Source organism: Xenopus tropicalis, chromosome 3 (assembly GCF_000004195.4).
Source record: "Xenopus tropicalis strain Nigerian chromosome 3, UCB_Xtro_10.0, whole genome shotgun sequence".
Taxonomy (NCBI): Eukaryota; Metazoa; Chordata; class Amphibia; order Anura; family Pipidae; genus Xenopus; species Xenopus tropicalis.
Genome location: NC_030679.2, coordinates 143226288 through 143367562, shown reverse-complemented (window position 1 = coordinate 143367562; position 141275 = coordinate 143226288). Strand labels below are relative to the sequence as shown.

General features: G+C 45.4%; 2 protein-coding genes across 2 annotated transcripts; both read right to left on the bottom strand.

Moving 5' to 3' along the window:
- Positions 1–3955: 3955 nt before the first annotated feature.
- Positions 3956–20629, bottom strand: LOC116409833 (mucin-3B-like). Its single transcript, XM_031899501.1, has 11 exons — positions 18694–20629; positions 17007–17105; positions 14250–14368; positions 13845–13903; positions 13084–13217; positions 11709–11771; positions 10824–10989; positions 10545–10706; positions 8328–8434; positions 7113–7189; positions 3956–5807 (listed from the first exon to the last, which is right to left on the bottom strand). The coding sequence occupies exons 1-11, from the start codon at positions 20333–20335 to the stop codon at positions 5757–5759; spliced, it is 2679 nt and encodes an 892-aa protein (XP_031755361.1). The 5' UTR covers positions 20336–20629; the 3' UTR covers positions 3956–5756.
- A 36743-nt stretch (positions 20630–57372) lies between these two features.
- LOC101731169 (mucin-22) lies at positions 57373–128361 on the bottom strand (the record flags this gene model as incomplete). The annotated part of the gene is made up of 20 exons (XM_031898253.1): positions 128313–128361; positions 127020–127251; positions 126241–126247; positions 124992–125126; positions 124822–124880; positions 122271–122410; positions 120793–120859; positions 117029–117135; positions 116176–116252; positions 86802–87683; positions 79362–80030; positions 76920–77588; positions 74280–74366; positions 73052–73664; positions 70014–70582; positions 68361–68402; positions 67956–68042; positions 66914–67700; positions 64890–65458; positions 57373–57402 (listed from the first exon to the last, which is right to left on the bottom strand). Coding segments are annotated over exons 1-20 (5877 nt in total), but the record flags the coding sequence as incomplete, so codon positions are not given.
- Between the last annotated feature and the right edge of the window lie 12914 nt (positions 128362–141275).

Genomic DNA, 141275 nt, shown 5'->3' with positions numbered 1-141275 from the left:
TAACAGTCACCCTGCTATAGTTCCAGGGGTACCCAGGGCACAAATAAGCACTCACCCCAAATCCCCCCCTAACTGGCCTTCAGGCTGGGCCCCCTTAGCCCATAACAAGGTTACAGATATATAGAAACATTGGGGTAACAGTCACCCTGCTATAGTTCCAGGGGTACCCAGGGCACAAATAAGCACTCACCCCAAATCCCCCCCTAACTGGCCTTCAGGCTGGGCCCCCTTAGCCCATAACAAGGTTACAGATATATAGAAACATTGGGGTAACAGTCACCCTGCTATAGTTCCAGGGGTACCCAGGGCACAAATAAGCACTCACCCCAAATCCCCCCCTAACTGGCCTTCAGGCTGGGCCCCCTTAGCCCATAACAAGGTTACAGATATATAGAAACATTGGGGTAACAGTCACCCCGCTATAGTTCCAGGGGTACCCAGGGCACAAATAAGCAATTATTAGAAGTAATTTTGAGTGGTATATGAGTATATATATTTGTGTAGTTGTATTACCCTCTGTTGCTCACTAGGGGGTGTCTCTTTATTTACTCAGTTTAGTTAATGCCCATATTAATTAAGTTCTTGGGTTCCCTATATTTTATTTTCTTATTCTTTTGCCAATGTTAAGGAAATAACTTTTTCCATTAGGAGCTTTGAACTTAAACATTTAACAGAAAATAACAATTGTTTTGTCTGGGAGCAGGAGTCTGGAATGCCGACATGGATATAGGGGGGTGGGTTGAGCCTAGAGATATAAACAGAAGGCTGCCTGCTTATAAATTCCTAATGGATGGGTCAGCGCGCTGCCTAGGGTGGGTCTCCATGATCCCTTTTAATAGGCTGGGAATCTGGTTTTACCCCAATAGGGGCAGTTGGGGTGCAAGGAACAATGAGGTAGTTGCCTATGTTGTATATGTGATATCAGCAGCATTAAGGCCTTGCATGGCAATGCTTGGGTACCAGATATTAATAGATATTTATTCATCAGCAGACTTGCGTCTTCAAGCAATAGATTACAGCACCACCTAATGGCCATCAGCGGTATTACCAGTAAATGACCTACAGTAAATTCATTATCAGAACTAGAGGAATAGAAACTGGACTGACTCCATCCCTCCGGGGGCAGTAATTCTCCTCTTATGCTAGAATATATAATATACACAGACATCAGTATATAAACACATTATACAGGTAAAAGCCACCCAATCATGTAATTAAATAAAATGTCATTCTAAGCAACTTTCCAATATACATATTCCTGTGTTCACTTTTATAACTAGGCAACTATGTGAATTCAGTGTAATATATCAGAATTTTAAAAATAAAACTTAAATACAATGCAGTATAATACACAGCTGGATAGACAGTCTGCCTATTGTATTCTTTCCTAAATGTAACGGGGAGGAAAGTACTAACAATAAACAGGGTCTGGCATTGGAATGACATCAAAATGAATCATTCCCCTAGAAATAGTTTCCCTATCCCGTCTGTAACATGGATGAAATATATATAAATGTAGCGCCATCTACTGTGTAGAAGCAGAATTACAACATAACATATTAGTTGCCCAGAACTTCTTTTTGCTATTAAAGGTCCATTTTTCTATTCTATTTATTATTTAAGGAATGTTTTATGTGTTTTTAAATAGTATGATTGTACCCTTATGTGTAACACATATTCTTTAGAACCAATAGAGGCCGCTGTTACAATGTAACCCCCAACATGGGGAGACAGAACAGTCACCCTGCTATAGTTCCAGGGGTACCCAGGGCACAAATAAGCACTCACCCCAAATCCCCCCCTAACTGGCCTTCAGGCTGGGCCCCCTTAGCCCATAACAAGGTTACAGATATATAGAAACATTGGGGTAACAGTCACCCCGCTATAGTTCCAGGGGTACCCAGGGCACAAATAAGCACTCACCCCAAATCCCCCCCCTAACTGGCCTTCAGGCTGGGCCCCCTTAGCCCATAACAAGGTTACAGATATATAGAAACATTGGGGTAACAGTCACCCTGCTATAGTTCCAGGGGTACCCAGGGCACAAATAAGCACTCACCCCAAATCCCCCCCTAACTGGCCTTCAGGCTGGGCCCCCTTAGCCCATAACAAGGTTACAGATATATAGAAACATTGGGGTAACAGTCACCCCACTATAGTTCCAGGGGTACCCAGGGCACAAATAAGCACTCACCCCAAATCCCCCCCTAACTGGCCTTCAGGCTGGGCCCCCTTAGCCCATAACAAGGTTACAGATATATAGAAACATTGGGGTAACAGTCACCCCGCTATAGTTCCAGGGGTACCCAGGGCACAAATAAGCACTCACCCCAAATCCCCCCTAACTGGCCTTCAGGCTGGGCCCCCTTAGCCCATAACAAGGTTACAGATATATAGAAACATTGGGGTAACAGTCACCCTGCTATAGTTCCAGGGGTACCCAGGGCACAAATAATCACTCACCCCAAATCCCCCCCTAACTGGCCTTCAGGCTGGGCCCCCTTAGCCCATAACAAGGTTACAGATATATAGAAACATTGGGGTAACAGTCACCCCGCTATAGTTCCAGGGGTACCCAGGGCACAAATAAGCACTCACCCCAAATTAAACACTAACAGAACACGGAGTTGTCTATGAAGATTCATTCTGCCCTCTACTTAGGTCTGAAAAATCAAACTTCTGCCATTGCAAACTATAATTCCCAGCATCCTCAATTAGCCATTGGGCCATGTATCTCAAATAACAATAGACAGTAACATGGATGCTGTTAATATAGTGAGTGCCCCAGCTGGTTCTGGCTATGTTCCATCAGAGAGAGGCAGGGGCTCCCCCATAGCTGTAAGACGATGGACCCGTGGGAGTGAATAACACAACAGTGCCAGGTGGCACCCAGTAACAAAGTGGCGCCCGTTTCAGTACATCAGCAGATTCCGTCTCACTTGGCACTAACATGAGCTCTGTCTGCCAACAATCCATTTCATCGCTTCCAGCTCAGCGCTGAGATATGGGCAGAGAATAATGTGTTGGCCAATAGCCCTTGGCCCCTGTGGGGAGTTGGGTGCCAGGGCAGTACCTAATGCAGTATCCGCATTAGGTACTGCCCTGGCACCCAACTCCCCACAGGGGCCAAGGGCTATTGGACAGACTTATACCCATGCTGCATGGTCCCTCTGGCATAGGCGGGCCGGATACTCAGCCGGTGTCTCGGTGGGAACAACAGATGGATAAAGCATTATACCAACTCATCATTTGAGTTCTACCCCTATGATACAGCTTCTCTCCCTGCCAAGCAACGAGCCATGTTGGGAGCCCCACCATAGGTGTTGGAACCAGTGGGGCCATGGCCCCCCAAAATCTCCCCCCCCCAGTTTTGGAAGTTGCTGCTAAACAGAGGCGGAGGGGCGGCGGCTTGGACAGGAGATGGACAGTGTGGGTGAGATTCAGGGGGACTCTCTTTGGCCACAAAAAGTTGAAGTGTTCAAAAATGTTGTTCCCGTGTGTAGCAAATTCTCCCTCTCCTGGCCCCCCAACCAGAAACATCTTCTGCTGCCCCTTGGCACATGTCTACATATTCCTTCAAGGGTATCATCTGTAATCATGGGGCCCCATACTATCAAGTTATTAGAGCCCCAATTATTACCCCTCTGGTCACTGGGGCCCTCATGGTAGTGGGACACGCTAACAAATAAAATGGGGCCCCAAAAAATAAAAAAAAATCCCCCTTAAATACACAGCCATGCCCCTGATCCACCCAACCCATCCCTATCATGATAAAAGCCCTTCCCACAATCCAGCCAAATCCCACCTACTCCCAACCAAGCCACACCCCCCCTTCATGATTTTCATTTGTTGGGAGAACAAAATAACCATCAAACTATTGCACCAACAATTCAGCAGGGTCAGTCCCCGAGGTTTGTTATTTTGTTTAATATTAAATTGAAAAAAATTACAGTTCCAATAAATTATATCAAATAAATTCTTTCAATCAGATAATATAAATAACACGAGTCCATAGAGAATATGGGGATAATGGAGCCAAGTAGGGCCTACAGCAATGTATAAGGGGAAGGGGGGGCGGTGGAAGGACCATAAGAAGTAACATCATTTCTTCTTCTCTTCTTTCTCTGCCCAGAACTGGATTCTTCTTTTCATAAAACCTCATTTTGGTCCCCCCAAGTCTTCATCACCCAGAACCTCCCTCCTCCTTTCTTTGTATATTCTTTATCCTCCAGCATTCCGCTCATGTGTTTCTAATGGTAACATTGTCTCTAGGGTTGATCTGAATGGTCAGTCCATGGACCCAGATTGTCCTCTCCAGGAAGGTCTTTGTGTTGGGTCTTCTAATGGTAACATTGCCTCTAGGGCCCTCTCTTTGTTGATCTGAATGGTCAGTCCATGGACCCAGATTGTCCTCTCCAGGAAGGTCTTTGTGTCAGGTCTTCTAATGATAACATTGTCTCTAGGGTCCTCTCTTTGTTGATCTGAATGGTCAGTCCATGGACCCAGATTGTCCTCTCCAGGAAGGTCTTTGTGTCAGGTCTTCTAATGATAACATTGTCTCTAGGGTCCTCTCTTTGTTGATCTGAATGGTCAGTCCATGGACCCAGATTGTCCTCTCCAGGAAGGTCTTTGTGTTGGGTCTTCTAATGGTAACATTGCCTCTAGGGCCCTCTCTTTGTTGATCTGAATGGTCAGTCCATGGACCCAGATTGTCCTCTCCAGGAAGGTCTTTGCGTTGGGTCTTCTAATGGTAACATTGTCTCTAGGGTCCTCCTCTTTGTTGATCTGAATGGTCAGTCCATGGACCCAGATTGTCCTCTCCAGGAAGGTCTTTGTGTTGGGTCTTCTAATGATAACATTGTCTCTAGGGTCCTCTCTTTGTTGATCTGAATGGTCAGTCCATGGACCCAGATTGTCCTCTCCAGGAAGGTCTTTGTGTTGGGTCTTCTAATGATAACATTGTCTCTAGGGTCCTCTCTTTGTTGATCTGAATGGTCAGTCCATGGACCCAGATTGTCCTCTCCAGGAAGGTCTTTGTGTTGGGTCTTCTAATGATAACATTGTCTCTAGGGTCCTCTCTTTGTTGATCTGAATGGTCAGTCCATGGACCCAGATTGTCCTCTCCAGGAAGGTCTTTGTGTCAGGTCTTCTAATGATAACATTGTCTCTAGGGTCCTCTCTTTGTTGATCTGAATGGTCAGTCCATGGACCCAGATTGTCCTCTCCAGGAAGGTCTTTGTGTTGGGTCTTCTAATGGTAACATTGCCTCTAGGGCCCTCTCTTTGTTGATCTGAATGGTCAGTCCATGGACCCAGATTGTCCTCTCCAGGAAGGTCTTTGCGTTGGGTCTTCTAATGGTAACATTGTCTCTAGGGTCCTCCTCTTTGTTGATCTGAATGGTCAGTCCATGGACCCAGATTGTCCTCTCCAGGAAGGTCTTTGTGTTGGGTCTTCTAATGATAACATTGTCTCTAGGGTCCTCTCTTTGTTGATCTGAATGGTCAGTCCATGGACCCAGATTGTCCTCTCCAGGAAGGTCTTTGTGTTGGGTCTTCTAATGATAACATTGTCTCTAGGGTCCTCTCTTTGTTGATCTGAATGGTCAGTCCATGGACCCAGATTGTCCTCTCCAGGAAGGTCTTTGGGTCTTCTAATGGTAACATTGTCTCTAGGGTCCTCCTCTTTGTTGATCTGAATGGTCAGTCCATGGACCCAGATTGTCCTCTCCAGGAAGGTCCTTGTGTTGGGTCTTCTATCTATGATGGTGGCAAATTCACATCCACCTTTTCTGGCCTCTTAATATTAACCTGGAGAAATAAAATAAAATACATTCTATGTACATGATAGAAGAAGAAACTATGTTTCAGGGTCTTAGTTTTGCTTTGACCATAGGGCTGATACAACAGCAAATAGTTTTGATCAGTCTTCTACCAGTTAGAAAATGCACAGGCAATGTTCCATATCTTTGTAAATCAGCCCATTTCTATCAGGTGGCGGTGCCCGTTTCCAATATATATTGTCTAGACTAAAATATCTCTCTAAGTGGCACTCAATACAAACACTTTACAGAATATTTTGATTTGATTTAACTGATTCTTGGAGATGCCACCTCTGTCTTGAACTCTGAGGGGTATATTCATCAAGGGGGAAAGGACAATTCTCTTAAGGGTGAAGACACACAGAGCTACTAGTAGCAGCTACTTGTTGTGGCTACTAAAACAGACAATGCTGATAATTTACTGATAATTGTTTCTATGTGTGTTTTAGCAGAGGCAATTCTCAGTATTGTCTATGACAGGGTGGAGTTTAGTAGCCTTGACCACTCCTGGATCTACTTAAGCTAATCAGAAAACCCTGCACTACACTGATGAGCCCCAAGAAGGGCGAAACCGGTCTGTAGTTGGGAATCTGATCAGCTATTATCCTGGCTTTTGCCTATAGGATAAACCCATGTAAATGGAATTTTTCTAAAAGACTTAAGGAATTTGTTCCCAGAATCCTTTTGACTTAGTAGCCTTGACAAGTAGCTGCTACTGTAGCTCCCCTAAAATGACACAAGTGCATTCTGTTCTTGGTAATATCACATCCCTATATCCTTCCCCTGGAATAATGATATCTCTGTGAGTTTGTGCAAAGGGATCTATTCCCCTAGATATGATGAGGAGCTAGTCCATGGCAGGAGGTCTCCATGTAGTAAAAGATAGTAGATATGCATAGGGTAGCCAAAAATATCAGGTTTCTTTGGGGAAAAGAATAGATCTGATGGGCCCAGGAATGAGATTATAGCTAAGGTGAGGGCACAGTATGACTGCTGTAGCAGCAAGAGACAGACTGGGCTAGAGAGATGAGCAGCCTAGAACTTCATGATAGATTCACCCTGCCGGTGAATATGACCAGACCAAATGGTAAAACTGAGGTTAATGTATTTTGCCCTTTAGAAGACAACCAGATACCCTCCCATACAAGTACTAAATGCAAAGTTCTTTAGATTGCTATTGCTAATAGAGAACCAGGATTTAACTGGGGGGTCGGACGTATATTGGCAGCTTTACTGAATGGGGTGGGGGCAAGCAAAGAGAGAATAAAAAGAACCTAAACAATTCTCATCATACCTTAATTCTTGTGTCCACATTTTGTAGGCTCGGTTCAAAGGTGATGGTAGTGGCCTGACTGCTAATATAGGAGATATCTGACCGGACAGAAAGAGAGAGTGAGGCACAGCTTTGTTGTAACTACAACCTAAGAAATATCTATAAATGAATGCCATCCCCTGAGGAACATACGGACAGAACGTTCAACCTTGTTCTTATAGTAGGTGCAACCTTTATTATGTGTCACGTCCCATGATGTGAAGAGGTTTCTGTTTGGCCGACATTGCATCACAGGGATCTGACAAATCAAACCATTTGATTGGGTCCAACCCAGTAGATGAGGAGAATTGGGGTAATTCCATGTAAGATTTTTACAATTAGCATTGTATTTGCGAACACTTGTTTTCTTGGAACCTTAGCATGATACGTTCTACAGGGAAGGGACCTATAATAAGGTTTGTCCCCCAATTTCTACATTTATAAATATAAATATAATAAATATAAATATATAATAAATATATATAATATAATTAAAATATATTAATAGAGATATACACATTGCGGGGGGATTGCTTGTATGGCAGTAAGTCCACCAGGTAAAATTCAGGCTGGTCTGTGCCAAGAGGCGTAACTTGGTTGTGCCGGGCCCACCTACAGAAAAAGCTTTTGGTAGAGCCCTACCAACTGTTTCATTGAGGATTCTGAGGGGGAATATACCTTCCTTCTATGATTTTTCCAAAAACCATGTAACATACATGTGCTGTATACCCTTCTTTCTTCATAAGGGTACCTGAGTAATTGTTGGGCCACAAAGGGCAGCTGGAGTCAAGCCTCTGGTCTAACCAAACTAACCTTGAGTCTGAAAACCTCTGGTCTAACCAAACTGGATCAAAACCTCTAGTGTCCAGCTTTATATATTACTTTTAGTTAATCCCCTTTTGCCAGTGAATGGCCCCCATTTTCACTTGGCTTCTGCATTCTAGGGGACCCATTTGCCTAAAAAAGTAATCAATAAATGCACAAATGTACATTGTTCCATAATGCAGTAAATATATTCTCTGTATCCATGTCAGTGATGTCTAACTGTGCTCCTTCTATTGGGGTTTAACTAAAATAACTAGTTGTAGTTCAGGCACAGATGGAGGGTCACACAGTGGCCATCTACAAATGCTCCCTAGTTGAAGGCCCGGCCTTTGGACCTCTTTCTTTCTTCATTCCATTCTGTTTGGCACTTACCGTCTTCATATAGAACTGCTCCTGGATTCTCGTAGCTGAGCGGATTGGTCCATACGCCATCTGTATCCTCATACCATTTTGGTTCCTCAGGTTGTAAGAATGGATCCCTGGAAAAGACATGAGAGGGTCGCCCATTCAGAGCAAGTCTGGACTGAAACAGCCAATTTATGGTTGGGTTTTGTCAGTATGAAAGCAGAAACAATTGACTAATTTAGGTTTCTGGGGTAGTTGGTGGTAGCAAGTGGAATTTACGTTCTAGTGGAACTGAGATTATCTGAAGTTTATCCTTTAGAGCAGTGCTGTCCAACTGGCGGCCCTTACCCCCCCCCCACCTCGTGTGGTCCCCCACCTGTCTGGCTGCAGTGACTGTTTATCTTAGCTTTAAATAAACTCATTATCAGTACTGAGATTAATTTGCCCCCTGCATGGTTTACACTTCAAAGTAAAACTTTAGGCCCTTGTATTGTAAACATGAAATCCCCTGTACTGTTCACGCCTTTTAATCCCTGCATTGTTCACCCCCTGCATTGTTCAGACCTCAGGCTCAGATTATAAGCACCCACATTGTTTACCTATCACACCTCAGGCAGCATTGTGTCACTATATGTACTGCCTGACCTATGTTGCCTGTGTGTGGTATACTCTGCCTGCCCTATGCTGCCTGTGTGTGCCATACTCTGCCTGTCCTATGCTGCCTGTGTGTGCCATACTCTGCCTGTCCTATGCTGCCTGTGTGTGCCATACTCTGCCTGCCCTATGCTGCCTGTGTTTGCCATACTCTGCCTGCCCTATGCTGCCTGTGTGTGCCATACTCTGCCTGCACTATGCTGCCTGTGTGTGCCATACTCTGCCTGCCCCATGCTGCCTGTGTGTGCCATACTCTGCCTGCCCTACACTGCATGCATGTGCCATACTCTGCCTGCCCTATGCTGCCTGTGTGTGCCATACTCTGCCTGCCCTATGCTGCCTGTGTGTGCCATACTCTGCCTGCCCTATGCTGCCTGTGTGTGCCATAGTCTGCCTGCCCTATGCTGCCTGTGTGTGCCATACTCTGCCTGCACTATGCTGCCTGTGTGTGCCATACTCTGCCTGCCCCATGCTGCCTGTGTGTGCCATACTCTGCCTGCCCTACACTGCATGCATGTGCCATACTCTGCCTGCCCTATGCTGCCTGTGTGTGCCATACTCTGCCTGCCCTCTGCTGCCTGTGTGTGCCATACTCTGCCTGCCCCATGCTGCCTGTGTGTGCCATACTCTGCCTGCCCTACACTGCATGCATGTGCCATACTCTGCCTGCCCTATGCTGTCTGTGTGTGCCATACTCTGCCTGCCCTACCCTGCCTGTGTGTGCCATACTCTGCCTGTCCTATGCTCCCTGTGTGTGCCATACTCTGCCTGCCCTATGCTCCCTGTGTATGCCATACTCTGCCTTCCCTATGCTGCCTGTGTGTGCCATACTCTGCCTGTCCTATGCTCCCTGTGTGTGCCATACTCTGCCTGCCCTATGCTGCCTGTGTGTGCCATACTCTGCCTGCCCTATGCTGCCTGTGTGTGCCATACTCTGCCTGTCCTATGCTCCCTGTGTGTGCCATAATCTGCCTGCCCTATGCTCCCTGTGTATGCCATACACTGCTTGCCCTATGCTGCCTGTGTGTGCCATACTCTGCCTGCCCTATGCTGCCTGTGGGTAGTGAACCTGGCAGGGGTTTGTTCTGGGAGTTTGTTAGCATTTGGAAATAGTCATTATATGGTCCCTAATATGGTACTTATATGCTGGCTAGATAGTTTTACATCTAAAACATTTTAAATATTAATTGACTGCCATTGGGGCCAAAATGATGGCCTTCCCAACTGATACATATATGTGGGGAAGGCCTCATTTTAGCCCCAATGGCAGCCAATTAATATTTAGAATGTTATAGATGGACCAGTTGTAAGATTAAGTCTTTTGACTTATTTCAATTATTAGTCTTTTACCATCGGGTTGCAGTACTCACTGACTATGGCAGCCAAACAGCAGATTTACTGTGAGACGTCAGTGTTATTATTACTCTTGTATTCTCATTGCTTATTTTTCTTTTCAAAACCCAACAGACCAAACCTAGTGAAACCAAGACATTTCAAGCCCCATCCACTTCAGGAATGTCCCACCAATATACAAAGAGCCGAGAGATCAAAAAGTCAATGTTTCCAAAGAATAATGATACGACTCCTTACCATTTATACCAACGTTTGGTTCTGTATAAGAGGAGTCCAGTCGTAATTAAGATGATCATCAGAAGAGCGAAGCCGGCTCCGAGACCTCCATACAATCCTGCCTTTAGTACCTTCCCCTGACACCGATCTTGCATATAGATATATTTGTCTGTATCTGGGCAGCTGTAAGAAAACATATTACTGCAGATCCACCCAGGTAGGGTTGTTCTCCTAAATGTTGTAACAATGGGCAAAGCACTAGATTAGATTGTAAGAAAGACATTGAGGCTTCATACTCACTAGCAAAGTGGGCCTTTGGTGCCATTAAGCCGACAACTGCCAATGGTACAGTTCATATAATTCTTGGAGCGTTCATCACATGCTGAGATGCAGATCAGGCCAGTAGGGGTTTGTAATGGGCTATACAAGTTTTCAGATCCATTTACAACCTTTTCTTTGCAGAGTTCTGTAGAGAAGCAAATTGTAGGATGGTACAGTAAGGGGCAGAATGTAGCAGCACTAAAGGCAAAGATTGATTTAAAATGGGGGTTTGTCATAAAAACCATATAAAAGAAAATGGTGGTCTGATATACACACTTTGCACTGGGCCAATGCAATAACAAGCGCAGAGAAAATGTAATAAAAGTCGCTAAGTGCACTCTGGGTCTAGTAACCATAGCAACTGTCACCAGGGTCGGATTGGGGGGGTGCCTCCTTCGGCCACATCCCCCACCGTGCACCCCTAAACTACCCCCTGTCCATCATCCTCCCCTGAATGTGTATGTGAACCGTGTCAAGGGAGGACATTGGAGGCCAGATGAAGCAGCAACAGGGTCGGGTCTGGGCCTCTGGGGCCCACTGGGTATTTTCCTGGTGTCCCGGTGGCCCAGTCCGACCCTGACTGTCACAGATACTCTACCAGAATCAGCAGGTAGTGGTTACCGGGACCTGTTATAAATATAACATCTCATTGGTTACCATGGGTTACTAGACCTGCTGCAACCTTTGTGACTTTAGTTATATTACCCCACCTAGCATTAATGGGTTTGATGATGCAGATCAAATATTTGGGTTTGATCACTAGGGCCGGAGCAGTTGTTATTGCAAGGTGTTCCTGCTTTGGTCTTTACCCTTCACTTTGCTTTACTGGTCCATCCCACAGAAAGGCAAATTGGTCTCACTTACCTTCCGCAGACGGGAGTGTACTTGCTTCAACCAAGGGCTTATTTCCATCCAGACACAAGGCAGCTGGAAGAAGAAAGGGCAACTATCAGACACAAGAGCAATTGTACCATAGGGGCTTTTCTATCATTGATTTTTTAGACACGTTGAAGCAGCAGATTTTGGGACAGCTATTGTCTAATGTTCTAGGAACAATGTCTTTTTTCTACATATGTCACTGGGTAAACAGTAAAAGTAAACAGTACATGTAAACAGTAAACATGGGTATTGTTGACCAATAAATATCCTTAGGAATCGACAGGGAGAACCTAGAACAGCAACCCTTGATCCAAAGACAACAGAATTGTAGTTAAGGCAGGCACGGAGACAGGGCAGGCACGGAGACAGGGCCGGCACGGAGACAGGGCCGGCACGGAGACAGGGCCGGCACGGAGACAGGGCAGGCACGGAGACAGGGCAACCACGGAGACAGGGCAGGCACGGAGAAAGGGCAGGCACAGAGAAAGGGCAGGCACAGAGACAGGGCAGGCACAGAGACAGGGCAGGCACGGAGACAGGGCAGGCACAGATAAAGGGCAGGCACAAAGACAGGGCAGGCACAGAGACAGGGCAGGCACAGAGACAGGGCAGGCACAGAGACAGGGCAGGCACAGAGACAGGGCAGGCACGGAGACAGGGCAGGCACGGAGACAGGGCAGGCAGCATACAATCAGAGTCAGGAAACAGGCAGGAGTAAATAACAAGGAGACCAGAAACAAGGCTTAGGCAGGAACTATAAGAAACAGAACCAGTTTGGGCAATGAAAGAGGAGTCAGGGAATGCTTTTATGATGTCCACCAATGCACGTGTCTGCACAGTTGGACCCGGGGACCCAATATATACTCCCCAACTAGCTATCTTTTTAACTATAATTATACAAAGCCAAGTAAATCTATTTAATTCTACTATTATTGTATTATTGTATGTGTATTTTTATTAATACTAATAGTAATGTTAATTACTATAAATTATTGATATTACTGTATTATAGGTTCGCCTGTTATTACAGCCATGAAGCACCAATCATATATCTGTGGTGATGCCATCAGGTATCTTTGGTGATTGGATTCTCTTGAATTACTGAAATGTAGGGTGGATTCCTAAGCCCAGAGCTTTCCCAACCCACTCTCAGTGTCCCTGCACTTTGCCTAATCCTGTTGTGTGCTCCCCCTAGTGGTGGTTTGCTATAAATTGTATTTATACAATAAATTTGCTAAGTCAATATATTGGCCATACAGACTTATTCCCTTAGGTTATGGCACTAGTGGTAACATGCTGTGCAAGGATAGTAATAATTGTCTATATAAGTGGTATAAACACCAAAAGGCTTAACACCTACAGTTTCCATGTGTGCAGTTGAGGTCATTCAGCTGATCAGTCACTTGTTCCAGTACATTATTGTATTGTTGTGTCAGATTGTCCTTGAGCTCAACCTCCACGATGACTTTATGTTCCACAATGATGCTGCCTTTCCTGCCAGAGACACAATGGAATTATTAGACATAATCAACCCTCCTGGTTAATGGAGATGTGAAGCTCCTCTACTGGAATAAATAACCACTGTAAATGGTGAGAATATATAAATTGTCAGGCAGTGACATCACATTGGGTGGAAAGCTAGGGGAGATCCTCCTTGTCAAACCACCCATCAATCCATACTGAAAATGTCATCTGCTGTGGTGTCTTCTTATCAGGTTGGTGATGTGTTGGGAGATACAGATTCAGAAGATGCCTCACCGCCATTCCAGTTCCATTCAGATCTGGTACTTTTACTGATCGGCCCAGTGAATCTATCAATGGTATTTCACTATAACTATGAATGGCCAAATCAGACACTGGACAGCCATTCACTTAGCTGCCTTACTTGAGGCTTATCCCTTAGATCAGTGGTTCTCAACCTGTGGGTCGGGACACCTTTTGGGGTCGAACAACCCTTTCACAGGGGTCGCCTAAGACCATCGGAAAACACATATTTTCGATGGTCTTAGGAATAATTTTATGGTTGGGGGTCACCACACCATAAGGAACTGTATTAAAGGGTCGGAAGGTTGAGAACCACTGGCTTAGATAGAAAAGTAAGGCAGTATGTAAGGGACTTACCTCAAAGAGATAATTTCCACGTTGACATACCCAGAGACATTAGCATAGACTGTCCTCATCTATAAAGAGAGAAGGATGAGTGATTAATGGCGGAGAGCCTTCCACAGTCGGAAAGGACCTTTCATTCTGACTGATGGGAACATCCATTTTATAGCGTTCAGCACTGATGGGCCTACAGGGGAGGCTGACCAAGGCAAGGACCTATCCCTGGTTGCCCCTCATCTTGCATCTGAACCAATTCCTCCACAGTTAGACATAACTGAGCAGGGAGATCCTAGGAACCTGACCTAGATAAGGTCCAATACTAAGTAAATGCTGGCTGATGAGGTAAGTACCCACCTACTGCCCTGGTGTTTAGGTTTATAGAATACATACAATATGTTAGAGACAGAAGGACATACTCACCTCTTCCTTAAACCTGGTTTTAAAGTTTTCATATTCCACGGTGGTGTTATCAAGTAACTTATTATCAAATATTTCATTTGCAACTCTCAGTGTCACGCTCACAGAGGTTTTGGCTTTCGCTTAGGGAGAGAACAGAATGAGAGAAGATCATTATGCTTTATTCCTTATATAAGCAATGCTGGCTGTAGTGTTTGGAGTAAGAATAATGGGGTTGTTTATCGTGGTTTAGGATAGTGCCCCTAGTTCCTAGTCAAAACATAACTTAAAGCTACAGGTTATAGAAGGGATCCCCAACCTTCAATGAACAATAAGTTGGGGAGCAACACAAGCACACAAACCTTTCTAGTGACCAATAAGGACTCTGATTGGTTAATTAGTAGCCCAATGGGGACTGGCAGCCTGCTAGAGACTCTGTTGGGCAGTACATATGGTCTTTATGCCTCCAAAATATGCCTCCAAGCCAGAAATTGAAAAATAGGCACCAACTTTGAGGCCATTGGGTGCAACATCCAAGGGGTTGGTGAGCAACGTGTTACCCCTGAGGCACTGGTTGGGGATCACTGGGTTATAGAGACATATCAGGGGATGTCCTTTCTTGTTTAAATAGGAGTGAATGCTGAATGGCATGTACAGGTCCCTACCCTCAACCCAAATAAACACCTCAACTTAAACTCTAAAGTGAATTCGACCAATAATATCCCATCCTAACTAGTAGGAACCTTCCCGGAAGAGTAAGGGCTGTTATAGCGGGAACAAGAGGTAATAATACCACTGGTTTTTGAGATGCTGGACAGGCAGGTACCTGAGTACTTTTGTTTCCATGTTTATAGCTATTTTTATCATTAGAAATGCCAGTATTCTGCAGAAAGCCCTGTTTAAGGGTGAAGAGACACGGAGCTACTTAGTAGCAGCTACTTGTCACGGCTACTAAATGCCAGAAAAGTATAGACAACACTGAGAATTGCCTCCGCTAAACCACACATTGAGACTATTATCAGTAAATGATCAGCAGTATCTGTTTTAGTAGCCGTGACAAGAAGCTCCCTTATACGGAAACCCATTTTCCAGAAAGTTCTGAATTATGGAGAGGCCATCTCCCATAGACTCCATTATAAGCAAATAATTCTAATTTTTAAAAATGATTTCCTTTTTCTCTGTAATAATAAAACAGTACCTGTACTTGATCCCAACTAAGATATAATTACCCCTTATTGGGGCAGAACAGCCCTATTGGGTTTATTTCATGGTTAAATGATTCCCTTTTCTCTGTAATAATAAAACAGTACCTGTACTTGATCCCAACTAAGATATAATTACCCCTTATTGGGGGCAGAACAGCCCTATTGGGTTTATTTAATGGTTAAATGATTCTCTTTTCTCTGTAATAATAAAACAGTACCTGTACTTGATCCCAACTAAGATATAATTACCCCTTATTGGGGCAGAACAGCCCTATTGGGTTTATTTAATGGTTAAATGATTCCCTTTTCTCTGTAATAATAAAACAGTACCTGTACTTGATCCCAACTAAGATATAATTACCCCTTATTGGGGGCAGAACAGTCCTATTGGGTTTATTTAATGGTTAAATGATTCCCTTTTCTCTGTAATAATAAAACAGTACCTGTACTTGATCCCAACTAAGATATAATTACCCCTTATTGGGGCAGAACAGCCCTATTGGGTTTATTTCATGGTTAAATGATTCCCTTTTTCTCTGTAATAATAAAACAGTACCTGTACTTGATCCCAACTAAGATATAATTACCCCTTATTGGGGGCAGAACAGCCCTATTGGGTTTATTTCATGGTTAAATGATTCCCTTTTCTCTGTAATAATAAAACAGTACCTGTACTTGATCCCAACTAAGATATAATTACCCCTTATTGGGGCAGAACAGTCCTATTGGGTTTATTTAATGGTTAAATGATTCCCTTTTCTCTGTAATAATAAAACAGTACCTGTACTTGATCCCAACTAAGATATAATTACCCCTTATTGGGGCAGAACAGCCCTATTGGGTTTATTTCATGGTTAAATGATTCCCTTTTCTCTGTAATAATAAAACAGTACCTGTACTTGATCCCAACTAAGATATAATTACCCCTTATTGGGGCAGAACAGCCCTATTGGGTTTATTTCATGGTTAAATGATTCCCTTTTCTCTGTAATAATAAAACAGTACCTGTACTTGATCCCAACTAAGATATAATTACCCCTTATTGGGGCAGAACAGCCCTATTGGGTTTATTTCATGGTTAAATGATTCCCTTTTCTCTGTAATAATAAAACAGTACCTGTACTTGATCCCAACTAAGATATAATTACCCCTTATTGGATGGAAAACAATCCTCTTGGGTATATTTAATGTTTAAATTATTTTTTAGTAAATTTAAAGCATGGAGATCCAAAGTACGGAAAGATCCCTTATCCGCAAGACCCCAGGTCCCGAGAAATTTGGATAACTGATCCCATACCTGTACTGAGAATTGCCTCTACTAAAACACACGTAGAGACAATTATCAGTAAATGATCAGCAGTGTCTGTTTTAGTAGCCGTGACAAGTAGCTGCTACTAGTAGCTCCGTGTGTCTTCACCCTAAATGTTGAATATGACTAAGAATAAAACTGGCTGTAGTTGGACACAATACACTCAGTATTAGTAGACATGCTCCCTAATTACACTAATTCATAGAACCAGATCTAGGCTTCTTATAAAATAACTCAAACCCAAGGCACAAAGAGCTTTATACTTACCAACATCAACTCTGTCTATCAGGAACTCACACTTAGGGCCATAGAATTCAGGGAGACAAAGGCATTTAATCTCATCCCATGTGCCTCCATTCTGACACCCTGTGGAAGGAAAGATTTTAATAAGGAATTTGGATTAGACTTTATTCCATTTATGTCTGTGTGTAGATAATGCTACAGGCAAAATCCTCCCTACTCCTGCTGAATGGCACAAATAGACGGCTGGGTCCTACAGTGTCTCTGCTATAACACATGTAATGGGAAGCGTACAGCTGAAATACCTGTAGTGAATGATATACTGTACACAAATGTACGAAAATATAAGAATGTAAGAATTTGTGCAGTCGCTGGGTAGGGTACTTGATGGATCAACCCTCCCTGTGTGGGGAATCCCAATGCTGCCATAGTTTTATGGCAGGGGTCCCCAACCTTTCTTACTCGTGAGCCACAGTCAAATATAAAAAGACTTGGGGAGCAACACAAGGACCATAAAAGTTCATGGAGGAGCCAAATAAGGGCTGTGATTGGCTATTAGGGGCCTCTATGCACCCTATCAGCTTACAGGGGCTTTATTTGGTAGGAAATCTTGTTTTTATTCAACCAAAACTTGCCCCCAAGTCAGGAATTCAAAAATAACTCCCTGGTTTGGGGGCACTGAGAGCAACACCCAAGGGGTTGGTGAGCAACATGTTGCCCTCGAGCCACTGGTTGGGGATCACTGTTGTATGGTATCTCTCTGTACAGGCTATGAGCAAACTTAGGGGGCTGTTCCTGCTGAATTGTGCTTAGTACAGGGGAATCCCTATGCTGCCATAGTTTTATGGTATCTCTCTGTACAGGCTATGAGCAAACTTAGGGGGCTGTTCCTGCTGAATTGTGCTTAGTACAGGGGAATCCCTATGTGCCTTAGTTTTATGGTATCTCTCTGTACAGGCTATGAGCAAACTTAGGGGGCTGTTGCTGCTGAATTGTGCTTAGTACAGGGGAATCCCTATGTGCCATAGTTTTATGGTATCTCTCTGTACAGGCTATGAGCAAACTTAGGGGGCTGTTCCTGCTGAATTGTGCTTAGTACAGGGGAATCCCTATGTGCCATAGTTTTATGGTATCTCTCTGTACAGGCTATGAGCAAACTTAGGGGGCTGTTGCTGCTGAATTGTGCTTAGTACAGGGGAATCCCTATGTGCCATAGTGTTATGGTATCTCTCTGTACAGGCTATGGGCAAACTTAGGGGGCTGTTCCTGCTGAATTGTGCTTAGTACAGGGGAATCCCTATGTGCCATAGTTTTATGGTATCTCTCTGTACAGGCTTTGAGCAAATTTAGTTAATCACATCAGACAAAAAGTTTTTGTTTGTAGCTGCTCTCAGGGACAAGTTAGCATTTTGGTGCTGAAAGCCGCCTGTCACCACTCTATGTGCATTCAGTTGAACCATCCTATAACTTGTGCATCATTCGTATATGCAAAATAGGGAGCGGCAACAGGCCCTGTTCTAACCGGCTACTTTATGGCACGTGCTAAGGACTGGCCTGAACCCACTGAAATTGCGCCCTGAAATTAAGTTATTCCATAAAAATGTTTCATTATATAGATTTAATAGAAATGGTGCAATTTTAGTTTATGAATTGTTAAAGCATCAACAATTTCATTACTAAGAAAAAATAATCATTAATACCCAAAACGACTTACTATTTTGAGTTGTGCTGGCTTTTGTAGTTGTAGAGAGATGTGTAGTTGTTGGAGAAGTGGAAGGTAAGTGCTTTGTAGTTGTAGAGAGATGAGTAGTTGTTGGAGAAGTGGAAGGTAAGTGCTTTGTAGTTGTAGAGAGATGAGTAGTTGTTGAAGAAGTGGAAGGTAAATGCTTTGTAGTTGTAGAAAGATGAGTAGTTGTTGAAGAAGTGGAAGGTAAATGCTTTGTAGTTGTAGAGAGCTGAGTAGTTGTTGAAGAAGTGGAAGGTAAGTCCATCGTTGATGTGGAGAGATGAGTAGTTGTTGGAGAAGTAGAAGGTAAGTGCTTTGTAGTTGTAGAAAGATGAGTAGTTGTTGAAGAAGTGGAAGGTAAATGCTTTGTAGTTGTAGAGAGCTGAGTAGTGGTTGAAGAAGTGGAAGGTAAGTCCATCGTTGATGTGGAGAGATGAGTAGTTGTTGAAGAAGTGGAAGGTAAGTCCATCGTAGATGTGGAGAGATAAGTAGTTGTTGAAGAAGTGGAAGGTAAGTCCATTGTAGTTGTAGAAAGATGAGTAGTTGTTGAAGAAGTGGAAGGTAAGTCCATCGTAGATGTGGAGAGATAAGTAGTTGTTGAAGAAGTGGTAGGTAAGTCCATTGTAGTTGTAGAAAGATGAGTAGTTGTTGAAGAACTGGAAGGTAAGTCAATTGTAGTTGTAGAAAGATGAGTTGTCATTGAAGAAGTGGAAGGTAAGTCCATCATAGTTGTAGAGAGATGAGTATTTGTTGAAGAACTGGAAAATAAGTCAATCGTAGTTGTAGAAAGATGAGTTGTCGTTGAAGAAGTGGAAGGTAAGTCCATCGTAGTTGTAGAGAGATAAGTATTTGTTGAAGAACTGGAAGGTAAGTCGATCGTGGTTGTAGAGAGATGAGTAGTTGTTGAAGAAGTGGAAGGTAAGTCCATCGAAGTTGTAGAGAGATGAGTAGTTGTTGAAGAACTGAAAGGTAAGTCCATCGTAGTTGTAGAAAGATGAGTAGTTGTTGAAGAACTGGAAGGTAAGTCCATCGTAGTTGTAGAGAGATGAGTAGTTGTTGAAGAAGTGGAAGGTAAGTCCAATGTAGTTGTAGAGAGATGAGTAGTTGTTGAAGAAGTGGAAGGTAAGTCCATCGTTGTTGTAGACAGATGAGTAGTTGTTGAAGAAGTGGAAGGTAAGTCCATCGTAGATGTAGCGAGATGAGTAGTTGTTAAAGAAGTGGAAGGTAAGTCCATCGTAGTTGTAGAGAGATGAGTAGTTGTTGAAGAAGTGAAAGGTAAGTGCTGTGTAGATGAGAAAGTTGTTATAAAAGTAGACTGAAAGTTGGTTGTTGACATTTTAGATGCATCAGTTGTGACATTTGGTAAAACAGATGTCACAAAATGACCAGAAGTTAAATTATAAGTAGTAAAAGCAGTACTGCCTGAATTTGTAGTTCTGAGGGCATCAGTTGCATTAGAAGGAGTTGAAGTCTCCTCTGTTCTTGATGTATATGCAGGTGAGGACATGACTGCTGCAGTGGAGGATGGAAATTCCTTCAATGTTGTAGTTTGAAAGGCAGATGTGTCTGTGGCATGAGTCGATGTCTGGGGAGCAGCAGAGATGCTTGTCATTCCTCCAGCTGTTGACATCTCAGAAGTTAGAGGTGAAGAGGCTGATGCTGTTGTTTCATCTGCGGTAGTAGTTTCAGTTTGTGTGGTGGATTGAGTTCCTGCAACGGTGGAGTCTTCTGCAGTTGTGGTAAACAGTATTGTTGTTGCTGCTGTGCCCACAGCTGCAGTTGCCTGAGAAGTCACAGCTATCCCTTGGGTTGCTGTGATAATGGTGATCTGAGATTGTGTTGTCTCAGAAAGTTGAGCGGTACTTTGTCCAGAGGTGGTAGTGGTGATCTGAGATTCTGTTGTCTCAGAAACTTGAGCGGTACTTTGTCCAGAGGTGGTAGTGGTGATCTGAGATTCTGTTGTCTCAGAAACTTGAGCGGTATTTTGTCCAGAGGTGGTAGTGGTGAGCTCAGATCCTGTTGTCTCAGAAACTTGAGCGGTACTTTGTCCAGAGGTGGTAGTGGTGATCTGAGATCCTATTGTCAGAGAAACTTCAGCGGTACTTTGTCCAGAGGTGGTAGTGGTGATCTCAGATCCTGTTGTCTGAGAAACTTGAGTGGTACTTTGTCCAGAGGTGGTAGTGGTGATCTCAGATCCTGTTGTCTCAGAAACTTGAGCGGTACTTTGTCCAGAGGTGATAGTGGTGATCTCAGATCCTGTTGTCTCAGAAACTTGAGTGGTACTTTGTCCAGAGGTGGTAGTGGTGATCTCAGATCCTGTTGTCTCAGAAACTTGAGCGGTACTTTGTCCAGAGGTGGTAGTGGTGATCTGAGTTTCTGTTGTCTCAGAAACTTGAGCGGTACTTTGTCCAGAGGTGGTAGTGGTGATCTCAGATCCTGTTGTCTCAGAAACTTGTGCGGTACTTTGTCCAGAGGTGGTAGTGGTGATCTCAGATCCTGTTGTCTCAGAAACTTGAGCGGTACTTTGTCCAGAGGTGGTAGTGGTGATCTGAGATTCTGTTGTCTCAGAAACTTGTGCGGTACTTTGTCCAGAGGTGGTAGTGGTGATCTGAGATCCTGTTGTCTCAGAAACTTGAGCGGTACTTTGTCCAGAGGTGGTAGTGGTGATCTCAGATCCTGTTGTCTCAGAAACTTGAGCGGTACTTTGTCCAGAGGTGGTAGTGGTGATCTGAGATTCTGTTGTCTCAGAAACTTGAGCGGTACTTTGTCCAGAGGAAGTTGTCTGCAAAGATGCAGTGGTCTTCCCCTCGGAAGTGGTAGCTGTGACTGATGCTGATGTTATGGCTGCCTCTGTGTCTGTGGTTGTAGTGTCTTTTGCTACGGTTGTCTCCTCAGAGGTTGGTAAACTTCCTCCAGTTGTGGTCTCTGCAAGAGTACCTGTGAATTGCTGTGTTGCTGATGTTTGCGGGGTAGTTGTGGTTGAGCCCAGGTCTGTAGTAATGTTAGCCGCTGCAGTTGTTGTTTGTGTTGTGGATTCAGTGGCTGTAGTTGTGCTTTCTGGTAATGTTGTTATCTCTGAGGCTCCCGCTGTTGTCTCCAAAACATTCGTTGTGCTTTTTGCCAATGTTGTTGCCTCTGATAGCACTGTGATGGTTTCCCCAGCTGTGGTGTCTGTGGTATGAGTCGATGTCAGTGCCACAGTTGTTGTGTCTACCTCTGTTGTGGCGCTTTCTGTTGGAGAAGTTGTTTTCTCAGCGGTTGCTGTGGTTTCCAGTGATGGTGTTGTTGTCTGGGGAGCAGCAGAGATGCTTGTCATTCCTCCAGCCGTTGACATCTCAGATGTTAGAGGTGTAGAGGCTGATGCTGTTGTTTCATCTGTGGTAGTAGTTTCAGTTTGTGTGGTGGATTGAGTTCCTGCAACGGTGGTGTCTTCTGCAGTTGTGGTAGACAGTATTGTTGTTGCTGCTGTGCCCACAGCTGCAGTTGCCTGAGAAGTCACAGCTATCCCTTGGGTTGCTGTGATAATGGTGATCTGAGATTGTGTTGTCTCAGAAACTTGAGCGGTACTTTGTCCAGAGGTGGTAGTGGTGATCTGAGATTCTGTTGTTTCAGAAACTTGAGCGGTACTTTGTCCAGAGGTGGTAGTGGTGATCTCAGATCCTGTTGTCTCAGAAACTTGAGCGGTACTTTGTCCAGAGGTGGTAGTGGTGATCTGAGATTCTGTTGTCTCAGAAACTTGAGCGCTACTTTGTCCAGAGGTGGTAGTGGTGATCTCAGATCCTGTTGTCTCAGAAACTTGAGCGGTACTTTGTCCAGAGGTGGTAGTGGTGATCTGAGATTCTGTTGTCTCAGAAACTTGAGCGGAACTTTGTCCAGAGGTGGTAGTGGTGATCTCAGATCCTGTTGTCTCAGAAACTTGAGCGGTACTTTGTCCAGAGGTGGTAGTGGTGATCTGAGATTCTGTTGTCTCAGAAACTTGAGCGGTACTTTGTCCAGAGGTGGTAGTGGTGATCTCAGATCCTGTTGTCTCAGAAACTTGAGCGGTACTTTGTCCAGAGGTGGTAGTGGTGATCTGAGATCCTGTTGTCTCAGAAACTTGAGCGGTACTTTGTCCAGAGGTGGTAGTGGTGATCTGAGATTCTGTTGTCTCAGGAACTTGAGCAGTACTTTGTCCAGAGGTGGTAGTGGTGATCTGAGATTCTGTTGTCTCAGAAACTAGAGCGGTACTTTGTCCAGAGGTGGTAGTGGTGATCTCAGATCCTGTTGTCTCAGAAACTTGAGCGGTACTTTGTCCAGAGGTGGTAGTGGTGATCTCAGATCCTGTTGTCTCAGAAACTTGAGCGGTACTTTGTCCAGAGGTGGTAGTGGTGATCTCAGATCCTGTTGTCTGAGAAACTTGAGCGGTACTTTGTCCAGAGGTGGTAGTGGTGATCTCAGATCCTGTTGTCTCAGAAACTTGAGCGGTACTTTGTCCAGATGTGATAGTGGTGATCTCAGATCCTGTTGTCTCAGAAACTTGAGTGGCACTTTGTCCAGAGGTGGTAGTGGTGATCTGAGATACTGTTGTCTCAGAAACTTGAGCGGTACTTTGTCCAGAGGTGGTAGTGGTGATCTCAGATCCTGTTGTCTCAGAAACTTGAGCAGTACTTTGTCCAGAGGTGGTAGTGGTGATCTGAGATTCTGTTGTCTCAGAAACTTGAGCGGTACTTTGTCCAGAGGAAGTTGTCTGCAAAGATGCAGTGGTCTTCCCCTCGGAGGTGGTAGCTGTGACTGATGCTGATGTTATGGCTGCCTCTGTGTCTGTGGTTGTAGTGTCTTTTGCTACGGTTGTCTCCTCAGAGGTTGGTAAACTTCCTCCAGTTGTGGTCTCTGCAAGAGTACTTGTGAATTGCTGTGTTGCTGATGTTTGCGGGGTAGTTGTGGTTGAGCCCAGGTCTGTAGTAATGTTAGCCGCTGCAGTTGTTGTTTGTGTTGTGGATTCAGTGGCTGTAGTTGTGCTTTCTGGTAATGTTGTTATCTCTGAGGCTCCCGCTGTTGTCGCAATGATGGCTGTTGTCTCCAAAACATTCGTTGTGCTTTTTGCCAATGTTGTTGCCTCTGATAGCACTGTGGTGGTTTCCCCAGCTGTGGTGTCTGTGGCATGAGTCGATGTCAGTGCCACAGTTGTTGTGTCTACCTCTGTTGTGGCGCTTTCTGTTGGAGAAGTTGTTTTCTCAGCGGTTGCTGTGGTTTCCAGTGATGGTGTTGTTGTCTGGGGAGCAGCAGAGATGCTTGTCCTTCCTCCAGCCGTTGACATCTCAGATGTTAGAGGTGTAGAGGCTGATGCTGTTGTTTCATCTGTGGTAGTAGTTTCAGTTTGTGTGGTGGATTGAGTTCCTGCAACGGTGGTGTCTTCTGCAGTTGTGGTAGACAGTATTGTTGTTGCTGCTGTGCCCACAGCTGCAGTTGCCTGAGAAGTCACAGCTATCCCTTGGGTTGCTGTAAAAATGGTGATCTGAGATTGTGTTGTCTCAGAAACTTGAGCGGTACTTTGTCCAGAGGTGGTAGTGGTGATCTGAGATTCTGTTGTTTCAGAAACTTGAGCGGTACTTTGTCCAGAGGTGGTAGTGGTGATCTCAGATCCTGTTGTCTCAGAAACTTGAGCGGTACTTTGTCCAGAGGTGGTAGTGGTGATCTGAGATTCTGTTGTCTCAGAAACTTGAGCGGTACTTTGTCCAGAGGTGGTAGTGGTGATCTCAGATCCTGTTGTCTCAGAAACTTGAGCGGAACTTTGTCCAGAGGTGGTAGTGGTGATCTCAGATCCTGTTGTCTCAGAAACTTGAGCGGAACTTTGTCCAGAGGTGGTAGTGGTGATCTCAGATCCTGTTGTCTCAGAAACTTGAGCAGTACTTTGTCCAGAGGTGGTAGTGGTGATCTCAGATCCTGCTGTCTCAGAAACTTGAGCAGTACTTTGTCCAGAGGTGGTAGTGGTGATCTCAGATCCTGTTGTCTCAGAAACTTGAGCGGTACTTTCTCCAGAGGTGGTAGTGGTGATCTGAGATTCTGTTGTCTCAGAAACTTGAGCAGAACTTTGTCCAGAGGTGGTAGTGGTGATCTCAGATCCTGTTGTCTCAGAAACTTGAGCGGTACTTTGTCCAGAGGTGGTAGTGGTGATCTGAGATCCTGTTGTCTCAGAAACTTGAGCGGTACTTTGTCCAGAGGTGGTAGTGGTGATCTCAGATCCTGTTGTCTCAGAAACTTGAGCGGTACTTTGTCCAGAGGTGGTAGTGGTGATCTGAGTTTCTGTTGTCTCAGAAACTTGAGCGGTACTTTGTCCAGAGGTGGTAGTGGTGATCTCAGATCCTGTTGTCTCAGAAACTTGTGCGGTACTTTGTCCAGAGGTGGTAGTGGTGATCTGAGATTCTGTTGTCTCGGAAACTTGTGCGGTACTTTGTCCAGAGGTGGTAGTGGTGATCTCAGATCCTGTTGTCTCAGAAACTTGAGCGGTACTTTGTCCAGAGGTGGTAGTGGTGATCTGAGATTCTGTTGTCTCAGAAACTTGTGCGGTACTTTGTCCAGAGGTGGTAGTGGTGATCTGAGATCCTGTTGTCTCAGAAACTTGAGCGGTACTTTGTCCAGAGGTGGTAGTGGTGATCTGAGATCCTGTTGTCTCAGAAACTTGAGCGGTACTTTGTCCAGAGGTGGTAGTGGTGATCTGAGATTCTGTTGTCTCAGAAACTTGAGCAGTACTTTGTCCAGAGGTGGTAGTGGTGATCTGAGATTCTGTTGTCTCAGAAACTAGAGCGGTACTTTGTCCAGAGGTGGTAGTGGTGATCTCAGATCCTGTTGTCTCAGAAACTTGAGCGGTACTTTGTCCAGAGGTGGTAGTGGTGATCTCAGATCCTGTTGTCTCAGAAACTTGAGCGGTACTTTGTCCAGAGGTGGTAGTGGTGATCTCAGATCCTGTTGTCTGAGAAACTTGAGCGGTACTTTGTCCAGAGGTGGTAGTGGTGATCTCAGATCCTGTTGTCTCAGAAACTTGAGCGGTACTTTGTCCAGAGGTGATAGTGGTGATCTCAGATCCTGTTGTCTCAGAAACTTGAGTGGTACTTTGTCCAGAGGTGGTAGTGGTGATCTGAGATCCTGTTGTCTCAGAAACTTGAGCGGTACTTTGTCCAGAGGTGGTAGTGGTGATCTCAGATCCTGTTGTCTTAGAAACTTGAGCGGTACTTTGTCCAGAGGTGGTAGTGGTGATCTGAGATTCTGTTGTCTCAGAAACTTGAGCGGTACTTTGTCCAGAGGAAGTTGTCTGCAAAGATGCAGTGATCTTCCCCTCGGAGGTGGTAGCTGTGACTGATGCTGATGTTATGGCTGCCTCTGTGTCTGTGGTTGTAGTGTCTTTTGCTACGGTTGTCTCCTCAGAGGTTGGTAAACTTCCTCCAGTAGTGGTCTCTGCAAGAGTACTTGTGAATTGCTGTGTTGCTGATGTTTGCGGGGTAGTTGTGGTTGAGCCCAGGTCTGTAGTAATGTTAGCCGCTGCAGTTGTTGTTTGTGTTGTGGATTCAGTGGCTGTAGTTGTGCTTTCTGGTAATGTTGTTATCTCTGAGGCTCCCGCTGTTGTCGCAATGATGGCTGTTGTCTCCAAAACATTCGTTGTGCTTTTTGCCAATGTTGTTGCCTCTGATAGCACTGTGGTGGTTTCCCCAGCTGTGGTGTCTGTGGCATGAGTCGATGTCAGTGCCACAGTTGTTGTGTCTACCTCTGTTGTGGCGCTTTCTGTTGGAGAAGTTGTTTTCTCAGCGGTTGCTGTGGTTTCCAGTGATGGTGTTGTTGTCTGGGGAGCAGCAGAGATGCTTGTCCTTCCTCCAGCCGTTGACATCTCAGATGTTAGAGGTGTAGAGGCTGATGCTGTTGTTTCATCTGTGGTAGTAGTTTCAGTTTGTGTGGTGGATTGAGTTCCTGCAACGGTGGTGTCTTCTGCAGTTGTGGTAGACAGTATTGTTGTTGCTGCTGTGCCCACAGCTGCAGTTGCCTGAGAAGTCACAGCTATCCCTTGGGTTGCTGTGATAATGGTGATCTGAGATTGTGTTGTCTCAGAAACTTGAGCGGTACTTTGTCCAGAGGTGGTAGTGGTGATCTGAGATTCTGTTGTTTCAGAAACTTGAGCGGTACTTTGTCCAGAGGTGGTAGTGGTGATCTCAGATCCTGTTGTCTCAGAAACTTGAGCGGTACTTTGTCCAGAGGTGGTAGTGGTGATCTGAGATTCTGTTGTCTCAGAAACTTGAGCGGTACTTTGTCCAGAGGTGGTAGTGGTGATCTCAGATCCTGTTGTCTCAGAAACTTGAGCGGTACTTTGTCCAGAGGTGATAGTGGTGATCTCAGATCCTGTTGTCTCAGAAACTTGAGCGGTACTTTGTCCAGAGGTGGTAGTGGTGATCTGAGATTCTGTTGTCTCAGAAACTTGAGCGCTACTTTGTCCAGAGGTGGTAGTGGTGATCTGAGATTTTGTTGTCTCAGAAACTTGAGCGGTACTTTGTCCAGAGGTGGTAGTGGTGATCTGAGATTCTGTTGTCTCAGAAACTTGAGCGCTACTTTGTCCAGAGGTGGTAGTGGTGATCTGAGATCCTGTTGTGTCAGAAACTTGAGCGGTACTTTGTCCAGAGGTGGTAGTGGTGATCTGAGATTCTGTTGTTTCAGAAACTTGAGCGGTACTTTGTCCAGAGGTGGTAGTGGTGATCTCAGATCCTGTTGTCTCAGAAACTTGAGCGGTACTTTGTCCAGAGGTGGTAGTGGTGATCTCAGATTCTGTTGTCTCAGAAACTTGAGCGGTACTTTGTCCAGAGGTGGTAGTGGTGATCTCAGATCCTGTTGTCTCAGAAACTTGAGCGGTACTTTGTCCAGAGGTGGTAGTGGTGATCTGAGATTCTGTTGTCTCAGAAACTTGAGCGGAACTTTGTCCAGAGGTGGTAGTGGTGATCTCAGATCCTGTTGTCTCAGAAACTTGAGCGGTACTTTGTCCAGAGGTGGTAGTGGTGATCTGAGATCCTGTTGTCTCAGAAACTTGAGCGGTACTTTGTCCAGAGGTGGTAGTGGTGATCTGAGATTCTGTTGTCTCAGAAACTAGAGCGGTACTTTGTCCAGAGGTGGTAGTGGTGATCTCAGATCCTGTTGTCTCAGAAACTTGAGCGGTACTTTGTCCAGAGGTGGTAGTGGTGATCTCAGATCCTGTTGTCTGAGAAACTTGAGCGGTACTTTGTCCGGAGGTGGTAGTGGTGATCTCAGATCCTGTTGTCTCAGAAACTTGAGCGGTACTTTGTCCAGAGGTGATAGTGGTGATCTCAGATCCTGTTGTCTCAGAAACTTGAGTGGTACTTTGTCCAGAGGTGGTAGTGGTGATCTCAGATCCTGTTGTCTCAGAAACTTGAGCGGTACTTTGTCCAGAGGTGGTAGTGGTGATCTGAGATTCTGTTGTCTCAGAAACTTGAGCGGTACTTTGTCCAGAGGAAGTTGCCTGCAAAGATGCAGTGGTCTTCCCCTCGGAGGTGGTAGCTGTGACTGATGCTGATGTTATGGCTGCCTCTGTGTCTGTGGTTGTAGTGTCTTTTGCTACGGTTGTCTCCTCAGAGGTTGGTAAACTTCCTCCAGTTGTGGTCTCTGCAAGAGTACTTGTGAATTGCTGTGTTGCTGATGTTTGCGGGGTAGTTGTGGTTGAGCCCAAGTCTGTAGCAATGTTAGCCGCTGCAGTTGTTGTTTGTGTTGTGGATTCAGTGGCTGTAGTTGTGCTTTCTGGTAATGTTGTTATCTCTGAGGCTCCCGCTGTTGTCGCAATGATGGCTGTTGTCTCCAAAACATTCGTTGTGCTTTTTGCCAATGTTGTTGCCTCTGATAGCACTGTGGTGGTTTCCCCAGCTGTGGTGTCTGTGGCATGAGTCGATGTCAGTGCCACAGTTGTTGTGTCTACCTCTGTTGTGGCGCTTTCTGTTGGAGAAGTTGTTTTCTCAGCGGTTGCTGTGGTTTCCAGTGATGGTGTTGTTGTCTGGGGAGCAGCAGAGATGCTTGTCCTTCCTCCAGCCGTTGACATCTCAGATGTTAGAGGTGTAGAGGCTGATGCTGTTGTTTCATCTGTGGTAGTAGTTTCAGTTTGTGTGGTGGATTGAGTTCCTGCAACGGTGGTGTCTTCTGCAGTTGTGGTAGACAGTATTGTTGTTGCTGCTGTGCCCACAGCTGCAGTTGCCTGAGAAGTCACAGCTATCCCTTGGGTTGCTGTGATAATGGTGATCTGAGATTGTGTTGTCTCAGAAACTTGAGCGGTACTTTGTCCAGAGGTGGTAGTGGTGATCTGAGATTCTGTTGTTTCAGAAACTTGAGCGGTACTTTGTCCAGAGGTGGTAGTGGTGATCTCAGATCCTGTTGTCTCAGAAACTTGAGCGGTACTTTGTCCAGAGGTGGTAGTGGTGATCTGAGATTCTGTTGTCTCAGAAACTTGAGCGGTACTTTGTCCAGAGGTGGTAGTGGTGATCTCAGATCCTGTTGTCTCAGAAACTTGAGCGGTACTTTGTCCAGAGGTGATAGTGGTGATCTCAGATCCTGTTGTCTCAGAAACTTGAGGCGGTACTTTGTCCAGAGGTGGTAGTGGTGATCTGAGATTCTGTTGTCTCAGAAACTTGAGCGCTACTTTGTCCAGAGGTGGTAGTGGTGATCTGAGATTCTGTTGTCTCAGAAACTTGAGCGGTACTTTGTTCAGAGGTGGTAGTGGTGATCTCAGATCCTGTTGTCTCAGAAACTTGAGCGGAACTTTGTCCAGAGGTGGTAGTGGTGATCTCAGATCCTGTTGTCTCAGAAACTTGAGCGGTACTTTGTCCAGAGGTGGTAGTGGGTGATCTGAGATCCTGTTGTCTCAGAAACTTGAGCGCTACTTTTGTCCAGAGGTGGTAGTGGTGATCTGAGATCCTGTTGTCTCAGAAACTTGAGCGGTACTTTGTCCAGAGGTGGTAGTGGTGATCTGAGATCCTGTTGTCTCAGAAACTTGAGCGGTACTTTGTCCAGAGGTGGTAGTGGTGATCTGAGATTCTGTTGTCTCAGAAACTAGAGCGGTACTTTTGTCCAGAGGTGGTAGTGGTGATCTCAGATCCTGTTGTCTCAGAAACTTGAGCAGTAACTTTGTCCAGAGGTGGTAGTGGTGATCTCAGATCCTGTTGTCTCAGAAACTTGAGCGGTACTTTGTCCAGAGGTGGTAGTGGTGATCTCAGATCCTGTTGTCTGAGAAACTTGAGCGGTACTTTGTCCAGAGGTGGTAGTGGTGATCTCAGATCCTGTTGTCTCAGAAACTTGAGCGGGTACTTTGTCCAGAGGTGGTAGTGGTGATCTGAGATTCTGTTGTCTCAGAAACTTGAGCGGAACTTTGTCCAGAGGTGGTAGTGGTGATCTCAGATCCTGTTGTCTCAGAAACTTGAGCGGTACTTTGTCCAGAGGTGGTAGTGGTGATCTGAGATTCTGTTGTCTCAGAAACTTGAGCGCTACTTTGTCCAGAGGTGGTAGTGGTGATCTGAGATCCTGTTGTCTCAGAAACTTGAGCGGTACTTTGTCCAGAGGTGGTAGTGGTGATCTGAGATCCTGTTGTCTCAGAAACTTGAGCGGTACTTTGTCCAGAGGTGGTAGTGGTGATCTGAGATTCTGTTGTCTCAGCAACTTGAGCAGTACTTTGTCCAGAGGTTGTAGTGGTGATCTGAGATTCTGTTGTCTCAGAAACTAGAGCGGTACTTTGTCCAGAGGTGGTAGTGGTGATCTCAGATCCTGTTGTCTCAGAAACTTGAGCGGTACTTTGTGCAGAGGTGGTAGTGGTGATCTCAGATCCTGTTGTCTCAGAAACTTGAGCGGTACTTTGTCCAGAGGTGGTAGTGGTGATCTCAGATCCTGTTGTCTGAGAAACTTGAGCGGTACTTTGTCCAGAGGTGGTAGTGGTGATCTCAGATCCTGTTGTCTCAGAAACTTGAGCGGTACTTTGTCCAGAGGTGATAGTGGTGATCTCAGATCCTGTTGTCTCAGAAACTTGAGTGGTACTTTGTCCAGAGGTGGTAGTGGTGATCTCAGATCCTGTTGTCTCAGAAACTTGAGCGGTACATTGTCCAGAGGTGGTAGTGGTGATCTGAGATTCTGTTGTCTCAGAAACTTGAGCGGTACTTTGTCCAGAGGTGGTAGTGGTGATCTCAGATCCTGTTGTCTCAGAAACTTGAGCGGTACTTTGTCCAGAGGTGGTAGTGTTGATCTCAGATTCTGTTGTCTCAGAAACTTGAGCGGTACTTTGTCCAGAGGAAGTTGTCTGCAAAGATGCAGTGGTCTTCCCCTCGGAGGTGGTAGCTGTGACTGATGCTGATGTTATGGCTGCCTCTGTGTCTGTGGTTGTAGTGTCTTTTGCTACGGTTGTCTCCTCAGAGGGTGGTAAACTTCCTCCAGTTGTGGTCTCTGCAAGAGTACTTGTGAATTGCTGTGTTGCTGATGTTTGCGGGGTAGTTGTGGTTGAGCCCAGGTCTGTAGTAATGTTAGCCGCTGCAGTTGTTGTTTGTGTTGTGGATTCAGTGGCTGTAGTTGTGCTTTCTGGTAATGTTGTTATCTCTGAGGCTCCCGCTGTTGTCGCAATGATGGCTGTTGTCTCCAAAACATTCGTTGTGCTTTTTGAGAATGTTGTTGCCTCTGATAGCACTGTGGTGGTTTCCCCAGCTGTGGTGTCTGTGGCATGAGTCGATGTCAGTGCCACAGTTGTTGTGTCTACCTCTGTTGTGGCGCTTTCTGTTGGAGAAGTTGTTTTCTCAGCGGTTGCTGTGGTTTCCAGTGATGGTGTTGTTGTCTGGGGAGCAGCAGAGATGCTTGTCCTTCCTCCAGCCGTTGACATCTCAGATGTTAGAGGTGTAGAGGCTGATGCTGTTGTTTCATCTGTGGTAGTAGTTTCAGTTTGTGTGGTGGATTGAGTTCCTGCAACGGTGGTGTCTTCTGCAGTTGTGGTAGACAGTATTGTTGTTGCTGCTGTGCCCACAGCTGCAGTTGCCTGAGAAGTCACAGCTATCCCTTGGGTTGCTGTGATAATGGTGATCTGAGATTGTGTTGTCTCAGAAACTTGAGCGGTACTTTGTCCAGAGGTGGTAGTGGTGATCTGAGATTCTGTTGTTTCAGAAACTTGAGCGGTACTTTGTCCAGAGGTGGTAGTGGTGATCTCAGATCCTGTTGTCTCAGAAACTTGAGCGGTACTTTGTCCAGAGGTGGTAGTGGTGATCTGAGATTCTGTTGTCTCAGAAACTTGAGCGGTACTTTGTCCAGAGGTGGTAGTGGTGATCTCAGATCCTGTTGTCTCAGAAACTTGAGCGGTACTTTGTCCAGAGGTGATAGTGGTGATCTCAGATCCTGTTGTCTCAGAAACTTGAGCGGTACTTTGTCCAGAGGTGGTAGTGGTGATCTGAGATTCTGTTGTCTCAGAAACTTGAGCGCTACTTTGTCCAGAGGTGGTAGTGGTGATCTGAGATTCTGTTGTCTCAGAAACTTGAGCGGTACTTTGTTCAGAGGTGGTAGTGGTGATCTCAGATCCTGTTGTCTCAGAAACTTGAGCGGAACTTTGTCCAGAGGTGGTAGTGGTGATCTCAGATCCTGTTGTCTCAGAAACTTGAGCGGTACTTTGTCCAGAGGTGGTAGTGGTGATCTGAGATTCTGTTGTCTCAGAAACTTGAGCGCTACTTTGTCCAGAGCTGGTAGTGGTGATCTGAGATCCTGTTGTCTCAGAAACTTGAGCGGTACTTTGTCCAGAGGTGGTAGTGGTGATCTGAGATTCTGTTGTTTCAGAAACTTGAGCGGTACTTTGTCCAGAGGTGGTAGTGGTGATCTCAGATCCTGTTGTCTCAGAAACTTGAGCGGTACTTTGTCCAGAGGTGGTAGTGGTGATCTGAGATTCTGTTGTCTCAGAAACTTGAGCGGAACTTTGTCCAGAGGTGGTAGTGGTGATCTCAGATCCTGTTGTCTCAGAAACTTGAGCGGTACTTTGTCCAGAGGTGGTAGTGGTGATCTGAGATCCTGTTGTCTCAGAAACTTGAGCGGTACTTTGTCCAGAGGTGGTAGTGGTGATCTGAGATTCTGTTGTCTCAGAAACTAGAGCGGTACTTTGTCCAGAGGTGGTAGTGGTGATCTCAGATCCTGTTGTCTCAGAAACTTGAGCGGTACTTTGTGCAGAGGTGGTAGTGGTGATCTCAGATCCTGTTGTCTCAGAAACTTGAGCGGTACTTTGTCCAGAGGTGGTAGTGGTGATCTCAGATCCTGTTGTCTGAGAAACTTGAGCGGTACTTTGTCCAGAGGTGGTAGTGGTGATCTCAGATCCTGTTGTCTCAGAAACTTGAGCGGTACTTTGTCCAGAGGTGATAGTGGTGATCTCAGATCCTGTTGTCTCAGAAACTTGAGTGGTACTTTGTCCAGAGGTGGTAGTGGTGATCTCAGATCCTGTTGTCTCAGAAACTTGAGCGGTACATTGTCCAGAGGTGGTAGTGGTGATCTGAGATTCTGTTGTCTCAGAAACTTGAGCGGTACTTTGTCCAGAGGTGGTAGTGGTGATCTCAGATCCTGTTGTCTCAGAAACTTGAGCGGTACTTTGTCCAGAGGTGGTAGTGTTGATCTCAGATTCTGTTGTCTCAGAAACTTGAGCGGTACTTTGTCCAGAGGAAGTTGTCTGCAAAGATGCAGTGGTCTTCCCCTCGGAGGTGGTAGCTGTGACTGATGCTGATGTTATGGCTGCCTCTGTGTCTGTGGTTGTAGTGTCTTTTGCTACGGTTGTCTCCTCAGAGGGTGGTAAACTTCCTCCAGTTGTGGTCTCTGCAAGAGTACTTGTGAATTGCTGTGTTGCTGATGTTTGCGGGGTAGTTGTGGTTGAGCCCAGGTCTGTAGTAATGTTAGCCGCTGCAGTTGTTGTTTGTGTTGTGGATTCAGTGGCTGTAGTTGTGCTTTCTGGTAATGTTGTTATCTCTGAGGCTCCCGCTGTTGTCGCAATGATGGCTGTTGTCTCCAAAACATTCGTTGTGCTTTTTGAGAATGTTGTTGCCTCTGATAGCACTGTGGTGGTTTCCCCAGCTGTGGTGTCTGTGGCATGAGTCGATGTCAGTGCCACAGTTGTTGTGTCTACCTCTGTTGTGGCGCTTTCTGTTGGAGAAGTTGTTTTCTCAGCGGTTGCTGTGGTTTCCAGTGATGGTGTTGTTGTCTGGGGAGCAGCAGAGATGCTTGTCCTTCCTCCAGCCGTTGACATCTCAGATGTTAGAGGTGTAGAGGCTGATGCTGTTGTTTCATCTGTGGTAGTAGTTTCAGTTTGTGTGGTGGATTGAGTTCCTGCAACGGTGGTGTCTTCTGCAGTTGTGGTAGACAGTATTGTTGTTGCTGCTGTGCCCACAGCTGCAGTTGCCTGAGAAGTCACAGCTATCCCTTGGGTTGCTGTGATAATGGTGATCTGAGATTGTGTTGTCTCAGAAACTTGAGCGGTACTTTGTCCAGAGGTGGTAGTGGTGATCTGAGATTCTGTTGTTTCAGAAACTTGAGCGGTACTTTGTCCAGAGGTGGTAGTGGTGATCTCAGATCCTGTTGTCTCAGAAACTTGAGCGGTACTTTGTCCAGAGGTGGTAGTGGTGATCTGAGATTCTGTTGTCTCAGAAACTTGAGCGGTACTTTGTCCAGAGGTGGTAGTGGTGATCTCAGATCCTGTTGTCTCAGAAACTTGAGCGGTACTTTGTCCAGAGGTGATAGTGGTGATCTCAGATCCTGTTGTCTCAGAAACTTGAGCGGTACTTTGTCCAGAGGTGGTAGTGGTGATCTGAGATTCTGTTGTCTCAGAAACTTGAGCGCTACTTTGTCCAGAGGTGGTAGTGGTGATCTGAGATTCTGTTGTCTCAGAAACTTGAGCGGTACTTTGTTCAGAGGTGGTAGTGGTGATCTCAGATCCTGTTGTCTCAGAAACTTGAGCGGAACTTTGTCCAGAGGTGGTAGTGGTGATCTCAGATCCTGTTGTCTCAGAAACTTGAGCGGTACTTTGTCCAGAGGTGGTAGTGGTGATCTGAGATTCTGTTGTCTCAGAAACTTGAGCGCTACTTTGTCCAGAGCTGGTAGTGGTGATCTGAGATCCTGTTGTCTCAGAAACTTGAGCGGTACTTTGTCCAGAGGTGGTAGTGGTGATCTGAGATTCTGTTGTTTCAGAAACTTGAGCGGTACTTTGTCCAGAGGTGGTAGTGGTGATCTCAGATCCTGTTGTCTCAGAAACTTGAGCGGTACTTTGTCCAGAGGTGGTAGTGGTGATCTGAGATTCTGTTGTCTCAGAAACTTGAGCGGAACTTTGTCCAGAGGTGGTAGTGGTGATCTCAGATCCTGTTGTCTCAGAAACTTGAGCGGTACTTTGTCCAGAGGTGGTAGTGGTGATCTGAGATCCTGTTGTCTCAGAAACTTGAGCGGTACTTTGTCCAGAGGTGGTAGTGGTGATCTGAGATTCTGTTGTCTCAGAAACTAGAGCGGTACTTTGTCCAGAGGTGGTAGTGGTGATCTCAGATCCTGTTGTCTCAGAAACTTGAGCAGTACTTTGTCCAGAGGTGGTAGTGGTGATCTCAGATCCTGTTGTCTCAGAAACTTGAGCGGTACTTTGTCCAGAGGTGGTAGTGGTGATCTCAGATCCTGTTGTCTGAGAAACTTGAGCGGTACTTTGTCCAGAGGTGGTAGTGGTGATCTCAGATCCTGTTGTCTCAGAAACTTGAGCGGTACTTTGTCCAGAGGTGGTAGTGGTGATCTGAGATTCTGTTGTCTCAGAAACTTGAGCGGAACTTTGTCCAGAGGTGGTAGTGGTGATCTCAGATCCTGTTGTCTCAGAAACTTGAGCGGTACTTTGTCCAGAGGTGGTAGTGGTGATCTGAGATTCTGTTGTCTCAGAAACTTGAGCGCTACTTTGTCCAGAGGTGGTAGTGGTGATCTGAGATCCTGTTGTCTCAGAAACTTGAGCGGTACTTTGTCCAGAGGTGGTAGTGGTGATCTGAGATCCTGTTGTCTCAGAAACTAGAGCGGTACTTTGTCCAGAGGTGGTAGTGGTGATCTGAGATTCTGTTGTCTCAGCAACTTGAGCAGTACTTTGTCCAGAGGTTGTAGTGGTGATCTGAGATTCTGTTGTCTCAGAAACTAGAGCGGTACTTTGTCCAGAGGTGGTAGTGGTGATCTCAGATCCTGTTGTCTCAGAAACTTGAGCGGTACTTTGTGCAGAGGTGGTAGTGGTGATCTCAGATCCTGTTGTCTCAGAAACTTGAGCGGTACTTTGTCCAGAGGTGGTAGTGGTGATCTCAGATCCTGTTGTCTGAGAAACTTGAGCGGTACTTTGTCCAGAGGTGGTAGTGGTGATCTCAGATCCTGTTGTCTCAGAAACTTGAGCGGTACTTTGTCCAGAGGTGATAGTGGTGATCTCAGATCCTGTTGTCTCAGAAACTTGAGTGGTACTTTGTCCAGAGGTGGTAGTGGTGATCTCAGATCCTGTTGTCTCAGAAACTTGAGCGGTACATTGTCCAGAGGTGGTAGTGGTGATCTGAGATTCTGTTGTCTCAGAAACTTGAGCGGTACTTTGTCCAGAGGTGGTAGTGGTGATCTCAGATCCTGTTGTCTCAGAAACTTGAGCGGTACTTTGTCCAGAGGTGGTAGTGTTGATCTCAGATTCTGTTGTCTCAGAAACTTGAGCGGTACTTTGTCCAGAGGAAGTTGTCTGCAAAGATGCAGTGGTCTTCCCCTCGGAGGTGGTAGCTGTGACTGATGCTGATGTTATGGCTGCCTCTGTGTCTGTGGTTGTAGTGTCTTTTGCTACGGTTGTCTCCTCAGAGGTTGGTAAACTTCCTCCAGTTGTGGTCTCTGCAAGAGTACTTGTGAATTGCTGTGTTGCTGATGTTTGCGGGGTAGTTGTGGTTGAGCCCAGGTCTGTAGTAATGTTAGCCGCTGCAGTTGTTGTTTGTGTTGTGGATTCAGTGGCTGTAGTTGTGCTTTCTGGTAATGTTGTTATCTCTGAGGCTCCCGCTGTTGTCGCAATGATGGCTGTTGTCTCCAAAACATTCGTTGTGCTTTTTGCCAATGTTGTTGCCTCTGATAGCACTGTGGTGGTTTCCCCAGCTGTGGTGTCTGTGGCATGAGTCGATGTCAGTGCCACAGTTGTTGTGTCTACCTCTGTTGTGGCGCTTTCTGTTGGAGAAGTTGTTTTCTCAGCGGTTGCTGTGGTTTCCAGTGATGGTGTTGTTGTCTGGGGAGCAGCAGAGATGCTTGTCCTTCCTCCAGCCGTTGACATCTCAGATGTTAGAGGTGTAGAGGCTGATGCTGTTGTTTCATCTGTGGTAGTAGTTTCAGTTTGTGTGGTGGATTGAGTTCCTGCAACGGTGGTGTCTTCTGCAGTTGTGGTAGACAGTATTGTTGTTGCTGCTGTGCCCACAGCTGCAGTTGCCTGAGAAGTCACAGCTATCCCTTGGGTTGCTGTGATAATGGTGATCTGAGATTGTGTTGTCTCAGAAACTTGAGCGGTACTTTGTCCAGAGGTGGTAGTGGTGATCTGAGATTCTGTTGTTTCAGAAACTTGAGCGGTACTTTGTCCAGAGGTGGTAGTGGTGATCTCAGATCCTGTTGTCTCAGAAACTTGAGCGGTACTTTGTCCAGAGGTGGTAGTGGTGATCTGAGATTCTGTTGTCTCAGAAACTTGAGCGGTACTTTGTCCAGAGGTGGTAGTGGTGATCTCAGATCCTGTTGTCTCAGAAACTTGAGCGGTACTTTGTCCAGAGGTGATAGTGGTGATCTCAGATCCTGTTGTCTCAGAAACTTGAGCGGTACTTTGTCCAGAGGTGGTAGTGGTGATCTGAGATTCTGTTGTCTCAGAAACTTGAGCGCTACTTTGTCCAGAGGTGGTAGTGGTGATCTGAGATTCTGTTGTCTCAGAAACTTGAGCGGTACTTTGTCCAGAGGTGGTAGTGGTGATCTCAGATCCTGTTGTCTCAGAAACTTGAGCGGAACTTTGTCCAGAGGTGGTAGTGGTGATCTCAGATCCTGTTGTCTCAGAAATTTGAGCGGTACTTTGTCCAGAGGTGGTAGTGGTGATCTGAGATTCTGTTGTCTCAGAAACTTGAGCGCTACTTTGTCCAGAGGTGGTAGTGGTGATCTGAGATCCTGTTGTGTCAGAAACTTGAGCGGTACTTTGTCCAGAGGTGGTAGTGGTGATCTCAGATCCTGTTGTCTCAGAAACTTGAGCGGTACTTTGTCCAGAGGTGGTAGTGGTGATCTGAGATTCTGTTGTCTCAGAAACTTGAGCGGTACTTTGTCCAGAGGTGGTAGTGGTGATCTCAGATCCTGTTGTCTCAGAAACTTGAGCGGTACTTTGTCCAGAGGTGATAGTGGTGATCTCAGATCCTGTTGTCTCAGAAACTTGAGCGGTACTTTGTCCAGAGGTGGTAGTGGTGATCTGAGATTCTGTTGTCTCAGAAACTTGAGCGCTACTTTGTCCAGAGGTGGTAGTGGTGATCTGAGATTCTGTTGTCTCAGAAACTTGAGCGGTACTTTGTCCAGAGGTGGTAGTGGTGATCTCAGATCCTGTTGTCTCAGAAACTTGAGCGGAACTTTGTCCAGAGGTGGTAGTGGTGATCTCAGATCCTGTTGTCTCAGAAATTTGAGCGGTACTTTGTCCAGAGGTGGTAGTGGTGATCTGAGATTCTGTTGTCTCAGAAACTTGAGCGCTACTTTGTCCAGAGGTGGTAGTGGTGATCTGAGATCCTGTTGTGTCAGAAACTTGAGCGGTACTTTGTCCAGAGGTGGTAGTGGTGATCTGAGATTCTGTTGTTTCAGAAACTTGAGCGGTACTTTGTCCAGAGGTGGTAGTGGTGATCTTAGATCCTGTTGTCTCAGAAACTTGAGCGGTACTTTGTCCAGAGGTGGTAGTGGTGATCTGAGATTCTGTTGTCTCAGAAACTTGAGCGGTACTTTGTCCAGAGGTGGTAGTGGTGATCTCAGATCCTGTTGTCTCAGAAACTTGAGCGGTACTTTGTCCAGAGGTGGTAGTGGTGATCTGAGATTCTGTTGTCTCAGAAACTTGAGCGGAACTTTGTCCAGAGGTGGTAGTGGTGATCTCAGATCCTGTTGTCTCAGAAACTTGAGCGGTACTTTGTCCAGAGGTGGTAGTGGTGATCTGAGATCCTGTTGTCTCAGAAACTTGAGCGGTACTTTGTCCAGAGGTGGTAGTGGTGATCTGAGATTCTGTTGTCTCAGAAACTAGAGCGGTACTTTGTCCAGAGGTGGTAGTGGTGATCTCAGATCCTGTTGTCTCAGAAACTTGAGCGGTACTTTGTCCAGAGGTGGTAGTGGTGATCTCAGATCCTGTTGTCTGAGAAACTTGAGCGGTACTTTGTCCAGAGGTGGTAGTGGTGATCTCAGATCCTGTTGTCTCAGAAACTTGAGCGGTACTTTGTCCAGAGGTGATAGTGGTGATCTCAGATCCTGTTGTCTCAGAAACTTGAGTGGTACTTTGTCCAGAGGTGGTAGTGGTGATCTCAGATCCTGTTGTCTCAGAAACTTGAGCGGTACTTTGTCCAGAGGTGGTAGTGGTGATCTGAGATTCTGTTGTCTCAGAAACTTGAGCGGTACTTTGTCCAGAGGAAGTTGTCTGCAAAGATGCAGTGGTCTTCCCCTCGGAGGTGGTAGCTGTGACTGATGCTGATGTTATGGCTGCCTCTGTGTCTGTGGTTGTAGTGTCTTTTGCTACGGTTGTCTCCTCAGAGGTTGGTAAACTTCCTCCAGTTGTGGTCTCTGCAAGAGTACTTGTGAATTGCTGTGTTGCTGATGTTTGCGGGGTAGTTGTGGTTGAGCCCAGGTCTGTAGTAATGTTAGCCGCTGCAGTTGTTGTTTGTGTTGTGGATTCAGTGGCTGTAGTTGTGCTTTCTGGTAATGTTGTTATCTCTGAGGCTCCCACTGTTGTCGCAATGATGGCTGTTGTCTCCAAAACATTCGTTGTGCTTTTTGCCAATGTTGTTGCCTCTGATAGCACTGTGGTGGTTTCCCCAGCTGTGGTGTCTGTGGCATGAGTCGATGTCAGTGCCACAGTTGTTGTGTCTACCTCTGTTGTGGCGCTTTCTGTTGGAGAAGTTGTTTTCTCAGCGGTTGCTGTGGTTTCCAGTGATGGTGTTGTTGTCTGGGGAGCAGCAGAGATGCTTGTCCTTCCTCCAGCCGTTGACATCTCAGATGTTAGAAGTGTAGAGGCTGATGCTGTTGTTTCATCTGTGGTAGTAGTTTCAGTTTGTGTGGTGGATTGAGTTCCTGCAACGGTGGTGTCTTCTGCAGTTGTGGTAGACAGTATTGTTGTTGCTGCTGTGCCCACAGCTGCAGTTGCCTGAGAAGTCACAGCTATCCCTTGGGTTGCTGTGATAATGGTGATCTGAGATTGTGTTGTCTCAGAAACTTGAGCGGTACTTTGTCCAGAGGTGGTAGTGGTGATCTGAGATTCTGTTGTTTCAGAAACTTGAGCGGTACTTTGTCCAGAGGTGGTAGTGGTGATCTCAGATCCTGTTGTCTCAGAAACTTGAGCGGTACTTTGTCCAGAGGTGGTAGTGGTGATCTGAGATTCTGTTGTCTCAGAAACTTGAGCGGTACTTTGTCCAGAGGTGGTAGTGGTGATCTCAGATCCTGTTGTCTCAGAAACTTGAGCGGTACTTTGTCCAGAGGTGATAGTGGTGATCTCAGATCCTGTTGTCTCAGAAACTTGAGCGGTACTTTGTCCAGAGGTGGTAGTGGTGATCTGAGATTCTGTTGTCTCAGAAAATTGAGCGCTACTTTGTCCAGAGGTGGTAGTGGTGATCTGAGATTCTGTTGTCTCAGAAACTTGAGCGGTACTTTGTCCAGAGGTGGTAGTGGTGATCTCAGATCCTGTTGTCTCAGAAACTTGAGCGGAACTTTGTCCAGAGGTGGTAGTGGTGATCTCAGATCCTGTTGTCTCAGAAATTTGAGCGGTACTTTGTCCAGAGGTGGTAGTGGTGATCTGAGATTCTGTTGTCTCAGAAACTTGAGCGCTACTTTGTCCAGAGGTGGTAGTGGTGATCTGAGATCCTGTTGTGTCAGAAACTTGAGCGGTACTTTGTCCAGAGGTGGTAGTGGTTATCTGAGATTCTGTTGTTTCAGAAACTTGAGGGGTACTTTGTCCAGAGGTGGTAGTGGTGATCTCAGATCCTGTTGTCTCAGAAACTTGAGCGGTACTTTGTCCAGAGGTGGTAGTGGTGATCTGAGATTCTGTTGTCTCAGAAACTTGAGCGGTACTTTGTCCAGAGGTGGTAGTGGTGATCTCAGATCCTGTTGTCTCAGAAACTTGAGCGGTACTTTGTCCAGAGGTGGTAGTGGTGATCTGCGATTCTGTTGTCTCAGAAACTTGAGCGGAACTTTGTCCAGAGGTGGTAGTGGTGATCTCAGATCCTGTTGTCTCAGAAACTTGAGCGGTACTTTGTCCAGAGGTGGTAGTGGTGATCTGAGATCCTGTTGTCTCAGAAACTTGAGCGGTACTTTGTCCAGAGGTGGTAGTGGTGATCTGAGATTCTGTTGTCTCAGAAACTAGAGCGGTACTTTGTCCAGAGGTGGTAGTGGTGATCTCAGATCCTGTTGTCTCAGAAACTTGAGCAGTACTTTGTCCAGAGGTGGTAGTGGTGATCTCAGATCCTGTTGTCTCAGAAACTTGAGCGGTACTTTGTCCAGAGGTGGTAGTGGTGATCTCAGATCCTGTTGTCTGAGAAACTTGAGCGGTACTTTGTCCAGAGGTGGTAGTGGTGATCTGAGATTCTGTTGTCTCAGAAACTTGAGCGGTACTTTGTCCAGAGGAAGTTGTCTGCAAAGATGCAGTGGTCTTCCCCTCGGAGGTGGTAGCTGTGACTGATGCTGATGTTATGGCTGCCTCTGTGTCTGTGGTTGTAGTGTCTTTTGCAACGGTTGTCTCCTCAGAGGTTGGTAAACTTCCTCCAGTTGTGGTCTCTGCAAGAGTACTTGTGAATTGCTGTGTTGCTGATGTTTGCGGGGTAGTTGTGGTTGAGCCCAGGTCTGTAGTAATGTTAGCCGCTGCAGTTGTTGTTTGTGTTGTGGATTCAGTGGCTGTAGTTGTGCTTTCTGGTAATGTTGTTATCTCTGAGGCTCCCGCTGTTGTCGCAATGATGGCTGTTGTCTCCAAAACATTCGTTGTGCTTTTTGCCAATGTTGTTGCCTCTGATAGCACTGTGGTGGTTTCCCCAGCTGTGGTGTCTGTGGCATGAGTCGATGTCAGTGCCACAGTTGTTGTGTCTACCTCTGTTGTGGCGCTTTCTGTTGGAGAAGTTGTTTTCTCAGCGGTTGCTGTGGTTTCCAGTGATGGTGTTGTTGTCTGGGGAGCAGCAGAGATGCTTGTCCTTCCTCCAGCCGTTGACATCTCAGATGTTAGAGGTGTAGAGGCTGATGCTGTTGTTTCATCTGTGGTAGTAGTTTCAGTTTGTGTGGTGGATTGAGTTCCTGCAACGGTGGTGTCTTCTGCAGTTGTGGTAGACAGTATTGTTGTTGCTGCTGTGCCCACAGCTGCAGTTGCCTGAGAAGTCACAGCTATCCCTTGGGTTGCTGTGATAATGGTGATCTGAGATTGTGTTGTCTCAGAAACTTGAGCGGTACTTTGTCCAGAGGTGGTAGTGGTGATCTGAGATTCTGTTGCTTCAGAAACTTGAGCGGTACTTTGTCCAGAGGTGGTAGTGGTGATCTCAGATCCTGTTGTCTCAGAAACTTGAGCGGTACTTTGTCCAGAGGTGGTAGTGGTGATCTGAGATTCTGTTGTCTCAGAAACTAGAGCGGTACTTTGTCCAGAGGTGGTAGTGGTGATCTCAGATCCTGTTGTCTCAGAAACTTGAGCAGTACTTTGTCCAGAGGTGGTAGTGGTGATCTCAGATCCTGTTGTCTCAGAAACTTGAGCGGTACTTTGTCCAGAGGTGGTAGTGGTGATCTGAGATTCTGTTGTCTCAGAAACTAGAGCAGTACTTTGTCCAGAGGTGGTAGTGGTGATCTCAGATCCTGTTGTCTCAGAAACTTGAGCAGTACTTTGTCCAGAGGTGGTAGTGGTGATCTCAGATCCTGTTGTCTCAGAAACTTGAGCGGTACTTTGTCCAGAGGTGGTAGTGGTGATCTCAGATCCTGTTGTCTCAGAAACTTGAGCGGTACTTTGTCCAGAGGTGGTAGTGGTGATCTCAGATCCTGTTGTCTCAGAAACTTGAGCGGTACTTTGTCCAGAGGTGATAGTGGTGATCTCAGATCCTGTTGTCTCAGAAACTTGAGTGGTACTTTGTCCAGAGGTGGTAGTGGTGATCTCAGATCCTGTTGTCTCAGAAACTTGAGCGGTACTTTGTCCAGAGGTGGTAGTGGTGATCTGAGATTCTGTTGTCTCAGAAACTTGAGCGGTACTTTGTCCAGAGGAAGTTGTCTGCAAAGATGCAGTGGTCTTCCCCTCGGAGGTGGTAGCTGTGACTGATGCTGATGTTATGGCTGCCTCTGTGTCTGTGGTTGTAGTGTCTTTTGCTACGGTTGTCTCCTCAGAGGTTGGTAAACTTCCTACAGTTGTGGTCTCTGCAAGAGTACTTGTGAATTGCTGTGTTGCTGATGTTTGCGGGGTAGTTGTGGTTGAGCCCAGGTCTGTAGTAATGTTAGCCGCTGCAGTTGTTGTTTGTGTTGTGGATTCAGTGGCTGTAGTTGTGCTTTCTGGTAATGTTGTTATCTCTGAGGCTCCCGCTGTTGTCGCAATGATGGCTGTTGTCTCCAAAACATTCATTGTGCTTTTTGCCAATGTTGTTGCCTCTGATAGCACTGTGGTGGTTTCCCCAGCTGTGGTGTCTGTGGCATGAGTCGATGTCAGTGCCACAGTTGTTGTGTCTACCTCTGTTGTGGCGCTTTCTGTTGGAGAAGTTGTTTTCTCAGCGGTTGCTGTGGTTTCCAGTGATGGTGTTGTTGTCTGGGGAGCAGCAGAGATGCTTGTCCTTCCTCCAGCCGTTGACATCTCAGATGTTAGAGGTGTAGAGGCTGATGCTGTTGTTTCATCTGTGGTAGTAGTTTCAGTTTGTGTGGTGGATTGAGTTCCTGCAACGGTGGTGTCTTCTGCAGTTGTGGTAGACAGTATTGTTGTTGCTGCTGTGCCCACAGCTGCAGTTGCCTGAGAAGTCACAGCTATCCCTTGGGTTGCTGTGATAATGGTGATCTGAGATTGTGTTGTCTCAGAAACTTGAGCGGTACTTTGTCCAGAGGTGGTAGTGGTGATCTGAGATTCTGTTGTTTCAGAAACTTGAGCGGTACTTTGTCCAGAGGTGGTAGTGGTGATCTCAGATCCTGTTGTCTCAGAAACTTGAGCGGTACTTTGTCCAGAGGTGGTAGTGGTGATCTGAGATTCTGTTGTCTCAGAAACTTGAGTGCTACTTTGTCCAGAGGTGGTAGTGGTGATCTGAGATTCTGTTCTCTCAGAAACTTGAGCGGTACTTTGTCCAGAGGTGGTAGTGGTGATCTCAGATCCTGTTGTCTCAGAAACTTGAGCGGAACTTTGTCCAGAGGTGGTAGTGGTGATCTCAGATCCTGTTGTCTCAGAAATTTGAGCGGTACTTTGTCCAGAGGTGGTAGTGGTGATCTGAGATTCTGTTGTCTCAGAAACTTGAGCGCTACTTTGTCCAGAGGTGGTAGTGGTGATCTGAGATCCTGTTGTGTCAGAAACTTGAGCGGTACTTTGTCCAGAGGTGGTAGTGGTGATCTGAGATTCTGTTGTTTCAGAAACTTGAGCGGCACTTTGTCCAGAGGTGGTAGTGGTGATCTCAGATCCTGTTGTCTCAGAAACTTGAGCGGTACTTTGTCCAGAGGTGGTAGTGGTGATCTGAGATTCTGTTGTCTCAGAAACTTGAGCGGTACTTTGTCCAGAGGTGGTAGTGGTGATCTCAGATCCTGTTGTCTCAGAAACTTGAGCGGTACTTTGTCCAGAGGTGGTAGTGGTGATCTGAGATTCTGTTGTCTCAGAAACTTGAGCGGAACTTTGTCCAGAGGTGGTAGTGGTGATCTGAGATCCTGTTGTCTCAGAAACTTGAGCGGTACTTTGTCCAGAGGTGGTAGTGGTGATCTGAGATCCTGTTGTCTCAGAAACTTGAGCGGTACTTTGTCCAGAGGTGGTAGTGGTGATCTGAGATTCTGTTGTCTCAGAAACTAGAGCGGTACTTTGTCCAGAGGTGGTAGTGGTGATCTCAGATCCTGTTGTCTCAGAAACTTGAGCGGTACTTTGTCCAGAGGTGGTAGTGGTGATCTGAGATTCTGTTGTCTCAGAAACTTGAGCGCTACTTTGTCCAGAGGTGGTAGTGGTGATCTGAGATTCTGTTGTCTCAGAAACTTGAGCGGTACTTTGTCCAGAGGTGGTAGTGGTGATCTCAGATCCTGTTGTCTCAGAAACTTGAGCAGAACTTTGTCCAGAGGTGGTAGTGGTGATCTCAGATCCTGTTGTCTCAGAAATTTGAGCGGTACTTTGTCCAGAGGTGGTAGTGGTGATCTGAGATTCTGTTGTCTCAGAAACTTGAGCGCTACTTTGTCCAGAGGTGGTAGTGGTGATCTCAGATCCTGTTGTCTCAGAAACTTGAGCGGTACTTTGTCCAGAGGTGGTAGTGGTGATCTGAGATTCTGTTGTTTCAGAAACTTGAGCGGCACTTTGTCCAGAGGTGGTAGTGGTGATGTCAGATCCTGTTGTCTCAGAAACTTGAGCGGTACTTTGTCCAGAGGTGGTAGTGGTGATCTGAGATTCTGTTGTCTCAGAAACTTGAGCGGTACTTTGTCCAGAGGTGGTAGTGGTGATCTCAGATCCTGTTGTCTCAGAAACTTGAGCGGTACTTTGTCCAGAGGTGGTAGTGGTGATCTGAGATTCTGTTGTCTCAGAAACTTGAGCGGAACTTTGTCCAGAGGTGGTAGTGGTGATCTCAGATCCTGTTGTCTCAGAAACTTGAGCGGTACTTTGTCCAGAGGTGGTAGGGGTGATCTGAGATCCTGTTGTCTCAGAAACTTGAGCGGTACTTTGTCCAGAGGTGGTAGTGGTGATCTGAGATTCTGTTGTCTCAGAAACTAGAGCGGTACTTTGTCCAGAGGTGGTAGTGGTGATCTCAGATCCTGTTGTCTCAGAAACTTGAGCAGTACATTGTCCAGAGGTGGTAGTGGTGATCTCAGATCCTGTTGTCTCAGAAACTTGAGCGGTACTTTGTCCAGAGGTAGTAGTGGTGATCTGAGATTCTGTTGTCTCAGAAACTAGAGCGGTACTTTGTCCAGAGGTGGTAGTGGTGATCTCAGATCCTGTTGTCTCAGAAACTTGAGCAGTACTTTGTCCAGAGGTGGTAGTAGTGATCTCAGATCCTGTTGTCTCAGAAACTTGAGCGGTACTTTGTCCAGAGGTGGTAGTGGTGATCTCAGATCCTGTTGTCTGAGAAACTTGAGCGGTACTTTGTCCAGAGGTGGTAGTGGTGATCTCAGATCCTGTTGTCTCAGAAACTTGAGCGGTACTTTGTCCAGAGGTGATAGTGGTGATCTCAGATCCTGTTGTCTCAGAAACTTGAGTGGTACTTTGTCCAGAGGTGGTAGTGGTGATCTCAGATCCTGTTGTCTCAGAAACTTGAGCGGTACTTTGTCCAGAGGTGGTAGTGGTGATCTGAGATTCTGTTGTCTCAGAAACTTGAGCGGTACTTTGTCCAGAGGAAGTTGTCTGCAAAGATGCAGTGGTCTTCCCCTCGGAGGTGGTAGCTGTGACTGATGCTGATGTTATGGCTGCCTCTGTGTCTGTGGTTGTAGTGTCTTTTGCTACGGTTGTCTCCTCAGAGGTTGGTAAACTTCCTCCAGTTGTGGTCTCTGCAAGAGTACTTGTGAATTGCTGTGTTGATGATGTTTGCGGGGTAGTTGTGGTTGAGCCCAGGTCTGTAGTAATGTTAGCCGCTGCAGTTGTTGTTTGTGTTGTGGATTCAGTGGCTGTAGTTGTGCTTTCTGGTAATGTTGTTATCTCTGAGGCTCCCGCTGTTGTCGCAATGATAGCTGTTGTCTCCAAAACATTCGTTGTGCTTTTTGCCAATGTTGTTGCCTTTGATAGCACTGTGGTGGTTTCCCCAGCTGTGGTGTCTGTGGCATGAGTCGATGTCAGTGCCACAGTTGTTGTGTCTACCTCTGTTGTGGCGCTTTCTGTTGGAGAAGTTGTTTTCTCAGCGGTTGCTGTGGTTTCCAGTGATGGTGTTGTTGTCTGGGGAGCAGCAGAGATGCTTGTCCTTCCTCCAGCCGTTGACATCTCAGATGTTAGAAGTGTAGAGGCTGATGCTGTTGTTTTATCTGTGGTAGTAGTTTCAGTTTGTGTGGTGGATTGAGTTCCTGCAACGGTGGTGTCTTCTGCAGTTGTGGTAGACAGTATTGTTGTTGCTGCTGTGCCCACAGCTGCAGTTGCCTGAGAAGTCACAGCTATCCCTTGGGTTGCTGTGATAATGGTGATCTGAGATTGTGTTGTCTCAGAAACTTGAGCGGTACTTTGTCCAGAGGTGGTAGTGGTGATCTGAGATTCTGTTGTTTCAGAAACTTGAGCGGTACTTTGTCCAGAGGTGGTAGTGGTGATCTCAGATCCTGTTGTCTCAGAAACTTGAGCGGGTACTTTGTCCAGAGGTGGTAGTGGTGATCTGAGATTCTGTTGTCTCAGAAACTTGAGCGGTACTTTGTCCAGAGGTGGTAGTGGTGATCTCAGATCCTGTTGTCTCAGAAACTTGAGCGGTACTTTGTCCAGAGGTGATAGTGGTGATCTCAGATCCTGTTGTCTCAGAAACTTGAGCGGTACTTTGTCCAGAGGTGGTAGTGGTGATCTGAGATTCTGTTGTCTCAGAAAATTGAGCGCTACTTTGTCCAGAGGTGGTAGTGGTGATCTGAGATTCTGTTGTCTCAGAAACTTGAGCGGTACTTTGTCCAGAGGTGGTAGTGGTGATCTCAGATCCTGTTGTCTCAGAAACTTGAGCGGAACTTTGTCCAGAGGTGGTAGTGGTGATCTCAGATCCTGTTGTCTCAGAAATTTGAGCGGTACTTTGTCCAGAGGTGGTAGTGGTGATCTGAGATTCTGTTGTCTCAGAAACTTGAGCGCTACTTTGTCCAGAGGTGGTAGTGGTGATCTGAGATCCTGTTGTGTCAGAAACTTGAGCGGTACTTTGTCCAGAGGTGGTAGTGGTTATCTGAGATTCTGTTGTTTCAGAAACTTGAGGGGTACTTTGTCCAGAGGTGGTAGTGGTGATCTCAGATCCTGTTGTCTCAGAAACTTGAGCGGTACTTTGTCCAGAGGTGGTAGTGGTGATCTGAGATTCTGTTGTCTCAGAAACTTGAGCGGTACTTTGTCCAGAGGTGGTAGTGGTGATCTCAGATCCTGTTGTCTCAGAAACTTGAGCGGTACTTTGTCCAGAGGTGGTAGTGGTGATCTGCGATTCTGTTGTCTCAGAAACTTGAGCGGAACTTTGTCCAGAGGTGGTAGTGGTGATCTCAGATCCTGTTGTCTCAGAAACTTGAGCGGTACTTTGTCCAGAGGTGGTAGTGGTGATCTGAGATCCTGTTGTCTCAGAAACTTGAGCGGTACTTTGTCCAGAGGTGGTAGTGGTGATCTGAGATTCTGTTGTCTCAGAAACTAGAGCGGTACTTTGTCCAGAGGTGGTAGTGGTGATCTCAGATCCTGTTGTCTCAGAAACTTGAGCAGTACTTTGTCCAGAGGTGGTAGTGGTGATCTCAGATCCTGTTGTCTCAGAAACTTGAGCGGTACTTTGTCCAGAGGTGGTAGTGGTGATCTCAGATCCTGTTGTCTGAGAAACGTGAGCGGTACTTTGTCCAGAGGTGGTAGTGGTGATCTCAGATCCTGTTGTCTGAGAAACTTGAGCGGTACTTTGTCCAGAGGTGATAGTGGTGATCTCAGATCCTGTTGTCTCAGAAACTTGAGTGGTACTTTGTCCAGAGGTGGTAGTGGTGATCTCAGATCCTGTTGTCTCAGAAACTTGAGCGGTACTTTGTCCAGAGGTGGTAGTGGTGATCTGAGATTCTGTTGTCTCAGAAACTTGAGCGGTACTTTGTCCAGAGGAAGTTGTCTGCAAAGATGCAGTGGTCTTCCCCTCGGAGGTGGTAGCTGTGACTGATGCTGATGTTATGGCTGCCTCTGTGTCTGTGGTTGTAGTGTCTTTTGCTACGGTTGTCTCCTCAGAGGTTGGTAAACTTCCTCCAGTTGTGGTCTCTGCAAGAGTACTTGTGAATTGCTGTGTTGCTGATGTTTGCGGGGTAGTTGTGGTTGAGCCCAGGTCTGTAGTAATATTAGCCGCTGCAGTTGTTGTTTGTGTTGTGGATTCAGTGGCTGTAGTTGTGCTTTCTGGTAATGTTGTTATCTCTGAGGCTCCCGCTGTTGTCGCAATGATGGCTGTTGTCTCCAAAACATTCGTTGTGCTTTTTGCCAATGTTGTTGCCTCTGATAGCACTGTGGTGGTTTCCCCAGCTGTGGTGTCTGTGGCATGAGTCGATGTCAGTGCCACAGTTGTTGTGTCTACCTCTGTTGTGGCGCTTTCTGTTGGAGAAGTTGTTTTCTCAGCGGTTGCTGTGGTTTCCAGTGATGGTGTTGTTGTCTGGGGAGCAGCAGAGATGCTTGTCCTTCCTCCAGCCGTTGACATCTCAGATGTTAGAGGTGTAGAGGCTGATGCTGTTGTTTCATCTGTGGTAGTAGTTTCAGTTTGTGTGGTGGATTGAGTTCCTGCAACGGTGGTGTCTTCTGCAGTTGTGGTAGACAGTATTGTTGTTGCTGCTGTGCCCACAGCTGCAGTTGCCTGAGAAGTCACAGCTATCCCTTGGGTTGCTGTGATAATGGTGATCTGAGATTGTGTTGTCTCAGAAACTTGAGCGGTACTTTGTCCAGAGGTGGTAGTGGTGATCTGAGATTCTGTTGTTTCAGAAACTTGAGCGGTACTTTGTCCAGAGGTGGTAGTGGTGATCTCAGATCCTGTTGTCTCAGAAACTTGAGCGGTACTTTGTCCAGAGGTGGTAGTGGTGATCTGAGATTCTGTTGTCTCAGAAACTTGAGCGGTACTTTGTCCAGAGGTGGTAGTGGTGATCTCAGATCCTGTTGTCTCAGAAACTTGAGCGGTACTTTGTCCAGAGGTGATAGTGGTGATCTCAGATCCTGTTGTCTCAGAAACTTGAGCGGTACTTTGTCCAGAGGTGGTAGTGGTGATCTGAGATTCTGTTGTCTCAGAAACTTGAGCGCTACTTTGTCCAGAGGTGGTAGTGGTGATCTGAGATTCTGTTGTCTCAGAAACTTGAGCGGTACTTTGTTCAGAGGTGGTAGTGGTGATCTCAGATCCTGTTGTCTCAGAAACTTGAGCGGAACTTTGTCCAGAGGTGGTAGTGGTGATCTCAGATCCTGTTGTCTCAGAAACTTGAGCGGTACTTTGTCCAGAGGTGGTAGTGGTGATCTGAGATTCTGTTGTCTCAGAAACTTGAGCGCTACTTTGTCCAGAGGTGGTAGTGGTGATCTGAGATCCTGTTGTCTCAGAAACTTGAGCGGTACTTTGTCCAGAGGTGGTAGTGGTGATCTCAGATCCTGTTGTCTCAGAAACTTGAGCGGTACTTTGTCCAGAGGTGGTAGTGGTGATCTGAGATTCTGTTGTCTCAGAAACTTGAGCGGTACTTTGTCCAGAGGTGGTAGTGGTGATCTCAGATCCTGTTGTCTCAGAAACTTGAGCGGTACTTTGTCCAGAGGTGGTAGTGGTGATCTGAGATTCTGTTGTCTCAGAAACTTGAGCGGAACTTTGTCCAGAGGTGGTAGTGGTGATCTCAGATCCTGTTGTCTCAGAAACTTGAGCGGTACTTTGTCCAGAGGTGGTAGTGGTGATCTGAGATCCTGTTGTCTCAGAAACTTGAGTGGTACTTTGTCCAGAGGTGGTAGTGGTGATCTGAGATTCTGTTGTCTCAGAAACTAGAGCGGTACTTTGTCCAGAGGTGGTAGTGGTGATCTCAGATCCTGTTGTCTCAGAAACTTGAGCAGTACTTTGTCCAGAGGTGGTAGTGGTGATCTCAGATCCTGTTGTCTCAGAAACTTGAGCGGTACTTTGTCCAGAGGTGTTAGTGGTCATCTGAGATTCTGTTGTCTCAGAAACTAGAGCGGTACTTTGTCCAGAGGTGGTAGTGGTGATCTCAGATCCTGTTGTCTCAGAAACTTGAGCAGTACTTTGTCCAGAGGTGGTAGTGGTGATCTCAGATCCTGTTGTCTCAGAAACTTGAGCGGTACTTTGTCCAGAGGTGGTAGTGGTGATCTCAGATCCTGTTGTCTGAGAAACTTGAGCGGTACTTTGTCCAGAGGTGGTAGTGGTGATCTGAGATTCTGTTGTCTCAGAAACTTGAGCGGTACTTTGTCCAGAGGAAGTTGTCTGCAAAGATGCAGTGGTCTTCCCCTCGGAGGTGGTAGCTGTGACTGATGCTGATGTTATGGCTGCCTCTGTGTCTGTGGTTGTAGTGTCTTTTGCAACGGTTGTCTCCTCAGAGGTTGGTAAACTTCCTCCAGTTGTGGTCTCTGCAAGAGTACTTGTGAATTGCTGTGTTGCTGATGTTTGCGGGGTAGTTGTGGTTGAGCCCAGGTCTGTAGTAATGTTAGCCGCTGCAGTTGTTGTTTGTGTTGTGGATTCAGTGGCTGTAGTTGTGCTTTCTGGTAATGTTGTTATCTCTGAGGCTCCCGCTGTTGTCGCAATGATGGCTGTTGTCTCCAAAACATTCGTTGTGCTTTTTGCCAATGTTGTTGCCTCTGATAGCACTGTGGTGGTTTCCCCAGCTGTGGTGTCTGTGGCATGAGTCGATGTCAGTGCCACAGTTGTTGTGTCTACCTCTGTTGTGGCGCTTTCTGTTGGAGAAGTTGTTTTCTCAGCGGTTGCTGTGGTTTCCAGTGATGGTGTTGTTGTCTGGGGAGCAGCAGAGATGCTTGTCCTTCCTCCAGCCGTTGACATCTCAGATGTTAGAGGTGTAGAGGCTGATGCTGTTGTTTCATCTGTGGTAGTAGTTTCAGTTTGTGTGGTGGATTGAGTTCCTGCAACGGTGGTGTCTTCTGCAGTTGTGGTAGACAGTATTGTTGTTGCTGCTGTGCCCACAGCTGCAGTTGCCTGAGAAGTCACAGCTATCCCTTGGGTTGCTGTGATAATGGTGATCTGAGATTGTGTTGTCTCAGAAACTTGAGCGGTACTTTGTCCAGAGGTGGTAGTGGTGATCTGAGATTCTGTTGCTTCAGAAACTTGAGCGGTACTTTGTCCAGAGGTGGTAGTGGTGATCTCAGATCCTGTTGTCTCAGAAACTTGAGCGGTACTTTGTCCAGAGGTGGTAGTGGTGATCTGAGATTCTGTTGTCTCAGAAACTAGAGCGGTACTTTGTCCAGAGGTGGTAGTGGTGATCTCAGATCCTGTTGTCTCAGAAACTTGAGCAGTACTTTGTCCAGAGGTGGTAGTGGTGATCTCAGATCCTGTTGTCTCAGAAACTTGAGCGGTACTTTGTCCAGAGGTGGTAGTGGTGATCTGAGATTCTGTTGTCTCAGAAACTAGAGCAGTACTTTGTCCAGAGGTGGTAGTGGTGATCTCAGATCCTGTTGTCTCAGAAACTTGAGCAGTACTTTGTCCAGAGGTGGTAGTGGTGATCTCAGATCCTGTTGTCTCAGAAACTTGAGCGGTACTTTGTCCAGAGGTGGTAGTGGTGATCTCAGATCCTGTTGTCTGAGAAACTTGAGCGGTACTTTGTCCAGAGGTGGTAGTGGTGATCTCAGATCCTGTTGTCTCAGAAACTTGAGCGGTACTTTGTCCAGAGGTGATAGTGGTGATCTCAGATCCTGTTGTCTCAGAAACTTGAGTGGTACTTTGTCCAGAGGTGGTAGTGGTGATCTCAGATCCTGTTGTCTCAGAAACTTGAGCGGTACTTTGTCCAGAGGTGGTAGTGGTGATCTGAGATTCTGTTGTCTCAGAAACTTGAGCGGTACTTTGTCCAGAGGAAGTTGTCTGCAAAGATGCAGTGGTCTTCCCCTCGGAGGTGGTAGCTGTGACTGATGCTGATGTTATGGCTGCCTCTGTGTCTGTGGTTGTAGTGTCTTTTGCTACGGTTGTCTCCTCAGAGGTTGGTAAACTTCCTCCAGTTGTGGTCTCTGCAAGAGTACTTGTGAATTGCTGTGTTGCTGATGTTTGCGGGGTAGTTGTGGTTGAGCCCAGGTCTGTAGTAATGTTAGCCGCTGCAGTTGTTGTTTGTGTTGTGGATTCAGTGGCTGTAGTTGTGCTTTCTGGTAATGTTGTTATCTCTGAGGCTCCCGCTGTTGTCGCAATGATGGCTGTTGTCTCCAAAACATTCATTGTGCTTTTTGCCAATGTTGTTGCCTCTGATAGCACTGTGGTGGTTTCCCCAGCTGTGGTGTCTGTGGCATGAGTCGATGTCAGTGCCACAGTTGTTGTGTCTACCTCTGTTGTGGCGCTTTCTGTTGGAGAAGTTGTTTTCTCAGCGGTTGCTGTGGTTTCCAGTGATGGTGTTGTTGTCTGGGGAGCAGCAGAGATGCTTGTCCTTCCTCCAGCCGTTGACATCTCAGATGTTAGAGGTGTAGAGGCTGATGCTGTTGTTTCATCTGTGGTAGTAGTTTCAGTTTGTGTGGTGGATTGAGTTCCTGCAACGGTGGTGTCTTCTGCAGTTGTGGTAGACAGTATTGTTGTTGCTGCTGTGCCCACAGCTGCAGTTGCCTGAGAAGTCACAGCTATCCCTTGGGTTGCTGTGATAATGGTGATCTGAGATTGTGTTGTCTCAGAAACTTGAGCGGTACTTTGTCCAGAGGTGGTAGTGGTGATCTGAGATTCTGTTGTTTCAGAAACTTGAGCGGTACTTTGTCCAGAGGTGGTAGTGGTGATCTCAGATCCTGTTGTCTCAGAAACTTGAGCGGTACTTTGTCCAGAGGTGGTAGTGGTGATCTGAGATTCTGTTGTCTCAGAAACTTGAGTGCTACTTTGTCCAGAGGTGGTAGTGGTGATCTGAGATTCTGTTCTCTCAGAAACTTGAGCGGTACTTTGTCCAGAGGTGGTAGTGGTGATCTCAGATCCTGTTGTCTCAGAAACTTGAGCGGAACTTTGTCCAGAGGTGGTAGTGGTGATCTCAGATCCTGTTGTCTCAGAAATTTGAGCGGTACTTTGTCCAGAGGTGGTAGTGGTGATCTGAGATTCTGTTGTCTCAGAAACTTGAGCGCTACTTTGTCCAGAGGTGGTAGTGGTGATCTGAGATCCTGTTGTGTCAGAAACTTGAGCGGTACTTTGTCCAGAGGTGGTAGTGGTGATCTGAGATTCTGTTGTTTCAGAAACTTGAGCGGCACTTTGTCCAGAGGTGGTAGTGGTGATCTCAGATCCTGTTGTCTCAGAAACTTGAGCGGTACTTTGTCCAGAGGTGGTAGTGGTGATCTGAGATTCTGTTGTCTCAGAAACTTGAGCGGTACTTTGTCCAGAGGTGGTAGTGGTGATCTCAGATCCTGTTGTCTCAGAAACTTGAGCGGTACTTTGTCCAGAGGTGGTAGTGGTGATCTGAGATTCTGTTGTCTCAGAAACTTGAGCGGAACTTTGTCCAGAGGTGGTAGTGGTGATCTGAGATCCTGTTGTCTCAGAAACTTGAGCGGTACTTTGTCCAGAGGTGGTAGTGGTGATCTGAGATCCTGTTGTCTCAGAAACTTGAGCGGTACTTTGTCCAGAGGTGGTAGTGGTGATCTGAGATTCTGTTGTCTCAGAAACTAGAGCGGTACTTTGTCCAGAGGTGGTAGTGGTGATCTCAGATCCTGTTGTCTCAGAAACTTGAGCGGTACTTTGTCCAGAGGTGGTAGTGGTGATCTGAGATTCTGTTGTCTCAGAAACTTGAGCGCTACTTTGTCCAGAGGTGGTAGTGGTGATCTGAGATTCTGTTGTCTCAGAAACTTGAGCGGTACTTTGTCCAGAGGTGGTAGTGGTGATCTCAGATCCTGTTGTCTCAGAAACTTGAGCAGAACTTTGTCCAGAGGTGGTAGTGGTGATCTCAGATCCTGTTGTCTCAGAAATTTGAGCGGTACTTTGTCCAGAGGTGGTAGTGGTGATCTGAGATTCTGTTGTCTCAGAAACTTGAGCGCTACTTTGTCCAGAGGTGGTAGTGGTGATCTCAGATCCTGTTGTCTCAGAAACTTGAGCGGTACTTTGTCCAGAGGTGGTAGTGGTGATCTGAGATTCTGTTGTTTCAGAAACTTGAGCGGCACTTTGTCCAGAGGTGGTAGTGGTGATCTCAGATCCTGTTGTCTCAGAAACTTGAGCGGTACTTTGTCCAGAGGTGGTAGTGGTGATCTGAGATTCTGTTGTCTCAGAAACTTGAGCGGTACTTTGTCCAGAGGTGGTAGTGGTGATCTCAGATCCTGTTGTCTCAGAAACTTGAGCGGTACTTTGTCCAGAGGTGGTAGTGGTGATCTGAGATTCTGTTGTCTCAGAAACTTGAGCGGAACTTTGTCCAGAGGTGGTAGTGGTGATCTCAGATCCTGTTGTCTCAGAAACTTGAGCGGTACTTTGTCCAGAGGTGGTAGGGGTGATCTGAGATCCTGTTGTCTCAGAAACTTGAGCGGTACTTTGTCCAGAGGTGGTAGTGGTGATCTGAGATTCTGTTGTCTCAGAAACTAGAGCGGTACTTTGTCCAGAGGTGGTAGTGGTGATCTCAGATCCTGTTGTCTCAGAAACTTGAGCAGTACATTGTCCAGAGGTGGTAGTGGTGATCTCAGATCCTGTTGTCTCAGAAACTTGAGCGGTACTTTGTCCAGAGGTAGTAGTGGTGATCTGAGATTCTGTTGTCTCAGAAACTAGAGCGGTACTTTGTCCAGAGGTGGTAGTGGTGATCTCAGATCCTGTTGTCTCAGAAACTTGAGCAGTACTTTGTCCAGAGGTGGTAGTGGTGATCTCAGATCCTGTTGTCTCAGAAACTTGAGCGGGTACTTTGTCCAGAGGTGGTAGTGGTGATCTCAGATCCTGTTGTCTGAGAAACTTGAGCGGTACTTTGTCCAGAGGTGGTAGTGGTGATCTCAGATCCTGTTGTCTCAGAAACTTGAGCGGTACTTTGTCCAGAGGTGATAGTGGTGATCTCAGATCCTGTTGTCTCAGAAACTTGAGCGGTACTTTGTCCAGAGGTGGTAGTGGTGATCTCAGATCCTGTTGTCTCAGAAACTTGAGCGGTACTTTGTCCAGAGGTGATAGTGGTGATCTCAGATCCTGTTGTCTCAGAAACTTGAGTGGTACTTTGTCCAGAGGTGGTAGTGGTGATCTCAGATCCTGTTGTCTCAGAAACTTGAGCGGTACTTTGTCCAGAGGTGGTAGTGGTGATCTGAGATTCTGTTGTCTCAGAAACTTGAGCGGTACTTTGTCCAGAGGAAGTTGTCTGCAAAGATGCAGTGGTCTTCCCCTCGGAGGTGGTAGCTGTGACTGATGCTGATGTTATGGCTGCCTCTGTGTCTGTGGTTGTAGTGTCTTTTGCTACGGTTGTCTCCTCAGAGGTTGGTAAACTTCCTCCAGTTGTGGTCTCTGCAAGAGTACTTGTGAATTGCTGTGTTGCTGATGTTTGCGGGGTAGTTGTGGTTGAGCCCAGGTCTGTAGTAATGTTAGCCGCTGCAGTTGTTGTTTGTGTTGTGGATTCAGTGGCTGTAGTTGTGCTTTCTGGTAATGTTGTTATCTCTGAGGCTCCCGCTGTTGTCGCAATGATAGCTGTTGTCTCCAAAACATTCGTTGTGCTTTTGCCAATGTTGTTGCCTTTGATAGCACTGTGGTGGTTTCCCCAGCTGTGGTGTCCTGTGGCATGAGTCGATGTCAGTGCCACAGTTGTTGTGTCTACCTCTGTTGTGGCGCTTTCTGTTGGAGAAGTTGTTTTCTCAGCGGTTGCTGTGGTTTCCAGTGATGGTGTTGTTGTCTGGGGAGCAGCAGAGATGCTTGTCCTTCCTCCAGCCGTTGACATCTCAGATGTTAGAAGTGTAGAGGCTGATGCTGTTGTTTCATCTGTGGTAGTAGTTTCAGTTTGTGTGGTGGATTGAGTTCCTGCAACGGTGGTGTCTTCTGCAGTTGTGGTAGACAGTATTGTTGTTGCTGCTGTGCCCACAGCTGCAGTTGCCTGAGAAGTCACAGCTATCCCTTGGGTTGCTGTGATAATGGTGATCTGAGATTGTGTTGTCTCAGAAACTTGAGCGGTACTTTGTCCAGAGGTGGTAGTGGTGATCTGAGATTCTGTTGTCTCAGAAACTTGAGCGGAACTTTGTCCAGAGGTGGTAGTGGTGATCTGAGATCCTGTTGTCTCAGAAACTTGAGCGGTACTTTGTCCAGAGGTGGTAGTGGTGATCTGAGATCCTGTTGTCTCAGAAACTTGAGCGGTACTTTGTCCAGAGGTGGTAGTGGTGATCTGAGATTCTGTTGTCTCAGAAACTAGAGCGGTACTTTGTCCAGAGGTGGTAGTGGTGATCTCAGATCCTGTTGTCTCAGAAACTTGAGCGGTACTTTGTCCAGAGGTGGTAGTGGTGATCTGAGATTCTGTTGTCTCAGAAACTTGAGCGCTACTTTGTCCAGAGGTGGTAGTGGTGATCTGAGATTCTGTTGTCTCAGAAACTTGAGCGGTACTTTGTCCAGAGGTGGTAGTGGTGATCTCAGATCCTGTTGTCTCAGAAACTTGAGCAGAACTTTGTCCAGAGGTGGTAGTGGTGATCTCAGATCCTGTTGTCTCAGAAATTTGAGCGGTACTTTGTCCAGAGGTGGTAGTGGTGATCTGAGATTCTGTTGTCTCAGAAACTTGAGCGCTACTTTGTCCAGAGGTGGTAGTGGTGATCTCAGATCCTGTTGTCTCAGAAACTTGAGCGGTACTTTGTCCAGAGGTGGTAGTGGTGATCTGAGATTCTGTTGTTTCAGAAACTTGAGCGGCACTTTGTCCAGAGGTGGTAGTGGTGATCTCAGATCCTGTTGTCTCAGAAACTTGAGCGGTACTTTGTCCAGAGGTGGTAGTGGTGATCTGAGATTCTGTTGTCTCAGAAACTTGAGCGGTACTTTGTCCAGAGGTGGTAGTGGTGATCTCAGATCCTGTTGTCTCAGAAACTTGAGCGGTACTTTGTCCAGAGGTGGTAGTGGTGATCTGAGATTCTGTTGTCTCAGAAACTTGAGCGGAACTTTGTCCAGAGGTGGTAGTGGTGATCTCAGATCCTGTTGTCTCAGAAACTTGAGCGGTACTTTGTCCAGAGGTGGTAGGGGTGATCTGAGATCCTGTTGTCTCAGAAACTTGAGCGGTACTTTGTCCAGAGGTGGTAGTGGTGATCTGAGATTCTGTTGTCTCAGAAACTAGAGCGGTACTTTGTCCAGAGGTGGTAGTGGTGATCTCAGATCCTGTTGTCTCAGAAACTTGAGCAGTACATTGTCCAGAGGTGGTAGTGGTGATCTCAGATCCTGTTGTCTCAGAAACTTGAGCGGTACTTTGTCCAGAGGTAGTAGTGGTGATCTGAGATTCTGTTGTCTCAGAAACTAGAGCGGTACTTTGTCCAGAGGTGGTAGTGGTGATCTCAGATCCTGTTGTCTCAGAAACTTGAGCAGTACTTTGTCCAGAGGTGGTAGTGGTGATCTCAGATCCTGTTGTCTCAGAAACTTGAGCGGTACTTTGTCCAGAGGTGGTAGTGGTGATCTCAGATCCTGTTGTCTGAGAAACTTGAGCGGTACTTTGTCCAGAGGTGGTAGTGGTGATCTCAGATCCTGTTGTCTCAGAAACTTGAGCGGTACTTTGTCCAGAGGTGATAGTGGTGATCTCAGATCCTGTTGTCTCAGAAACTTGAGCGGTACTTTGTCCAGAGGTGGTAGTGGTGATCTCAGATCCTGTTGTCTCAGAAACTTGAGCGGTACTTTGTCCAGAGGTGATAGTGGTGATCTCAGATCCTGTTGTCTCAGAAACTTGAGTGGTACTTTGTCCAGAGGTGGTAGTGGTGATCTGAGATTCTGTTGTCTCAGAAACTAGAGCGGTACTTTGTCCAGAGGTGGTAGTGGTGATCTGAGATTCTGTTGTTTCAGAAACTTGAGCGGCACTTTGTCCAGAGGTGGTAGTGGTGATCTCAGATCCTGTTGTCTCAGAAACTTGAGCGGTACTTTGTCCAGAGGTGGTAGTGGTGATCTGAGATTCTGTTGTCTCAGAAACTTGAGCGGTACTTTGTCCAGAGGTGGTAGTGGTGATCTCAGATCCTGTTGTCTCAGAAACTTGAGCGGTACTTTGTCCAGAGGTGGTAGTGGTGATCTGAGATTCTGTTGTCTCAGAAACTTGAGCGGAACTTTGTCCAGAGGTGGTAGTGGTGATCTCAGATCCTGTTGTCTCAGAAACTTGAGCGGTACTTTGTCCAGAGGTGGTAGGGGTGATCTGAGATCCTGTTGTCTCAGAAACTTGAGCGGTACTTTGTCCAGAGGTGGTAGTGGTGATCTGAGATTCTGTTGTCTCAGAAACTAGAGCGGTACTTTGTCCAGAGGTGGTAGTGGTGATCTCAGATCCTGTTGTCTCAGAAACTTGAGCAGTACATTGTCCAGAGGTGGTAGTGGTGATCTCAGATCCTGTTGTCTCAGAAACTTGAGCGGTACTTTGTCCAGAGGTAGTAGTGGTGATCTGAGATTCTGTTGTCTCAGAAACTAGAGCGGTACTTTGTCCAGAGGTGGTAGTGGTGATCTCAGATCCTGTTGTCTCAGAAACTTGAGCAGTACTTTGTCCAGAGGTGGTAGTGGTGATCTCAGATCGTGTTGTCTCAGAAACTTGAGCGGTACTTTGTCCAGAGGTGGTAGTGGTGATCTCAGATCCTGTTGTCTGAGAAACTTGAGCGGTACTTTGTCCAGAGGTGGTAGTGGTGATCTCAGATCCTGTTGTCTCAGAAACTTGAGCGGTACTTTGTCCAGAGGTGATAGTGGTGATCTCAGATCCTGTTGTCTCAGAAACTTGAGCGGTACTTTGTCCAGAGGTGGTAGTGGTGATCTCAGATCCTGTTGTCTCAGAAACTTGAGCGGTACTTTGTCCAGAGGTGATAGTGGTGATCTCAGATCCTGTTGTCTCAGAAACTTGAGTGGTACTTTGTCCAGAGGTGGTAGTGGTGATCTCAGATCCTGTTGTCTCAGAAACTTGAGCGGTACTTTGTCCAGAGGTGGTAGTGGTGATCTGAGATTCTGTTGTCTCAGAAACTTGAGCGGTACTTTGTCCAGAGGAAGTTGTCTGCAAAGATGCAGTGGTCTTCCCCTCGGAGGTGGTAGCTGTGACTGATGCTGATGTTATGGCTGCCTCTGTGTCTGTGGTTGTAGTGTCTTTTGCTACGGTTGTCTCCTCAGAGGTTGGTAAACTTCCTCCAGTTGTGGTCTCTGCAAGAGTACTTGTGAATTGCTGTGTTGCTGATGTTTGCGGGGTAGTTGTGGTTGAGCCCAGGTCTGTAGTAATGTTAGCCGCTGCAGTTGTTGTTTGTGTTGTGGATTCAGTGGCTGTAGTTGTGCTTTCTGGTAATGTTGTTATCTCTGAGGCTCCCGCTGTTGTCGCAATGATAGCTGTTGTCTCCAAAACATTCGTTGTGCTTTTTGCCAATGTTGTTGCCTTTGATAGCACTGTGGTGGTTTCCCCAGCTGTGGTGTCTGTGGCATGAGTCGATGTCAGTGCCACAGTTGTTGTGTCTACCTCTGTTGTGGCGCTTTCTGTTGGAGAAGTTGTTTTCTCAGCGGTTGCTGTGGTTTCCAGTGATGGTGTTGTTGTCTGGGGAGCAGCAGAGATGCTTGTCCTTCCTCCAGCCGTTGACATCTCAGATGTTAGAAGTGTAGAGGCTGATGCTGTTGTTTCATCTGTGGTAGTAGTTTCAGTTTGTGTGGTGGATTGAGTTCCTGCAACGGTGGTGTCTTCTGCAGTTGTGGTAGACAGTATTGTTGTTGCTGCTGTGCCCACAGCTGCAGTTGCCTGAGAAGTCACAGCTATCCCTTGGGTTGCTGTGATAATGGTGATCTGAGATTGTGTTGTCTCAGAAACTTGAGCGGTACTTTGTCCAGAGGTGGTAGTGGTGATCTGAGATTCTGTTGTTTCAGAAACTTGAGCGGTACTTTGTCCAGAGGTGGTAGTGGTGATCTCAGATACTGTTGTCTCAGAAACTTGAGCGGTACTTTGTCCAGAGGTGGTAGTGGTGATCTGAGATTCTGTTGTCTCAGAAACTTGAGCGGTACTTTGTCCAGAGGTGGTAGTGGTGATCTCAGATCCTGTTGTCTCAGAAACTTGAGCGGTACTTTGTCCAGAGGTGATAGTGGTGATCTCAGATCCTGTTGTCTCAGAAACTTGAGCGGTACTTTGTCCAGAGGTGGTAGTGGTGATCTGAGATTCTGTTGTCTCAGAAACTTGAGCGCTACTTTGTCCAGAGGTGGTAGTGGTGATCTGAGATTCTGTTGTCTCAGAAACTTGAGCGGTACTTTGTCCAGAGGTGGTAGTGGTGATCTCAGATCCTGTTGTCTCAGAAACTTGAGCGGAACTTTGTCCAGAGGTGGTAGTGGTGATCTCAGATCCTGTTGTCTCAGAAACTTGAGCGGTACTTTGTCCAGAGGTGATAGTGGTGATCTCAGATCCTGTTGTCTCAGAAACTTGAGTGGTACTTTGTCCAGAGGTGGTAGTGGTGATCTCAGATCCTGTTGTCTCAGAAACTTGAGCGGTACTTTGTCCAGAGGTGGTAGTGGTGATCTGAGATTCTGTTGTCTCAGAAACTTGAGCGGTACTTTGTCCAGAGGAAGTTGTCTGCAAAGATGCAGTGGTCTTCCCCTCGGAGGTGGTAGCTGTGACTGATGCTGATGTTATGGCTGCCTCTGTGTCTGTGGTTGTAGTGTCTTTTGCTACGGTTGTCTCCTCAGAGGTTGGTAAACTTCCTCCAGTTGTGGTCTCTGCAAGAGTACTTGTGAATTGCTGTGTTGCTGATGTTTGCGGGGTAGTTGTGGTTGAGCCCAGGTCTGTAGTAATGTTAGCCGCTGCAGTTGTTGTTTGTGTTGTGGATTCAGTGGCTGTAGTTGTGCTTTCTGGTAATGTTGTTATCTCTGAGGCTCCCGCTGTTGTCGCAATGATGGCTGTTGTCTCCAAACATTCATTGTGCTTTTTGCCAATGTTGTTGCCTCTGATAGCACTGTGGTGGTTTCCCCAGCTGTGGTGTCTGTGGCATGAGTCGATGTCAGTGCCACAGTTGTTGTGTCTACCTCTGTTGTGGCGCTTTCTGTTGGAGAAGTTGTTTTCTCAGCGGTTGCTGTGGTTTCCAGTGATGGTGTTGTTGTCTGGGGAGCAGCAGAGATGCTTGTCCTTCCTCCAGCCGTTGACATCTCAGATGTTAGAGGTGTAGAGGCTGATGCTGTTGTTTCATCTGTGGTAGTAGTTTCAGTTTGTGTGGTGGATTGAGTTCCTGCAACGGTGGTGTCTTCTGCAGTTGTGGTAGACAGTATTGTTGTTGCTGCTGTGCCCACAGCTGCAGTTGCCTGAGAAGTCACAGCTATCCCTTGGGTTGCTGTGATAATGGTGATCTGAGATTGTGTTGTCTCAGAAACTTGAGCGGTACTTTGTCCAGAGGTGGTAGTGGTGATCTGAGATTCTGTTGTTTCAGAAACTTGAGCGGTACTTTGTCCAGAGGTGGTAGTGGTGATCTCAGATCCTGTTGTCTCAGAAACTTGAGCGGTACTTTGTCCAGAGGTGGTAGTGGTGATCTGAGATTCTGTTGTCTCAGAAACTTGAGTGCTACTTTGTCCAGAGGTGGTAGTGGTGATCTGAGATTCTGTTCTCTCAGAAACTTGAGCGGTACATTGTCCAGAGGTGGTAGTGGTGATCTCAGATCCTGTTGTCTCAGAAACTTGAGCGGAACTTTGTCCAGAGGTGGTAGTGGTGATCTCAGATCCTGTTGTCTCAGAAATTTGAGCGGTACTTTGTCCAGAGGTGGTAGTGGTGATCTGAGATTCTGTTGTCTCAGAAACTTGAGCGCTACTTTGTCCAGAGGTGGTAGTGGTGATCTGAGATCCTGTTGTGTCAGAAACTTGAGCGGTACTTTGTCCAGAGGTGGTAGTGGTGATCTGAGATTCTGTTGTTTCAGAAACTTGAGCGGCACTTTGTCCAGAGGTGGTAGTGGTGATCTCAGATCCTGTTGTCTCAGAAACTTGAGCGGTACTTTGTCCAGAGGTGGTAGTGGTGATCTGAGATTCTGTTGTCTCAGAAACTTGAGCGGTACTTTGTCCAGAGGTGGTAGTGGTGATCTCAGATCCTGTTGTCTCAGAAACTTGAGCGGTACTTTGTCCAGAGGTGGTAGTGGTGATCTGAGATTCTGTTGTCTCAGAAACTTGAGCGGAACTTTGTCCAGAGGTGGTAGTGGTGATCTGAGATCCTGTTGTCTCAGAAACTTGAGCGGTACTTTGTCCAGAGGTGGTAGTGGTGATCTGAGATCCTGTTGTCTCAGAAACTTGAGCGGTACTTTGTCCAGAGGTGGTAGTGGTGATCTGAGATTCTGTTGTCTCAGAAACTAGAGCGGTACTTTGTCCAGAGGTGGTAGTGGTGATCTCAGATCCTGTTGTCTCAGAAACTTGAGCGGTACTTTGTCCAGAGGTGGTAGTGGTGATCTGAGATTCTGTTGTCTCAGAAACTTGAGCGCTACTTTGTCCAGAGGTGGTAGTGGTGATCTGAGATTCTGTTGTCTCAGAAACTTGAGCGGTACTTTGTCCAGAGGTGGTAGTGGTGATCTCAGATCCTGTTGTCTCAGAAACTTGAGCAGAACTTTGTCCAGAGGTGGTAGTGGTGATCTCAGATCCTGTTGTCTCAGAAATTTGAGCGGTACTTTGTCCAGAGGTGGTAGTGGTGATCTGAGATTCTGTTGTCTCAGAAACTTGAGCGCTACTTTGTCCAGAGGTGGTAGTGGTGATCTCAGATCCTGTTGTCTCAGAAACTTGAGCGGTACTTTGTCCAGAGGTGGTAGTGGTGATCTGAGATTCTGTTGTTTCAGAAACTTGAGCGGCACTTTGTCCAGAGGTGGTAGTGGTGATCTCAGATCCTGTTGTCTCAGAAACTTGAGCGGTACTTTGTCCAGAGGTGGTAGTGGTGATCTGAGATTCTGTTGTCTCAGAAACTTGAGCGGTACTTTGTCCAGAGGTGGTAGTGGTGATCTCAGATCCTGTTGTCTCAGAAACTTGAGCGGTACTTTGTCCAGAGGTGGTAGTGGTGATCTGAGATTCTGTTGTCTCAGAAACTTGAGCGGAACTTTGTCCAGAGGTGGTAGTGGTGATCTCAGATCCTGTTGTCTCAGAAACTTGAGCGGTACTTTGTCCAGAGGTGGTAGTGGTGATCTGAGATCCTGTTGTCTCAGAAACTTGAGCGGTACTTTGTCCAGAGGTGGTAGTGGTGATCTGAGATTCTGTTGTCTCAGAAACTAGAGCGGTACTTTGTCCAGAGGTGGTAGTGGTGATCTCAGATCCTGTTGTCTCAGAAACTTGAGCAGTACATTGTCCAGAGGTGGTAGTGGTGATCTCAGATCCTGTTGTCTCAGAAACTTGAGCGGTACTTTGTCCAGAGGTAGTAGTGGTGATCTGAGATTCTGTTGTCTCAGAAACTAGAGCGGTACTTTGTCCAGAGGTGGTAGTGGTGATCTCAGATCCTGTTGTCTCAGAAACTTGAGCAGTACTTTGTCCAGAGGTGGTAGTGGTGATCTCAGATCCTGTTGTCTCAGAAACTTGAGCGGTACTTTGTCCAGAGGTGGTAGTGGTGATCTCAGATCCTGTTGTCTGAGAAACTTGAGCGGTACTTTGTCCAGAGGTGGTAGTGGTGATCTCAGATCCTGTTGTCTCAGAAACTTGAGCGGTACTTTGTCCAGAGGTGATAGTGGTGATCTCAGATCCTGTTGTCTCAGAAACTTGAGTGGTACTTTGTCCAGAGGTGGTAGTGGTGATCTCAGATCCTGTTGTCTCAGAAACTTGAGCGGTACTTTGTCCAGAGGTGGTAGTGGTGATCTGAGATTCTGTTGTCTCAGAAACTTGAGCGGTACTTTGTCCAGAGGAAGTTGTCTGCAAAGATGCAGTGGTCTTCCCCTCGGAGGTGGTAGCTGTGACTGATGCTGATGTTATGGCTGCCTCTGTGTCTGTGGTTGTAGTGTCTTTTGCTACGGTTGTCTCCTCAGAGGTTGGTAAACTTCCTCCAGTTGTGGTCTCTGCAAGAGTACTTGTGAATTGCTGTGTTGCTGATGTTTGCGGGGTAGTTGTGGTTGAGCCCAGGTCTGTAGTAATGTTAGCCGCTGCAGTTGTTGTTTGTGTTGTGGATTCAGTGGCTGTAGTTGTGCTTTCTGGTAATGTTGTTATCTCTGAGGCTCCCGCTGTTGTCGCAATGATAGCTGTTGTCTCCAAAACATTCGTTGTGCTTTTTGCCAATGTTGTTGCCTTTGATAGCACTGTGGTGGTTTCCCCAGCTGTGGTGTCTGTGGCATGAGTCGATGTCAGTGCCACAGTTGTTGTGTCTACCTCTGTTGTGGCGCTTTCTGTTGGAGAAGTTGTTTTCTCAGCGGTTGCTGTGGTTTCCAGTGATGGTGTTGTTGTCTGGGGAGCAGCAGAGATGCTTGTCCTTCCTCCAGCCGTTGACATCTCAGATGTTAGAAGTGTAGAGGCTGATGCTGTTGTTTCATCTGTGGTAGTAGTTTCAGTTTGTGTGGTGGATTGAGTTCCTGCAACGGTGGTGTCTTCTGCAGTTGTGGTAGACAGTATTGTTGTTGCTGCTGTGCCCACAGCTGCAGTTGCCTGAGAAGTCACAGCTATCCCTTGGGTTGCTGTGATAATGGTGATCTGAGATTGTGTTGTCTCAGAAACTTGAGCGGTACTTTGTCCAGAGGTGGTAGTGGTGATCTGAGATTCTGTTGTTTCAGAAACTTGAGCGGTACTTTGTCCAGAGGTGGTAGTGGTGATCTCAGATCCTGTTGTCTCAGAAACTTGAGCGGTACTTTGTCCAGAGGTGATAGTGGTGATCTCAGATCCTGTTGTCTCAGAAACTTGAGCGGTACTTTGTCCAGAGGTGGTAGTGGTGATCTGAGATTCTGTTGTCTCAGAAACTTGAGCGCTACTTTGTCCAGAGGTGGTAGTGGTGATCTGAGATTCTGTTGTCTCAGAAACGTGAGCGGTACTTTGTCCAGAGGTGGTAGTGGTGATCTCAGATCCTGTTGTCTCAGAAACTTGAGCGGAACTTTGTCCAGAGGTGGTAGTGGTGATCTCAGATCCTGTTGTCTCAGAAACTTGAGCGGTACTTTGTCCAGAGGTGGTAGTGGTGATCTGAGATTCTGTTGTCTCAGAAACTTGAGCGCTACTTTGTCCAGAGGTGGTAGTGGTGATCTGAGATCCTGTTGTCTCAGAAACTTGAGCGGTACTTTGTCCAGAGGTGGTAGTGGTGATCTGAGATTCTGTTGTTTCAGAAACTTGAGCGGTACTTTGTCCAGAGGTGGTAGTGGTGATCTCAGATCCTGTTGTCTCAGAAACTTGAGCGGTACTTTGTCCAGAGGTGGTAGTGGTGATCTGAGATTCTGTTGTCTCAGAAACTTGAGCGGTACTTTGTCCAGAGGTGGTAGTGGTGATCTCAGATCCTGTTGTCTCAGAAACTTGAGCGGTACTTTGTCCAGAGGTGGTAGTGGTGATCTGAGATTCTGTTGTCTCAGAAACTTGAGCGGAACTTTGTCCAGAGGTGGTAGTGGTGATCTCAGATCCTGTTGTCTCAGAAACTTGAGCGGTACGTTGTCCAGAGGTGGTAGTGGTGATCTGAGATCCTGTTGTCTCAGAAACTTGAGCGGTACTTTGTCCAGAGGTGGTAGTGGTGATCTGAGATTCTGTTGTCTCAGAAACTAGAGCGGTACTTTGTCCAGAGGTGGTAGTGGTGATCTCAGATCCTGTTGTCTCAGAAACTTGAGCAGTACTTTGTCCAGAGGTGGTAGTGGTGATCTCAGATCCTGTTGTCTCAGAAACTTGAGCGGTACTTTGTCCAGAGGTGGTAGTGGTGATCTCAGATCCTGTTGTCTGAGAAACTTGAGCGGTACTTTGTCCAGAGGTGGTAGTGGTGATCTCAGATCCTGTTGTCTCAGAAACTTGAGCGGTACTTTGTCCAGAGGTGATAGTGGTGATCTGAGATTCTGTTGTCTCAGAAACTTGAGCGGTACTTTGTCCAGAGGAGGTTGTCTGCAAAGATGCAGTGGTCTTCCCCTCGGAGGTGGTAGCTGTGACTGATGCTGATGTTATGGCTGCCTCTGTGTCTGTGGTTGTAGTGTCTTTTGCTATGGTTGTCTCCTCAGAGGTTGGTAAACTTCCTCCAGTTGTGGTCTCTGCAAGAGTACTTGTGAATTGCTGTGTTGCTGATGTTTGCGGGGTAGTTGTGGTTGAGCCCAGGTCTGTAGTAATGTTAGCCGCTGCAGTTGTTGTTTGTGTTGTGGATTCAGTGGCTGTAGTTGTGCTTTCTGGTAATGTTGTTATCTCTGAGGCTCCCGCTGTTGTCGCAATGATGGCTGTTGTCTCCAAAACATTCGTTGTGCTTTTTGCCAATGTTGTTGCCTCTGATAGCACTGTGGTGGTTTCCCCAGCTGTGGTGTCTGTGGCATGAGTCGATGTCAGTGCCACAGTTGTTGTGTCTACCTCTGTTGTGGCGCTTTCTGTTGGAGAAGTTGTTTTCTCAGCGGTTGCTGTGGTTTCCAGTGATGGTGTTGTTGTCTGGGGAGCAGCAGAGATGCTTGTCCTTCCTCCAGCCGTTGACATCTCAGATGTTAGAGGTGTAGAGGCTGATGCTGTTGTTTCATCTGTGGTAGTAGTTTCAGTTTGTGTGGTGGATTGAGTTCCTGCAACGGTGGTGTCTTCTGCAGTTGTGGTAGACAGTATTGTTGTTGCTGCTGTGCCCACAGCTGCAGTTGCCTGAGAAGTCACAGCTATCCCTTGGGTTGCTGTGATAATGGTGATCTGAGATTGTGTTGTCTCAGAAACTTGAGCGGTACTTTGTCCAGAGGTGGTAGTGGTGATCTGAGATTCTGTTGTTTCAGAAACTTGAGCGGTACTTTGTCCAGAGGTGGTAGTGGTGATCTCAGATCCTGTTGTCTCAGAAACTTGAGCGGTACTTTGTCCAGAGGTGGTAGTGGTGATCTGAGATTCTGTTGTCTCAGAAACTTGAGCGGTACTTTGTCCAGAGGTGGTAGTGGTGATCTCAGATCCTGTTGTCTCAGAAACTTGAGCGGTACTTTGTCCAGGGGTGATAGTGGTGATCTCAGATCCTGTTGTCTCAGAAACTTGAGCGGTACTTTGTCCAGAGGTGGTAGTGGTGATCTGAGATTCTTTTGTCTCAGAAACTTGAGCGCTACTTTGTCCAGAGGTGGTAGTGGTGATCTGAGATTCTGTTGTCTCAGAAACTTGAGCGGTACTTTGTCCAGAGGTGGTAGTGGTGATCTGAGATTCTGTTGTTTCAGAAACTTGAGCGGTACTTTGTCCAGAGGTGGTAGTGGTGATCTCAGATCCTGTTGTCTCAGAAACTTGAGCGGTACTTTGTCCAGAGGTGGTAGTGGTGATCTGAGATTCTGTTGTCTCCGAAACTTGAGCGGTACTTTGTCCAGAGGTGGTAGTGGTGATCTCAGATCCTGTTGTCTCAGAAACTTGAGCGGTACTTTGTCCAGAGGTGGTAGTGGTGATCTGAGATTCTGTTGTCTCAGAAACTTGAGCGGAACTTTGTCCAGAGGTGGTAGTGGTGATCTCAGATCCTGTTGTCTCAGAAACTTGAGCGGTACTTTGTCCAGAGGTGGTAGTGGTGATCTGAGATTCTGTTGTCTCAGAAACTTGAGCGCTACTTTGTCCAGAGGTGGTAGTGGTGATCTGAGATCCTGTTGTCTCAGAAACTTGAGCGGTACTTTGTCCAGAGGTGGTAGTGGTGATCTGAGATCCTGTTGTCTCAGAAACTTGAGCGGTACTTTGTCCAGAGGTGGTAGTGGTGATCTGAGATTCTGTTGTCTCAGAAACTTGAGCAGTACTTTGTCCAGAGGTGGTAGTGGTGATCTGAGATTCTGTTGTCTCAGAAACTAGAGCGGTACTTTGTCCAGAGGTGGTAGTGGTGATCTCAGATCCTGTTGTCTCAGAAACTTGAGCGGTACTTTGTCCAGAGGTGGTAGTGGTGATCTCAGATCCTGTTGTCTCAGAAACTTGAGCAGTACTTTGTCCAGAGGTGGTAGTGGTGATCTCAGATCCTGTTGTCTGAGAAACTTGAGCGGTACTTTGTCCAGAGGTGGTAGTGGTGATCTCAGATCCTGTTGTCTCAGAAACTTGAGCGGTACTTTGTCCAGAGGTGATAGTGGTGATCTCAGATCCTGTTGTCTCAGAAACTTGAGTGGTACTTTGTCCAGAGGTGGTAGTGGTGATCTGAGATCCTGTTGTCTCAGAAACTTGAGTGGTACTTTGTCCAGAGGTGGTAGTGGTGATCTGAGATCCTGTTGTCTCAGAAACTTGAGCGGTACTTTGTCCAGAGGTGGTAGTGGTGATCTCAGATCCTGTTGTCTCAGAAACTTGAGCGGTACTTTGTCCAGAGGTGGTAGTGGTGATCTCAGATCCTGTTGTCTCAGAAACTTGAGCGGTACTTTGTCCAGAGGTGGTAGTGGTGATCTCAGATCCTGTTGTCTGAGAAACTTGAGCGGTACTTTGTCCAGAGGTGGTAGTGGTGATCTCAGATCCTGTTGTCTCAGAAACTTGAGCGGTACTTTGTCCAGAGGTGGTAGTGGTGATCTCAGATCCTGTTGTCTCAGAAACTTGAGCGGTACTTTGTCCAGAGGTGGTAGTGGTGATCTCAGATCCTGTTGTCTCAGAAACTTGAGCGGTACTTTGTCCAGAGGTGGTAGTGGTGATCTCAGATCCTGTTGTCTGAGAAACTTGAGCGGTACTTTGTCCAGAGGTGGTAGTGGTGATCTCAGATCCTGTTGTCTCAGAAACTTGAGCGGTACTTTGTCCAGAGGTGATAGTGGTGATCTCAGATCCTGTTGTCTCAGAAACTTGAGTGGTACTTTGTCCAGAGGTGGTAGTGGTGATCTCAGATCCTGTTGTCTCAGAAACTTGAGCGGTACTTTGTCCAGAGGTGGTAGTGGTGATCTGAGATTCTGTTGTCTCAGAAACTTGAGCGGTACTTTGTCCAGAGGAAGTTGTCTGCAAAGATGCAGTGGTCTTCCCCTCGGAGGTGGTAGCTGTGACTGATGCTGATGTTATGGCTGCCTCTGTGTCTGTGGTTGTAGTGTCTTTTGCTACGGTTGTCTCCTCAGAGGTTGGTAAACTTCCTCCAGTTGTGGTCTCTGCAAGAGTACTTGTGAATTGCTGTGTTGCTGATGTTTGCGGGGTAGTTGTGGTTGAGCCCAGGTCTGTAGTAATGTTAGCCGCTGCAGTTGTTGTTTGTGTTGTGGATTCAGTGGCTGTAGTTGTGCTTTCTGGTAATGTTGTTATCTCTGAGGCTCCCGCTGTTGTCGCAATGATAGCTGTTGTCTCCAAAACATTCGTTGTGCTTTTTGCCAATGTTGTTGCCTCTGATAGCACTGTGGTGGTTTCCCCAGCTGTGGTGTCTGTGGCATGAGTCGATGTCAGTGCCACAGTTGTTGTGTCTACCTCTGTTGTGGCGCTTTCTGTTGGAGAAGTTGTTTTCTCAGCGGTTGCTGTGGTTTCCAGTGATGGTGTTGTTGTCTGGGGAGCAGCAGAGATGCTTGTCCTTCCTCCAGCCGTTGACATCTCAGATGTTAGAAGTGTAGAGGCTGATGCTGTTGTTTCATCTGTGGTAGTAGTTTCAGTTTGTGTGGTGGATTGAGTTCCTGCAACGGTGGTGTCTTCTGCAGTTGTGGTAGACAGTATTGTTGTTGCTGCTGTGCCCACAGCTGCAGTTGCCTGAGAAGTCACAGCTATCCCTTGGGTTGCTGTGATAATGGTGATCTGAGATTGTGTTGTCTCAGAAACTTTAGCGGTACTTTGTCCAGAGGTGGTAGTGGTGATCTGAGATTCTGTTGTTTCAGAAACTTGAGCGGTACTTTGTCCAGAGGTGGTAGTGGTGATCTCAGATCCTGTTGTCTCAGAAACTTGAGCGGTACTTTGTCCAGAGGTGGTAGTGGTGATCTGAGATTCTGTTGTCTCAGAAACTTGAGCGGTACTTTGTCCAGAGGTGGTAGTGGTGATCTCAGATCCTGTTGTCTCAGAAACTTGAGCGGTACTTTGTCCAGAGGTGATAGTGGTGATCTCAGATCCTGTTGTCTCAGAAACTTGAGCGGTACTTTGTCCAGAGGTGGTAGTGGTGATCTGAGATTCTGTTGTCTCAGAAACTTGAGCGCTACTTTGTCCAGAGGTGGTAGTGGTGATCTGAGATTCTGTTGTCTCAGAAACTTGAGCGGTACTTTGTCCAGAGGTGGTAGTGGTGATCTCAGATCCTGTTGTCTCAGAAACTTGAGCGGAACTTTGTCCAGAGGTGGTAGTGGTGATCTCAGATCCTGTTGTCTCAGAAACTTGAGCGGTACTTTGTCCAGAGGTGGTAGTGGTGATCTGAGATTCTGTTGTCTCAGAAACTTGAGCGCTACTTTGTCCAGAGGTGGTAGTGGTGATCTGAGATCCTGTTGTCTCAGAAACTTGAGCGGTACTTTGTCCAGAGGTGGTAGTGGTGATCTCAGATCCTGTTGTCTCAGAAACTTGAGCGGTACTTTGTCCAGAGGTGGTAGTGGTGATCTGAGATTCAGTTGTCTCAGAAACTTGAGCGGTACTTTGTCCAGAGGTGGTAGTGGTGATCTCAGATCCTGTTGTCTCAGAAACTTGAGCGGTACTTTGTCCAGAGGTGGTAGTGGTGATCTGAGATTCTGTTGTCTCAGAAACTTGAGCGGTACTTTGTCCAGAGGTGGTAGTGGTGATCTCAGATCCTGTTGTCTCAGAAACTTGAGCGGTACTTTGTCCAGAGGTGATAGTGGTGATCTCAGATCCTGTTGTCTCAGAAACTTGAGCGGTACTTTGTCCAGAGGTGGTAGTGGTGATCTGAGATTCTGTTGTCTCAGAAACTTGAGCGCTACTTTGTCCAGAGGTGGTAGTGGTGATCTGAGATTCTGTTGTCTCAGAAACTTGAGCGGTACTTTGTCCAGAGGTGGTAGTGGTGATCTCAGATCCTGTTGTCTCAGAAACTTGAGCGGAACTTTGTCCAGAGGTGGTAGTGGTGATCTCAGATCCTGTTGTCTCAGAAACTTGAGCGGTACTTTGTCCAGAGGTGGTAGTGGTGATCTGAGATTCTGTTGTCTCAGAAACTTGAGCGCTACTTTGTCCAGAGGTGGTAGTGGTGATCTGAGATCCTGTTGTCTCAGAAACTTGAGCGGTACTTTGTCCAGAGGTGGTAGTGGTGATCTCAGATCCTGTTGTCTCAGAAACTTGAGCGGTACTTTGTCCAGAGGTGGTAGTGGTGATCTGAGATTCAGTTGTCTCAGAAACTTGAGCGGTACTTTGTCCAGAGGTGGTAGTGGTGATCTCAGATCCTGTTGTCTCAGAAACTTGAGCGGTACTTTGTCCAGAGGTGGTAGTGGTGATCTGAGATTCTGTTGTCTCAGAAACTTGAGCGGAACTTTGTCCAGAGGTGGAAGTGGTGATCTCAGATCCTGTTGTCTCAGAAACTTGAGCGGTACGTTGTCCAGAGGTGGTAGTGGTGATCTGAGATCCTGTTGTCTCAGAAACTAGAGCGGTACTTTGTCCAGAGGTGGTAGTGGTGATCTCAGATCCTGTTGTCTCAGAAACTTGAGCGGTACTTTGTCCAGAGGTGGTAGTAGTGATCTCAGATCCTGTTGTCTGAGAAACTTCAGCGGTACTTTGTCCAGAGGTGGTAGTAGTGATCTCAGATCCTGTTGTCTGAGAAACTTCAGCGGTACTTTGTCCAGAGGTGGTAGTGGTGATCTCAGATCCTGTTGTCTCAGAAACTTGAGCGGTACTTTGTCCAGAGGTGATAGTGGTGATCACAGATCCTGTTGTCTCAGAAACTTGAGTGGTACTTTGTCCAGAGGTGGTAGTGGTGATCTCAGATCCTGTTGTCTCAGAAACTTGAGCGGTACTTTGTCCAGAGGTGGTAGTGGTGATCTGAGATTCTGTTGTCTCAGAAACTTGAGCGGTACTTTGTCCAGAGGAAGTTGTCTGCAAAGATGCAGTGGTCTTCCCCTCGGAGGTGGTAGCTGTGACTGATGCTGATGTTATGGCTGCCTCTGTGTCTGTGGTTGTAGTGTCTTTTGCTATGGTTGTCTCCTCAGAGGTTGGTAAACTTCCTCCAGTTGTGGTCTCTGCAAGAGTACTTGTGAATTGCTGTGTTGCTGATGTTTGCGGGGTAGTTGTGGTTGAGCCCAGGTCTGTAGTAATGTTAGCCGCTGCAGTTGTTGTTTGTGTTGTGGATTCAGTGGCTGTAGTTGTGCTTTCTGGTAATGTTGTTATCTCTGAGGCTCCCGCTGTTGTCGCAATGATGGCTGTTGTCTCCAAAACATTCGTTGTGCTTTTTGCCAATGTTGTTGCCTCTGATAGCACTGTGGTGGTTTCCCCAGCTGTGGTGTCTGTGGCATGAGTCGATGTCAGTGCCACAGTTGTTGTGTCTACCTCTGTTGTGGCGCTTTCTGTTGGAGAAGTTGTTTTCTCAGCGGTTGCTGTGGTTTCCAGTGATGGTGTTGTTGTCTGGGGAGCAGCAGAGATGCTTGTCCTTCCTCCAGCCGTTGACATCTCAGATGTTAGAGGTGTAGAGGCTGATGCTGTTGTTTCATCTGTGGTAGTAGTTTCAGTTTGTGTGGTGGATTGAGTTCCTGCAACGGTGGTGTCTTCTGCAGTTGTGGTAGACAGTATTGTTGTTGCTGCTGTGCCCACAGCTGCAGTTGCCTGAGAAGTCACAGCTATCCCTTGGGTTGCTGTGATAATGGTGATCTGAGATTGTGTTGTCTCAGAAACTTGAGCGGTACTTTGTCCAGAGGTGGTAGTGGTGATCTGAGATTCTGTTGTTTCAGAAACTTGAGCGGTACTTTGTCCAGAGGTGGTAGTGGTGATCTCAGATCCTGTTGTCTCAGAAACTTGAGCGGTACTTTGTCCAGAGGTGGTAGTGGTGATCTGAGATTCTGTTGTCTCAGAAACTTGAGCGGTACTTTGTCCAGAGGTGGTAGTGGTGATCTCAGATCCTGTTGTCTCAGAAACTTGAGCGGTACTTTGTCCAGGGGTGATAGTGGTGATCTCAGATCCTGTTGTCTCAGAAACTTGAGCGGTACTTTGTCCAGAGGTGGTAGTGGTGATCTGAGATTCTTTTGTCTCAGAAACTTGAGCGCTACTTTGTCCAGAGGTGGTAGTGGTGATCTGAGATTCTGTTGTCTCAGAAACTTGAGCGGTACTTTGTCCAGAGGTGGTAGTGGTGATCTGAGATTCTGTTGTTTCAGAAACTTGAGCGGTACTTTGTCCAGAGGTGGTAGTGGTGATCTCAGATCCTGTTGTCTCAGAAACTTGAGCGGTACTTTGTCCAGAGGTGGTAGTGGTGATCTGAGATTCTGTTGTCTCCGAAACTTGAGCGGTACTTTGTCCAGAGGTGGTAGTGGTGATCTCAGATCCTGTTGTCTCAGAAACTTGAGCGGTACTTTGTCCAGAGGTGGTAGTGGTGATCTGAGATTCTGTTGTCTCAGAAACTTGAGCGGAACTTTGTCCAGAGGTGGTAGTGGTGATCTCAGATCCTGTTGTCTCAGAAACTTGAGCGGTACTTTGTCCAGAGGTGGTAGTGGTGATCTGAGATTCTGTTGTCTCAGAAACTTGAGCGCTACTTTGTCCAGAGGTGGTAGTGGTGATCTGAGATCCTGTTGTCTCAGAAACTTGAGCGGTACTTTGTCCAGAGGTGGTAGTGGTGATCTGAGATCCTGTTGTCTCAGAAACTTGAGCGGTACTTTGTCCAGAGGTGGTAGTGGTGATCTGAGATTCTGTTGTCTCAGAAACTTGAGCAGTACTTTGTCCAGAGGTGGTAGTGGTGATCTGAGATTCTGTTGTCTCAGAAACTAGAGCGGTACTTTGTCCAGAGGTGGTAGTGGTGATCTCAGATCCTGTTGTCTCAGAAACTTGAGCGGTACTTTGTCCAGAGGTGGTAGTGGTGATCTCAGATCCTGTTGTCTCAGAAACTTGAGCAGTACTTTGTCCAGAGGTGGTAGTGGTGATCTCAGATCCTGTTGTCTGAGAAACTTGAGCGGTACTTTGTCCAGAGGTGGTAGTGGTGATCTCAGATCCTGTTGTCTCAGAAACTTGAGCGGTACTTTTTCCAGAGGTGATAGTGGTGATCTCAGATCCTGTTGTCTCAGAAACTTGAGTGGTACTTTGTCCAGAGGTGGTAGTGGTGATCTGAGATCCTGTTGTCTCAGAAACTTGAGCGGTACTTTGTCCAGAGGTGGTAGTGGTGATCTCAGATCCTGTTGTCTCAGAAACTTGAGCGGTACTTTGTCCAGAGGTGGTAGTGGTGATCTGAGATTCTGTTGTCTCAGAAACTTGAGCGGTACTTTGTCCAGAGGAAGTTGTCTGCAAAGATGCAGTGGTCTTCCCCTCGGAGGTGGTAGCTGTGACTGATGCTGATGTTATGGCTGCCTCTGTGTCTGTGGTTGTAGTGTCTTTTGCTATGGTTGTCTCCTCAGAGGTTGGTAAACTTCCTCCAGTTGTGGTCTCTGCAAGAGTACTTGTGAATTGCTGTGTTGCTGATGTTTGCGGGGTAGTTGTGGTTGAGCCCAGGTCTGTAGTAATGTTAGCCGCTGCAGTTGTTGTTTGTGTTGTGGATTCAGTGGCTGTAGTTGTGCTTTCTGGTAATGTTGTTATCTCTGAGGCTCCCGCTGTTGTCGCAATGATGGCTGTTGTCTCCAAAACATTCGTTGTGCTTTTTGCCAATGCTGTTGCCTCTGATAGCACTGTGGTGGTTTCCCCAGCTGTGGTGTCTGTGGCATGAGTCGATGTCAGTGCCACAGTTGTTGTGTCTACCTCTGTTGTGGCGCTTTCTGTTGGAGAAGTTGTTTTCTCAGCGGTTGCTGTGGTTTCCAGTGATGGTGTTGTTGTCTGGGGAGCAGCAGAGATGCTTGTCCTTCCTCCAGCCGTTGACATCTCAGATGTTAGAGGTGTAGAGGCTGATGCTGTTGTTTCATCTGTGGTAGTAGTTTCAGTTTGTGTGGTGGATTGAGTTCCTGCAACGGTGGTGTCTTCTGCAGTTGTGGTAGACAGTATTGTTGTTGCTGCTGTGCCCACAGCTGCAGTTGCCTGAGAAGTCACAGCTATCCCTTGGGTTACTGTGATAATGGTGATCTGAGATTGTGTTGTCTCAGAAACTTGAGCGGTACTTTGTCCAGAGGTGGTAGTGGTGATCTGAGATTCTGTTGTTTCAGAAACTTGAGCGGTACTTTGTCCAGAGGTGGTAGTGGTGATCTCAGATCCTGTTGTCTCAGAAACTTGAGCGGTACTTTGTCCAGAGGTGGTAGTGGTGATCTGAGATTCTGTTGTCTCAGAAACTTGAGCGGTACTTTGTCCAGAGGTGGTAGTGGTGATCTCAGATCCTGTTGTCTCAGAAACTTGAGCGGTACTTTGTCCAGAGGTGATAGTGGTGATCTCAGATCCTGTTGTCTCAGAAACTTGAGCGGTACTTTGTCCAGAGGTGGTAGTGGTGATCTGAGATCCTGTTGTCTCAGAAACTTGAGCGGTACTTTGTCCAGAGGTGGTAGTGGTGATCTGAGATTCTGTTGTCTCAGAAACTAGAGCGGTACTTTGTCCAGAGGTGGTAGTGGTGATCTCAGATCCTGTTGTCTCAGAAACTTGAGCGGTACTTTGTCCAGAGGTGGTAGTGGTGATCTCAGATCCTGTTGTCTCAGAAACTTGAGAGGTACTTTGTCCAGAGGTGATAGTGGTGATCTCAGATCCTGTTGTCTCAGAAACTTGAGTGGTACTTTGTCCAGAGGTGGTAGAGGTGATTTCAGATCCTGTTGTCTCAGAAACTTGAGCGGTACTTTGTCCAGAGGTGGTAGTGGTGATCTGAGATTCTGTTGTCTCAGAAACTTGAGCGGTACTTTGTCCAGAGGAAGTTGTCTGCAAAGATGCAGTGGTCTTCCCCTCGGAGGTGGTAGCTGTGACTGATGCTGATGTTATAGCTGCCTCTGTGTCTGTGGTTGTAGTGTCTTTTGCTACGGTTGTCTCCTCAGAGGTTGGTAAACTTCCTCCAGTTGTGGTCTCTGCAAGAGTACTTGTGAATTGCTGTGTTGCTGATGTTTGCGGGGTAGTTGTGGTTGAGCCCAGGTCTGTAGTAATGTTAGCCGCTGCAGTTGTTGTTTGTGTTGTGGATTCAGTGGCTGTAGTTGTGCTTTCTGGTAATGTTGTTATCTCTGAGGCTCCCGCTGTTGTCGCAATGATGGCTGTTGTCTCCAAAACATTCGTTGTGCTTTTTGCCAATGTTGTTGCCTCTGATAGCACTGTGGTGGTTTCCCCAGCTGTGGTGTCTGTGGCATGAGTCGATGTCAGTGCCACAGTTGTTGTGTCTACCTCTGTTGTGGCGCTTTCTGTTGGAGAAGTTGTTTTCTCAGCGGTTGCTGTGGTTTCCAGTGATGGTGTTGTTGTCTGGGGAGCAGCAGAGATGCTTGTCCTTCCTCCAGCCGTTGACATCTCAGATGTTAGAGGTGTAGAGGCTGATGCTGTTGTTTCATCTGTGGTAGTAGTTTCAGTTTGTGTGGTGGATTGAGTTCCTGCAACGGTGGTGTCTTCTGCAGTTGTGGTAGACAGTATTGTTGTTGCTGCTGTGCCCACAGCTGCAGTTGCCTGAGAAGTCACAGCTATCCCTTGGGTTGCTGTGATAATGGTGATCTGAGATTGTGTTGTCTCAGAAACTTGAGCGGTACTTTGTCCAGAGGTGGTAGTGGTGATCTGAGATTCTGTTGTTTCAGAAACTTGAGCGGTACTTTGTCCAGAGGTGGTAGTGGTGATCTCAGATCCTGTTGTCTCAGAAACTTGAGCGGTACTTTGTCCAGAGGTGATAGTGGTGATCTCAGATCCTGTTGTCTCAGAAACTTGAGCGGTACTTTGTCCAGAGGTGGTAGTGGTGATCTGAGATTCTGTTGTCTCAGAAACTTGAGCGGTACTTTGTCCAGAGGTGGTAGTGGTGATCTCAGATCCTGTTGTCTCAGAAACTTGAGCGGTACTTTGTCCAGAGGTGATAGTGGTGATCTCAGATCCTGTTGTCTCAGAAACTTGAGCGGTACTTTGTCCAGAGGTGGTAGTGGTGATCTGAGATTCTGTTGTCTCAGAAACTTGAGCGCTACTTTGTCCAGAGGTGGTAGTGGTGATCTGAGATTCTGTTGTCTCAGAAACTTGAGCGGTACTTTGTCCAGAGGTGGTAGTGGTGATCTCAGATCCTGTTGTCTCAGAAACTTGAGCGGAACTTTGTCCAGAGGTGGTAGTGGTGATCTCAGATCCTGTTGTCTCAGAAATTTGAGCGGTACTTTGTCCAGAGGTGGTAGTGGTGATCTGAGATTCTGTTGTCTCAGAAACTTGAGCGCTACTTTGTCCAGAGGTGGTAGTGGTGATCTGAGATCCTGTTGTGTCAGAAACTTGAGCGGTACTTTGTCCAGAGGTGGTAGTGGTGATCTGAGATTCTGTTGTTTCAGAAACTTGAGCGGTACTTTGTCCAGAGGTGGTAGTGGTGATCTCAGATCCTGTTGTCTCAGAAACTTGAGCGGTACTTTGTCCAGAGGTGGTAGTGGTGATCTGAGATTCTGTTGTCTCAGAAACTTGAGCGGTACTTTGTCCAGAGGTGGTAGTGGTGATCTCAGATCCTGTTGTCTCAGAAACTTGAGCGGTACTTTGTCCAGAGGTGGTAGTGGTGATCTGAGATTCTGTTGTCTCAGAAACTTGAGCGGAACTTTGTCCAGAGGTGGTAGTGGTGATCTCAGATCCTGTTGTCTCAGAAACTTGAGCGGTACTTTGTCCAGAGTCGGTAGTGGTGATCTGAGATCCTGTTGTCTCAGAAACTTGAGCGGTACTTTGTCCAGAGGTGGTAGTGGTGATCTGAGATTCTGTTGTCTCAGAAACTAGAGCGGTACTTTGTCCAGAGGTGGTAGTGGTGATCTCAGATCCTGTTGTCTCAGAAACTTGAGCAGTACTTTGTCCAGAGGTGGTAGTGGTGATCTCAGATCCTGTTGTCTCAGAAACTTGAGCGGTACTTTGTCCAGAGGTGGTAGTGGTGATCTCAGATCCTGTTGTCTGAGAAACTTGAGCGGTACTTTGTCCAGAGGTGGTAGTGGTGATCTCAGATCCTGTTGTCTCAGAAACTTGAGAGGTACTTTGTCCAGAGGTGATAGTGGTGATCTCAGATCCTGTTGTCTCAGAAACTTGAGTGGTACTTTGTCCAGAGGTGGTAGAGGTGATTTCAGATCCTGTTGTCTCAGAAACTTGAGCGGTACTTTGTCCAGAGGTGGTAGTGGTGATCTGAGATTCTGTTGTCTCAGAAACTTGAGCGGTACTTTGTCCAGAGGAAGTTGTCTGCAAAGATGCAGTGGTCTTCCCCTCGGAGGTGGTAGCTGTGACTGATGCTGATGTTATAGCTGCCTCTGTGTCTGTGGTTGTAGTGTCTTTTGCTACGGTTGTCTCCTCAGAGGTTGGTAAACTTCCTCCAGTTGTGGTCTCTGCAAGAGTACTTGTGATTTGCTGTGTTGCTGATGTTTGCGGGGTAGTTGTGGTTGAGCCCAGGTCTGTAGTAATGTTAGCCGCTGCAGTTGTTGTTTGTGTTGTGGATTCAGTGGCTGTAGTTGTGCTTTCTGGTAATGTTGTTATCTCTGAGGCTCCCGCTGTTGTCGCAATGATGGCTGTTGTCTCCAAAACATTCGTTGTGCTTTTTGCCAATGTTGTTGCCTCTGATAGCACTGTGGTGGTTTCCCCAGCTGTGGTGTCTGTGGCATGAGTCGATGTCAGTGCCACAGTTGTTGTGTCTACCTCTGTTGTGGCGCTTTCTGTTGGAGAAGTTGTTTTCTCAGCGGTTGCTGTGGTTTCCAGTGATGGTGTTGTTGTCTGGGGAGCAGCAGAGATGCTTGTCCTTCCTCCAGCCGTTGACATCTCAGATGTTAGAGGTGTAGAGGCTGATGCTGTTGTTTCATCTGTGGTAGTAGTTTCAGTTTGTGTGGTGGATTGAGTTCCTGCAACGGTGGTGTCTTCTGCAGTTGTGGTAGACAGTATTGCTGTTGCTGCTGTGCCCACAGCTGCAGTTGCCTGAGAAGTCACAGCTATCCCTTGGGTTGCTGTGATAATGGTGATCTGAGATTGTGTTGTCTCAGAAACTTGAGCGGTACTTTGTCCAGAGGTGGTAGTGGTGATCTGAGATTCTGTTGTTTCAGAAACTTGAGCGGTACTTTGTCCAGAGGTGGTAGTGGTGATCTCAGATCCTGTTGTCTCAGAAACTTGAGCGGTACTTTGTCCAAAGGTGGTAGTGGTGATCTGAGATTCTGTTGTCTCAGAAACTTGAGCTGTACTTTGTCCAGAGGTGGTAGTGGTGATCTCAGATCCTGTTGTCTCAGAAACTTGAGCGGTACTTTGTCCAGAGGTGATAGTGGTGATCTCAGATCCTGTTGTCTCAGAAACTTGAGCGGTACTTTGTCCAGAGGTGGTAGTGGTGATCTGAGATTCTGTTGTCTCAGAAACTTGAGCGCTACTTTGTCCAGAGGTGGTAGTGGTGATCTCAGATCCTGTTGTCTCAGAAACTTGAGCGGTACTTTGTCCAGAGGTGGTAGTGGTGATCTCAGATCCTGTTGTCTCAGAAACTTGAGCGGTACTTTGTCCAGAGGTGGTAGTGGTGATCTGAGATTCTGTTGTCTCAGAAACTTGAGCGCTACTTTGTCCAGAGGTGGTAGTGGTGATCTGAGATCCTGTTGTCTCAGAAACTTGAGCGCTACTTTGTCCAGAGGTGGTAGTGGTGATCTGAGATTCTGTTGTTTCAGAAACTTGAGCGGTACTTTGTCCAGAGGTGGTAGTGGTGATTTCAGATCCTGTTGTCTCAGAAACTTGAGCGGTACTTTGTCCAGAGGTGGTAGTGGTGATCTGAGATTCTGTTGTCTCAGAAACTTGAGCGGTACTTTGTCCAGAGGTGGTAGTGGTGATCTCAGATCCTGTTGTCTCAGAAACTTGAGCGGTACTTTGTTCAGAGGTGGTAGTGGTGATCTGAGATTCTGTTGTCTCAGAAACTTGAGCGGAACTTTGTCCAGAGGTGGTAGTGGTGATCTCAGATCCTGTTGTCTCAGAAACTTGAGCGGTACTTTGTCCAGAGGTGGTAGTGGTGATCTGAGATTCTGTTGTCTCAGAAACTTGAGCGCTACTTTGTCCAGAGGTGGTAGTGGTGATCTCAGATCCTGTTGTCTCAGAAACTTGAGCGGTACTTTGTCCAGAGGTGGTAGTGGTGATCTCAGATCCTGTTGTCTCAGAAACTTGAGCGGTACTTTGTCCAGAGGTGATAGTGGTGATCTCAGATCCTGTTGTCTCAGAAACTTGAGCGGTACTTTGTCCAGAGGTGGTAGTGGTGATCTGAGATTCTGTTGTTTCAGAAACTTGAGCGCTACTTTGTCCAGAGGTGGTAGTGGTGATCTGAGATTCTGTTGTCTCAGAAACTTGAGCGGTACTTTGTCCAGAGGTGGTAGTGGTGATCTCAGATCCTGTTGTCTCAGAAACTTGAGCGGAACTTTGTCCAGAGGTGGTAGTGGTGATCTCAGATCCTGTTGTCTCAGAAACTTGAGCGGTACTTTGTCCAGAGGTGGTAGTGGTGATCTGAGATTCTGTTGTCTCAGAAACTTGAGCGCTACTTTGTCCAGAGGTGGTAGTGGTGATCTGAGATCCTGTTGTCTCAGAAACTTGAGCGGTACTTTGTCCAGAGGTGGTAGTGGTGATCTGAGATTCTGTTGTTTCAGAAACTTGAGCGGTACTTTGTCCAGAGGTGGTAGTGGTGATCTCAGATCCTGTTGTCTCAGAAACTTGAGCGGTACTTTGTCCAGAGGTGGTAGTGGTGATCTGAGATTCTGTTGTCTCAGAAACTTGAGCGGTACTTTGTCCAGAGGTGGTAGTGGTGATCTCAGATCCTGTTGTCTCAGAAACTTGAGCGGTACTTTGTTCAGAGGTGGTAGTGGTGATCTGAGATTCTGTTGTCTCAGAAACTTGAGCGGAACTTTGTCCAGAGGTGGTAGTGGTGGTCTCAGATCCTGTTGTCTCAGAAACTTGAGCGGTACTTTGTCCAGAGGTGGTAGTGGTGATCTGAGATCCTGTTGTCTCAGAAACTTGAGCGGTACTTTGTCCAGAGGTGGTAGTGGTGATCTGAGATTCTGTTGTCTCAGAAACTAGAGCGGTACTTTGTCCAGAGGTGGTAGTGGTGATCTCAGATCCTGTTGTCTCAGAAACTTGAGCAGTACTTTGTCCAGAGTTGGTAGTGGTGATCTCAGATCCTGTTGTCTCAGAAACTTGAGCGGTACTTTGTCCAGAGGTGGTAGTGGTGATCTCAGATCCTGTTGTCTGAGAAACTTGAGTGGTACTTTGTCCAGAGGTGGTAGTGGTGATCTGAGATTCTGTTGTCTCAGAAACTTGAGCGGTACTTTGTCCAGAGGTGGTAGTGGTGATCTGAGATTCTGTTGTCTCAGAAACTTGAGCGGAACTTTGTCCAGAGGTGGTAGTGGTGATCTCAGATCCTGTTGTCTCAGAAATTTGAGCGGTACTTTGTCCAGAGGTGGTAGTGGTGATCTGAGATTCTGTTGTCTCAGAAACTTGAGCGCTACTTTGTCCAGAGGTGGTAGTGGTGATCTCAGTTCCTGTTGTCTCAGAAACTTGAGCGGTACTTTGTCCAGAGGTGGTAGTGGTGATCTGAGATCCTGTTGTCTGAGAAACTTGAGCGGTACTTTGTCCAGAGGTGGTAGTGGTGATCTCAGATCCTGTTGTCTTAGAAACTTGAGCGGTACTTTGTCCAGAGGTGGTAGTGGTGATCTCAGATCCTGTTGTCTGAGAAACTTGAGCGGTACTTTGTCCAGAGGTGATAGTGGTGATCTCAGATCCTGTTGTCTCAGAAACTTGAGCGGTACTTTGTCCAGAGGTGGTAGTGGTGATCTCAGATCCTGTTGTCTCAGAAACTTGAGCGGTAGTTTGTCCAGAGGTGGTAGTGGTGATCTCAGATCCTGTTGTCTCAGAAACTTGAGTGGTACTTTGTCCAGAGGTGGTAGTGGTGATCTGAGATCCTGTTGTCTCAGAAACTTGAGTGGTACTTTGTCCAGAGGTGGTAGTGGTGATCTGAGATCCTGTTGTCTCAGAAACTTGAGCGGTACTTTGTCCAGAGGTGGTAGTGGTGATCTGAGATCCTGTTGTCTCAGAAACTTGAGCGGTACTTTGTCCAGAGGTGGAAGGGGTGATCTGAGATTCTGTTGTCTCAGAAACTTGAGCGGTACTTTGTCCAGAGGTGGTAGTGGTGATCTCAGATCCTGTTGTCTTAGAAACTTGAGCGGTACTTTGTCCAGAGGTGGTAGTGGTGATCTCAGATCCTGTTGTCTCAGAAACTTGAACGGTACTTTGTCCAGAGGTGATAGTGGTGATCTCAGATCCTGTTGTCTCAGAAACTTGAGCGGTACTTTGTCCAGAGGTGGTAGTGGTGATCTCAGATCCTGTTGTCTCAGAAACTTGAGCGGTAGTTTGTCCAGAGGTGGTAGTGGTGATCTCAGATCCTGTTGTCTCAGAAACTTGAGTGGTACTTTGTCCAGAGGTGGTAGTGGTGATCTCAGATCCTGTTGTCTCAGAAACTTGAGTGGTACTTTGTCCAGAGGTGGTAGTGGTGATCTCAGATCCTGTTGTCTCAGAAACTTGAGCGGTACTTTGTCCAGAGGTGGTAGTGGTGATCTGAGATCCTGTTGTCTCAGAAACTTGAGCGGTACTTTGTCCAGAGGTGGAAGGGGTGATCTGAGATTCTGTTGTCTCAGAAACTTGAGCGGTACTTTGTCCAGAGGTGGTAGTGGTGATCTCAGATCCTGATGTCTCAGAAACTTGAGCGGTACTTTGTCCAGAGGTGGTAGTGGTGATCTGAGATCCTGTTGTCTCAGAAACTTGAGCGGTACTTTGTCCAGAGGTGGAAGGGGTGATCTGAGATTCTGTTGTCTCAGAAACTTGAGCGGTACTTTGTCCAGAGGTGGTAGTGGTGATCTGAGATTGTGTTGTCTCAGAAACTTGAGCGGTACTTTGTCCAGAGGTGGTAGTGGTGATCTCAGATCCTGTTGTCTCAGAAACTTGAGCGGTACTTTGTCCAGAGGTGGTAGTGGTGATCTCAGATCCTGTTGTCTCAGAAACTTGAGTGGTACTTTGTCCAGAGGTGGTAGTGGTGATCTGAGATTCTGTTGTCTCAGAAACTTGAGCGGTACTTTGTCCAGAGGTGGTAGTGGTGATCTGAGATTCTGTTGTCTCAGAAACTTGAGCGGAACTTTGTCCAGAGGTGGTAGTGGTGATCTCAGATCCTGTTGTCTCAGAAATTTGAGCGGTACTTTGTCCAGAGGTGGTAGTGGTGATCTGAGATTCTGTTGTCTCAGAAACTTGAGCGCTACTTTGTCCAGAGGTGGTAGTGGTGATCTCAGTTCCTGTTGTCTCAGAAACTTGAGCGGTACTTTGTCCAGAGGTGGTAGTGGTGATCTGAGATCCTGTTGTCTGAGAAACTTGAGCGGTACTTTGTCCAGAGGTGGTAGTGGTGATCTCAGATCCTGTTGTCTTAGAAACTTGAGCGGTACTTTGTCCAGAGGTGGTAGTGGTGATCTCAGATCCTGTTGTCTGAGAAACTTGAGCGGTACTTTGTCCAGAGGTGATAGTGGTGATCTCAGATCCTGTTGTCTCAGAAACTTGAGCGGTACTTTGTCCAGAGGTGGTAGTGGTGATCTCAGATCCTGTTGTCTCAGAAACTTGAGCGGTAGTTTGTCCAGAGGTGGTAGTGGTGATCTCAGATCCTGTTGTCTCAGAAACTTGAGTGGTACTTTGTCCAGAGGTGGTAGTGGTGATCTGAGATCCTGTTGTCTCAGAAACTTGAGTGGTACTTTGTCCAGAGGTGGTAGTGGTGATCTGAGATCCTGTTGTCTCAGAAACTTGAGCGGTACTTTGTCCAGAGGTGGTAGTGGTGATCTGAGATCCTGTTGTCTCAGAAACTTGAGCGGTACTTTGTCCAGAGGTGGAAGGGGTGATCTGAGATTCTGTTGTCTCAGAAACTTGAGCGGTACTTTGTCCAGAGGTGGTAGTGGTGATCTCAGATCCTGTTGTCTTAGAAACTTGAGCGGTACTTTGTCCAGAGGTGGTAGTGGTGATCTCAGATCCTGTTGTCTCAGAAACTTGAACGGTACTTTGTCCAGAGGTGATAGTGGTGATCTCAGATCCTGTTGTCTCAGAAACTTGAGCGGTACTTTGTCCAGAGGTGGTAGTGGTGATCTCAGATCCTGTTGTCTCAGAAACTTGAGCGGTAGTTTGTCCAGAGGTGGTAGTGGTGATCTCAGATCCTGTTGTCTCAGAAACTTGAGTGGTACTTTGTCCAGAGGTGGTAGTGGTGATCTCAGATCCTGTTGTCTCAGAAACTTGAGTGGTACTTTGTCCAGAGGTGGTAGTGGTGATATCAGATCCTGTTGTCTCAGAAACTTGAGCGGTACTTTGTCCAGAGGTGGTAGTGGTGATCTGAGATCCTGTTGTCTCAGAAACTTGAGCGGTACTTTGTCCAGAGGTGGAAGGGGTGATCTGAGATTCTGTTGTCTCAGAAACTTGAGCGGTACTTTGTCCAGAGGTGGTAGTGGTGATCTCAGATCCTGATGTCTCAGAAACTTGAGCGGTACTTTGTCCAGAGGTGGTAGTGGTGATCTGAGATCCTGTTGTCTCAGAAACTTGAGCGGTACTTTGTCCAGAGGTGGAAGGGGTGATCTGAGATTCTGTTGTCTCAGAAACTTGAGCGGTACTTTGTCCAGAGGTGGTAGTGGTGATCTGAGATTGTGTTGTCTCAGAAACTTGAGCGGTACTTTGTCCAGAGGTGGTAGTGGTGATCTCAGATCCTGTTGTCTCAGAAACTTGAGCGGTACTTTGTCCAGAGGTGGTAGTGGTGATCTCAGATCCTGTTGTCTCAGAAACTTGAGCGGTACTTTGTCCAGAGGTGGAAGGGGTGATCTGAGATTCTGTTGTCTCAGAAACTTGAGCGGTACTTTGTCCAGAGGTGGTAGTGGTGATCTGAGACTCTGTTGTCTCAGAAACTTGAGCAGTACTTTGTCCAGAGGTGGTAGTGGTGATCTGAGATTCAGTTGTCTCAGAAACTTGAGCGGTACTTTGTCCAGAGGTGGTAGTGGTGATCTCAGATCCTGTTGTCTCATAAACTTGAGTGGTACTTTGTCCAGAGGTGGTAGTGGTGATCTGAGATTCTGTTGTCTCAGAAACTTGAGCGGTACTTTGTCCAGAGGTGGTAGTGGTGATCTCAGATCCTGTTGTCTCAGAAACTTGAGCGGTACTTTGTCCAGAGGTGGTAGTGGTGATCTCAGATCCTGTTGTCTCAGAAACTTGAGCGGTACTTTGTCCAGAGGTTATAGTGATGATCTGAGATTCTGTTGTCTCAGAAACTTGAGCGGTACTTTGTCCAGAGGTGGTAGTGGTGATCTGAGATTGTGTTGTCTCAGAAACTTGAGCGGTACTTTGTCCAGAGGTGGTAGTGATGATCTGAGATTCAGTTGTCTCAGAAACTTGAGCAGTACTTTGTCCAGAGGAAGTTGTCTGCAAAGATGCAGTGGTCTTCCCCTCGGAGGTGGTAGCTGTGACTGATGCTGATGTTATGGTGTCCTCTGTGTCTGTGGTTGTTGTGTCTTTTGCTACGGTTGTCTCCTCAGTGGTTGGTGAGCTTCCTCCAGTTGTGGTCTCTGCAAGAGTACTTGTGAATTGCTGTGTTGCTGATATTTGTGGGGTAGTTGTGGTTGAGCCCAGGTCTGTAGTAATGTCAGACACTGCCGTTTTTGTTTGTGCAAGTGTTGTGGATTCAGTGGCTGTAGTTGTGCTGTCTGGTAATGTTGTTACCTCTGAGGATCCCGCTGTTGTCGCAATGATGGCTGTTGTCTCCAAAACATTAGTTGTGCTCTTTGCCAATGTTGTTGCCTCTGATAGCGCTGTGGTGGTTTCCCCAGCTGTGGTGTCTGTGGCATGAGTCGATGTCAGTGCCACAGTTGTTGTGTCTACCTCTGTTGTGGCGCTTTCTGTTTCAGAAGTTGTTTTCTCAGCGGTTGCTGTGGTTTCCAGTGATGGTGTTGTTGCCTGGGGAGCAGCAGAGATGCTTGTCATTTCTCCAGCTGTTGACATCTCAGAAGTTAGAGGTGAAGAGGCTGATGCTGTTGTTGCATCTGCGGTGGTAGTTTCAGTTTGTGTGGTGGATTGAGTTCTTGCAATGGTGGTGTCTTCTGCAGTTGTGGTAAACAGTATTGTTGTTGCTGCTGTGCCCACAGCTGCAGTTGCCTGAGAAGTCACAGCTATCCCTTGGGATGCCGTTGTTTCTTCCAAACGCACAATTGTACTCCTTTCTAATGTACTCATGTGTGATGACGCAGTGGCACTTTCCTCTGCTGGGCTGTCTGTACCTAATGTGAAATCTGTAGTTACCATTTCTGCTCCTAGCATTGTGGTTTTACTTAGGTCATCTGTGGTTGTTTCTAGTGGGGCTGTCTCAGCAAGGGTACTTGCCTTATGCGATGATGGAGAGGTCTGGAAAGGTTGGGTTGTAGACCCAGGTGTTGTTGTTCCGTAGTCATCTGCACTTGTTGTTTCTGTGACATTTGTGGTCTCAGTCTCTGCTGTGTCCTGTATCAGTGTTGTCTCTTCAGTTAGGGCATCTTCAGAGGTGATATCGGTGATCTCAGATTGTGTTGTCTCAGAATCTTGAGTGGTATATTGTCCAGAGGAAGTTGTCTGCAAAGATGCAGTGGTCTTCCCCTTTGAGGTTGTAGCTGTGACTGATGCTGATGTTATGGCTTCAGATCTGTTTCCTGTTGCTATCCTTGTCTTCTCATTGATTATTAGGCTTTCTCCAATGGTCGTCTCTGCTATAAGATATTGAAATTAATGTATTGCACTAATAAAGTACAATATTTTCGGGACAGGATTTGCTGTCTATGTTGTGTGTAGGGACCCTTAACTAGAAATATCTCTCTAATAACTTTTTCACTTTCTACTGCAAAATGAGAACTTTGCCTTTAATTTATATCTATATGATTGCTTGCAGTTGGTTTGTTTTGGATTATTTGGCTAATGTTATTCAGGTATTTTTTTTTGTTTAACTCCATATCAAAAATCACTCTCTCTGTGCAATAAGCAGTGTTGTCCTGTCCATTCCTCCCATGTTATATAATATATAAGGTCATTGTATCATGCTTGTAGATTGTAAGCTCTTTTGGGCAGGGCTCTCTTCCCCTAAGCTCTCTTGTAGATTGTAAGCTCTTTTGGGCAGGGCTCCCTTCACCTAAGCTCTCTTGTATATTGTAAGCTCTTTTGGGCAGGGCTCCCTTCCCCTAAGCTCTCTTGTAGAGTGTAAGCTCTTTTGGGCAGGGCTCCCTTCACCTAAGCTCTCTTGTAGATTGTAAGCTCTTTTGGGCAGGGCTCCCTTCCCCTAAGCTCTCTTGTAGATTGTAAGCTCTTTTAGGCAGAGCTCCCTTCACCTAAGCTCTCTTGTAGATTGTAAGCTCTTTTGGGCAGAGCTCCCTTCACCTAAGCTCTCTTGTAGATTGTAAGCTCTTTTGGGCAGGGCTCTCTTCACCTAAGCTCTCTTGTAGATTGTAAGCTCTTTTGGGCAGGGCCCCCTTACCTAAGCTCTCTTGTAGATTGTAAGCTCTTTTGGGCAGGGCCCCCCTTACCTAAGCTCTCTTGTAGATTGTAAGCTCTTTTGGGCAGGGCTCCCTTCCCCTAAGCTCTCTTGTAGATTGTAAGCTCTTTTAGGCAGAGCTCCCTTCACCTAAGCTCTCTTGTAGATTGTAAGCTCTTTTGGGCAGAGCTCCCTTCACCTAAGCTCTCTTGTAGATTGTAAGCTCTTTTGGGCAGGGCTCTCTTCACCTAAGCTCTCTTGTAGATTGTAAGCTCTTTTGGGCAGGGCCCCCTTACCTAAGCTCTCTTGTAGATTGTAAGCTCTTTTGGGCAGGGCTCCCTTCCCCTAAGCTCTCTTGTAGATTGTAAGCTCTTTTGGGCAGGGCTCCCTTCACCTCCTGTATCGGTTATTGGTTGCTTTATATGTTACTCTGTATGTCCAATGTATGAAACCCACTTATTGTACAGCGCTGCGGGGTATGTTGGCGCTTTATAAATAAATGTTAATGATAATGTCTCAAAGGCATTCACATGTGGCTTTTTTCCCAATTCAGCATAAGTAGAGACAGTAGTTTCACTTGTTAAGTAAAAAAGCTAAGCGCCAAGTACAGACCCCTGCGGTTCTCCACTAGCAACACTGGTCCATGTGGTGGAAGATAGTGATGAGCGAATTTTTTCAGCATGCATGGATTTGAAGCATGAATTTGTTTCATGAAACTTCTGTGAAAATTTGCTGTAAAAAATTCTGCCGCGTTCAAAAAAATGCCGTTGCGCGTCAAAAATGGGCATGGGCGTGTCAAACTGGGTGCCATTGCATCAAAAAACCTTGGGCGACCAAAAAAGACACGGGTGACAAAAAAGATACGGGCGACAAAAAGAAATTGTGCGGCAAATGGGTTTTGCAAATTTTTCACCATTTCGCAAATTTTATGGCGAAGCGGGACAGATTCGCTCATCACTAGTGAATGACCAATAATGAAAATCGCAAAACGCATTTGTAGCGTGATTTATTTTTTGTTGCCCGCGTCTTTTGTCGTCCGTGTCTATTTTTTGTCGCCTGTGGCTATTTTTCTGTCGGCTGCATTTTTTTGATGCGACCGCACCCAATTTGACGTGACTGCTCCTTCTTTTACTCGGCTGTGCACAATTTGACGTGACCGCACCTGATTTGACGTGACTGCGCCTGATTTGACGCGACCGTGTCCGATTTGACGCGCCCACTCCCACTTTTCATATTTTTAAAAACATAGAGGGGCTGATTCACTAAAGTGCGATAAAATTTATCGCACACTTTTTTGCGTTAAATTAGACACGATAATTAGCGTGCGATTCACCATAGTATTATCGCATGTGTTAAGTCGCCATATCGCATGCGTTATTTTTTGCGTGACCGCATGCGGTAGTTTTAATGCATGCTATAATTAGTGCGCAGAAAATAATACTAACGCATGATTCACAATCACTTAGGTGCGCTAAATATCGCATTAGGCTATGCGAAAATTAACACCTACTTGAGGCAGGCGATAATTATAGAAAAGTACAGTAAATGAGCTTTTGGCAATAAAATATGGACTTACAGTGTTATTTATTCAAGTCTGTGTTTCCCCCAGAGTGACGCAGCCGCCAGTTTGCAGGGAAATGTTCATTTTTAATACAGTAATTTTCTGCAAGTATTGGCGAGTATGGCTAACATGGCGTGCGTTTATTCGCACAACTATTTATATGCGGCTACAAGTGATGAAATGTTTCGCCAGGCATGGATTCACTGCAAATTTTTGGACGTGCGGTGAATGTTTCTGCAGGGAATTTTTTCATGCGTTTCGCAAACCAATCTGCCAATGGCAAAACGCATGAAAAAATTTGCCACGCAAAAATTCACCGCACATACAAAAATTGACACAGGCGTCAAAAAATAATAGTTGTGGGCAACAATTTTTTTGCCCGCACAAAATTTTTGCCGTTTCGTGGAACTTTAAAAAAATTTGCTAATTTTTCGCCAAAGATAACCAGAACACATTTGCTCATTACTAGTGGCTACTATTTATAAGCATCTACTATTTATATGCTACTATTTATATGCTACCATTTATATGTGGCGACAATTTATATACACTATTAAAAGCTACTATTTATACCCGGCGACTAAACGCGTGCGTTATTTAGCGCATGTACCGGCAAATACCGCTTAAAAATAGTCTTCACGAGTTAAATAACGCATGCAATATCGCGCGTAAAATAGCACAAATCGTGCGAAAAGTCGTGAAAATTAAGACGCGATAAAATTTTTATCGCACTTTAGTGAATCAGCCCCAGAGTAACTAATGGCAGATGTATTTCTGGCACAGAGACCCAACATCAGCCAAAAATACAGAGGAGATACAGTAAAAGAGGTGCAAAATGACTGCCAAACATTAAATGGAATAGTTACGTTCAACTTTAATTTGAACTAAATTCCCAAAATTAATTGGAAATGTCCAATTATATCATCCCACAGAATTAACTAGGGATGCACTGAATCCAGGATTCGGCCAAGATTCTGCGTTTTCCGGCTGGATTTGGATCCAACGGAATCCAAGTGCCTGGCCAAACCCAATCTGAATCCTTAATTTCACGTGACTTGACGTGACATGACTTGAAAATGTAAGTGTTTGTGAAGCCTAGCGAAGCCTTCTGTAGCTCAGTTTACATATGCAAAATAGGATTCGGTTGGATATTCGGCCAAATCTTTTACAAAGGGTTCAGCTGACTGTCTACGGACTGTCCAACATTAAATAGCACATTAATGCCCATCATCAAGTGGCCTAAATGGCCCCCAGCATCAAATTACACAGCTACATCCATCATCAAATAACACTGACCAACCCCATGGGAGTGCTTTTTTTTACCCTAAAATGCATAGGATATAAAAGTATTTACTTCTGTGAGGGGTTCTCCATCCATTTGTGTTTGGGATCAGTTAGCTTAAAGGGGTAGTTCACCTTTAAACATTTAATATGATGTAGACATTGATATTCTGGGACAAGTTGCAATTGGTCCTCTTATTTTTAATGGTTTTTCAGTTATTTAGCTTTTTGTTCAGCAGCTCTCCATTTGTTAGTTTAGCAGCTATCTGGCTGCTAGGGTCTTATTTACCCTAGCAACCAGGTAGTGGTTTAAACAAGAGATGGGAATATGAATAGTTAAGGGGCCCTGCATGGAAAAACAAGTAATAAAGATTACTATAATAATAAAATTGTAGCCTCGCAGAGCAATACTCTTTGGCTGCCGGGGTCAGTGACCCCCATTTGAAAGCTGGAAAAAGGCAGAAGAGAAAGGCAGATTATTCAAGAACTATAAAAAAAATTGATTAAGACCAATTGCAACGTTGCTAGGAATAGGCCATTCTATAATATACTGAAAGTTAATGTAAAAGTGAACCACCCCTTAGATATGTTGTATAGAAAGAGAGGCAGTGGGTACTGACATCCCAGGCACATTATATACAGTGAGAGGCAGTGGGTACTGACACCCAAGGCACATTATATACAGTGAGAGGCAGTGGGTACTGACACCCTAGGCTCATTATATACAGTGAGAGGCAGTGGGTACTGACATCCCAGGCACATTATATACAGTGAGAGGCAGTGGGTACTGACACCCTAGGCTCATTATATACAGTGAGAGGCAGTGGGTACTGACACCCCAGGCACATTATATACAGTAAGAAGCAGTCTGTATTTACAAAACCAGCACATTATATGCAGTGAGATGCAGTGGGTACAGACGGCAGATATTCAGGCCTTGGCACTATAACACTGGCACTGATACACAGCATTGGCTCCTCTGTAACTAGAAATGGACAAACCAATGACAAAAGTAGAGAAAAAAATAGTAAGTGCAAAAAACAACAATACAACAACAACAAATATATAAAAGCACAATGAGCTTTTTTAGGGGGAAAGAGTTAACTTACCCTCCATCTGTTAGGGTAGGGGATAGGGATATTATAAATGTCAGGTGACAAAAAACAATTTTATGTCAGCCTTTAGAACTGTATAGTACCTGTGTATAGCGCCTGTATATTGTACCTGTGTATAGTACCTATGTATAGTGCCTGTGTATAGTACCTGTGTATAGTACCTGTGTATAGTGCCTGTATATTGTACCTGTGTATAGTACCTGTGTATAGTACCCTGTGTATAGTACCTGTGTATAGTGCCTGTGTATAGTACCTGTGTATAGTACCTGTGTATAGTGCTCTGTGTATAGTACCTGTGTATAGTGCCTGTGTATAGTACCTGTGTATAGTGCCTGTATATTGTACCTGTGTATAGTACCTGTGTATAGTACCCTGTGTATAGTACCTGGGTATAGTGCCTGTGTATAGTACCTTGTGTATAGTACCCTGTGTATAGTACCTGTGTATAGTACCTGTGTATAGCACCTGTGTATAGTACCTGTGTATAGTGCCTGTGTATAGTACCTGTGTATAGTACCTGTGTATAGTGCCTGTATATTGTACCTGTGTATAGTACCCTGTGTATAGTACCTGGGTATAGTGCCTGTGTATAGTACCTGTGTATAGTACCCTGTGTATAGTACCTGTGTATAGTATCCTGTGTATAGTGCCTGTGTATAGTGCCTGTGTATAGTACCTGTGTATAGTACCTGGGTATAGTACCCGTGTACAGTGCCCGTGTATAGTACCTGTGTATAGTACCTGTGTATAGTACCTGGGTATAGGACCCGTGTATAGTACCTGTGTATAGTACCCGAGTATAGTGCCTGTGTATAGTACCCGAGTATAGTACCTGTGTATAGTACCCGTGTATAGTACCCGTGTATAGTACCTGTGTATAGTACCCGAGTATAGTACCTGTGTATAGTGCCTGGGTATAGTACCTGGGTATAGTACCTGTGTATAGTACCCGTGAATAGTACCTGTGTATAGTACCCGTGTATAGTACCCGTGTATAGTACCTGTGTATAGTACCCGAGTATAGTACCTGTGTATAGTGCCTGGGTATAGTACCTGGGTATAGTACCTGTGTATAATACCTGTGTATAGTACCTGGGTATAGTGCCTGGGTATAGTACCTGTGTATAGTACCTGTGTTTAGTGCCTGTGTATAGTACCTGTGTATAGTGAATGTGTATAGTACCTGTGTATAGTACCCGTGTATAGTACCCGTGTATAGTACCTGGGTATAGTGCCTGTGTATAGTGCCCGTGTATAGTACCCGTGTATAGTACCCGTGTATAGTACCCGTGTATAGTACCTGTGTATAGTACCCGTGTATAGTACCCGTGTATAGTACCTGAGTATAGTGCCTGTGTATAGTACCTGTGTATAGTGAATGTGTATAGTACCTGTGTATAGTGAATGTGTATAGTACCTGTGTATAGTACCTGTGTATAGTACCCGTGTATAGTACCTGTGTATAGTACCTGGGTATAGTGCCTGGGTATAGTGCCTGGGTATAGTACCTTTGTATAGTGCCTGTGTATAGTACCTGTGTATAGTGAATGTGTATAGTACCTGTGTATAGTGAATGTGTATAGTACCTGTGTATAGTACCTGTGTATAGTACCTGTGTATAGTGCCTGTGTATAGTGCCTGTGTATAGTACCTGTGTATAGTGCCTGGGTATAGTGCCTGTGTATAGTGCCTGTGTATAGTGCCTGTGTATAGTACCTGTGTATAGTGCCTGTGTATAGTACCTGTGTATAGTACCCGTGTATAGTACCTGGGTATAGTACCCGTGTACAGTGCCCGTGTATAGTACCCGTGTATAGGACCCGTGTATAGTACCTGTGTATAGTACCTGTGTATAGTACCCGTGTATAGTACCCGTGTATAGTACCTGTGTATAGTACCCGAGTATAGTACCTGTGTATAGTGCCTGTGTATAGTACCTGTGTATAATACCTGTGTATAATACCTGGGTATAGTACCTGGGTATAGTACCTGTGTATAGTACCTGTGTATAATACCTGTGTATAGTACCTGGGTATAGTACCTGTGTATAGTACCTGTGTATAGTGCCTGTGTATAGTACCTGTGTATAGTGAATGTGTATAGTACCTGTGTATAGTACCTGTGTATAGTACCCGTGTATAGTACCCGTGTATAGTACCTAGGTATAGTGCCTGTGTATAGTACCTGTATATAGTGAATGTGTATAGTACCCGTGTATAGTGAATGTGTATAGTACCTGTGTATAGTACCCGTGTATAGTGCCTGGGTATAGTACCCGTGTATAGTACCTGTGTATAGTACCCGTGTATAGTACCTGTGTATAGTACCTGGGTATAGTACCTGGGTATAGTGCCTGGGTATAGTGCCTGGGTATAGTACCTGTGTATAGTGCCTGTGTATAGTACCTGGGTATAGTGCCTGTGTATAGTACCTGTGTATAGTACCTGGGTATAGTACCTGTGTATAGTGCCTGTGTATAGTACCTGTGTATAGTACCTGTGTATAGTACCTGTGTATAGTACCTGTGTATAGTACCCGTGTATAGTACCTGTGTATAGTACCCGTGTATAGTACCCGTGTATAGTACCCGGGTATAGTACCTGGGTATAGTGCCTGGGTATAGTGCCTGTGTATAGTACCTGTATATAGTGAATGTGTATAGTACCCGTGTATAGTACCCGTGTATAGTACCTGGGTATAGTGCCTGTGTATAGTACCTGTATATAGTGAATGTGTATAGTACCCGTGTATAGTACCTGTGTATAGTGCCTGTGTATAGTACCTGTGTAAAGTACCTGTGTATAGTGCCTGTGTATAGTACCTGTGTATAGTACCCGTGTATAGTACCTGTGTATAGTACCCGTGTATAGTACCCGTGTATAGTACCCGTGTATAGTACCCGGGTATAGTACCTGGGTATAGTGCCTGGGTATAGTGCCTGTGTATAGTACCTGTGTATAGTGCCTGGGTATAGTACCTGTGTATAGTGTCTGTGTATAGTACCTGTGTATAGTGAATGTGTATAGTACCTGTGTATAGTACCTGTGTATAGTGCCTGTGTATAGTACCTGTGTATAGTGCCTGGGTATAGTGCCTGGGTATAGTACCTGTGTATAGTACCTGTGTATAGTACCCGTGTATAGTGCCTGTGTATAGTACCTGTGTATAGTGCCTGTGTATAGTGCCTGTGTATAGTGCCTGTGTATAGTACCTGTGTATAGTACCCGTGTATAGTACCCGTGTATAGTACCCGTGTATAGTACCCGTGTATAGTACCCGTGTATAGTACCCGTGTATAGTACCCGTGTATAGTACCCGTGTATAGTACCCGGGTATAGTACCCGTGTATAGTGCCTGTGTATAGTGCCTGTGTATAGTACCTGTGTATAGTACCTGGGTATAGTGCCTGGGTATAGTACCTGTATATAGTGAATGTGTATAGTACCTGTGTATAGTGCCTGTGTATAGTGCCTGTGTATAGTACCCGTGTATAGTACCCGTGTATAGTACCCGTGTATAGTACCCGTGTATAGTACCCGTGTATAGTACCCGTGTATAGTACCCGTGTATAGTACCCGGGTATAGTACCCGTGTATAGTGCCCGTGTATAGTGCCTGTGTATAGTACCTGTGTATAGTACCTGGGTATAGTGCCTGGGTATAGTGCCTGGGTATAGTACCTGGGTATAGTACCTGGGTATAGTACCTGGGTATAGTGCCTGGGTATAGTGCCTGTGTATAGTACCTGGGTATAGTACCTGTGTATAGTACCTGTGTATAGTACCTGTGTATAGTGCCTGTGTATAGTACCTGGGTATAGTACCTGTGTATAGTACCTGTGTATAGTACCTGTGTATAGTGCCTGTGTATAGTACCTGTGTATAGTGCCTGGGTATAGTACCTGTGTATAGTGCCTGTGTATAGTACCTGGGTATAGTGCCTGTGTATAGTACCTGTGTATAGTACCTGTGTATAGTACCTGTGTATAGTGCCTGTGTATAGTACCTGGGTATAGTGCCTGTGTATAGTACCTGGGTATAGTGCCTGTGTATAGTACCTGTGTATAGTGCCTGGGTATAGTGCCTGTGTATAGTACCTGTGTATAGTGCCTGGGTATAGTACCTGTGTATAGTATCTGGGTATAGTACCTGTGTATAATGCCTGGGTATAGTGCCTGTGTATAGTGCCTGGGTATAGTGCCTGTGTATAGTACCTGTGTATAGTACCCGTGTATAGTGCCTGGGTATAGTGCCTGGGTATAGTACCTGGGTCTAGTATCTGGGTATAGTACCTGTGGGAGTGGAAGGATACAGTATAGTACCTGTGGGAGTTGAAGGATACAGTATAGTACTTGTGGGAGTGGAAGGATACAGTATAGTACCTGTGGGAGTGGAAGGATACAGTATAGTACCTGTGGGAGTGGAAGGATACAGTATAGTACCTGTGGGAGTGGAAGAATACAGTATAGTACCTGTGGGAGTGGAAGGATACAGTATAGTACCTGTGGGAGTGGAAGGATACAGTATAGTACCTGTGGGAGTGGAAGGATACAGTATAGTATCTGTGGGAGTGGAAGGATACAGTATAGTACCTGTGGGAGTGGAAGGATACAGTATAGTACCTGTGGGAGTGGAAGGATACAGTATAGTATCTGTGGGAGTGGAAGGATACAGTATAGTACCTGTGGGAGTGGAAGGATACAGTATAGTACCTGTGGGAGTGGAAGGATACAGTATAGTACCTGTGGGAGTGGAAGGATACAGTATAGTACCTGGGAGGGGGATGAAATCTGCAGCAAAAGTTGAGAGTTGGTTCTCAGGTAAAGTTACAGCTGCAGATTCTTCTTTTCAGTCTTCATTTTGCTCTGCCTTCAGTTTGTAACATCTCCCGAGCCCTGACTGCATCTGTCCTCTGATTGGTCAATTTTACTGTCCGTCAAGAAAGCTGTGCTCTGATTGGAGAATCCACAAGAAGAAATATCTTATCAGAGCACAGCTGAACCGGAGCTTGCAGGAGAAAATTTCCAGGACAGAGCAGAAAGGGAGAAAGGGAGTGAGGGTTTTTTTTTGTTTCTTTTAAGGTGCCCAGCAGGTTTGGGGAGGCTCAGCCTTTAGCCTTATTGATAATCCGCCAATGGGCTCATCTTTTTGTTCATCACAAGCAGAGTAGGGCAAGCAGTGTATAAACTATATGTACATGAAGGCAGGACGTACCACTCACTAAGCCAACCCTACAGTTTGTATCAGAGGCCGGAACCTGAGGTGTGTCTGTAGGTAGTGATGTAGCGAACATCGCCGAAAATGTTCGCGAACCCGTTCACGGACTTTCGCCAAAACTCGCGAATATTCGCGAACTTTGCGAACCTCATAGACTTCAATGGGAAGGCGAACTTTAAAAACCTAGAAAAGCCATTTCTGGCCAGAAAACTGATTTTAAAGTTGTTTAAAGGGTGCCACGACCTGGACAGTGGCATGCAGGAGGGGGATCAAGGGCAAAAACTTCTCTGAAAAATACTTTTTAAAAAAAACGCCAAAAAAACCCGCAAGCTATTCCTACGTATATGCATAGGCGATAAAACGAAGCGAAAAAACGGGCGCCAAAAAAAACCGCGGCAAACCCAAAGTGGTGAACATTGGCAAAAGTCCGCGAATTTGCGCGAACACGAACACCCGATGTTCGCGCGAATTAGTTCGCCGGCGAACAGTTCGCTACATCTCTATTTGTAGGTGCCATTAAGAGGCCAGACACGGGTACGCTTTAGTGAGAGAAATGCGCCTGCTGTAAATTTGTGATTTTCCCCAAACAATTGAAATGAAAAATTGTCTGGAGAAATGAGGTGTGTGGGAAAATAGAATGGGGGAGGTGCTATAGATAATGCCGTGCAAAAATGGCTGCTTTCTATTTATAATGGTATACAAAAAAGAGAGGGGGATTGATGAATGCACATTCCCTGGCCCCCTGTTTCATAAGTAAATTATCTACGCTACTACATGTATTTACAAACAGGGGTTTTTAGTTACAAAGTTACTGGGGGCTGTGTGGCATAACAAGTTGTATAAGTTGGAGGGAAAACATGAAATATTCTGGTTATGCTTAAATGCCCCCCCTGCCCCCCCTGCCTGTTGTAGCAAATGCTATGGGTAGGTTAATCTTTCATCTAAGTGTGTATTGGTGTAGCCAGCCGGCTCTGTCTGGCCCTTCCGATGTAATTGCCCCCTACTGTGAGGGCACACAAAGCCACACCCTGTAACAGAATACACATAGTTACCCCCTTGTGAGAGCAGTGCTCTGTCTGGTGAATGCAATAGACTAAACTGGGCATGCTCACTAGGTAGCTTCCCATACAAGGCCGGATTTCTATCCGGTGCGCCCCGAGGCCGCCCCTGTGGGAGTCCCCCATGCGCATGCGCAAACGCGCACCCCAGTACGCATGCGCAAACGCGCACCCCAGTACGCATGCGCAAACGCGCCCCCAGTGCGCATGCGCAAAGCGCCAGCTCCTCATTGCGCATGCGCGAACGCTCTTTCTAACTCCCATACGGAGCAGTGGGGAGAGGTCCCGACTGCTCCGTATGGGAGCAAAATTTAAAAATGTTCTTGCAGCGGGGCGGCATGCCACCCCTAAACTTCTGCCGCCCTAGGCCCGGGCCTTTGTGGCCTCTCCACAAATCCGGGCCTGTTCCCATAGGCCCAGTGGGATTAGATATGATTGGCCCCTCTGGAAGCTGCCTTTGGAAGGAATCAAACCCTGTTTTGCTTTTACCCCCCCATAGTGCCCCCATAGACAGTGCCCCCATACACAGTACCCCCCCACAGAAAGTGCCCCCATAGACAGTACCCCCTATATACAGTGCCCCCAATTGAGACAGTACCCCCCATACACAGTACCTCCTTCTTCTTCAGCGGCTCCTTGCGTGGAGGTGACAGGCCCTTTTATAAGGTTGCGCCCCGTGCGTACATGTGACGTCAATATGCACGGGGCGCAACCTTATAAAAGGGGCTGTCACCGCTGCACAAGGAGCCGCATACGCAGAGGAGCCGTTGAAGAAGAAGGAGCGCCAGCGCATTCTGCTTTCCCAGATACTTTAATGAATGTTCCGCATTTCCGTAATCTATTACGGAAAAGAGGGACATTCATTGAACTATCCAGGACAGCGGCATGCGCTATTAAAACTGGCACTGTCCTGCGGAAAGCGGGACAGTTGGGGGGTATGCTCTCAATCAGCCATAAGCCAACAACCAAGGGTGCGCTACATTTATATGGTATGTTGATTCTCCAGATGTGATAGTAGGTGGAGGATGAAGTTATAACATTCCCAGGCTGTTTATAAGGCCAGTGTCCACCTTTAGAAGATGGGATGGGCAGCCTGGGACACAAATTAGTTTTGGTTGCTTGACAACATGACAATTCAAACAACAGATACAATGCACAAATACGTGTTGCTATGGGCATTTGCCCTTTCTAACTAAAATGAGACCTATTTATTAACTGAGAGGCTTTCCTTGGAATTTAATGTCACGCAGGGATTTTGCCCCATTAGACATTAGCATTCCATTTGGAGATAATATTTAACATGAAAGATAAGCGAGATGCTGAATCAACTTGAGAAGAGCAGAAAAATCAGTGCAATACAATCAATAAAGCTTGTGTTATGAATATTACAGTAATTACAGGAAATGTGCGACCTATGTTATTTAGTTTTATGATTAGATAGGAACTTCTTGGCTAGATTTGCTTTGATTCTGCTTCTAAAGAGTTTATAGTGTAGTTTTTATTACTAAATGACACTGTTTACCTAGAAAATAATTCCCTCTGCCATTTAACCTTTTATTCTTGAACCAACAAATGTATTTGTAGCTGTAATATTGGTGTGTAGGCGCCATCTCAGTGCCTTGTGCCTGAGTCTGAGCTTTCAGCCAGCGCTACACATTAGAACTGCTTTCAGCTAACCTATTGTTTCTCCTACTCCCATGTAACTGGAGGAGTCCCAAGCCAGACTTGGATTTCTTACTATTGAGTGCTATTCTGATACCTACTGGGAGCTGCTACCTTGCTCCCTTCCCATTGTTCTGCTGATCGGCTGCTGGGGGTGAGGGGGGGGGGATATCACTCCAACTTGCAGCGCAGCAGTAAAGTGTGCCTGAGTCTGAGCTTTCAGCCAGCGCTACACATTAGAACTGCTTTCAGTTAACCTATTGTTTCTCCTACTCCCATGTAACTGGAGGAGTCCCAAGCCAGACTTGGATTTCTTACTATTGAGTGCTATTCTGATACCTACTGGGAGCTGCTATCTTGCTCCCTTCCTATTGTTCTGCCGATCGGCTGCTGGGGGTGAGGCGGGGTATCACTCCAACTTGCAGCGCAGCAGTAAAGTGTGCCTGAGTCTGAGCTTTCAGAAGGAGCCAGCGCTACACATTAGAACTGCTTTCAGCTAACCTATTGTTTCTCCTACTCCCATGTAACTGGAGGAGTCCCAAGCTGGACTTGGATTTCTTACTATTGAGTGCTATTCTGATACCTACTGGGAGCTGCTATCTTGCTCCCTTCCCATTGTTCTGCTGATTCGCTGCTGGGGGTGAGGGGGGATATCACTCCAACTTGCAGCGCAGCAGTAAAGTGTGACTGAGTCTGAGCTTTCAGAAGGAGCCAGCGCCAGAACTGCTTTCAGCTAACCTATTGTTTCTCCTACTCCCATGTAACTGGAGGAGTCCCAAGCCGGACTTGGATTTCTTACTATTGAGTGCTATTCTGATACCTACTGGGAGCTGCTATTAGCCTATTATTATATTAGTTAATGTTTACGAATGGTTTTAGAGTTTTTTGGAAAGTCCTCTTTAAATTAATAGTGGTTACCCCAGAGCATTAATCACTGGAGTATACACATAATAATGAAATGGACCAGTCAAAATGGATCCATATGAAGTCATATGCAGATAATAGGGTTGTTATGTGTTCTTCATGATCCTTTTAATTACCAGCAACTTAATCTACAGTACAGTAGATCTGCTTATTTGTTTGTAAGGTCAACAATTGGATCATAAAATGGGGCCTATTGAGACCTGTCAGATGAGGATTGGATAAGGCTTAACGGTCTGGAGGGACCAAGTCTGCAGAGTTTTTGGCCCATAGAAAGCCACCATAAGTCTTATTTGTTTTATAGACTTCCCTTTAACCATGAACATGGTCGATAGCTTTATGAGACCCGGGTCTTCCCCTACCTTTCTCAATAATCTCCAACACATTCCAAACAAGAGCAATATTACTTTTTATGGGTTAGTGAGGTGTCATTTAGTGCTCCAAAGAAAATGGAGATATGAAGCAGACTTTGTATGATGAAAGAGGGCACGCTAGGCCGCGCTACATGGAGTGAACTGCACGCACACAATAATGAGCTTTATCTCTAGGCTGATAGGGACCTGGCAGCCTGGTGTAGTAATAAACCATGATACTATCATGTGTGGTGTAATGTTAGTGGCACACCCATCCCAAGCAAAACAGTGTGATTTAGGGTGAAGCCACATGGAGCTATTAATAGCAGATACTTTTTCATGGTAGAAAATCCCCTGCCATAGACAATACTCTATGGGTGAAGACACACTGAGCTACTAGAAGCAGCTACTTTTTCATGGCTACTAAACTCCAGAAAATCCCCTGCCATAGACAATACTGAGAATTGCCTCTGCTAAAACACATGTAGGGACAATTATCAGTAATTGATCAGCATTGTCTATTTTAGTAGCCATGACAAGTTGCTGCTACTAGTAGCTCTGTGTGTCTTTACCCTAAGCAGGGTTGGACTGGGGGGTGCAGGTGCCCCCACTGGCCGTGTCCCCTAACCCCCTCACAGGGCCCCCCGCCCGATGCCCTCCCCTGAGCGTGTGTAAATTTGACGCATCAGGTCGGGCAGGGGGATCGCTGGCAAGGGTCGGGTCTGGGATTTTTCCCGGTGTCCCGGTGGCTAGTGCTGAGCGGTATGACCAAAAATTTATATCACGGTATTTTTCAAAATTATATCGGTATCACGGTATTTGATGGTATTTTTTTTCCCCCATGCATGATTAGGTGACCACCCCAAACACCCGCCACCCGCACCCCCCCGCCACCCCCGCCACCCCCCCGCCACCCCGCCACCCCCCCATCCGCACGCAGCCCCCCCACCCCCCCATCCGCACGCACCCCCCCACCCCAAACACCCCCCATCCGCACGCACCCCCCCACCCCCCATCCGCACGCACCCCCCCACCCCCACGCACCCCCCCCACCCCAAAAACAATGGCACATAGGGATTCCCCTGTACTAAGAAGGATATCCCCTTGATTTAATTATAGGCTGTCTCAATAGAATAAAGCAATGCCAGTCAAGGTATTTCCCTGAATTAGTACAGTGCAACAGGTGTTGCCCCTTGGTTTCATCATAGCCTATACTAATAGCCAGTGTCCAAAATTGAACACATGAGTTCTAATTAGACATACATAAAGTAACTAAAATATTCAGTTTCCAATCACCACTACAGTATAAGAAACCAAATCATTCTATCACTATCCCCTACTATTCTATCAACAGACATAGTAACATAGTAAGTTAGGTTGAAAAAAAGACACACGTCTATGAAGTTCAACTTTAGTGCCTATATAAAACTGCTAGTTGGCCTAAATCCCCAGAAAGCATCTTCTCCATCAGGCATGCACAGAAGGCTTTCCTATTTGACTGCCCTATAGTCAGAGAGATAAGGAGAGCTGAACAGGAAGAGGGGGCGGGGCTTCATGCTGTACCAGGAAGTAGAGGAAAGAGCTGGAGATTTCAATTTATAAACCAGATCAGACTGAATGCAGGGAATAAGGTATGTTATTCTGGGGGTTGTTTAGAGTAATCTTACAGATAAAAGAAAAAACAGAGTTTCTAAACAAAAGTAACCAAAACGATACAAGTTATTAACCTTCTCTTATATACATTCTCTTTAGTTACATATTCTGAATCACTGGCATTCAGTGTATAACCTGTTTCACTTCTATTTTTGCCCATTATGTGAATATATCCAATAAAACAAATCGTATAGGTGTTTGTGCTAATAATGGAAACACTGAGCTCTAAAATTAACTTTTCAACCTCTGAACTTATTTGCTGAGATTGAGATGATTTATGACCTGCAGGAATCGCATTGATTACAGCTTGGCATCAATCCCTTCGTAATAATGTTAAACGACGGCGTAAATAGTCTGTTTTTTGGGGAATTAAATCAGTTCAAGCTCTGCTGTATGGTCCGACATTTGGTCACGGCCCTCCATGGCTCACAGCAAGGTTATAAATATATGAGAATGTTGCTGGTACAACCAATAAGAAATCATTCCAAAAATACTGTATATAGGCTGGACAAATAGGGGCACATTTATAAATACTAAAGATCACATTTTTCCATAACATGGGAAAATCGCTGCAAAAAAGTACAATTTCTAATTTTTGAAAATGTTGAATTAAAGAAAAGGCATCAAAAACCTGACAAAATACTGTAGAAGTCAATGGGAGGTGTATTTTCAACATTCAAGCAATGCTATTTTTCAAGCTGTTTCAAATTCAGGTATGGGATCTGTTATCCGGGCACCTGTTATCCAGAAAGCTCTGAATTATAGGAAGGCCATCTCCCATAGATCCAAATATATAAAAATACTGGCACAACAGGGCCCTGTTGATCCCTCTTTTGATACTGGTGAGAGTTACAGTTCACATTTCCCAATCATAAAATTCAAATTATAAAATAAATATTTACTTTTTCTCTGTAATAATAAAACAGTAGCTTGTACTTAATTTAAACTAAAATAAAATGGTTCCTTATTGGAGGCAAAACAATCTTGTTGGGTTTATTTAATGGTTAAATGATTCCCTTTTCTCTGTAATAATAAAACAGTACCTGTACTTGATCCCAACTAAGATATAATTACCCCTTATTGGGGCAGAACAGCCCTATTGGGTTTATTTCATGGTTAAATGATTCCCTTTTCTCTGTAATAATAAAACAGTACCTGTACTTGATCCCAACTAAGATATAATTACCCCTTATTGGGGGCAGAACAGCCCTATTGGGTTTATTTAATGGTTAAATGATTCCCTTTTCTCTGTAATAATAAAACAGTACCTGTACTTGATCCCAACTAAGATATAATTACCCCTTATTGGGGGCAGAACAGCCCTATTGGGTTTATTTAATGGTTAAATGATTCCCTTTTCTCTGTAATAATAAAACAGTACCTGTACTTGATCCCAACTAAGATATAATTACCCCTTATTGGGGGCAGAACAGCCCTATTGGGTTTATTTCATGGTTAAATGATTCCCTTTTCTCTGTAATAATAAAACAGTACCTGTACTTGATCCCAACTAAGATATAATTACCCCTTATTGGGGCAGAACAGCCTTATTGGGTTTATTTAATGGTTAAATGATTCCCTTTTCTCTCTAATAATAAAACAGTACCTGTACTTGATCCCAACTAAGATATAATTACCCCTTATTGGGGCAGAACAGCCCTATTGGGTTTATTTAATGGTTAAATGATTCCCTTTTCTCTCTAATAATAAAACAGTACCTGTACTTGATCCCAACTAAGATATAATTACCCCTTATTGGGGCAGAACAGCCCTATTGGGTTTATTTAATGGTTAAATGATTCCCTTTTCTCTGTAATAATAAAACAGTACCTGTACTTGATCCCAACTAAGATATAATTACCCCTTATTGGGGCAGAACAGCCCTATTGGGTTTATTTAATGGTTAAATGATTCCCTTTTCTCTGTAATAATAAAACAGTACCTGTACTTGATCCCAACTAAGATATAATTACCCCTTATTGGGGGCAGAACAGCCCTATTGGGTTTATTTCATGGTTAAATGATTCCCTTTTCTCTGTAATAATAAAACAGTACCTGTACTTGATCCCAACTAAGATATAATTACCCCTTATTGGGGGCAGAACAGCCCTATTGGGTTTATTTCATGGTTAAATGATTCCCTTTTCTCTGTAATAATAAAACAGTACCTGTACTTGATCCCAACTAAGATATAATTACCCCTTATTGGGGGCAAAACAGCCCTATTGGGTTTAATGGTTTATTGATTTTTTAGTAGACTTTAGGTATGGAGATCCAAAGACCCCTTATCTGGAATACCCTTGGTCCCGAGCATTCTGGAAAATGGGTCCTATACCTGTACCTTGCAGCACCCACTGACTGCCCTCATTCATCTCTAGTGTATTTTTTCTTCTTGAAGTATTTGCTATTGGATGCCAACATTGCAGTAGGGTAACTCTTTCTACCACAACTGATTTCACTAAATGATCAAAGCTACTTGTTATAGTAATAATAATATCAGAGCCACTGCAGAAAATCCAGGCCAACATCACTATTTAACTTCCTGCAATATAAACGTTTATACAGCCGTCTACCATAAATCAGATCATTATTTGCTTGTAATTGCTTTCCCTCTCTAAATCAATCCAGACCTCAGTAAGGCAGTGTCCTCCGATGATCTCAGAGAATCGCTAATAAAAGCCCATTTTTATAATGATTCCCATGAAGTCCCTGAAATACTGCCCAGCGAGGTTTTTCTCCATTCTAACATACAGTAATACACATCTCCATCAAGTTCAGCCTTTACTCAACCTCTCAGGAAACTGTTGTATCCTCTCCTAGTGAATAGAAGATTATCGGAGTACCCTATACAGGTATAGGACCCCTTATCCAGAATGCTCGGGACCAAGGGTATTCTGGATAAGGAGTCCTTCCATAATTTGGATCTTCATATCTTAAGTCTACTAAGAAATTCATAAAACATTAATTAAACTCAATAGGATTATTTTACATCCAGTAAGGATTAATTATATCTTAGTTGGGATCAAGTACAGGTACTGTTTTATTATTACAGAGAAAAGGGAATCATTTAACCATTAAATAAACCCAATAGGGCTGTTCTGCCCCCAATAAGGGGTAATTATATCTTAGTTGGGATCAAGTACAGGTACTGTTTTATTATTACAGAGAAAAGGGAATCATTTAACCATGAAATAAACCCAATAGGGCTGTTCTGCCCCAATAAGGGGTAATTATATCTTAGTTGGGATCAAGTACAGGTACTGTTTTATTATTACAGAGAAAAGGGAATCATTTAACCATGAAATAAACCCAATAGGGCTGTTCTACCCCCAATAAGGGGTAATTATATCTTAGTTGGGATCAAGTACAGGTACTGTTTTATTATTACAGAGAAAAGGGAATCATTTAACCATGAAATAAACCCAATAGGGCTGTTCTGCCCCAATAAGGGGTAATTATATCTTAGTTGGGATCAAGTACAGGTACTGTTTTATTATTACAGAGAAAAGGGAATCATTTAACCATGAAATAAACCCAATAGGGCTGTTCTGCCCCCAATAAGGGGTAATTATATCTTAGTTGGGATCAAGTACAGGTACTGTTTTATTATTACAGAGAAAGGGGAATCATTTAACCATTAAATAAACCCAATAGGGCTGTTCTGCCCCAATAAGGGGTAATTATATCTTAGTTGGGATCAAGTACAGGTACTGTTTTATGATTACAGAGAAAAGGGAATCATTTAACCATTAAATAAACCCAATAGGGCTGTTCTGCCCCCAATAAGGAGTAATTATATCTTAGTTGGGATCAAGTACAGGTACTGTTTTATTATTACAGAGAAAAGGGAATCATTTAACCATGAAATCAACCCAATAGGGCTGTTCTGCCCCAATAAGGGGTAATTATATCTTAGTTGGGATCAAGTACAGGTACTGTTTTTTTATTACAGAGAAAAAGTAAATCAATTTTAAAAATCTAACGTATTTGATTAAAATGGGGTCTATGGAAGACAGGCTTTCCGTAATTCAGAGCTTTCTGGATATCGGGTTTCCAGATAAGGGATCCCATACCTGTATATTAATACACAATGAATATAACCATCATAAGAGCCACTTTTCAATTGTTGGCATTTCCAGCTTGGTCCAACCTATGTTTATAAATTAGACCTTCCATTCCCTTTATTAGCTTTGCTTCTCTGCACTGTATTTGGATGATTCTATATGTGTGCAATGTGTATTTGCACTAATCCCTTCACACCAGTAAGCAACACGTCTAATGAAATGAATGAAAAGCCAAACACTTACCCGTTACTGCCAATACAAGATACAGCAGGGCCGCAATTACTGCGGCGTCCATACTGGGGACTCTCGCTGATCGGCTATAAGGTGGCGCGCATTAGTGAGAATATCTGGAAATAATTTTATTATTTGATAAACTGAGAACATTTCTTTGATATCAATATGATCTTTGTCCCCTCCAGAACGGAGCTGGTCAGTCTAACGTCATTCAATGAGATAGATAAGGTGCTGAGATTTGTTAATTGCACCATTGATTGCTGCACAGAAATGAGAGAAGTTGCCAAGTTCTGTTGAACTGAGTGACACAGAGGCACGGCGGTGCTAGCCAACCGCACAGCTACATAGGTCCCGCTCGTTCAGCCGATCAAGTACAGATGTTTAAACCAGTTAATGATAAAACATGATTACTTGGCTTACCCAACCAAGCATTGCACCATTTAAAAAAAAAAAATGCTTCATTAGACCATTAACATTTTATTCTACGACTTTCCGATTTGATATTTAAACTGTTATGTGATTGGTAGGATTGCCACTTAGCATAGAAACTAGGCAGGAATGGCACATTTGATGATAATTAGTGATGAGCGAATCTGTCCCGTTTCGATTCGCCGAAAAATTAGCGAATCTTTCAAAAGATTCACGAAACGGCAAACATGTTGTGCGAAAAAAAAATTGTTGCCCACGACTATTCTTTTGACGCGTGACTATTCTTTTGGTGCCTGCGGCTATTCTTGCAACAATTTTTGGACGTGCGAGTATCCTTTTGGTGCCTGCGACTATTTTTGCAACAGTTTTGGATGCAACTATTCTTGCAACAATTTTGGTGCCTGCGAGTATTCTTGCGACAATTTTTGGATGCGTGAGTATTCTTTTGACACCTGCGACTATTCTTGCGACAATTTTTGGACGCGTGAGTATTCTTTTGGCGCCTGCGACTATTCTTCCAACAATTTTTGGACGCGTGAGTATTCTTTTGGTGCCTGCGACTATTCTTGAGACAATTTTTGGACACAAGACTATTCTTTTGACGCCTGCGACTATTCTTGCGTCAATTTTTGGATGCGGGAGTATTCTTTTGGTGCCTGCGACTATTTTTGAGACAATTTTTGGACACGCGACTATTCTTTTAACACCTGCGACTATTCTTGCGACAATTTTTGGATGCTTGAGTATTCTTTTGACACCTGCGACTATTCTTGCAACAATTTTTGGATGCGTGAGTATTCTTTTGACACCCGCGACTATTCTTGCAACAATTTTTGGATGCCTAAGTATTCTTTTGGTGCCTGCGACTATTCTTGCGACAATGTTTAGATGCGTGAGTATTCTTTTGGTGCCTGCGACTATTCTTGCGACAATGTTTGGATGCGCGAGTATTCTTTTGGTGCCTGCGACTATTCTTGCGACAATGTTTGGATGCGCGAGTATTCTTTTGGTGCCTGCGACTATTCTTGCGACAATGTTTGGATGCGCGAGTATTCTTTTGGTGCCTGCGACTATTCTTGCAACAATTTTTGGATGCATGAGTATTCTTTTGGTGCCTGCGACTATTCTTGCGACAATGTTTGGATGCGCGAGTATTCTTTTGGTGCCTGCGACTATTCTTTCGACAATGTTTGGATGCGTGAGTATTCTTTTGGCGCCTGTGACTATTCTTCCGACAATTTTTGGGCGCGTGAGTATTCTTTTGGTGCCTGCGACTATTCTTGCTACAATTTTGGACACGTGACTATTCTTTTGATGCCCGCAACTATTCTTGCGACAATTTTTGGACGTGTGGTGAATTTTTCCACGGCAAATTTTTTCATCTGTTTCGTGAAACAATCTGGCAATGGCAAAACGTGGAAATTTGCCACGAATCTATGCCTGGCGAAATATTTCACCTATCACTAATGATAATGAACAGAGGTTTTGGTTCCTGGGTTCTGAAGACCCCCCGACAAAGGCAAATAATCAAGAAATAGAGAATAGAGGCACATTCAGTTTGAAGAAGAATATCAAGAACTTTATCTCAAATCTTTTTTCTTATACCTTGATTTTGGTAGAGACCAAATCACTGCCACTATGATTCCATGGGAATGTACCACCTGTTACTATGGGGGCTGTTCCCATGGTCTCGACTCTCCTGGTGGGAGACAGTGATTTCGCCTGTTGGGTCCCATCCTTCCCTGGATGAATTTTCGGAAACTGAATTTTGAAAGATTTTTGCACCCTCGTAGAACTTCATCTGTGCTCTCCTATCCCGTGGATTAAGGATGAGTTTATTTGGCCAGGCATGGATTTGCAGCGAAATTCAGCATTTTTCGTAAAACTACCGCAAAAGTTTGCTGCGACAAAAATGTGCAGACTGGAAAAAAAAAGTCACTGACAAAATAAATTGCGGATGCGTCAAAAAAAAAGTTGCAGTTGAGTAAAAAAAAAGTTGCTAGTGCCAAAAAAAATTGCGGTAGCCACTTTTAGAAAATTTTTCACCGTTTTGACAATTTTTTTGGCAAAACGAAACAGGACAGATCATCACTAATTAAAGTCAATGGGCATTTTTTTTTGCTGCAACTATTTTTGTCTCAGTGACATTTTTGGTGTCTTGGCGGCATTTTTCTAGGCTACTTTTTTTGTCTCTGCGAGATTTTTTGTGTCTTGGCGGCATTTTTCTTGGCGACTTTTTTGTCCCTGCGAGATTTTTTGTGTCTTGGCGACATGTTTCTTGGCGACTTTTTCTGTCTCAGCGACATTTTTGGTGTCTTGGTGACTTTTTTCTTGGCCAACATTTTTGTCTCTGTGACATTTTTTTCTGTCTTGGCGACATTTTTCTTGGTGACTTTTTTTGCCTCAGTGACATTTTTTGTGTCTTGGCGACATTTTTCTTGACGACTTCTTTGTCTCTGCGACATTTTTTGTCTTTCCAACTGTTTTGTTCCGGTGTCCCACAGTTTTGCAAATAAAAAATTGCCTCTGGTGAGATGTAGAATTTTGCTGTGAATGTCTGCCAAAAACATTCACCCATTACTATGTATGGCGTGACAAACTGCCATTCAAAGAACATCAATGCAGCGCCAAGTTTTGATGTTCCTTGTTTTTCTGAATTTCTTTTTATTATATTGTTTATGTTGCATTTTTATTGTTTTATTTTATTACATTTCAGTTTTATTGAATTATTGGTGTGTCACAAGGCAACCGAAACTATAAACATCTTTCTTTACCCACAAACACAAGGGATATTGCATGGTATATTTGTAGATAAATTTTTTTTTTAATATTGCCTTTGAGTAATTGTGTTCTTTGTTTGAGATACAGATCTCAGACTCCAAGGGGCACATTTACTTATCCACAAATGCTCCGAGCGTTCGTGCGTTCGTGCGTTCCTTCGTTCGTTCGTTTGATAGGTCCAATCGTATTTTCCGCAATTTTTTTGTACCTTGCGCAACTTTTTCGGCACTTTCATGACTTTTTCGTATCGCTAATACGATATTATCGCGACGAATAGGATTTTTCCCGGAAGCATTTTCGTGATATTTGCGACAAATCTGCCCCCAAGACTCAGTTACCAAGTTTCAACTTGTACTCGGCATTAGTGTGATTCCTCAGCTTTTTGTTTTTCAACTTTTGAAAAAGTTTCGAATGGAAGCTTTGCTACCTGCCCTGAACCATTTGCGTTCGACCATGCTGAATAGTGATGAAAAATTTGTGAATCTTTCACGGTGAAAAATTCGTGAATTGGTCGCCCGTGACAATTCTTTTAACTGGCATTCCATGGCACAAGATGACAATAGTACTCATTTATGAACACAATTCCAGTGCGCAAAGTGCAATTTCAGACACAACTAGCCACTTTTTTAATGAAGCTGTTCACCCCACAACGGTGACAAAAACATATGTGCACAGGTACCTAATGGGAGTCATAAGCAGATGCAGTGAACAGTCTCTTTGAAATCTTTAAATACCTAAAATTTTGGTTGTTAAAAGGTTAATAGTAAGGCTGCAACATCCCATTAATCACTAGGGATTCCTTCTCCTCCTGTAACCCACTCAGCCCCCTCCCTTAGGAATTTACTTTGGCTCTTGGCTACAGGGCATGCTCAGTTCTTCTTAACTCAGGTAACTAAACACACCCTCCAGTCTTGCAGCCAGTGATATGATGTCACTGCTGGTTTCCAGCCGGAGATGTTTTTTCTCCTAACCTCCTCTCCTGTAGCAGGGTACAATCAAAGTAAGTTCTGCCTGTGTAAGCCTGCATTCTTAATGCATAAACTTTACAGGGCACATGTGCTGTTTGCAGATATAAATGAAACCCATCTTCTTTTCTGTTGACCTAGAAATGTGGAAGCTCTCTGTGTGATGGAGCTGCAGACGCCATACTCCACCTACAGGAAAGTTTGCATGAACTGAACATCCCATTTTTGACAGGAAATATGAGAATACAGATATTATAGTGGAGGATAAGGTAGACCCACCCCCTATACTAGCAATTACCCAAACCTAGGTATTCCCATGACCATCCCAATCACCATGATATGCAAAGTCCCAGACAGCCCAAGGCATTACTTGGAAGTAACAGAAGATGGCGCCATAGCGCTATTAAAAGCATACCCCATGCAAGAGTGTTCTTCAGCCAAGGGGGACACTGCCCCAGGGTCAAAGGATAGTTATTATCAACATCCACAAATGCTCCCTCATACCCTGCTGATAAAAGTTATAGTTCATCACCACTACAGCACAACCCTTACCTGAGGGCTTAATTTCATTTTTAATTATTAATAATGATAATTTGTAATCCATAATGTTCAAAACTCTCATGAGAACTTGCCCACTTTATGCTGTTGGTACGGGAGCTTTGTATTGCTTCCCATTAAAGGGCTACTGGATGGCCACTTACATTAAAAAGCCTTATATACAGATTCTTGTTCCTTGTGTTGGCTCATGATTTCCACCTTGTGGTCACAATCTAAATGTACAGCTACAATATCATTTTATATATATATACCTCCCCCCAATTTTAATTTTAACAGCTGAGGTTGCAGTCCTGGATTCTGATTGAAAAGTTCCTCATTTCCCTTTGATCTCCTGCACTGAATGCCAAAAAAGATGCAACGTTTCTCAAACTTAATTAAATAAGTAGCTTTTGGCAGAGCCCAGAATACTCACCCCTGCACTGAGATACAACTGTAACTAATAAGCTAAACAGGTCTCTTGGGGGAACTGAGACTCGCAGCTTAAAGGGCAACTTCACCTTCATTAGCAAAACTGTAATAACACATAAAACAAGACCCCCAAAGCCACACAAAAATGTTCAAACTTAACATAACCTGCCAAATTGTGTAAAATGGGAGTGGTAATTAGGGGGTGTAGTCACAAAAATAGGGATGGTCAAAAAGCTTTGCCGCACTACACGCGCCATTTTTTTTTGTCCCAAATGTTGGGAGGTATGGTGACATTACAGGGACAGCACTACTGCACGTCAGCCATAGACTGGATCGAGGGGAGATTGGGGAAGGAAAATGGTAAGATTGGGGTGGGTAGAGGGCTTAGGTGGGTGGGACAGGAGCTAAATTTAGGGATATTAAAAATTTACCGGCAACTATAATGTTGGTAAATTTGTAATACCGGCCCCGACCTTGGTGGGTGTTTTACTGGCTAGGCTGGTAAAATACTGGTCACTGGCATCCCTAGTAGGACCGGCCTTGGTATGCAGGGAATACCGACCCAAAGAGATGCCCTTGTTATGATGGTCCTAGTGCATAGCTTACCTTTCGCCCTGCCTTTAGATTGAGACAACTGTTCCCATTGGCTGTGCTCCTGAAGTAAAAAAAATGAAAAGAATTGCCTGTTCTTCTGGCCTAATCACTAGTGCAGAGAGCACTATTGCATTTTCTGCACTAAAAAAGCTGAATTTCCATTTTAAAAAACGAAAATTCGGCTCTTAAAGTTGCCAGAGCCCAAAAAAGTCAGAAAAAGAATGAAAATAATAAAAAAAAAACTATGCAAAATGAAAAATGAAGTTGAAAAGTTACTAAGAATTGGGCATTTTATAACATACTAAAAGCTAACTTCAAGATGAACAACCCCTTTATGTTTGTAATAGCCACCCTAACTGGTTACATAGTTACATGGGGTTGAAAAAAGACCAGAGTCCATCAAGTTCAACCCATCCAAGTAAACCCAGCACCCACAACCCACACCTACCAATCTATACACTCACATACATAAACTATAAATACAACCACTAATACTAACTGTAGATATTAGTATCACAATAGCCTTGGGTACTATGCTTGTTCAAAAACTTATCCAGTGGTTTACTGGCTAGACCAGTAATGGTAACCCTAATGGTGGCCCAGTCTCTGGCTAGTGAAGCCACACATTATCTAACTATATATAGTTTATGTATGTGAGTGTATAGGTTGGTAGGTGTGGGTTGTGTGTGCTGGGTTTACTTGGAAGGGTTGAACTTGATGGACTATGGTCATTTTTCAACCCTATGTAACTATGTACTGTAACTATATCAGTCATGTTAGCTGTAAGCTTAAGTTTCCCAACGCTGAATAGGAAACTGATTTTTCCATATAAGTTCCAGTAATAACCACACAGACAACGTTGTGATATCAACCTGACCTCTGTTTTACATTTCATCATAAATATAACAATATGTATAACACTGGTTATTTTGTTAAATAATACATAACAAACAAATGACAGTTTCAATAAATTATAAGTGCAATAAATCTGATAGAAATAAATACATGAAGACAATGTGAATATGAGTATAGAGGAGGGGGCTACACAGAGTCGTTATAACCATTATCAGTGCTTATGGGAATGTTTATAGGGATGGAAGGATCATATGAAGTAACATCATGCCCAGAACTAGGTTCTACTTTGCTCCTTCCTAAGGCTTTGTTTAGGAACCCATGTTTTCTTTCATTGCTTAGTCTCCACCATTCTATTCAGAACCATCGGCATTATTATGTATCTCATGTTCCTCTACAGTCTCTTGGGTCCTCTCTTTGTTTATGGTCCTACTTGTTATGTTAAGCTGAATGGTCATTCCATGTGCCCTAACCTTAATCTCCAGGAGGGTCTTTGTGTTGTATCTTCTAGCTGGGGCAAGTCAGCAGATGTTTAAGACGCCATTTGTACATCTCTCATCTCTGGACGGCTAATATTAACCTGAAAGGGAAAAAATGATGTAAATGACAAAACCAAAAAGTTGCCAATTGTATCGGGATCATGTTATTTTGCAAACAAAACTCGCCTGCTTTATCAGGTTCATGTTTAAATATGGGTTTACTGGGTTGCAAGTTTAATTTACTGGGACTCTGTCTTGTTCCTAAGCTGAAGATACGTTGGTAGTGCCACATACTAGAGCAGAAAAGGGTTGATAGTGGATGAGTTCAGGGCAGCCAAGAATATCTGATCCCGTGGCAGTGGGCGTAAGGCCTATCTGGTAATAGATAAGTGATCTTGGAATCTTATTGATCAAAATGTGAATTTGTGGGTTTTGGAGCTTTTTCAAGTAATGCTGAATTATTAAAAAAATCATATATAAAGAAAAAACTCATCATTTTCAATGGGTCTAAAAACTCTCAACATTTTTTGGAAAACTTGAATTAAAAAAACACATTGATTCCCTTTGATTTCTACCTGAATCAGTTCAGGCAGCTGAATTCCTTAGCAGAGGTGTCAGGGAGCTGTTCTTTTGTTACCTGCCTAGTGTTCTGCTGATTGGCTGCTGAAGTTTATCAGACAAGTCTTGTGTAGTGATGAACAATTTTTTTTGGCAGGCATGGATTCACAGCGAATTTCCGCGTTTCGGCATTGGCGAATTGTTTCGCGAAATTTCCGTGAAAATTGGGCGTGGAAAAATTCGTCACACAGGATTTTTTTGTCGCGTGTCCAATTGGCCGCGGATGGGTCAATTCGGGCGCAGTAGGGTAAAAAAAGGGTGCTTTCGAGTCAGAAAAAAGCCGCGGTTGCGTCAAGATTGGGCGCAGTCGGTCAAAAAAGTGCAGGCGACAAAAAAAATAGATGCGGGCGGCAGAAAATAGACGTGGGTGACAAAAAAGATGCAGGCAACAAGAAAAACGCGGGTGACAAAAAAACGCAGGCGACAAAAAAAAAGACACGGGCGACAAAAGACACGGGCGACAAATGTGTTTTCGCAAATTTTTTGCTGTTTTGCAAATTTTATGGCGAAGCAAAACAGGACAGATTTGTTCATCACTAGTCACACGGCTGAGGGCACTTGGAAAAGTAAGAAAATGTCTACCTTCATGTCAAAATTATATTGAAGATTTCAGAATTATATGTAAAAGAAACTGTTTGCATGTTTTAAAAAATGGATTTGAGTGCAGAATTCTGCAGGAGGAGCACTATTAACTGATCCATTTTGAAAAAAAAAAAATCCTGCAACAGTAGTCATTTAAGGCTAGGGTTAGTGGATAATGCTCTTGAAAAGTATTGCTTCATAGCTATATTGAATTTCATACCGTGATTGTTGTATCCACGTTCTTTAGGTTTGGTTGGAAGCTGCTTTTGGTGGATTGACTGCCGTTATTAGAGATATCTGTCAGAGAGAGCACAGCATTTAATGGAACAGCTGCCTAAGAAATATCTATGAACTCCAACCATCCACTATGGAACATACAGACAGAACATTTAACCCTGTTCACACTAAAGGCAGTATTTAATCTGCAGTGATCTGATTTCAGCAATATGGTGACTCTGTTCCACCCTAAACTAGATGAGCTGCATGAATAATGAATATTATGTACAAGGGATCCCCAACCAGTGGCTCAGGGGCAACATGTTGCTCTCCAACCCCTTGGATGTTGCTCTCAGTGGCCCCAAAGCAGGGGCTTATTTTTGAATTCCTGGTAAGGAGGCAAGCTTTAATTGCATAAAAACCCAATGTAAAGTCATACAGAGCCTTCTGTAGGCTTCCAGTCCACATAGGGGCTACCAAATAGCAAATTATAGCTCTCATTGGCACCTCCAGGAACCGGGTAGAAAATGTTGGGGATCACTGATGTACAATATCAACAATAAGCATTAACCCTTATGATAAGTTTAGTTCCATACTATGGCTTGAATATGTTATCTATATAACTGATATGGGTATAGATTTGGTCTACCCAAGTGCTGCCCTCTTGAGAGGCTCAAAGTAGTAGATACGGTCCCATTCTGAAGGTCACTAATGATGAGATTTGAGGTTGAATCTTATTGTCTTTTACTTATAACATAATGTAAGTTCTTGTTATATCAGATTTTTATTTTTTTCTAGTTAACCCTCCAACCTTTCTACCCCATTATTTTCTTCTATCCAATCTGTATAGAACTCACCGTCCTCCTGTAGAACTGCTCCGTGGTTGTCAAAGGTGAGCTTAATTGGCCATATATCATCCGTATCCTCGTACCATCTCGCTTCATCGCTTTCTGAGGATACATCCCTGCAACACATAGGAAAGGGTCACCCAGAAGGATCATTGTTGAACCACACAGAACACACTAATTCCTTTTTGACAGAAATTTCAGAATGCCATTTTAGTCCATCCCTAAGATGACAAGTCTAGGACTTGCCTAGTTAGCCAGCTATGGCTATCTTCTGTTGGATTTCAAAGGTATAAGGCAGCCCTGAGGATTAATATAATAAATTATAAATTCATTTTGTTCATCAAATTTCCTGATGTTCAATATCCTGGCTTTGAAGTTCATGCCCCAGTTCTTAACAGGCGAAAGATAATTAATCCAAAACATCTCCTGTTTCAACCAAGCTCCGTTCAGTCTTTGGAGAGCTCCACCTCTGGACCTGTAGGTCCATAATTCAGGACTTCCTGAGCTGAGAGGTATAAAGCTAGAACATAATAATAATAATAAAAATAGAGGTCTCACCATTTACGCCAGTGTTTAGTTCTGTATATAACGAAACCAATGATAATAAAGATGATCAGCAGAAGAGCGAAGCCGGCTCCCAGACCTCCATACAATCCTGCCTTTAATATCTGCCCCTGACACCGATCATACATATAGATATATTTCTCTGTATGAGGACAGCTGTAATAAGACATAACGGCAACATATTACTGCAAATCCACCCAGATAATTGAATAACAAACACAAGCAGTAACAACAATGCGACCCCAGATTGGACTTTATGCCCGCCCCATCTGCCCCTCTTGAATTATTAGGACGTGGTAGCACGGGACTCTGAAATGAAGTGACCGGCCTGGTGAGTGCTCCCCGTTAAATATTTTTTGCCCCTCTTGAATACAATGTTTCTAAATGCAGGCAGTTACGTGTTCATAGTGTCACCAATAGAAGTGCTGAGATCTTTGCAGTCAGCAGTTATTTTATTATGTGTATATATATTATTTATCTGTTTAATGCATACAGTTTGTTAAGTTGTCACCTAGTGGCCAAAACCTTACATTACAACTTGCTGTACTTTCTTTTTAAACCCTCCCATTCCCCTCCCATATGTGTGATGTAAGTTCCTCCCTTTCTACTTTCCCTGTTCTCCATGTTTAGGAGATGCTGCAGGGGTTAGAAAGGGAAATTCTTTTTGACCTTACCCTAAATAAAGAGATTGCTCAGTGTTTGTATCCTTCCTCCGCTGAGGGCAGGCAGAGAGGTTTTAGGGGAAACTCAAAACACTCCTATTGGATTTATTTAATGTTTAAATGAATTTTTGGTAGACATAAGGTATGGAGATCCAAATTACAGAAAGTCCCCTTATCCAATAAACCCCAGGTCCCCAGCATTCTGGGTAACGGGTCCCGTACCTGTAGCATATGAAAGTTTTGTACAACAGATTTTTTTTTTAACAAGGCAATCTGCCATGTTATTTAGGGTCAATATGGTCAATAATGGACAATGCTGAAACATTTCATACTTACTAGCACTGTGGGCCTTTGGTGCTCTCAACTTGGCATAAACCAATAGTACAGTTGATATAATTCCTGGACTCGGAGTAACAATCTGTAATGCAGATCAGGCCTCCAGGAGTCTCCAGGGGTCTGTAATATTCTGCATATTTAGGCTCCACCAACATTCTGCAGAGCTCTGAAGAAAAGCAAATTGGAAAAATAAATCACAGAAGGGGAAAGAATTACATTCAAATGAATTCACAAAATAAAGACAAAAAAAAAAATCCCATTTGGCAGTGAAATATAATATGAAATATGGCCAGAACAAGAAAGTTTGGACTAAAGACGACTTGAGAGAATTTTATTTTAGGAATTGGAGATTTTAGAAATGAAGTTCTAATGGTACCACAAGCCAATAAAATAAAACTCATTTATTGACAGTTTTGTAACATAGTAACATAGTAATATAGTAAGTTGGGTTGAAAAAAGACACAAGTCCATCACGTTCAACCATAATGCCTATATATAACCTGCCTAACTGCCAGTTCATCCAGAGGAAGGCAAAAACCCCATCTGAAGCCTCTCTAATTTGCCACAGAGTGCCATAAGCACTCACAGAAATGCTGCACTGACTTCTCTGTCAAAAGATTTCTTGTGTCTGTAATTCCTGTGCCAGAGACCCGCAGCTCTCTGCTCTCTTCTGCTCCCTCAAGAATGCTAAGAACTCACTCCCCCTTAGGAATGTGGATCTGAGCCAATCAGCAGGAAGCTGACTCATTGGGGGAGATTTACAAAGACCCGAATGCTCGGAGCGTTAATGCGAACGCTCCGAGCGTATTCTCTACGATTTTTTCACGCTCGTGCCCGCGCGAAAAATTCGGAAAGGCTCTGCCACTGTTTGCAATGGTTCGGTACGAAAATATTGCGACTTTCGGATCACCAATACGATATTATCATGACTAATACGATTTTTTTGTAAGCATTTTCGTGATATTTGCGATCTTCAGAAATTTTCTTTTCCAATCCGAATTTTTCCCATTCGGGATTTGAACTCGTGTTTTGATAAATCTGCCCCATAGTCTAACTAACTGAGCTTGTACAGGGGTCTTGGTATTGGTGCAGGAGTGAGGCATTATGGGAACTTTCTTTATACAGCTCAGCGGTTTTTTTTTTCCTATGAGGCTTCTGATCATCTGAACGGGACAAATATAGGGAGACTTAAGGGCACTATTGAGAGAACTGAAGGTATGCCTGCAGCTTGAGATTAACTCTTTATTAGCCTTTCCTTCTCCTTTAATAGTCCCTATGGCTTTAATCTCTACACTTCCTAGTTCCTTATGTTACCAGAAATCAATGTTGATATTCTTATATTGGCCCATAGGTTTGATGACCACATTCTGCATACTGTAAAATAGCATTTAGCAAGGGTGGGTTCTTTGCCCTTTGGCCTTCCTTGTTTGATCCAGGCAGCCTGGGATCAACAAGGGATATTAAGTGTTGTACCCTAGAGAGACCCTTCCTTTAGGGAAACCATGGGGCAGGGACCCCATGAAGGAGGTTTAGCTACTGTACAGGAATAGATATTGTTACACATCACATTCTAGAAATGTGTGATAGTGCAAGATTAGTTAGTAAGAGCAGCTTGTGCTCCAACTTAGGAGGGATAGAAAAGAGTATCTCAGCCCTAGGATCTTGTAATGTAACCAATCTGGACACAGTCTGTTCTAAGCCAAATTGGGGTTACAATGTTCTACTAATCTGTTTTTAATGGTTTTCTAACACTATGAAATAGTCATTCACATTGGCACCCCTGGTTCACATGACATCCCTTCCGGTTGCCCCATTTGAACAAAGCAAAACAAACATTTTTATATTGTTTTAGATGTAAATGGAAGTTTTGCTTGTTAAAGTGAACAATGGGAGTAATAATATTTAGGAAAGCAAGATAACATAACAGTTGAGACCTGGTCAAGGCCCATTTTTCCTCAATGTCTGTGACTTTGGGAGGTCTGTAATATAGAATGTGCTACCTCAATATCCCTAGAATCATCTGGGGACTCATGGGAGCAGCTCTATTAATGAGTGACCAACTAAGGGACTGTAGGTGCTTAAAGAGACATATCACCATATTGGCAGCACAGAGAACACAACTGGTAGGCTGCATAACTAGAGGTTTTTTCCATGCCCACTGAAAGTTCAGCCATATAGTTTGACCAAAACAACCTAATCGGACTGTCTCACTTGCCTTCTGCAGTGGGGGGAGGAATTTTGTCAACTGTGGGTATATTTCCATCCAAACACAAGGCAGCTATAAAAAGAAAAAAAGGGAATTATTAAGTACAAAAGCCATCAAAGCAGTGATCTATTAATTAAATGGGCAGAGCACAATGGTATTTTTATTTTATATATATATATATATATATATATATATATATATATATATATATATATATATATATGTATATATGTGTGTGTGTGCTATTAAAATGATTGATTAATGGGATCAAGTACAGGCACTATTTTATTATTACAGAGAAAAGGGAATCATTTAACCATTAAATAAACCCAATAGGGCTGTTCTGCCCCAATAAGGGGTAATTATATCTTAGTTGGGATCAAGTACAGGTACTGTTTTATTATTACAGAGAAAAGGGAATCATTTAACCATGAAATAAACCCAATAGGGCTGTTCTGCCCCCAATAAGGGGTAATTATATCTTAGTTGGGATCAAGTACAGGTACTGTTTTATTATTACAGAGAAAAGGGAATCATTTAACCATGAAATAAACCCAATAGGGCTGTTCTGCCCCAATAAGGGGTAATTATATCTTAGTTGGGATCAAGTACAGGTACTGTTTTATTATTACAGAGAAAAGGGAATCATTTAACCATGAAATAAACCCAATAGGGCTGTTCTGCCCCAATAAGGGGTAATTATATCTTAGTTGGGATCAAGTACAGGTACTGTTTTATTATTACAGAGAAAAGGGAATCATTTAACCATGAAATAAACCCAATAGGGCTGTTCTGCCCCAATAAGGGGTAATTATATCTTAGTTGGGATCAAGTACAGGTACTGTTTTATTATTACAGAGAAAAGGGAATCATTTAACCATTAAATAAACCCAATAGGGCTGTTCTGCCCCAATAAGGGGTAATTATATCTTAGTTGGGATCAAGTACAGGTACTGTTTTATTATTACAGAGAAAAGGGATTCATTTAACCATTAAATAAACCCAATAGGGCTGTTCTGCCCCCAATAAGGGGTAATTATATCTTAGTTGGGATCAAGTACAGGTACTGTTTTATTATTACAGAGAAAAGGGAATCATTTAACCATTAAATAAACCCAATAGGGCTGTTCTGCCCCAATAAGGGGTAATTATTGCCTTAAAATGGAGTCTATGGGAGATGGCCTTTCTGTAACTTTCTGAATAACGGGTCCCATACCTGTACTTATTTACTGCCATACTTAAAGGCCCATGCAGTTCTTCTACACCAAGGAGAGAGAGTAACTTAAATATTTTTTTTCATTTTTTGCTCATTTCTTGAAAACAAACCAGCAGAACCTCGCAGCCCATTTCTATATAGGACCCTGGTACAGGATGTCTCTACTGGTTATGTGCAAATGCACCATAAATGGGCTATTGCTTGGCCCTGCCTACCAGCAACGTACCCAGATATGATAACTAAAATATATATATTTCTAACCCATACCGTTTCCATTTGTGCAGTTGAGGCCAATCAGCTGTTTCTCCACTTCTATCACTACATTGTTGTATTTTGCATCCAGATCTGCCGATGATTTCAGCTCAACCTCCACAATGACGTTATGTTCCACAACGATACTGCCTCTCCTGCAGGGACACAATGCTAATGTTACACACAATCCAGTCTCCAGTCTGATGGATGTGGGGGTGCATATGGGTGGGGGGTGCATATGGGTGCATTTGGGTGCATATGGGTACATATGGGTGGGGGGTGGTTTCCTCTCGCTTGCCCCTTGCTTGTATACCGTAAAAGAAGTTGTTCACCTTTGAGTTAACTTTTAGTATGATGTAGAATGTAATATTCTGAGACAATTTGCAATTGGTCTTTATTTTTTATTAGTTGTAGTTTTTTTTAAGTATTTATATTTTCAGTTTGGAGTTTCAGAATCTATCTGGTTGCTAGGGTCCAAATGACCTTAGTAACCAGGGAGTGGGAGTGAGAGACTGATATGTGAATAGGAAAGGAGCTGAATAGAAATATAAGTAATAGAAAGTAACAATAACAGTAAAACTGGAGCCTCACAGAGCAATAGTTTTTTTTTTTTGGCTGCCGGGGTCAGTGACCCCCATTTGAAAGCTGGAAAAAGTCAGAAGAAGAAGGCAAATAATTAAAAAACTACAAAAATAAATAATGAAGACCAATAAAAAAGTTACATTAAAAAATGGCCTATATATATATACTGGAACAAGGACAGCACTCCTAGGATTTAAAGAATTGTGAGTAAAATGTAATCGCAAAAATAGAAAGGTTTATTACTGGACTATTTTATATATATATATATTTAATCTTTGATCAAAGTGTGTATTGGTGTAGCCAGCATGCTTTGTCTGGCCCTTCCAATGTAATTGCCCCCCTACTGTGAGGGCACACAGAGCCACACCCTGTAACACAATACACATAGTTACCCCCTTGTGAGAGTTGTGTTCCATCTGGGTAATGCAATAGACTGAACTGGGCATGCTCACTAAATGGCACCTCATAGGCCCAGTGGGATTAGCTGTGATTGGCCCCTCTGGAAGCTGCCTTTTGGTTGGCAGAAGGAATCAAACCCTGTTCTGCATTTACGACAGGGGCTGCTCCCTTTCTGGCTTTAAAGGTGGCTGCCAACAGTTCCAAGGGGCTTTTTGTTCATCTGGGGTGTAACCTCGCTATGGCAGGACACCCTCCCCTGCGTACCCCTGGAACCTACCCTAGCTGCGGCAGGACACCCTCCCCTGCGTACCCCTGGAATCTACCCTAGCTGCGGCGGGACACCCTCCCCTGCGTACCCCTGGAACCTAACCTAGCTGCGGCAGGACACCCTCCCCTGCGTACCCCTGGAATCTACCCTAGCTGCGGCAGGACACCCTCCCCTGCGTACCCCTGGAATCTACCCTAGCTGCGGCAGGACACCCTCCCCTGCATACCCCTGGAATCTACCCTAGCTGCGGCAGGACACCCTCCCCTGCGTACCCCTGGAATCTACCCTAGATGCGGCAGGACACCCTCCCCTGCGTACCCCTGGAATCTACCCTAGCTGTGGCAGGACACCCTCCCCTGCGTACCCCTGGAATCTACCCTAGCTGTGGCAGGACACCCTCCCCTGCGTACCCCTGGAATCTACCCTAGCTGCGGCAGGACACCCTCCCCTGCGTACCCCTGGAATCTACCCTAGCTGCGGCAGGACACCCTCCCCTGCGTACCCCTGGAATCTACCCTAGCTGCGGCAGGACACCCTCCCCTGCGTACCCCTGGAATCTACCCTAGCTGCGGCAGGACACTCTCCCCTGCGTACCCCTGGAATCTACCCTAGCTGCGGCAGGACACTCTCCCCTGCGTACCCCTGGAATCTACCCTAGCTGCGGCAGGACACTCTCCCCTGCGTACCCCTGGAATCTACCCTAGCTGCGGCAGGACACCCTCCCCTGCGTACCCCTGGAATCTACCCTAGCTGCGGCAGGACACTCTCCCCTGCGTACCCCTGGAATCTACCCTAGCTGCGGCAGGACACCCTCCCCTGCGTACCCCTGGAACCTACCCTAGCTGCGGCAGGAAGATTCCCTCCAACTGTGTGAATTTCCCTATTCCCTACGGAAGGACTGTTTGCCCCTGGAATCAAGGAACAAGAGTGCAAGCTGGCTACCATTTGCCATTCTCCAATAAACGCCTCACCCTGTGATACCAACCGTTTGCTTTTGGGCCCTGCCCTATGTCTGTGAACTCACAGCCCTGAGGCTGTGACAAATTGGTAGGCAGCAGTGGCATAGGATCCCAGGACCCAAAAAGCACCATGAGCACCCCACCTGGATTCTACTATGACCCATTGGATCTCTTCGCTCGGACCCTGAGGCTGTGACACTGGTCAATAAATGTGTTGCTATTATTTGGCCTTTACTGCCAATGATTGAACCAGACCATTTCCAGCTAATTCTCCCTGCTTCTGCCTGGCTGCCTTTATGGTACCCAGGGATTACACCTCCCATGGAATAGAGATTATAATAGAATATAAGGCACTTACTTCAGAGAGATAATTTCCACGTCGACATACCCAGAGACATTACCATAGACTGTCCTCATCTATAAAGAGAGTAAGATGAGTGATTAATGGTGGAGAACCTTCCACAGCCAGAAAAGCTGTCAATCAAATGGAAAACATACAATATATTGCAGAGGGAAGGGCATGCTCACCTCTTCCTTAAATCTGGCCTCGAAGATTTTATATTCCATGGTGCTGTTATTAAGGAAGTTCTCATTAAAGGCGGCATTAACTATTGTCAGTGTAACACTCGTTGACGTATTGGCTTTCTCTGTGGGAGAGAAGAACTGGATTAAAGATCAGATCATCATGTTTAATAACTCAGGTCTATTCCATAGTATCTATCATCTATCTATCTATCTATATATCAGCTATCTATCAGCTGTCTATCAGCTATCTATCTATCTATCTATCTATCTATCTATCTATCTATCAAAAGTATGTGCAAAAAGTATGTGGAATGTGGACACCCCTTCTAAAACTGCACGTCTCCAGTTGAAAAGTTCTAAACTGTCTCTGGAAGCAAGAGTAAAGGTCCCCATACACTGGCTGATTCTAGCTGCCGATATGGGTCCCTAAGACCGATTTGGCAGCTAATCGGCCCGTGTATGGGCACTATCGACGGGCCTGCACGACCGATATCTGGCCTGAAATCGGCCAGATATCGATTGGCAGGTTAAAAAATCTAGTGGGATCAAGGACCGCATCGGCTCGTTGATGCGGTCCCCGGACTGACTTTGCCTATACCCTATAGACTTTGCCTATAGCCTGGATTCTCCCGATATCACCCACCTGAAGATTGCCAGTCTGGGCCTAGACCCCTGGTTCAAATAAAAAAGCTAAAGTGACCAATGACAATCATCTTTCATTTTGGCACCAATTTGGGGAGATTAATCGCAATAAATATTCGCCACTGTGGGGGCGACTAATCTCCCCAAAATGCCATCCCACCAGCAAGAATGTAAAACGATTGTGGGATGGCATACGCGTCAATTCGCTTCTGTTGACTCGGAAACCAAAGCGACACATATGTCATCCCACCGGCGATGTATATTCTTGGCAATGGGATGGCATTTCAAGAGATCAGTCACCCACAACAATCTCCCTGTGACACCTCCATTAATCACAAGGCACAAAGAGCTTTATACTTACCAACATTAACTCTGTCTATCAGGAACTCACACACAGAGCCATAGTAGTCAGGGAGACAAATGCATTTATTCCCATCCCATGTGCCTCCATTCTTACACTCTGTGGAAAAGAATTTGATAAGGAAAAGGATTTTATAAAGAATATGGAATAGCCTTCATTCAGCTGGAGGTTTATGTATAATGGCAATTTCCTTCCTACACCAGGTAATTGGGTTAAATAATAGGTCATGTCCAACAATATCTGTGATACCTTGCACCTGCGGTATAATAAATGTAATAGGAAGTCAAAATCTCAAATATAGTGATAAGCAAATCTGTCCCATTTTGTTGAAATATTGGCACCCAATTTGGCTACCTTGCAACATACGACTTTTTTTATGCAAAAGGGACATTTTTTAACGCAACCACAACTTTTTTGCTGGTCTCAACCCTCTCCTCTCTCCTATGGAACAAAAAGGGACGGAACACTATGTGACAGCACCATCTTTAGTTAAAGTCCTTGTCTACGCCATGTCTGCTGGGGACATTTTTGCCTAGTGATAGAACTCCTAAAATGGCAGAAACTGGGAAAGATGGAAACTTTATAGCAGACCTTATAAAAGTGGCTTTTGCTCCCGTTATGCCTCCAGTAGTGGCCCTAAGGTTTGTGTCTTGCTGTGAATGGCATCCTGGTAGATGCAACTTTTACTGCCATGTAAAGGCAAGGTTGGATGTGGGAGCCTCTCATACCTTTGCATCATTTTCAAAGGACAAACAGAGTAAGTCCTTCCATATGTGCAGTCAAAAGCACAACTAGCAGTAGAGAAAGAAAGTTACTGGCTGAATTACTTGGTTAAGAACACAAAGTACCCAGCAAATCACCTTCAGTCTATGCAATTGGAAGTGGAAGGTACCATAACCACCAAGGTTGAGTAATGGTGGCAATCTAATTCAATAAATTAGCCTAGGAACAAAGGAATCTATTTTACTAAAGAAGGATGTAAGACTACTTACATACAAAACTTAAATAATACCCAAAAATAAACTTACGTATAGATGGATTGGGTGTTGTTGGTGTTGATGTTGGAGAAGTGGTGGAAGTGAAAAACTGTGTTGTAGAGCCAGAAGTTGTTAGGAAGGTAGTCGGAAAAGAAGCTGTACTCCATGAGGTGCTTATTTGTGATGTTGCATTTTCTGAAACAGTTGTCTCCTGACCAGGCGATGAGCTTCCTCCAGTCGTGGTCTCTCCACTCGTAGTTGTGAATGGCTCTGCTGTTGAGGTCTGGAGAGTAATTATGGTTGAGCCCTGCTCTGTTGTAGTGTCAGCAACTGGAGTTGTTGGTTTTGTTTGGGTAACTGCCGTGGATTCAAAGGCTGAAGTTGAGCTTTCTTCTAAAGTTGTTGCCTCTACAGTTCCTCTTGTTGTGGTTTCAGGAATGGATGTTGTCTGGAAAACATTAGTTGTAGTTTCTGCCCATGTGGTTTCCTCTGATAGCACTGTGGTGATTTCCTTAGCTGTGGTGTCTGTGGCATAAGTGGATGTTAGTCCCACGCTAGTTGTTTCTATCTCTGTAATGGTGGTTTCTGCTCTAGAAGTTGTTTCCTCCAGTGCTGTGGTGGTTTCTGCAGGTGGAGATGTTGTCTGAGCAGAGATGCTTGTACTTTCCCCAGTCGTTGTTGTCTCTTCAGCTAAGGTGGTTTCAGAGGTCATAGTTGTGGTGTCAGCCTCTGTGGTTGCCTGAGAAATTTCAGAGGTACTTTGAGCAGTTGTACTGGATTCCGAAACTGTAGCAGTACCTTCCTGGGAGGTGCTAGCTGCGGCAGATGTTGCCGTTATGGCTGCGTCTGATTCTGGTACTGAAGTTGTCCTTTCCGTTCCTACAGTTGTCTCCTGACCAGGCGATGCGCTTCCTCCAGTTGTGGTCTCTCCACTCGTAGTTGTGAATGGCTCTGCTGTTGAGGTCTGGAGAGTAATTATGGTTGAGCCCTGCTCTGTTGTAGTGTCAGCAACTGGAGTTGTTGGTTTTGTTTGGGTAACTGCCGTGGATTCAAAGGCTGAAGTTGAGCTTTCTTCTAAAGTTGTTGCCTCTACAGTTCCTCTTGTTGTGGTTTCAGGAATGGATGTTGTCTGGAAAACATTAGTTGTAGTTTCTGCCCATGTGGTTTCCTCTGATAGCACTGTGGTGATTTCCTTAGCTGTGGTGTCTGTGGCATAAGTGGATGTTAGTCCCACGCTAGTTGTTTCTATCTCTGTAATGGTGGTTTCTGCTCTAGAAGTTGTTTCCTCCAGTGCTGTGGTGGTTTCTGCAGGTGGAGATGTTGTCTGAGCAGAGATGCTTGTACTTTCCCCAGTCGTTGTTGTCTCTTCAGCTAAGGTGGTTTCAGAGGTCATAGTTGTGGTGTCAGCCTCTGTGGTTGCCTGAGAAATTTCAGAGGTACTTTGAGCAGTTGTACTGGATTCCGAAACTGTAGCAGTACCTTCCTGGGAGGTGCTAGCTGCGGCAGATGTTGCCGTTATTGCTGCGTCTGATTCTGGTACTGAAGTTGTCCTTTCCGTTCCTACAGTTGTCTCCTGACCAGGCGATGCGCTTCCTCCAGTTGTGGTCTCTCCACTCGTAGTTGTGAATGGCTCTGCTGTTGAGGTCTGGAGAGTAATTATGGTTGAGCCCTGCTCTGTTGTAGTGTCAGCAACTGGAGTTGTTGGTTTTGTTTGGGTAACTGCCGTGGATTCAAAGGCTGAAGTTGAGCTTTCTTCTAAAGTTGTTGCCTCTACAGTTCCTCTTGTTGTGGTTTCAGGAATGGATGTTGTCTGGAAAACATTAGTTGTAGTTTCTGCCCATGTGGTTTCCTCTGATAGCACTGTGGTGATTTCCTTAGCTGTGGTGTCTGTGGCATAAGTGGATGTTAGTCCCACGCTAGTTGTTTCTATCTCTGTAATGGTGGTTTCTGCTCTAGAAGTTGTTTCCTCCAGTGCTGTGGTGGTTTCTGCAGGTGGAGATGTTGTCTGAGCAGAGATGCTTGTACTTTCCCCAGTCGTTGTTGTCTCTTCAGCTAAGGTGGTTTCAGAGGTCATAGTTGTGGTGTCAGCCTCTGTGGTTGCCTGAGAAATTTCAGAGGTACTTTGAGCAGTTGTACTGGATTCCGAAACTGTAGCAGTACCTTCCTGGGAGGTGCTAGCTGCGGCAGATGTTGCCGTTATGGCTGCGTCTGATTCTGGTACTGAAGTTGTCCTTTCCGTTCCTACAGTTGTCTCCTGACCAGGCGATGCGCTTCCTCCAGTTGTGGTCTCTCCACTCGTAGTTGTGAATGGCTCTGCTGTTGAGGTCTGGAGAGTAATTATGGTTGAGCCCTGCTCTGTTGTAGTGTCAGCAACTGGAGTTGTTGGTTTTGTTTGGGTAACTGCCGTGGATTCAAAGGCTGAAGTTGAGCTTTCTTCTAAAGTTGTTGCCTCTACAGTTCCTCTTGTTGTGGTTTCAGGAATGGATGTTGTCTGGAAAACATTAGTTGTAGTTTCTGCCCATGTGGTTTCCTCTGATAGCACTGTGGTGATTTCCTTAGCTGTGGTGTCTGTGGCATAAGTGGATGTTAGTCCCACGCTAGTTGTTTCTATCTCTGTAATGGTGGTTTCTGCTCTAGAAGTTGTTTCCTCCAGTGCTGTGGTGGTTTCTGCAGGTGGAGATGTTGTCTGAGCAGAGATGCTTGTACTTTCCCCAGTCGTTGTTGTCTCTTCAGCTAAGGTGGTTTCAGAGGTCATAGTTGTGGTGTCAGCCTCTGTGGTTGCCTGAGAAATTTCAGAGGTACTTTGAGCAGTTGTACTGGATTCCGAAACTGTAGCAGTACCTTCCTGGGAGGTGCTAGCTGCGGCAGATGTTGCCGTTATTGCTGCGTCTGATTCTGGTACTGAAGTTGTCCTTTCCGTTCCTACAGTTGTCTCCTGACCAGGCGATGCGCTTCCTCCAGTTGTGGTCTCTCCACTCGTAGTTGTGAATGGCTCTGCTGTTGAGGTCTGGAGAGTAATTATGGTTGAGCCCTGCTCTGTTGTAGTGTCAGCAACTGGAGTTGTTGGTTTTGTTTGGGTAACTGCCGTGGATTCAAAGGCTGAAGTTGAGCTTTCTTCTAAAGTTGTTGCCTCTACAGTTCCTCTTGTTGTGGTTTCAGGAATGGATGTTGTCTGGAAAACATTAGTTGTAGTTTCTGCCCATGTGGTTTCCTCTGATAGCACTGTGGTGATTTCCTTAGCTGTGGTGTCTGTGGCATAAGTGGATGTTAGTCCCACGCTAGTTGTTTCTATCTCTGTAATGGTGGTTTCTGCTCTAGAAGTTGTTTCCTCCAGTGCTGTGGTGGTTTCTGCAGGTGGAGATGTTGTCTGAGCAGAGATGCTTGTACTTTCCCCAGTCGTTGTTGTCTCTTCAGCTAAGGTGGTTTCAGAGGTCATAGTTGTGGTGTCAGCCTCTGTGGTTGCCTGAGAAATTTCAGAGGTACTTTGAGCAGTTGTACTGGATTCTGAAACTGTAGCAGTACCTTCCTGGGAGGTGCTAGCTGCGGCAGATGTTGCCGTTATGGCTGCGTCTGATTCTGGTACTGAAGTTGTCCTTTCCGTTCCTACAGTTGTCTCCTGACCAGGCGATGCGCTTCCTCCAGTTGTGGTCTCTCCACTCGTAGTTGTGAATGGCTCTGCTGTTGAGGTCTGGAGAGTAATTATGGTTGAGCCCTGCTCTGTTGTAGTGTCAGCAACTGGAGTTGTTGGTTTTGTTTGGGTAACTGCCGTGGATTCAAAGGCTGAAGTTGAGCTTTCTTCTAAAGTTGTTGCCTCTACAGTTCCTCTTGTTGTGGTTTCAGGAATGGATGTTGTCTGGAAAACATTAGTTGTAGTTTCTGCCCGTGTGGTTTCCTCTGATAGCACTGTGGTGATTTCCTTAGCTGTGGTGTCTGTGGCATAAGTGGATGTTAGTCCCACGCTAGTTGTTTCTATCTCTGTAATGGTGGTTTCTGCTCTAGAAGTTGTTTCCTCCATTGCTGTGGTGGTTTCTGCAGGTGGAGATGTTGTCTGAGCAGAGATGCTTGTACTTTCCCCAGTCGTTGTTGTCTCTTCAGCTAAGGTGGTTTCAGAGGTCATAGTTGTGGTGTCAGCCTCTGTGGTTGCCTGAGAAATTTCAGAGGTACTTTGAGCAGTTGTACTGGATTCCGAAACTGTAGCAGTACCTTCCTGGGAGGTGCTAGCTGCGGCAGATGTTGCCGTTATGGCTGCGTCTGATTCTGGTACTGAAGTTGTCCTTTCCGTTCCTACAGTTGTCTCCTGACCAGGCGATGCGCTTCCTCCAGTTGTGGTCTCTCCACTCGTAGTTGTGAATGGCTCTGCTGTTGAGGTCTGGAGAGTAATTATGGTTGAGCCCTGCTCTGTTGTAGTGTCAGCAACTGGAGTTGTTGGTTTTGTTTGGGTAACTGCCGTGGATTCAAAGGCTGAAGTTGAGCTTTCTTCTAAAGTTGTTGCCTCTACAGTTCCTCTTGTTGTGGTTTCAGGAATGGATGTTGTCTGGAAAACATTAGTTGTAGTTTCTGCCCATGTGGTTTCCTCTGATAGCACTGTGGTGATTTCCTTAGCTGTGGTGTCTGTGGCATAAGTGGATGTTAGTCCCACGCTAGTTGTTTCTATCTCTGTAATGGTGGTTTCTGCTCTAGAAGTTGTTTCCTCCAGTGCTGTGGTGGTTTCTGCAGGTGGAGATGTTGTCTGAGCAGAGATGCTTGTACTTTCCCCAGTCGTTGTTGTCTCTTCAGCTAAGGTGGTTTCAGAGGTCATAGTTGTGGTGTCAGCCTCTGTGGTTGCCTGAGAAATTTCAGAGGTACTTTGAGCAGTTGTACTGGATTCCGAAACTGTAGCAGTACCTTCCTGGGAGGTGCTAGCTGCGGCAGATGTTGCCGTTATGGCTGCGTCTGATTCTGGTACTGAAGTTGTCCTTTCCGTTCCTACAGTTGTCTCCTGACCAGGCGATGCGCTTCCTCCAGTTGTGGTCTCTCCACTCGTAGTTGTGAATGGCTCTGCTGTTGAGGTCTGGAGAGTAATTATGGTTGAGCCCTGCTCTGTTGTAGTGTCAGCAACTGGAGTTGTTGGTTTTGTTTGGGTAACTGCCGTGGATTCAAAGGCTGAAGTTGAGCTTTCTTCTAAAGTTGTTGCCTCTACAGTTCCTCTTGTTGTGGTTTCAGGAATGGATGTTGTCTGGAAAACATTAGTTGTAGTTTCTGCCCATGTGGTTTCCTCTGATAGCACTGTGGTGATTTCCTTAGCTGTGGTGTCTGTGGCATAAGTGGATGTTAGTCCCACGCTAGTTGTTTCTATCTCTGTAATGGTGGTTTCTGCTCTAGAAGTTGTTTCCTCCAGTGCTGTGGTGGTTTCTGCAGGTGGAGATGTTGTCTGAGCAGAGATGCTTGTACTTTCCCCAGTCGTTGTTGTCTCTTCAGCTAAGGTGGTTTCAGAGGTCATAGTTGTGGTGTCAGCCTCTGTGGTTGCCTGAGAAATTTCAGAGGTACTTTGAGCAGTTGTACTGGATTCCGAAACTGTAGCAGTACCTTCCTGGGAGGTGCTAGCTGCGGCAGATGTTGCCGTTATGGCTGCGTCTGATTCTGGTACTGAAGTTGTCCTTTCCGTTCCTACAGTTGTCTCCTGACCAGGCGATGCGCTTCCTCCAGTTGTGGTCTCTCCACTCGTAGTTGTGAATGGCTCTGCTGTTGAGGTCTGGAGAGTAATTATGGTTGAGCCCTGCTCTGTTGTAGTGTCAGCAACTGGAGTTGTTGGTTTTGTTTGGGTAACTGCCGTGGATTCAAAGGCTGAAGTTGAGCTTTCTTCTAAAGTTGTTGCCTCTACAGTTCCTCTTGTTGTGGTTTCAGGAATGGATGTTGTCTGGAAAACATTAGTTGTAGTTTCTGCCCGTGTGGTTTCCTCTGATAGCACTGTGGTGATTTCCTTAGCTGTGGTGTCTGTGGCATAAGTGGATGTTAGTCCCACGCTAGTTGTTTCTATCTCTGTAATGGTGGTTTCTGCTCTAGAAGTTGTTTCCTCCATTGCTGTGGTGGTTTCTGCAGGTGGAGATGTTGTCTGAGCAGAGATGCTTGTACTTTCCCCAGTCGTTGTTGTCTCTTCAGCTAAGGTGGTTTCAGAGGTCATAGTTGTGGTGTCAGCCTCTGTGGTTGCCTGAGAAATTTCAGAGGTACTTTGAGCAGTTGTACTGGATTCCGAAACTGTAGCAGTACCTTCCTGGGAGGTGCTAGCTGCGGCAGATGTTGCCGTTATGGCTGCGTCTGATTCTGGTACTGAAGTTGTCCTTTCCGTTCCTACAGTTGTCTCCTGACCAGGCGATGCGCTTCCTCCAGTTGTGGTCTCTCCACTCGTAGTTGTGAATGGCTCTGCTGTTGAGGTCTGGAGAGTAATTATGGTTGAGCCCTGCTCTGTTGTAGTGTCAGCAACTGGAGTTGTTGGTTTTGTTTGGGTAACTGCCGTGGATTCAAAGGCTGAAGTTGAGCTTTCTTCTAAAGTTGTTGCCTCTACAGTTCCTCTTGTTGTGGTTTCAGGAATGGATGTTGTCTGGAAAACATTAGTTGTAGTTTCTGCCCATGTGGTTTCCTCTGATAGCACTGTGGTGATTTCCTTAGCTGTGGTGTCTGTGGCATAAGTGGATGTTAGTCCCACGCTAGTTGTTTCTATCTCTGTAATGGTGGTTTCTGCTCTAGAAGTTGTTTCCTCCAGTGCTGTGGTGGTTTCTGCAGGTGGAGATGTTGTCTGAGCAGAGATGCTTGTACTTTCCCCAGTCGTTGTTGTCTCTTCAGCTAAGGTGGTTTCAGAGGTCATAGTTGTGGTGTCAGCCTCTGTGGTTGCCTGAGAAATTTCAGAGGTACTTTGAGCAGTTGTACTGGATTCCGAAACTGTAGCAGTACCTTCCTGGGAGGTGCTAGCTGCGGCAGATGTTGCCGTTATGGCTGCGTCTGATTCTGGTACTGAAGTTGTCCTTTCCGTTCCTACAGTTGTCTCCTGACCAGGCGATGCGCTTCCTCCAGTTGTGGTCTCTCCACTCGTAGTTGTGAATGGCTCTGCTGTTGAGGTCTGGAGAGTAATTATGGTTGAGCCCTGCTCTGTTGTAGTGTCAGCAACTGGAGTTGTTGGTTTTGTTTGGGTAACTGCCGTGGATTCAAAGGCTGAAGTTGAGCTTTCTTCTAAAGTTGTTGCCTCTACAGTTCCTCTTGTTGTGGTTTCAGGAATGGATGTTGTCTGGAAAACATTAGTTGTAGTTTCTGCCCATGTGGTTTCCTCTGATAGCACTGTGGTGATTTCCTTAGCTGTGGTGTCTGTGGCATAAGTGGATGTTAGTCCCACGCTAGTTGTTTCTATCTCTGTAATGGTGGTTTCTGCTCTAGAAGTTGTTTCCTCCAGTGCTGTGGTGGTTTCTGCAGGTGGAGATGTTGTCTGAGCAGAGATGCTTGTACTTTCCCCAGTCGTTGTTGTCTCTTCAGCTAAGGTGGTTTCAGAGGTCATAGTTGTGGTGTCAGCCTCTGTGGTTGCCTGAGAAATTTCAGAGGTACTTTGAGCAGTTGTACTGGATTCCGAAACTGTAGCAGTACCTTCCTGGGAGGTGCTAGCTGCGGCAGATGTTGCCGTTATGGCTGCGTCTGATTCTGGTACTGAAGTTGTCCTTTCCGTTCCTACAGTTGTCTCCTGACCAGGCGATGCGCTTCCTCCAGTTGTGGTCTCTCCACTCGTAGTTGTGAATGGCTCTGCTGTTGAGGTCTGGAGAGTAATTATGGTTGAGCCCTGCTCTGTTGTAGTGTCAGCAACTGGAGTTGTTGGTTTTGTTTGGGTAACTGCCGTGGATTCAAAGGCTGAAGTTGAGCTTTCTTCTAAAGTTGTTGCCTCTACAGTTCCTCTTGTTGTGGTTTCAGGAATGGATGTTGTCTGGAAAACATTAGTTGTAGTTTCTGCCCGTGTGGTTTCCTCTGATAGCACTGTGGTGATTTCCTTAGCTGTGGTGTCTGTGGCATAAGTGGATGTTAGTCCCACGCTAGTTGTTTCTATCTCTGTAATGGTGGTTTCTGCTCTAGAAGTTGTTTCCTCCAGTGCTGTGGTGGTTTCTGCAGGTGGAGATGTTGTCTGAGCAGAGATGCTTGTACTTTCCCCAGTCGTTGTTGTCTCTTCAGCTAAGGTGGTTTCAGAGGTCATAGTTGTGGTGTCAGCCTCTGTGGTTGCCTGAGAAATTTCAGAGGTACTTTGAGCAGTTGTACTGGATTCCGAAACTGTAGCAGTACCTTCCTGGGAGGTGCTAGCTGCGGCAGATGTTGCCGTTATGGCTGCGTCTGATTCTGGTACTGAAGTTGTCCTTTCCGTTCCTACAGTTGTCTCCTGACCAGGCGATGCGCTTCCTCCAGTTGTGGTCTCTCCACTCGTAGTTGTGAATGGCTCTGCTGTTGAGGTCTGGAGAGTAATTATGGTTGAGCCCTGCTCTGTTGTAGTGTCAGCAACTGGAGTTGTTGGTTTTGTTTGGGTAACTGCCGTGGATTCAAAGGCTGAAGTTGAGCTTTCTTCTAAAGTTGTTGCCTCTACAGTTCCTCTTGTTGTGGTTTCAGGAATGGATGTTGTCTGGAAAACATTAGTTGTAGTTTCTGCCCATGTGGTTTCCTCTGATAGCACTGTGGTGATTTCCTTAGCTGTGGTGTCTGTGGCATAAGTGGATGTTAGTCCCACGCTAGTTGTTTCTATCTCTGTAATGGTGGTTTCTGCTCTAGAAGTTGTTTCCTCCAGTGCTGTGGTGGTTTCTGCAGGTGGAGATGTTGTCTGAGCAGAGATGCTTGTACTTTCCCCAGTCGTTGTTGTCTCTTCAGCTAAGGTGGTTTCAGAGGTCATAGTTGTGGTGTCAGCCTCTGTGGTTGCCTGAGAAATTTCAGAGGTACTTTGAGCAGTTGTACTGGATTCCGAAACTGTAGCAGTACCTTCCTGGGAGGTGCTAGCTGCGGCAGATGTTGCCGTTATGGCTGCGTCTGATTCTGGTACTGAAGTTGTCCTTTCCGTTCCTACAGTTGTCTCCTGACCAGGCGATGCGCTTCCTCCAGTTGTGGTCTCTCCACTCGTAGTTGTGAATGGCTCTGCTGTTGAGGTCTGGAGAGTAATTATGGTTGAGCCCTGCTCTGTTGTAGTGTCAGCAACTGGAGTTGTTGGTTTTGTTTGGGTAACTGCCGTGGATTCAAAGGCTGAAGTTGAGCTTTCTTCTAAAGTTGTTGCCTCTACAGTTCCTCTTGTTGTGGTTTCAGGAATGGATGTTGTCTGGAAAACATTAGTTGTAGTTTCTGCCCGTGTGGTTTCCTCTGATAGCACTGTGGTGATTTCCTTAGCTGTGGTGTCTGTGGCATAAGTGGATGTTAGTCCCACGCTAGTTGTTTCTATCTCTGTAATGGTGGTTTCTGCTCTAGAAGTTGTTTCCTCCAGTGCTGTGGTGGTTTCTGCAGGTGGAGATGTTGTCTGAGCAGAGATGCTTGTACTTTCCCCAGTCGTTGTTGTCTCTTCAGCTAAGGTGGTTTCAGAGGTCATAGTTGTGGTGTCAGCCTCTGTGGTTGCCTGAGAAATTTCAGAGGTACTTTGAGCAGTTGTACTGGATTCCGAAACTGTAGCAGTACCTTCCTGGGAGGTGCTAGCTGCGGCAGATGTTGCCGTTATGGCTGCGTCTGATTCTGGTACTGAAGTTGTCCTTTCCGTTCCTGCAGTTGTCTCCTGACCAGGCGATGCGCTTCCTCCAGTTGTGGTCTCTCCACTCGTAGTTGTGAATGGCTCTGCTGTTGAGGTCTGGAGAGTAATTATGGTTGAGCCCTGCTCTGTTGTAGTGTCAGCAACTGGAGTTGTTGGTTTTGTTTGGGTAACTGCCGTGGATTCAAAGGCTGAAGTTGAGCTTTCTTCTAAAGTTGTTGCCTCTACAGTTCCTCTTGTTGTGGTTTCAGGAATGGATGTTGTCTGGAAAACATTAGTTGTAGTTTCTGCCCGTGTGGTTTCCTCTGATAGCACTGTGGTGATTTCCTTAGCTGTGGTGTCTGTGGCATAAGTGGATGTTCGTCCCACGCTAGTTGTTTCTATCTCTGTAATGGTGGTTTCTGCTCTAGAAGTTGTTTCCTCCAGTGCTGTGGTGGTTTCTGCAGGTGGAGATGTTGTCTGAGCAGAGATGCTTGTACTTTCCCCAGTCGTTGTTGTCTCTTCAGCTAAGGTGGTTTCAGAGGTCATAGTTGTGGTGTCAGCCTCTGTGGTTGCCTGAGAAATTTCAGAGGTACTTTGAGCAGTTGTACTGGATTCCGAAACTGTAGCAGTACCTTCCTGGGAGGTGCTAGCTGCGGCAGATGTTGCCGTTATGGCTGCGTCTGATTCTGGTACTGAAGTTGTCCTTTCCGTTCCTACAGTTGTCTCCTGACCAGGCGATGCGCTTCCTCCAGTTGTGGTCTCTCCACTCGTAGTTGTGAATGGCTCTGCTGTTGAGGTCTGGAGAGTAATTATGGTTGAGCCCTGCTCTGTTGTAGTGTCAGCAACTGGAGTTGTTGGTTTTGTTTGGGTAACTGCCGTGGATTCAAAGGCTGAAGTTGAGCTTTCTTCTAAAGTTGTTGCCTCTACAGTTCCTCTTGTTGTGGTTTCAGGAATGGATGTTGTCTGGAAAACATTAGTTGTAGTTTCTGCCCATGTGGTTTCCTCTGATAGCACTGTGGTGATTTCCTTAGCTGTGGTGTCTGTGGCATAAGTGGATGTTAGTCCCACGCTAGTTGTTTCTATCTCTGTAATGGTGGTTTCTGCTCTAGAAGTTGTTTCCTCCAGTGCTGTGGTGGTTTCTGCAGGTGGAGATGTTGTCTGAGCAGAGATGCTTGTACTTTCCTCAGTCGTTGTTGTCTCTTCAGCTAAGGTGGTTTCAGAGGTCATAGTTGTGGTGTCAGCCTCTGTGGTTGCCTGAGAAATTTCAGAGGTACTTTGAGCAGTTGTACTGGATTCCGAAACTGTAGCAGTACCTTCCTGGGAGGTGCTAGCTGCGGCAGATGTTGCCGTTATGGCTGCGTCTGATTCTGGTACTGAAGTTGTCCTTTCCGTTCCTACAGTTGTCTCCTGACCAGGCGATGCGCTTCCTCCAGTTGTGGTCTCTCCACTCGTAGTTGTGAATGGCTCTGCTGTTGAGGTCTGGAGAGTAATTATGGTTGAGCCCTGCTCTGTTGTAGTGTCAGCAACTGGAGTTGTTGGTTTTGTTTGGGTAACTGCCGTGGATTCAAAGGCTGAAGTTGAGCTTTCTTCTAAAGTTGTTGCCTCTACAGTTCCTCTTGTTGTGGTTTCAGGAATGGATGTTGTCTGGAAAACATTAGTTGTAGTTTCTGCCCGTGTGGTTTCCTCTGATAGCACTGTGGTGATTTCCTTAGCTGTGGTGTCTGTGGCATAAGTGGATGTTCGTCCCACGCTAGTTGTTTCTATCTCTGTAATGGTGGTTTCTGCTCTAGAAGTTGTTTCCTCCAGTGCTGTGGTGGTTTCTGCAGGTGGAGATGTTGTCTGAGCAGAGATGCTTGTACTTTCCCCAGTCGTTGTTGTCTCTTCAGCTAAGGTGGTTTCAGAGGTCATAGTTGTGGTGTCAGCCTCTGTGGTTGCCTGAGAAATTTCAGAGGTACTTTGAGCAGTTGTACTGGATTCCGAAACTGTAGCAGTACCTTCCTGGGAGGTGCTAGCTGCGGCAGATGTTGCCGTTATGGCTGCGTCTGATTCTGGTACTGAAGTTGTCCTTTCCGTTCCTACAGTTGTCTCCTGACCAGGCGATGCGCTTCCTCCAGTTGTGGTCTCTCCACTCGTAGTTGTGAATGGCTCTGCTGTTGAGGTCTGGAGAGTAATTATGGTTGAGCCCTGCTCTGTTGTAGTGTCAGCAACTGGAGTTGTTGGTTTTGTTTGGGTAACTGCCGTGGATTCAAAGGCTGAAGTTGAGCTTTCTTCTAAAGTTGTTGCCTCTACAGTTCCTCTTGTTGTGGTTTCAGGAATGGATGTTGTCTGGAAAACATTAGTTGTAGTTTCTGCCCATGTGGTTTCCTCTGATAGCACTGTGGTGATTTCCTTAGCTGTGGTGTCTGTGGCATAAGTGGATGTTAGTCCCACGCTAGTTGTTTCTATCTCTGTAATGGTGGTTTCTGCTCTAGAAGTTGTTTCCTCCAGTGCTGTGGTGGTTTCTGCAGGTGGAGATGTTGTCTGAGCAGAGATGCTTGTACTTTCCCCAGTCGTTGTTGTCTCTTCAGCTAAGGTGGTTTCAGAGGTCATAGTTGTGGTGTCAGCCTCTGTGGTTGCCTGAGAAATTTCAGAGGTACTTTGAGCAGTTGTACTGGATTCCGAAACTGTAGCAGTACCTTCCTGGGAGGTGCTAGCTGCGGCAGATGTTGCCGTTATGGCTGCGTCTGATTCTGGTACTGAAGTTGTCCTTTCCGTTCCTACAGTTGTCTCCTGACCAGGCGATGCGCTTCCTCCAGTTGTGGTCTCTCCACTCGTAGTTGTGAATGGCTCTGCTGTTGAGGTCTGGAGAGTAATTATGGTTGAGCCCTGCTCTGTTGTAGTGTCAGCAACTGGAGTTGTTGGTTTTGTTTGGGTAACTGCCGTGGATTCAAAGGCTGAAGTTGAGCTTTCTTCTAAAGTTGTTGCCTCTACAGTTCCTCTTGTTGTGGTTTCAGGAATGGATGTTGTCTGGAAAACATTAGTTGTAGTTTCTGCCCGTGTGGTTTCCTCTGATAGCACTGTGGTGATTTCCTTAGCTGTGGTGTCTGTGGCATAAGTGGATGTTAGTCCCACGCTAGTTGTTTCTATCTCTGTAATGGTGGTTTCTGCTCTAGAAGTTGTTTCCTCCAGTGCTGTGGTGGTTTCTGCAGGTGGAGATGTTGTCTGAGCAGAGATGCTTGTACTTTCCCCAGTCGTTGTTGTCTCTTCAGCTAAGGTGGTTTCAGAGGTCATAGTTGTGGTGTCAGCCTCTGTGGTTGCCTGAGAAATTTCAGAGGTACTTTGAGCAGTTGTACTGGATTCCGAAACTGTAGCAGTACCTTCCTGGGAGGTGCTAGCTGCGGCAGATGTTGCCGTTATGGCTGCGTCTGATTCTGGTACTGAAGTTGTCCTTTCCGTTCCTACAGTTGTCTCCTGACCAGGCGATGCGCTTCCTCCAGTTGTGGTCTCTCCACTCGTAGTTGTGAATGGCTCTGCTGTTGAGGTCTGGAGAGTAATTATGGTTGAGCCCTGCTCTGTTGTAGTGTCAGCAACTGGAGTTGTTGGTTTTGTTTGGGTAACTGCCGTGGATTCAAAGGCTGAAGTTGAGCTTTCTTCTAAAGTTGTTGCCTCTACAGTTCCTCTTGTTGTGGTTTCAGGAATGGATGTTGTCTGGAAAACATTAGTTGTAGTTTCTGCCCGTGTGGTTTCCTCTGATAGCACTGTGGTGATTTCCTTAGCTGTGGTGTCTGTGGCATAAGTGGATGTTAGTCCCACGCTAGTTGTTTCTATCTCTGTAATGGTGGTTTCTGCTCTAGAAGTTGTTTCCTCCAGTGCTGTGGTGGTTTCTGCAGGTGGAGATGTTGTCTGAGCAGAGATGCTTGTACTTTCCCCAGTCGTTGTTGTCTCTTCAGCTAAGGTGGTTTCAGAGGTCATAGTTGTGGTGTCAGCCTCTGTGGTTGCCTGAGAAATTTCAGAGGTACTTTGAGCAGTTGTACTGGATTCCGAAACTGTAGCAGTACCTTCCTGGGAGGTGCTAGCTGCGGCAGATGTTGCCGTTATGGCTGCGTCTGATTCTGGTACTGAAGTTGTCCTTTCCGTTCCTACAGTTGTCTCCTGACCAGGCGATGCGCTTCCTCCAGTTGTGGTCTCTCCACTCGTAGTTGTGAATGGCTCTGCTGTTGAGGTCTGGAGAGTAATTATGGTTGAGCCCTGCTCTGTTGTAGTGTCAGCAACTGGAGTTGTTGGTTTTGTTTGGGTAACTGCCGTGGATTCAAAGGCTGAAGTTGAGCTTTCTTCTAAAGTTGTTGCCTCTACAGTTCCTCTTGTTGTGGTTTCAGGAATGGATGTTGTCTGGAAAACATTAGTTGTAGTTTCTGCCCGTGTGGTTTCCTCTGATAGCACTGTGGTGATTTCCTTAGCTGTGGTGTCTGTGGCATAAGTGGATGTTCGTCCCACGCTAGTTGTTTCTATCTCTGTAATGGTGGTTTCTGCTCTAGAAGTTGTTTCCTCCAGTGCTGTGGTGGTTTCTGCAGGTGGAGATGTTGTCTGAGCAGAGATGCTTGTACTTTCCCCAGTCGTTGTTGTCTCTT

Bases quoted from the DNA above. Each gene is read 5' to 3' on its own strand.
- LOC116409833 (XM_031899501.1), bottom strand. From the start codon at position 20,335: ATGTCAACAGCTGGAGGAATGACAAGCATCTCTGCTGCTCCCCAGACA. The intron at 14,369-17,006 runs GTAAGTATAAAG...TCTCTCCCTAAG, and splicing joins GATAGACAGAGTTGATGTTG to CGAAAGCCAAAACCTCTGTG. The intron at 10,990-11,708 runs GTAAGTGAGACC...GCTTCTCTACAG, and splicing joins TACACTCCCGTCTGCGGAAG to AACTCTGCAAAGAAAAGGTT.